Source organism: Maniola hyperantus, chromosome 8 (assembly GCF_902806685.2).
Source record: "Maniola hyperantus chromosome 8, iAphHyp1.2, whole genome shotgun sequence".
Taxonomy (NCBI): domain Eukaryota; kingdom Metazoa; phylum Arthropoda; class Insecta; order Lepidoptera; family Nymphalidae; genus Maniola; species Maniola hyperantus.
Genome location: NC_048543.1, coordinates 3810215 through 3932110, shown reverse-complemented (window position 1 = coordinate 3932110; position 121896 = coordinate 3810215). Strand labels below are relative to the sequence as shown.

General features: G+C 37.2%; 5 protein-coding genes across 7 annotated transcripts; 1 reads left to right on the top strand and 4 right to left on the bottom strand.

Annotated features, from left to right (window-relative positions):
• Positions 1-274: 274 nt before the first annotated feature.
• Positions 275-75311, bottom strand: LOC117984314 (anaphase-promoting complex subunit 11-like). 3 transcript variants are annotated; one of them, XR_011237027.1, is made up of 4 exons: positions 68986-70593; positions 65413-65593; positions 761-2761; positions 275-702 (listed from the first exon to the last, which is right to left on the bottom strand). XR_011237027.1 is itself a non-coding variant. In XM_069500303.1 (3 exons), the coding sequence occupies exons 1-3, from the start codon at positions 70200-70202 to the stop codon at positions 2612-2614; spliced, it is 1548 nt and encodes a 515-aa protein (XP_069356404.1). In that variant the 5' UTR covers positions 70203-70593; the 3' UTR covers positions 275-2611. The 3 variants fall into 3 exon arrangements, 2 of the variants coding, with proteins under 2 accessions (XP_069356404.1, XP_034826840.1); XM_069500303.1 differs by having other exon boundaries at positions 275-2761; XM_034970949.2 differs by lacking the exons at positions 275-702; positions 761-2761; positions 68986-70593 and adding exons at positions 74680-74921; positions 75170-75311 and having other exon boundaries at positions 65453-65593.
• On the bottom strand, positions 11730-17787 carry LOC117984465 (ubiquinone biosynthesis O-methyltransferase-like). The gene is made up of 7 exons (XM_069500333.1): positions 17727-17787; positions 16541-16644; positions 15841-16002; positions 15276-15390; positions 14208-14342; positions 12543-12813; positions 11730-11941 (listed from the first exon to the last, which is right to left on the bottom strand). Exons 2-7 carry the CDS (start codon positions 16606-16608, stop codon positions 11826-11828), a joined length of 867 nt encoding a protein of 288 aa, XP_069356434.1. The 5' UTR covers positions 16609-16644; positions 17727-17787; the 3' UTR covers positions 11730-11825.
• On the bottom strand, positions 18263-24350 carry LOC138402679 (ubiquinone biosynthesis O-methyltransferase, mitochondrial-like). Its single transcript, XM_069500334.1, is given in 7 exon segments — positions 18263-18511; positions 19226-19493; positions 20150-20284; positions 20953-21038; positions 23023-23222; positions 23571-23646; positions 24258-24350. Coding segments are annotated over 6 exon segments (864 nt in total). The 5' UTR covers positions 23630-23646; positions 24258-24350; the 3' UTR covers positions 18263-18395.
• Positions 75312-76049: 738 nt separating the features above from the next.
• On the top strand, positions 76050-85944 carry LOC117984308 (protein YIPF6). Its single transcript, XM_034970942.2, has 6 exons — positions 76050-76200; positions 76956-77075; positions 77797-77875; positions 79199-79370; positions 80018-80175; positions 80385-85944. Exons 1-6 carry the CDS (start codon positions 76174-76176, stop codon positions 80501-80503), a joined length of 675 nt encoding a protein of 224 aa, XP_034826833.1. The 5' UTR covers positions 76050-76173; the 3' UTR covers positions 80504-85944.
• Positions 82497-106025, bottom strand: Tps1 (Trehalose-6-phosphate synthase 1). The gene is made up of 11 exons (XM_034970900.2): positions 105629-106025; positions 99894-100050; positions 95805-96195; positions 95068-95515; positions 94539-94781; positions 94012-94206; positions 93641-93830; positions 88301-88438; positions 86971-87157; positions 86566-86672; positions 82497-86279 (listed from the first exon to the last, which is right to left on the bottom strand). The coding sequence occupies exons 1-11, from the start codon at positions 105769-105771 to the stop codon at positions 85992-85994; spliced, it is 2487 nt and encodes an 828-aa protein (XP_034826791.1). The 5' UTR covers positions 105772-106025; the 3' UTR covers positions 82497-85991.
• Between the last annotated feature and the right edge of the window lie 15871 nt (positions 106026-121896).

The following is a 121896-nucleotide window of genomic DNA, read 5'->3' as shown; positions in this document are numbered from 1 at the left end:
TGCAAAAAATGCTAAAAATCCATAGATTTATTTTAAGATTGAATTTTTGTGCTATGACAATGTTACCCCAGTTAACTTTTTTCTAGAACATTTTACATAGGTATAGGTAGGTAAGGTAGTTACCTACTTACCTATCTAGTAAAATATGACTTTCCTATAACGGTTGAAAAAAAGCATGTACCTACCTATCTGGAGTAGCTATGTAGATAGCTACTCCAGATTTTCCTTTTTTTATAGTAGATAAGTAACATGTAAGTAAATGATACGAAAAATCTTATTGTAATGAATTTTATTTCAAAAAATCGATAGGTACTTTACAGACCGGCTGACTTTTCAATCGTTAATTAATAAATAATCCGAGGTAAGAATATCGTAGATAATAGAAATTGAATATAATATTATAAAAAAATTGTCTCTAGTCATCGTTCAATTTAATATGAATTTAATGCTCAGTTTTAAAGATTGAAAAATCAGTCTTAAATAAAATTATTATCTATACATACTAATTACAATCTAATCTACACACTTTCTAAACTATAGGTAGGTAGGTATTATACATAACGGCTGATCTGTGTCATTTCTACAAAAAAGTAAAACAGAGAGCCGCGCAAGAGGTCAGTAAGTAAGTAGGTACATTATAGGTATAGTTATGAAAGTTTTGAAATCAAAACGGAATACGGTCAACGAAGTCACCCCGTTATCCTCTTTCCATACTGTGACCCACAGAAGGATCGAAAGAGGATAAAGGGAAAAACAGAACTTCTATCATAACAATTTTTTGTTTACCTACTCAACCACGCAGGTAAGTGTCAAGTAGGTATATTAAAAATCTATTGCTAAGAGCGGAGGCGGACTATCATTATTAAATTCTGTCTATCATTATTAAAAATCTATTGCTTCTATAGAGAAGCAATAGATTTTTAATAATGATAGACAGAAATCCACAAGGTGGAATGACTTCTATGTATTGGATGGATGTTTCGCGCCATTTACAGCGCGATAAGGCTCTCTTGGCACTTGAATGACATTGACAGGGGGGCGCTGTTGGAGAACAAAGGCTTAGAATATTCAAACAAGAACAAAGGGGATACTTGACGGCAACGTTAGTTCCGATTTTCGCCACGCGCCAATATAGCCTTGTCGCACCGTACGGGCCTTCACACCGTGATTCATACAAAGAGCGAGCATTATGATTATAGTGTAACTTTGGATTTGCTGTTATAGCCTGACCAGAAATATAAAAAACTTGCTCTGGGTGCGCCACTAGTACGAGTATATTGAGCTATGGTCACTAAATATATTATCATCATGGTCTCCTCTCGAGTGAGGTTTTGGCCCTGTCTACCACGCTGGCCAGTGCGGATTGGCAGACTTCACACCTTTGAGAACATTATGGAGAACTCTCATGCGTGCTATTTAATTAGGTAGGTACTTAAAACGCATATAACCTGAAAAGTTAGAGGTCGGGATCGAACCCCCAACCTCCGATTAGGAGGCGGACATCCTAACAACTAGGCTATCACAGCTTCGCTAAGTAGGCATATGGACTTGTATACATTAGTTCCACAGCTTTTCCGCAATATGGCGAGGTGTTTTATTTTCTGGTCAGACTTTACATTTATTATTTAAGTACATACATAGTTGTTTTAAGTAATTAAAGCCTTGTCTCCCGGGATGTAATTTTTGTGTCAAAGGTATGTATTTTAAATGCGATCTTCCGGTCCTCATAATATCCACAATACCCGGCCGAAAGTAATGTACATCGACCATTAGGAGGAGATAGCTGATTTGTAGAGCGTTGTCCCTGTCGTTGAGACCGACAAAACGTCACATAGGTATGAGTGCCAGAGACAACGCTCTACAAAGCCGAAATGTAATTCTAAAGGCCGATGTACATTACTTTTACCCGCGTACTGTACTTGGAAACTACTTATCCTATTCATGTGGCATCTTCATTCTATCTCGTTCCTGTTGACGTCTTGACATCAATAAAAAAACCGCCAAGCGAGTCGGACTCTCACACAAAGGGTTCTGTACTATCGTACAAGATATTTTACTATTTTTATGTGCAACACTGCAAGGTAATGACAAAATTTATCAAATCACATTTAGATGGCGCTGTAACTAAAATGTGTTCACGTTTTTTTTTTTTGGGTTCCGTACCTCAAAAGGAAAAACGAAACCTTCATAGGATCACTTTGTTGTCTGTCTGTCTGTCAAGAAACCTAAAGGGAACTTGCCGTTGACTTAGAATCATGTTTGGCAGGTAGGTACGTCTTAAATAGCATTCATGAGGGGAAAAATCTGAAAACCGTGAATTTAGGGTTACATCACACAAAAAAAATTAAATTGTGGTCATGAACTAATAATATTTTCAATTTTCTAAGTAAGATAACTATCAAGTGAAGTGGGGTATCATATGAAAGGGCTTTCTTAATTAATACCTGTGCATTTTAAAACCGATTTTTATTTATTTTTATGCATCATAGTTTTTGAATTTTTGAACCAGCATTACTTTGATTGAAATTGAAACTTTAGCGCTATTCTCTCGTATTTTGTGGGAGAGGGGTATAAAATTAAATCTACAAGGTACTAGGTGAACATAATGTATTCAGGTTCTAAGGTAGTGCGGCGGCGGGGGCGGGGGCGGCGCGGGGCGGAGCCGCGGCCCGCGCTCCAGCTGGCGGCGCCACGACGCCATGGCCTCGCTGAGCGTCCACAGCTCGGAGAGCAGGGACAGATCTAGCTGGCGAAGGCTGGCCTGGAAAGAGGAGAAAGACCAAATTAGTAAACATAGTAGTAAGTGTAGTTAACATTAACTAGAGGAGTATTTTATAATAATTTATTTTTTAAATGACAATCCCCTTTCCTCTCTTACTAAGCGTCGAGCTTGTGCTAGGAGTAGGTAGGTACGACCATAGTGTAAAGGGCACAATTTGAACCGCCAACCTTTCGGTTTTCAGTCCATTCCTATACCTAGCTATTGACGCTACCGTTGAGCTATTGACGCTTCTATTATATTCTAGAGAAACTACCTAGTCGAAAATTAAAAGGTCGACAACTTGATGAGTGTTAAGTTGGCGGATCTTTTATTATGACTAAACAGAAAAAAATATAGCTGACTGTTAAAACAATGCCCTAATAATAAACTTGAATCTACATAGCTAGCTAGGTTTGTCTTTAAGACCTGAGGCCAGCGGGGGATTCGCTAAATCAGTGATCATCTCTGAATGAAAGCCACCAAACCATCACCAAACTCATTTGACATTTAAATCCGTTGAAGGTTTTTTACGAAATAATATTTTTACATCGCTCAGGGAAGCAGCAATGTAGAACCTGTACATGTGTACAATGAGCACGAACTTTGATAGCTTTCATTGACGCTCACCGAGTTAACGATTCAACCCGCAGTATTGACTTCGTCATCTTTGGTAACAACGGCTCTTATTAAAAACGGTCTCTTGATCCCTCTCAACTTTAGCCTTGAGTAATAGTCAAGGGCGCCTCTTGGAACTCGATACGATGCCTCGTGTCTCTTTTATTAAAAGTCGTAGCCCAAGACAATGTCAGGGACGTTGTACCTTTAGGTGCCTACTGCCTATGTTATCATACCCATAGTACGCGACAGGTGGAGATGGAAATCGGCGTGACGCTCCGCACGTCACCCCCGCTATCCTTCACCGGGTTAGCGCGGGGGCTGTGCGGGTGTGCATGGCGTCCACACCCCCCATCGATTGCCATCTCGACTTGTCGCGTACCTACTATACTCGTATGCTCAGAGACATCATGTAAATATTCCTTCTTTCTGTGCCGCGTATTCCTTATTGCTAAGGGTCAAACCTCTTTCCATTAACCACTTAACGGTAGGAGTTTTTCTTGGGATTATAATGCAACGGGTTCCCACATCCTTCCACATATTATAAAAACGAACGTTGTATGAATAGCGCTGGGGATTCGGGAGTGCACAAGGTAACTTCTAGGAAATTAGAGAGTCCGTACATATGAAATTAGCGTTTTACTCATATAGAAAAAAAAACTGGCCAAGTGCGAGTCACTCTCGCACCGAGGGTTTCGTATTCGGGTATTTTTTCTGATATTTTGCACGATAAATCAAAAACTATTATGCAAAAAAATAAATAAAAATCTGTTTTAGAATCAACAGGTAAAACCCTTTCCATATGCTACCCTTTGGTAGTTATCTTACTTTGAAAATTGAAAATACTAATTATTTGTTCATGAACACATTTTAATTGTTTTTGGTGATGTACCCAGAAATTCAATGTTATCAGATTTTTCCCCTTACGTCTGAGGTCAACGGGAAGTACCCTGTAGGTTTCTTGACAGACACGACAGACAGACAGACATACAACGAAGTGATCCTATAAGAGTTATTTTTTTCCTTTTGAGGTACGGAACTCTAAAAATAAAAGGTTTTTTTAATGAAATTATAATTAAGTACATAATAAATCAATCAATTGACTATCGCCATTATGTATGTAATTCATTGGTTCCATTGCTGAAAAATTGTGGGTGCGAGAGAATCAATAAAATTTAGGTAGATACCAGACAAAAGCTTGATTTACGACATAAATAAGATTTTATTTGTAAAAAGCGTTGAAAATGTGTAAATTACAGTTTGGCGTCCTTCTGCGTTCACGTCGATTGCGTTAGCTAGGAATGCAGAACGACGATCACGAGCGGTGCTCTATGTAGGACATAGAAAATAATGCTCCTTATAAACACATTGTACCCGCTTTATACACATTTTGGTACGGTTGAGCGAAGAGAATTTTCTAATTGGATAGCTAATTGCTACTAGAAATCCAGTTTTTAGTAACTAAATTACGTGTTCCTATAAAAACTGACAGTACACTGACAGACCTACCTAAATTGCAAAAATATTTTACTTCCTTTTTAAACGGTCAAATTAATTTTTCAACTTGCCAACGGGTAGGTACCTTCGTATATTACGCGACAGGTTGAGATAGCAATCGGGGTATGAGGCGGGGGGACCGCACACCCGCACGTCACCCGCGCTATCCCGCATGTTAGCGTGGGGGCCGTGCGGCTGTGCGCGGCGTCCCTACATTAATTGATGTATTTTTTTCGTAACACTCGCGGCCGGCTACATTTTTTTAAAAATTTTAGGTCTAATTTGAAAACGGAACATTAGTCGACAGTTATTTTTCATTACACTAGCGGCACGCTATGATGGCCGGTTTGACACATTACAATAGTGATGTGGAATGTCAATTTATTCTCGAACAAAAAACAATTAAGTTTTGTTTTTGTACCTGATTAAATAGGTTTAATAAAACAAAAATGTATATGTTTATTTAATTTATTTGAACGAACTGAATATTTGAACGAAAATGAATATACATACTTTATATGCACACAAGAAACATATGAATACAAAAGATACCGAAAAAGGTGCCACAAAAGGCCATAATTAATCAGATTCGTCCATACTACTATTTTCACTGTCGTCACTGCTATCATCACATACATTAATAATTATATGTTCGTTTTCTATAATATTATCTATTTTCACATCTCTTTCATAATCTTCCCTTATTAATTTAACAGTTCTATTCACAACCTTTTCCCAGTCTCCTTTAGTCACATGTTCACAAGCTTCTTCTAATAATTTTAGCATTTTTTTTGTGGTAAATGGGGGTTCTGTATTGTGTCTTGCAGCATATCCCTTAATTTGAGCCCACACCAACTCAATCGCATTATACTCACAATGGTAAGGCGGTAACCGTATAACTCTGTGCCCATGTTCTAATGCTATTTCGTCAATGACGTATCGGATCTTGGTTGGTTTGTTTTCTTTTAAAAGACGTACTAATTCCGCTTTTAACATATTCATGTTTGCATCTACGCCATTTTTACGAAGCCATGCGACGATATCAGCTTTCTTTTGGGATTGGGCAGGTGGCTTGTCAATTTGCATCGAGTGGTATGGGGCGTTGTCCATAATTATAATAGATGGTTCAGGGAGGCTACACAACATTGAGGTAAACCATTCAGTAAACTTTTCTCCATTCATGTCTTCATGATAGTCTCCAGTGGTTTTTGACGCAAAAGCCATGAGAGAACCTTCGACAAACCCGTTGATGGTTCCGGCGTGACAAATTATAAGTCGCGATCCTTTTCCTACAGGAACTTTGGAAGTAGATGCTGCTGTGTCATCGTTCCAAGAACGGCCTACAGTATGGTTAGCATTAAGCCATGTTTCATCCAAGAACACAACATTTTGCCAATTTTTGATTTCTTTCACTTGCCGTAAAAAAGTATACCTTGCCATCGCTATATCAAATCTTTCCATCAATATTTTGCGTTTGTTACATTTTTTGTATCGAAATCCAATGGTCTTCAAAATCTTCGTTAAAGAACTTTCCCCACCGAAGAATAATCCAGCTTCCTTCAGTGAATGCACCAACTTTTTTCTTGTTGGATACTCCTTCTGTAAATAGTAGCCGTAAACATGTCTTCGGATAGCATCGGCATCAAAGCTATCGATGCCTACGACTGGTTTTGCTCGTTTTCTCTTTTTTGGTGTGTGAAGTTTATTTTCTTCTGTGCCAGTCTCGCCATATTTTTTTTTAGTTATCCGTCTAACAGTTCGTTGTCCAATATTAAGCGCATCAGCTACGCGTTCAACCACTGACGTTATAGGTAAAATTGGCCCTCCATTTTGAGCTTCACGATCGAAATAGTTACGAAGGCGTATTAGGAACTCACGTGTCTGACTATTTAGAACAGTTCTCTGCGTACGTTCGGTCATATCGACGAAATCCACAACAAAGGGCTTGAACAGAGTCCAAATTAACGAGCAAGGGTCAACAGTAATGCAGTATCAATATTTGAAATCCAAAGCCAGGTCAAAACTATATCACAATCGCATTGCACTGACAGTTTATACTTTTCGAAGCAACGTCAATTCGAAACTGCTTTGTTTTGCATTGAGCATTGACGCGAGTTTGCCGGAGGTAGTAGTTGTGCTAGCCAGCGATCCTATGTGACGATCGTATTAGATTCCATTTTTAAAAATTTATTGATATTTTTTTGCGATTTCAGAGGTTTGTCCACATAGTGAAAATTGTTCATATTCACAAGTACATTCACCCCTTAAATGGTGCAAACTGATTTTTCTACACTTGTATACATTTAAGAAATCAATTTAATAAATAAATTTTGAGTCCTAAACCTAAAACTACATTCGATAAAATTTATGAATCTCTGCACATCACTATCGTCAATAAAGTAATACAATTATTTCCTTCAAAGTCGTTATCAATTAATACGGAACTTCATGAGCGGACAAACGTCAAACCAGCCATCATAGCGTGCCGCTAGTTTAGTTTGTTTTAATTTTTCATTCATAGATCTCTATCGACTGCTTCGAAGTTTTCTGTTTTCGTAAAGTTCGATTTCATTTGAAAAACATGTTTTGCAGTTTTATGAGGCTTTTGTGTCGTCTCGCCATATTGATCAGTTACGATCATCTAATTATGCCTCATTTAACACTATCAGAAATCATTCGGGCAGATGAAATTAGAGGAAATAGTCAATCCTACAGATCGATTGCTACAAGACTTCGTCGATCGTCATCAACGATTCATCGTAGCATCCAACGGTACAGATTGATGGATTCTCTGATGAGGAGGGCGAAGCAGGAAAAGGTTCTTCGAGGAGAGACGACCGATTTCTACAACTTCAAGCAGTTCGTCCGAACACGAGACTAACGGCGGTGCAGGCTTGAAATGTATTTGAGAAGGTGCGAGGAGTAAGAGTGAGTGAGCCTACAGTTCACTGACTCACTCTACTTCCGTGAAGATGCAGGAAACTAACTTGGAACTCAGCACATACGAGTAGCCCTGCTATAGGACAAAATTCAGTACCTAACTACAAGCAAACTATTTGATAGGTTTCATAGGCAATGCTCTCAGAACTATTTGTGTTTGATGTAGATTGGGCACACCCTGGATAGCTCATTCACTTTAATGCCAAACATATGTCAAGGTTCATGGTGCCGTCGTAAAAGTGGTGCTTTATCAAAACCAATAAACTTCGCCTACGCGATGCGTTAATAGGTATAACGCGTAAAATTTAACTCCTCACGCGCCATTTTAACTTTTTGTGTCAAATTTCATGTCAAAAGCACGATTTTAGTCCCTATTTTAAAGGTGAACCTTACTTTTGACATGACAATTGACAGTTGACCCATAGAGTTAAAATGGCGCGTGAGGAGTTATTTTGAACGGATTATAATGTTAGGTTTTATGCGTGATGGTAAATTAGGTACTACGGTGTGACCTATCTCACATCTCCGATTCATTAAAAGTGCTTACATATTATAATTTATATATTAGGTATTTATATTAGGTATGACAGTCAAAATGCGGCCTTAGATTGGAATAATTCTATTCCAGGATCCATATTGGTTTCGTGCTGTTAGTTACACCTTTGAATGGTGAGCAAAACTGCTGGTGCCAACTGCCGCATCAGCACACAGCAAACGGAACTATACCCAGGGCAGTACTTGACCACATAAGTCTCTTATTGACGACAGCCGGTTCAGGGCTGCCGCGCCAATTCGCGTTTGCCAAAAGTTCTACAATATTATTTTATATTATAGTATTTTATATTGTACATAAATAATAAAATCCTTTTGTGAATCTTTTTAAAAATCCTACCATAGATCCACAGTAAAGCGGTAGTTAAAACTTAAAACGATAAAATATGTTGTGAGTTGTTGAATCCAGTTCAAAGGAACCCCCTTATTACTTCGCCAATCGCCTCACATCCGCTCCATTGTATACCAATCCGTCTAAAGTTGGAATAATTTCTATTCCAGGATATGTACTGTTTTACATTTTTCAATCTGTAGGTATTGTTCTATATTTTTAACTAAATTACTCTCAACTTCGTCCGCGTGGACGTGTAAAACCCCTATTTTATCTACCCCCTAAGGGCTTGAATTTCCAAAAATCCTTTCTTAACGGATGTCTACGTCTTCCGCCCAGTAGTTTGAGCTGTGTGTTGATAGATCAGTCAGTCAGTCAGTTAGCTTTTCTTTTTATATGATAACCTAAATAGGACTTAGATTTCTCAGTTTTGGATCCGAACATTTTTAGAGGTCCATAAGACGACAGAATATAAATCAGTTGATTCCGTTAATCATGAATGATTAATGAAGGATGGAGGAGACAGTTTATCCAGATATTCATCATGCAAACTACAGATATTTGTCATGTAGGTCACAGCAGTGACTGGAAAAATTTATCAAATCATAAAGTCTTATAACATGGATCCCTTAAAGGTAAATGCACCGCTCTGTTTTCAAGATTAATACCCCGCTTGATAATCCCTTAATCTCCTTGATACAGTCCCCGATCTGCTGTTTACGGAAAGGTCAAGAATATAAAACTATTGTCTTAATTTTAAGCAGTCTCCTTATTGGGTCATATTTTTACGGCACAAGTCCCGTAAATTGCTAATGCGCTTGGCCGCCATTTTAGTGACGTTAGCACTAGACTGAAGTTTCGAGCTGATGGTATATTTCTATATATATATATATGCTGGTTCCAGCGCAATAGCAATTTGCGGGACTTATAACTGGTAGCAAGCTACCTTTTGTCTGCTGAACAAAGCCAAAGGGAAGATTTGTTCAAGTTTGGTACAGTTGCTCAATTTTCACTTTGTTTCTTGGTCGGATTGCTAACTGTGGTGAGTTCGGTTAGCCGCACAAATAACTTCAGTAAGTAATACAATCGTACTGTTTCTCCATACGCGTAATGTTTCTTATGGTCTATTTGGTCAGACTTTAGGAAATAAATTATATTCGTATCTACTAGCTTATTCCCGCGATTTAGTCTCGTGGACTACACAAATTTCATACCCCTATTTTACCCCTTTAGGGGTTGAATTTTCAAAAATCCTTTCTTAGTGGATGTTTACTATTATGGTAAAAATAGGTATATTTATGCTTATGAAATCTAATGTTTTGAGAAAGAAAAGCCCATTTAAAATTATCGTATGCACAATGTACTGTTAGGTAGGTTTTGTTGATAGTCTGTGCCCGGCCTAACATTCTCTGACATTCTCCGAGTCTATAGTTTTGGGTAGACTCTAGACTCGCTGGTGACGCTTAGATGATGAATAGTTCATTGTACCTACTGTCTTGTGAATTAATTTAAAAAGAAAACAGTGATTAAAAGTATATTAAAGTATATCAAAGTGGTTTTCCATTTAACAGTACCTACGTATATCTGAGTTTATGTTTTGAATTACGTAATTCATAAATTCCAAGCAAACAACACCTAAAGATTATTTATGCCTGTTAAATACATAACTAATAAATTATGTGTGATATACAGGTAGGTACATTTGGGAATTGAAACCAAGCCTATTTTATACTTTCTTTCCTTGTCGTGATGATAATAAATAATTAGTTATTAAGGTGCTGATAGACTTGAGCATTCACTTGTAACAGAACATCGAGCATTCGCCGTTTTTATTTTTGTCGAACTGAACAACGAGCCGAGCCAAGCATAGAGCCAAATATTGCTACGAACATCTTCAGAATTCTAGCGAACGCTTTATTCGATGCTTGTCAATTCTTCATGAAGATATCAGACTTGACGGTTGTGTGTGCTGCATTTATACTCATTGGTTATGTTGAAAAAAGAAAAATACAAGGTAGTAGCAAACTAATCTGTTTCGTCTTAGAAGCAAATCTGCTGGCTAGAATGCTCGCCAGAACGCTCGATAGAATGCTCGCTAAAATGTTCTCGTATTTTTCTGTGAAGTAACATTCGCACGAATGCTCATTACAAGTGAATGCTCAAGTTTATCAGCACCTTTAGAGTAGTAGGCACGGTATTGAATTCAAATGAGCCGAGAGCACGTGGGTGCGCAAGGCCCTCCCTCGAGGCGCCGGCGTCGCTACAACTACCATATACTATGGGGAACTGCATCTATGAGGTATAGGCAAGTATGTTTATAAATTAACCGATCTTTAGAATATACGATTCTCTTCGAATCCTGCATGCCTAAGAGTTCTCCATAATGTTCTTACTTCTCAAAGGTGTGCGAAGTCTGCGAACCCGCATTGAGTCAGTTTCGCAGATTATGTCGTTTAAACCTTTCAATTCTGAGAAGAAAACCGTGCTCAGTAGTGAGCCGTGGGTTAATCATAATCATGATGATGTTGTTTATATTATATGTGGTGTTCAGTAAGAACAGCCTGTTAACTTGGCGTTTAGTAACAGTTTTCATATTAATTTTACAAAAATACGATTTTTGTAAAATTAATTTTTAATTTATATATATATTAAATAATTTCGATCGATCGAAAGACACGATTACCTTCTTATATTATTTAAAATATTTTTTGTGTGTGTTCTATTCGTTGCTAATATTCGTTCTTCCGACTGAGTTGAAACTTTGCATAGTGTCAGAAACCTTCCAGACGGTTTCTGAGTTCTCACATTGTATCTACGTACAATAGGTGGCCTACGCATCACGATTGCAACGCATTAGCTAGTTGCATAAAAAAGTTAAAACGCCAAAGGAAAAAGCCAAAAAGTCGCGAACGCCGTTTGTAGGTAGGGTACATCCTTAAATGCAGATTTTATTTAATTGTTACAAGAATCATCGTGCATTTAAAGGACATGAAGAAAAGAAACTATATATGAAAATAAGTTTAATTACTGATAATGAAAAAGATATGTTATGTTATACCTACCCAGATCTTTTCTGTACAACATTTGACGAAGACAATAAAATTCATTATACTTTTATGAACACCTGTTTTAATTTGATTTCACAGCTTCAATAGCATAGAAAAACGTTTTATGCTTAGTCCATACAAAATGCGGATCAAACGGATAAAGAAAGTATCCTTTTGTTGATTCCACGAAGCAGTCATCTGAAATAATAGAAAACAATTATTACGTCACCAAGTCAAACTGTTTCACATTAATTTTACCGTATTATTTTTCAATTAAGAAGAATGATAAGCAGCAACAGGGTATTGGACTGTAGTAATAAAATGTAGTGATTTTGTGTACAGCGGTAGTTTGTGGGGCTAGAATTTATAATTTAAAAAAACATGATTTTTATTTATTTTAACATTAACGTCAAGCTGTACGGAAAGTGAACGTCACGATCCATAAACGACAATTTTTTTTCAAAATTAAACATAAAAATAGAGTAATTACTGCGGGAAAATATTTTTTGTTAAAAAATTGAAAAATATTTGTCGTTTACGCTATGCCACGTCATTAATCGCTTTCCGTACAGCGTGACGTTAGTAAATTTTTATTTCATTCATTATTAAAGAGATTAATTAAAAAATCATGATTTTCATTAATATAAAAAATCATGATTTTTTAATTAAATTCTTTAATAATGAATTCTAGCACCATAAACTACCGCTATACAAAAAATCACGTCTATTTTTATTACTACAGTCGACTCTATTTGTTTAAACTGTAGAAGGTGATAAATAATAATATACGAGTACTTACTCATTTCCAGCATGTATTTGAGTTCGCTTGGTTTGATAAACATGTTGAAATCATGTGCCCCCTTTGGAATTAGTTTGACAATATTTTCGTAGCAAAATATAATAACGAACTGAGCGAGGCGGGTTCTATTAATAGTGGTGAAGAATATTTTTCCACCTGGTTTTGCGGCACGCACACATGACTCAACAAAAAGTTCCTTTTGAGCAACATGATCTATAACTTCTGATGATACGACAACGTCGTAGTACTCAGCATACTCCTTACAGTGTTCCTGAAATATATGCGACTGCTTTACACTACAGGTCTAACTTAAAACTAATATACCCTACACATAGACCATTCAACCTCAAGAGTACGCATAATGCATATACAAGGTTTTGCATGAAAATAAAATCGTAAAATGCTGGCGGGATACAGGGAAGAATGCTTTGTTGTGTTTGTTGGACTCAAAAGTCACGTATTCAAGACAATGTGCGGAATGAGTGTACCGAACGCGCGTGGGCCAACTTTTATGCTAAGCAACTGCCTAAGCGTGGCGGTCGCGGGTGTCCGGCTATTAGGAGGTAGATGAGTAAGATAAATAATAGAGGAAGATAAATAACTGAGCAAAGAGTGCGCCATAGGATAGTAATGTAGAGAATCCATACTTAATATTATAAATGCGAAAGTGTGTCTAATGTAGCCGTGTGTCCTAATGTACCCGAGAAAAAGAGTTCCCACGAGATTTTTTAAATGCCTAAATCCACGGGGACGATGTCACGGTGGATAGGCATCATGTAGTGTACAATATGGATGGAGCAGTTAAAAATAAACGCGTTTTGGGACAGTACGAGTATATTTTTGGGCATTTTTTCAACATTTCACGTCTCCTATGTCAGAGATACTTATTTTTAAAGTACGCGGCCAAAAGTGATGAAATGAAGGAGATAGCATATTTGTAGAGCACTGTCTCGGTCGTTGAGATCGACAAAACGTCATGTGGGTATGAGTGACAGAGACAACGCTCTAAAAACCTGAAACGTCATTCCAAAGGTCGTTGTTCATCACTTTCGGCCGCATACTGTAACAGATATCATAAATACGAAGAACGTCCTGAATTTCTAGTATGGTCTGGCAGTAGTATGGCTAATCCTAGTTACAGTATAAAACTATTGTTATGGAAGACAACTTCTATTCCTAAAAGAAAGCTTTTGTGTTGCTTTTATGCTTATAACCTTAGTTATATGAAATTAACAATTATTTTTAGGGTTCCGTACCTCAAAAGGAAAAACGGAACCCTTATAGGATCACTTCGTTGTCTGTCTGTCTGTCAAGAAACCTACAGGTCTTTGACCTAGAATCATGAAATTTGGCAGGTAGGTAGATTTTATAGCTGACATTTGGGGAAAAATCTGAAAACCGTGAATTTAGAGTTAGATCACACAAAAAAAATTAAATTGTGGTCATGAACTAATAATTAGTATTTTCAATTTTCTAAGTAAGATAACTATATCAAGTGGGGTATCATATAAAAGGTCTTCACCTGTGCATTCTAAAACAGATTTTTATTTATTTTTATGTATCATAGCTTTTGAATTATCCTGCAAAATGTCTAAAAATACGACTGTAGTACGGAACCCTCATTGCGCGAGCCTGACTCGCACTTGGCCGGTTTTTTGAACTCACCTCTATCGTAACCGAAATATAAGCAGGCAAATTGGTTGCCAGGCGCGTGCTTTTAGAGCTATATTGTGTTGCCTGTTCAACTGCTTCTTTGTTTGTATCTATTCCAGTAACTTCAGCCCCAAGCTTGGCCAAGGCCTAAAAAGGAATTTTATACTTATCTACTGATTATGTAGGGTTTATGTATTTTAAAGGTTCCGTATCTCAAAAATAAGAAAGGAACCCTTATAGGATCACTTTGTTGTCTGTCTCTCTGTCTGTCTGTCAAGAAAATCTATAGAGTACTTCCCGTTTATCTTGAAAACGAAAGTTGACAACTCGGTAAGTCTTATAGCACAAGTAAAGGGAAAATCCGAAAATTATGAATTTATGGTTACATCACAAAAAAAAATTAATGTGTTCTAATTTTCAATTTTCAAAGTAAGATAACTATATCAAGTGGGGTATCATATGAAAGTGCTTTAACTGTACATTCTAAAACAGATTTTTATTTATTTTAATGCATAATAGTATTTGATTTATCGTGCAAAATGTCGATAAAAAATACCGTTCCTCCCCCTTTATCTGTAGAACGGAACCCTCGGTGCGCGAGTCCGACTCGCACTTAGCCGATTTTTTTGAATACCTAGTTATTCATGTATTATTAAAATTTATGGTAAGTGTTAGGGTTATTGTTGCAACATCCCGTTTCATTATTATAGCTTATAAGTCCTTTAAATAGGGTTGTCTGGAGTTCACTTTTAGTGATGTCTGCCTTTGCACACTTTTTTTTCATTAATTTTTTGTATTTAATGTTTTGTGTGGCAATTAAGAATTTATATCTATAATTTAACTATTACAGGTGACTGAAAAAAAGGATTAAGTACCTACATAACGTGAAACCCATATTATTGTATTATTTTGCGGGATAAAACCGATATGTAAATGCCGATGGTAAATACACTGTAACCTGACTGGTGTACCACCTATAAAACGTGTATTTGCAATAATAAATTATGATTATGATTATGATTATTATGATCTGTCTTGCAATTACTCTTCAGAGATTCTATCAGAATTTTCTTGCCATACCTGTGAGAGAAATCCTCCTCCACAACCAACGTCAAGAATTTTCTTTCCTTTGAGGCAAGTAGAGAATTTTTCTCCAGGCGCTACATTTACTAGACTGTCTCTTATATAAGGCACTCTGCAAAACCAGTCTTTACAGAATTATCTCATTTACCAAATTACACATATCTAATGTACAAAGTACAGTAAATATTTACAAAGCTATTATCATGTAGTTTCAGGGATTAAAAGGGGATATCATATTTTTAAATACTTAGGTACATACCTACTACGTAGGTAGAGTACATAATTTTGCAGTTTTATAATAATTACTAGCTTATGCTCGCGATTTCGTTCGCGTGGGCTACATAAATTTCAAACCCACTTAGGGGTGGAATTTCGAAAAATCCTTTCTTAGTGGGTACCTACTCTTTACAAAGAACACACCCTCCAAATTTCATGTCTCTAAGACCAGCGGTTTAGGCTGTGTTGATATATAAGTCAGTCAGTCAGGACTTTTAGTTTTATAGTATATAGAAGATAGATTAAATGATCGAAAAATATTTAGTAAACATTTGAATATATTTACCGCAAATAGTTTAAAGTATAAAGCGGTTTTAATGGCCCTTCGGGATCCCAATATATTCCTTTATTGACTTGGAAATAATCCTTAGGATCAATGGTTGAGTGAGCATTTCTTGTACAATTTAGATTTATATTATTTGAAAACCCAGTATTTGGGCCCAATCGCCTGGAAATAAACAGGATAAATAAAATAAAGGTATAGTCAAGCTTGTGCTAAAATTCTTATAAAAAGAAACAGTAACACAATTGTTAAGAAAATTACTTTTTATGTAAGTCTATAAATAAATGTATCTCAGCAACATTACCTATTTAAAAATTGCCTTGACTTGTTTATTATATTAAAATTATTTATTTAAATTTGAATTATCATCATCATCATGATCAACCCATCGCGCTCATTACAGAGCACGGGTATCTCCTCCCAGAGTGAAATGGGTTTTGTCTACCACACTGGCCAAGTGCGGATTGGCAGACTTCACACACTTGCGAGAACATTATGGAGAACTCTCAGGCAAGCAGGTTTTTTGGTTTTCCTAAACATCGTGAGGAAACCTGCGGTGAAGGATCACCGTTGATTTGAATAAAAGTGGTTTATTAAACAAAACTAAAATTGATGAACTAGGATAATGCAGTGTGTGAAGAAAAGGACTTGGCGGTGGCACTGCCGTGCCACCAGATGTTTAAGTATCTAGGTAGCTACTTACCGAAATAATAAAGTTTTAACACTACAACTATGTAGCTCATAGAGCAGTTTTGTGGACATTCTTATCATCTGAGGTCGCTATAAAATTAAATCCAGGCGAATTACCTAAAACGACACGAAATTACCAATAGGAACAATTATAACTACTAACGGGCAAATACACAAATTTGGAAAAAATATCTCTTCACGAGAAGTGAAAAAGAAAAAGAAAAATTCGCTTCGACTGGGGGGTACCCTTGTTGCGATTATTCAAGGCCATGAGCTCGAGTCGACCGAGACGTGTAGTCCCCTGACCCCTCCCAGTATCCCAGTGAGGACTTGTTGTGAGGGTCTCAAATATACCGCAGGGATAATCATGATATGTCATTTTAGTATGGAGATTGTGTATAAAAGAATTAGCCAAGTTGTGCTGACCACAAACCCACTGCTGCTGAGTAACCGTGAACATGCATTGTGGGTATAAAATTGAAAAAAAAACTCGATGGATCGATATGTCGATCTTTGTTAATTCGATGATAAGTTAGCCCCTGGTAGTTTACTTAATTTACAATTTAAATACTTAGCAGTACTTGCAATTTGGTGACCATGCAGTCTACTCGTAAGATGGAATTGGGCTTGGAAGAGGTATGGCATTTTAATTAAGGTTTTTATTATATACTACAACGCTAAATCTATAATATAAAAATGAATCGCTAAATGTGTTGCTCATCGCAAATCTTGAGAACAGCTGAACCGATTTCGCTAATTCTTTTTTTATAATATTCCTTGAAGTACGAGGATGGTTCTTACGGAGAGAAAAATTTAAAAAAATTGAATCGACTGTTACTCGGAACGAAGTTCGCCAGGGCAGCTAGTTTCTTAATAATATACTCGTATCTTTGGCTAATAGTAGGGTGGTTAACTAGACCTTGGTAGAATGCTCAAAGCCTTCTAATCAGACCAGAGACAATTTAGAAACGATACCGATTAAGGCCGTTTGTGCACTCATCCGTGTAAAAAAATACGAATCAATGAGTGGGTATTTGTATGACGGCAACTTCGAAGAATCACGAAAACGAACCGAATACGGATGAGTGCACAAACGTCCTTATGATTCTAACATTTCGACAAAAACATTCTAACTATAACTAATAGTATAATTAGTAGGCTTAATAGGTATACCAATTTGTGGGTATAATTCAACTTACCAGGTAAGATGTTACGAGAAGAGCCACTGGTTTTCTACTTACTACCAATTCAACTCTTCGTTATCGAATGAAAGGAAAACAGTTAAAACGCCGTACTTAAAGGTATTGTTATCGCACGCTACTGCCTTCTGGTGACGTACGTAGACGTACATAATTCGGTCATTTATTATTAGATTATGTTGAAATGATAACATTATGTATTACCTACAATTATAACTACAAAACCAGAAGGAGCGCCCTGCGTCGATCTACAGGAGGGGCTCACGGTTAGGTTAAGTTGCTACCTGATACCCGCGACTTCGTACGCGTGGATTAAGGTTTTTAAAAATCCCGTGGGAACTCTTTGATTTCCCGGAATAAAAAGAAGCCCATGTCACTCTATGATCCGTTGCTACGTTGCGATGTGATTGAAGGACAAACCAACAAACGAACACCTTTTGCATTAATAATAATGGGTATGGATGTTTCTGAAATCTTGTTAATTCTCTTGTAATATTTTTTATGATAGGTATAAGGTGAATTAAAACGTCAATAAATAATATAAAATTATTTATTTACAGATAATAATGTAAAAAATAGGTAACAGTATCTTTCAATGAAACTAAATACATATATAAATTGTGATTGGAAAAAATCGCTTAAGTTTATTTTAAGTTTAGATAAGTGATTTTAAGTAGATTTGACAGCCTGAGTAGCAAAGAAGCACAGCGTATGTTTGGTCCATTCCCAATAATTTGCAAACGGGTAATAGACACAGCCTTTTATTGATTCCACTAAGCAGTCATCTAAAATAATAAAGAGCAGAATTTACGGAGCATAATTGTTTCACATTGATTACATATATTCTATTGTTTTTCTATTCAGGAGAATATTGTTATTATATAATATATTACTAGCTTATGCTCGCGATTTCATCCGCGTGGACTACACAAATTTCAAACCCCTATTTCTTCCCCTTAGTTGTTGAATTTTTGAAAATCCTTTCTTAGCGGATGCCTACGTCATAATAGCTATCTACATGTCAAATTTCAGCCCGATCCTTCCAGTAGTTTGAGCTGTGCGTTGATAGATCAGTCAGTCAGTCAGTCACGTTTTCCTTTTATATATTTAGAAGAAGACTAGCTTGTTCCCGCGACTTCGTCCACGTGGACTACACAAATTCGGCGCGAACTATGCCGCTGGGGCAAGTAATATTATTGACAGTATGTTCCTTTTAAGACCTAGGCAGTATAGGCACTCACTAAGAAAGCATGTTTGGAATGAAAGTTTGTGTGAAAATCCGTTATTTTTCAAGTTATAGCCATGGGTTTCAGTCCAAAATATACATAGAAATATGTATTTTGGGATTTTTGAAAGTTCCACCACCTCGTGGATTTTCTTAAATTCCACTCGAGCGAAACCGGGACGGGTTAGCTACTTATGAAAATTACAAAAGATGAAAATACAAAAATGATTTCGGAAAGAAAGCATCTATTTGTTAAACCTATTAATATACTTACTCATTTCTAGCATATATTTGAGCTCGCTTGGTTTTATAAACTTTTTATATTCATGGGTACCCTTCGGAATAATATCAAGGCTTTCAAAGAAAAATATCACAATTAGCTGAGCGACACGTGTTCTACTAGGCGTCGTAAAGAATAGTTTTCCGCCCGGTTTTACGGCACGAACACATGATTCCAAGAAAAGTTCCTTTTCAGCAACGTGCTCTATGACTTCAGAGGCTACGATAGCGTCGTAGCTTTCAAAGTACTCGTTGCAGTGTTCCTAGAATACATTAATTTTGATTTTTTAGTTAATCTTAGATTACCGAATGAAATCGCTACTTCCGTTTGAGCATCCTAAAACAGCTACACTAGGGTGTATGCATACCCGTCAACGTGCGTCCATCTATCCACCCCGAACTAAAAATAGTGGTTCGCCCCGAACTAAGAACTAATAACGCAAGAAGTTCGCTCCGTTGAGGAACTCCTCAATTACAAATAAATGAATGAAATAAAAATAAAAAATAAAATGACCACAATTTAATTTTTTTTATGTGATGTAACCACAAATTCACAGTTTTCAGATTTTCCCCCGAATGTCAGCTATAAGACCTACCTACCTGCCAAATTTCATGATTCTAGGTCAACGGGAAGTACCCTGTAGGTTTCTTGACAGAGCGACAGACAGACAGACAACAAAGTGATCCTATAAGGGTTCCGTTTTTCATTTTGAGGTACGGAACCCTAAAAATATGAATAATAATATAATCAGCTAATAAGCACCGGCCCCAAATAATATTATTATAGAACTATATTAACTCTTGTATACATAATATATTCGGAAATAAAATTTTTAGTGTACAAACACAGTTAGGCATTGAAGTCTGTTTTTATTTTTTTGTAATTTTTTTATCACTACTTTAATAAGTTATTTCTCACCTCTATCGTAGTCAACATATAAGTGGGCAAGTTGTTTGCCAAGCGCTTGTTTTTAGAGCTATGTTGTTGAGCCATTTCAATTAACTCCTTGCTAGAGTCTATTCCAGTAACTTCAGCCCCAAACTTGGCTAAGGCCTAAAAAGTTGTTTTGTTATTTATTTTTGTTTAGTACTCAATCCATACTATTATATTATATGCGCAATTGTGTCTGTCTGTATATAAATGGATGCATTTAACTGATTTTGTCGAAAGGTACAGAGATAGATAGCTTGCATCCTGGGGAAGGACAAAGGCTACTTTTGGTCCTAGAAAATCAAATAGTTCCCACGGTATTAAAAAAACCTAAATCCTGACAGAAGTCGCGGACTAGATGTTATATTTACTACAGAGATAGCTTACATCCTATAGACGGATTTAGACTACTTTTTATACCGGAAAATCAAAGAATTCTCACGGGATTTAGAATAAAACCCGAAACTTACACTCACGAAGTCGCGAGCATCATCTAGCTGGTAAATAAATCTAAGTTTTTTATTAGTAAGTATAAAAATTGTGTTCTGAGCTTTTCTTATGTTTTTCCTGCCGACTTTCCATAAACTCTAGTGTTATAAGTCCTGCAAATTGCTATTGCGTTGGAACCATGTGTCATTAACATCGAAATGACGTTATTTTGACGTCAACCGAAATAAAAATATACCAGCAGCTCGAAACTTCAGTCTAGTGCTGACGTCACTAAAATGGCGGCGGGACTTACACAACTTCGAGTGAACGAGTGAATAATTGTTATGTTTTGCCAAACTTACCTCGGTGAGCACCCCAGCTCCACAACCGACTTCAAGGATTTTCTTTCCTTTCAGACAAGTGGATAATTTGTCACCAGGTGCTACGTCTACTAACTAGAGAGTGAAAACATAATTTCGAAGAAAATTAATCTCTATATGCTCTATATATAAAAATGAATCACTAAATGTGTTGCTGATCGCAAATCTCGAGAACAGCTGAACCAATTTCGCTAATTCTTTTTTCATAATATTCCTTGAACTACGGGGATGATTCTTACCGAGAGAAAAATTTAAAAATTTCCTGATAAAGAATCGACTGTTAGGCGGTACGAAGTTCGCCGGGGCAGCTAGTTATGTCATACAACAAAATTTCTTTTGATAACATAGTCATCATCATGATCAACCCATCCCCAGCTGCTCACTACAGAGCACGGGTCTCCTCTCAGAGAGAAGGGTTTTGGCCATAGTCTACCACGCTGGCCATGTGCGGATTGGTAGACTGATAACGTAGTATAAATAAATGAACATCTGTAATGTCAATAGTAATAAGATTTGTTCCAGTTAGTTTATCTACATGATACAATGATATGTGATGCCACTATGCAATATACTGTATGGTAGGTATCTTAAAATCCTGATTATGAAATCAAAAAGAGTGTATAATGACGTCATTTTTATTCGCGTGCATCTGTAATACATAAAAAGCCGGTCAAGTGCGAGTCAGGCTCGCGAACTGAGGGCTCCGTACTACAATCGTATTTTATCGACATTTTGCACGATAAATCAAAAACTATTATGCTTAAAAATAAATAAAAACCTGTTTTAGAATGTCCAAGTAAAGCCCTTTCATATGATACCCCACTTATATAGTATAGTAATCTTACTTTGAACGTTGAAAATAGCAATATTTGTTCATGAACATATTTTTTTTTTCTTGTGATGTAAGCACAAATTCACGGTTTTTAGATTTTTCCTTATCTACACTAATATTATAAAGAGGAAAACTTTGTTTGTTTGTTTGTTTGTTTGTACTGAATAGGCTCAAAAACTACTGGACCGATTTTAAAAATTCTTTCACCATTCGAAAGCTACATTATCCACGAGTAACATAGGCTATATTTTATTTTGGAAAAAAAATAGGGTTCCGTAAGATATTTGGGTTTTTCGGACACAAGGTGTAAAAAATCAACCAGAAAAGTTACTTATTTTGCGTACGCTGCCTAAACTATAAAAGATAGAACCATAAAATGTTCTAATTAATTGTAGATCTTATAAATATCTACAAAAAAGTCCGCGACACACTATACCCATCTATGTCGAGTGAGGCACAGCAACCATTTTTTTATTTAAAAATCTTGAATTTTTTTTGGACTACATTTAAACGCGTTTATTTTACTCATGCTATTAATCCTTATCAAAATAAATGATTTCATCACTAAGAACAGTTTATGGAGATAATATTTGGTCTTTGAATGATTAAAATTGGACGTTTGGTTTTGAAGTTATGGCGAAATTAAAATATTACGATTTCTGCTGCACGGCCCGTTGTATTATATAAAGAGGTAATGTCGTTAAGTTTGTTTGTTGGGGGTAATCTTTAGAACTACTGAACCGATTTTAAAAATTCTTTCACCAGTAGAAAGCTACATTATTCCTGAGTGACATAGGCTATACGGGATCTTTAAAAACCTAAATCTACGCGGGCGAAGCCGCGGGGATCAGCTAGTGTCTAATATAAGACCTACCTTCCTGCCAAATTTCATGATTTTAGGTCGACGGGAAGTACCCTTATAGGTTTCTTAACAGACAGACAGACATGAAAGTGATCTTATAAGGGTTCCGTTTTTCCGGAACCCTTAAAATCAGATAATACAAAAATGAAAACCCTTAAAGTACCTACCTATATTATAAAAAACGTGTGAAGATTTTATTTGATTCGAAGGACTGTAATTTTTAAACTTAGGTAACTATTTCAGCTATTTCATTGTTCTTACTCAAAAAAGCATTGAAAATTTTTGTATGATGTGCGCATTAAAAATTAGACCCGCTGGCGTATTCTAATTTGCACTTCGAGTATAATTTTCAACATACTGCACTTGCAATATATAAATATCTATTACCGAATATGGTTTAAACTATGAAGCGCTCTAAACGGTCCTTCGGCATCCCAAAATGTTTTAAATAATTTTGTATCGGCTTGGAATAAATCTTTCTCGTCAATCGTAGAGTGAGCATTTCTTTTGAAATTAAAATAAGTATTATTTGAACTGCCAGTAATCGGGCCCCAACGACTGAAAATAAAGCACGACGGTTACTAGAAGCGTACGTAGGTTCACAAACAATAAAAATTAAATATGTTTTAGCGTTTAAACTATCGTGAGTGATTTCCATTATATATAATATCTGTCCCGGTTTTACTCACGTGTTAAGTCTGGTTTGTCCTTCAATCACATCGCAACGGAGCAACGGATCGACGTGATTTTAACCGAGGCGCGTGCGCGAACTGACTCCCTTGAAAAAGGACCCCGGATGGGTTCGAAACTAGTCGGGCTAACGTCGACTAAACACGTAAGTAAAGCCGAGACAGATATTATATTAAATATGTTTTTAGGAAAGAACATTTATATGCATCTACTTACTGAAACAATAAAGTTTTAACGTTCCGTAAGTCGTAGAATTTTGTTATTATCTTCATCATTTAAAGTAGCTTTACAACTAAAAAAAGAGAAAAACAACACGAATAAATTTTATAAAGAAATTAGCATCTTACTGTATTCGGCAGGAAATATTGTACATCAACCTTAAGAGACAGATATCGGTTTCGTAGAGCGTTGAATCTGTCGTTTTACGAAGCCGAAACCTCTTTCTAAAGGCCGATGTACAATATTTTTTGCCAGCTACAGTACATTCATTTGTTGCAAAACTAAAGGGTTGTGATTACAGATACTTATAGCACACGTACGTACGATCTTATAGTGTCCGACCGAGCCTTCGCTTCAACTTCATTTTCGGCCTACTTTGCCCAAACCTTAGGCTTTAGCCAAAATGGGCTAATGTTTTGGCCGAAGCCGCAGGTTTCTAGTAAGCGCCGAAATGAAACGAACTGTTACGAATACGCGAGAGCGCAGGGGCGAAAATCGACATTGTGGTTTTATATAAGACAAGTGCAACAACAAACAACATAAACTAAAAAAAACATTATTTCCACTAAACATTACATTTTAGTAGGTGCGAATACTCTAAAATTTATTTGTGCACACAATCAGTACCACTTTTGTTTTATATCAACGGTTTTAGGTTAAACAAACAAGAAAATATGATCTTACCTGGTATTATAATATGCATGGAAAAAATAACTGTGCAACTTGATAATGATTCCAATCTTTGTTAGCGACTGAACTGCAATCTTATAAAATCCACATACTTAAATATATCGCTTGTGGCTGTTAATGTGCGTAACACAGACGTTTGAAAACATCCTAGAGCAATTAATCCATACTTCCATACTAATATTATAAATGCGAAAGTGTGTCTGTCTGTCTGTCTGCTAGCTTTTCACGGCCCATCCGTTCAACCGATTTTAACGAAATTTGGTGCAGATATAGCTTGCATCCCGGGGAAGGACATAGGCTACTTTTTATCCCGAAAAATCATAGTTCCCACGGAATTTTATAAACCTAAATCCACGCGGACGAAGTCGCGGGCATCATCTAGTAATTTATAGTTTTAATCCATACTTACTTATTTAAATGCGGAAGTGTGTTTGTGTGTCCCCACAAATATCCCAAAATAACAAATTATTAAAAATTTGAGACTCTACGATCTTATCATCAGTTTGTTCTTATTATCATCAGTTGTTGATAACCTATCTGTGCACTTAACTAGCGACCCGCCCCGGCTTCGCACGGGTATTAGAATTTTCGTAGGGATCTCTAACTTTTATGAAAATAAAATATAGCCTTTGTTACTCACGAATAATGTAGCTTTTTACTGGAGAAAGAATTTTCAAAATAGTTTCAATAGTTCCAGAGATTACTTCCTACAAACAAACTTACAAATTTTACCTCTTTATAATATTATTAGTATAGAGAATTATACTTTTACCAGTTCATAAGATAAGTCTATAAGATTTATAGCTCTACTAGCTGATGCCCGCGACTTCGTCCGCGTGGATTTAGGTTTTTAAAAATCCGGGATAAAATGTAGCCTATGCTTTCTTCGTCTACTCTTCGTCCCTCCAACTATTTCTATGCCAAAAATCAAGTCGATTGATTGCTTTGTTAGGGCGTGAAGGAAGGACAAACAAATAAACACACTTTCGCATAATTATAATAATTAGTATAGAGTTCATTTAGATTAATCCATATCCATCCATACTAATATCAAATTCGAAAGTGTGTCTGTCTGTCTGTCTGCTAGCCTTTCACAACCCATTCGTTCAAACGATTTTGTCAAAATTTGGTACAGAGATAGCTTGCATCCCGGGGAAGGACATAGGCGGAAAATCAAAGAGTTCAGGACAGGATTTTTAAAGATCTAAATCCACGCGGATGAAATCGCGGGCATCGTCTAGTTTTAAAACAAAATGCTCTTTAGACTACCACGTAACGCGATAGTAATTGTAACCTGTTTTACCTGTTGCGTGATTTAATGCATTATAATAATATTGTACATTTTGTTTCAATTATTTATGTAGCATAAAGTATTAAGCAGTACATTATTGCACAGTATTATTTAGTAGGTATCTACTATCTGTAACTTCATAATATCAGCGACTTCGACCGCGTGGATTTCTGTTATTAGGGTTCCGTACCTCAAAAGGAAAAACGGAACCCTTATAGGATCACTTTGTTGTCTGTCTATCTGTCGGTCTGTCAAGAAACCTACAGGGTACTTCCCGTTGACTTAAAATCATGAAAGGCAGGTTGGTGTAGGTCTTATAGCAGACATAAGGGGAAAAATCTGAAAACCGCGAATTTAGGGTTACATCACACAAAAAAATATTAAATTGTGGTTATGAACTAATAATTAGTCTTTTCAATTTTCAAAGTAAGATAACTGTATCAAGTGGGGTATCATATGAAAGGACTTTACCTGTGCATTCTAAAACAGATTTTTTATTTTTATGCGTCATAGTTTTTGAATTATCGTGCAAAATGTCGAAAAAATACGACTGTAGTACGGAACCCAGGACTCGCACTTGGCCGGTTTTTTAAATTCCAATGAGAAATCTGCGATTTTCCGGGTCCTCGTACCTATGTGACAAATCTCATAACTTGTATCGTTGATTTTCGGTCGCACTGCGGAAACCAGATAAATTCTAAACTCTAACATAAACTCTAACAAACTTTACGACAATAAATTAACAGAAAAAAGAGTTTTCAACAAGTTTTTATATGTAAATGTTTTGTCAATGCAAACTCACGGTACCTAAGTAAAAAGAAAAGAGTGCCATGTCGCAATAGAGGAAGCAACGGGGCATCAAGGGGCCCACTGACATATCGTTGCATACCACTGTAATGGACTAAGAGCCAGCGCGTGCCAGACCTTCGTTATTTTATAAAAGCTGAAAGTTTCTCTGCGTATGGTCCCCAACACTGGGAGGATCGATCAGCGACTATGAAGTTTGGATCATGCTGGCTTTGGGAGATAACAGGTAATAAAGGTGTAAAAAAATCTTATGTCAAAGTATAAAGTATTTTTTTAATATTAATCTTAAGAATATATAGTAGACTTTATCTATACCTATAGTAGATCTTGTACCTATATCAAATATTTGAAAAGAGCAACCGCCGAGTTTCTTGCTGGTTCTTCTCGGTAGGAAAGGCATTCCGAACCCAGTGGTAGATGCATCCGACTATTCGTAAGTACTTGTAAAAGTTTATGCGATTAAAAAAGATTTTTATTTTTATTTTTATTTATAGGTACTTTGACGTAAGATTTTTTACACCTTCATTAACTGTTATCTCCCAAAGCCACCATGATCCAAACAAACGTTCCTCCCAGTATTGGGGACAATACGCAGAGAAACTTTCAGCTTTTATATAATAACGAAGGTCTGGCTCTCTGTCTATAAGCATTAGGTACAGTTACACACGGAGGCGTTAAAAAAACGAATCGGTATCCCGGACCAGTCCACCCACGGTCAACCAATCCAGTCCACTCATTTCAGCCAAGTTTGTAAACTTGCCCAACCTATCATCGATTACTTTTTGTCGATTGATCGCTTTGAGATTGCGAAACCATAAATGGGAATCAGGTTTTAGCAAATACGGGGGAAATTATGTTTTACTCTGTGAATGCAGCACAAATAACTGATGATATGTATGTACTTTATTTGTATTTTTATAGCTAGATCTTATCTAAGGGCAAAGCACACACGATTTTAGAATCAGCAACGGGATTCGGAAACTAGAAACTACAATTGAACTTTTAAAACCGTATATAGGTATGTATTTGTAATCCAAATTACTAATAGAAAAGAGTTCGTAAGGGGAGTTACTCGGTTATTGCAATAAAATTCACATAATAACTACTATTGAGTGTGTTACTAATTGATAGTTCATTTCAACAATGCAACTTTGGGCGTTTGTGCACTCATTCGTGATTTTACGGATCCGTGAAAAAAATACGAAACGAATGTACGTATTTGTATGACGGCCACTTCAAAGAATAACGGATACGAACCGAATGCGGATGAGTGCACAAACGCCCTTTGTAGTTTGTAGTCGATTGAAGAGATCAACCATTCATACAAAAGAAACAGACGCAAAAACGTGTCACCCAGTAAAGAAACCAGACATGTGTACGCCAATAACGGCACGAAAGACCGGAAAGATCTCATCAATCGCCATACGAAGCGCTGAGCAAACTTAAAAACTTCTAGTCACCCAGATAAGATCTCTAAAGGACATGAGAGAGTACCTGCTCCACTTAGCTTGCTTGATATTTGTGTTCGGAAACACGCGCGGCCGTATTCACAAACACATAGATCCGGTTTTTAAACGTGCGGCTCTGTAAAAAAATTTGCAGCTGCCGCTCTTATGATTTAAAGCTTTATGATTCAATGCTATTCTCGTATAAAACTTTTTAGACATCCCAGACATTTGGAAACACTTATAATAATACAAGGTAGAAGAATACGAACTTTTCCAAACGAGAGATTGAAAAGAATACATTATAAATAGTGCAAAACTGAATTATACAGAATTTAAGAATTTATCACCAAAATGGCTGGGCTTAACATTATTAAATTTCTGCTACGAAAAGATGACTACTAGTCAAATCAGTCTTTTTATCAAATGTCAAAACGCTTGCTTACTAAGGGAGCTTGTATGAAATACACAGATGTGACGTCATATACGTCTGACGTAATTTCACGTATTTTTTTTGTCAAATCGATAATTTAAAATGGTTAGCAAACTTAAAACTAACAGCGGACGCAGATTTTTCGATTTATGGAAGACCCTCTATTTAATGGTTCCTAAGAAATAATTTTGACATAGTCATCATGGCCAATTAGTGTCACTCTGCTTCTTAATTATTGAGTTACTGAGGTTCTAAGGGCTTTGCTTATTTTGAAAATTAGAGCTGGCTTCAATAAAAATCTGTTCGCACTGATTCGCGCTCTATTGGCCCGGATATACTTACCTAAAAGCGATAAAACTTGAAATACAACGAAAAGAATGTAGTCAGCAAAGTATGCCGAACCGCATAGTAAGCATTGGCAAATATGAAACAATAGAGTCCATACTCGTGATAGCTGATAGCGTAGTGGACAGTGGTTACGACATCCACCTCTTATTCGGGAGATCAGGGGTGTGATCCGGGGCACACGCCTTTAACTTTTCGGAGATATATGCGTTTTAAGAAATTAAATATCACTCGCTTTAACGGTGAAGGAAAACAGGAAGCAGGAGGAAACCTGCATGCCTGAGAGTTCTCCACACTTTACTCAAAAGTCTGCCGCTCCACACTTGGCCAGAGTTGTGGGCCATGGCCAAACCCTTGTCATAGTGAGACCCGTTCTCTGTAGTAAGCCGGCTATGGGTTGATCATGACGATGATGATGCTAGTCAATAATTACTTCGTGTCCACGTACCCATTAGGCACACACCAAGAGCAGGTAGAGCGCGTGCTGACTCAATTATAACCATGTACGTCCGCAGCTGCATCTGAACGTTTGTAATTGAATACATCTGCCGACCGTACCGCGACGTATTCGAACCATTTGAATTTTTAATCTTCTAACTTGCTTTAACGATGAAACAAAGAATACCAATTTTGAGGAGGGTTCGAGTCACTCCTTGAGGTTCCCTCAAGTGAGTTGGAGTCAAGGAGCTTTCTCGAAGTTACGATTAAGAATATGGGTGATAGAGTCGTGAACCGTAATCTGTATTCTGACTGTTATATCTACCTATCGGAATGCCAACATATCTGAGAGTTCTCCACACGTTTCTAAAAGGTGTGTGAAGTCTGCCGCTCCACACCTGGCCAGAGTTGTGGGCCATGGCCAAACCCTTCTCATACTGAGAGGAGACCCATTCTCTGTAGTGAGGCGGCTATGAGTTGATCATGATGATGATTATTTCGTGTCCACGTACCCATTATCCACACACCAAGAGCAGGTAGAGCGCGTGCTGACTCAATTATCACCATGTACGTCCGCAGCTGCATCTGAACGTTTGTAATCTGCCGACAGTACCGCGACGTATTCGAACCATTAGAATTGTAACTTGCTTGTTTACGCCATTTATTATATTTTCAAGTAATCTATTATAAATACACACACACGCACATTCAAACTTACACATAAGCATGTACGCAATGACATTTCCTTTCAAATTCCCCCTTCAGTCCGCTTCCGCATTCTGGCGCTTACGCACGCTGAAAAACCGCTCCTCTTTTGCACAACGTATGTGCCACGCATCCGCTCCGCTCCGCTACCATTTTGGACACGCTAAGAGTTCAAAAAGTGTGTAAACTCGCAAAATCAAGTGAAAACCGCAACTAATAAATAAACGCTAATTAAACCGCTAAAATAAGTGATCTGAACAAACCGTCAAGCAAAATAGGTACCTATATAAAGTGCAAAATTAACCCATGACGTGTACATATCATCGCTAATTAATCTTGCTATCGAAAACGCCTTAATAAAATCAGTGCAGTTAAGTGTATCGGAAGGTCATCCCAAAGGTCATCATCAGCAAGGAGCAGATCCCACTCACCAGTGACCGCCTGAAGCTCAGGTAAACCTACATTGCTTAAACTATAAAAGACAAGATCGTGATATATCGGGATGCCTGCATAATATCTGAGAGTTGTCCACAATGTTCTCAAAGGTGTGTGAAATCTGGCAAACTTTCAGTCTCATTCTGAAAAGAGACCTGAAGGGCGATTGTCTAAAACCTGCATCAATCATTATTACAATCTCAATTGTTCTGATTGGCTGAATTTGTGCGATTCTTGTTGCAACAATGCATTGTGGCCAATAGTGAGCGAGCATTAATTAATCAGAGATGATTGTGATCGTGACATTGTAGCTGTCAAACAACCGCGGTAGGGTCACTGTTCTCAGTAGTGGGCCGCCCCTCTATACCATTAAATCAAATCAAATCCAATAATTTATTCAAAATAGTTAATAAATTACACTTTTTGATTGTTGGTTGCTGGATTTGTAAGATATAGTGGTGATAATTTTTACGCGAACTTAAAACTAAAGCTACGAGGGTTCCAAACGTGCCCACAACAAACTCAGCCGGGTATTTTTTAAATTATTTAGGAGAAAAGATAGGAAAAGGTTACTCTACTCACCTTTAAATAAAGCTAGCCGCCTTGTAAAATCGCCTAATTATGTTCAATTTTAATTGTTTTATATCGTGTTTCTTTTGTCTCTTCTTCCATTTTTAATCGTCTTTCAAAAAAAAAGAAGGTGGTTTTCAATTCAGTGCGCCGCGAAAGTGTGTTCGTTTGTTTGATGGTTTATTGGTTTGTCCTTCAATCACGTCGCAACAGAGCAAATAGACGTGATTTTTTGCATGGGTATAGTTAAAGACCTGGAGAGTGATTTAGGCTAGTTTATTTCTTAAAGAGTTCCCACGGGGTTTTGAAATACTAAATCCACGCGAACGAATTCCCGGGTATAATATAATGGCTAGTAGGTATAATATAATGAAGAAGTACCGTCTAACAGGAGTGACCCAACCTGTAGGGCGATTGTCTAAAACCTGCATCAATCATTATTACAATCTCAATTGTTCTGATTGGCTGAATTTGTGCGATTCTTGTTGCAACAATGCATTGTGGCCAATAGTGAGCGAGCATTAACCAATCAGAGATGATTGCGACCGTGACATTGTAGCTGTCAAAAAACCGCGGTAGGGCCACAGTTCTATATTGCTGCAGTCTTGAAGGTCGTTATAATATCGCGGCCGAAAGATGGAATTCTGAGTTCTGACGTAGGTACGTGAGTCATTACTCGAACTACTCGTACAAACCACCTAGGTACCCTAAATGGCTATATTTTTACTGTAGTCTGTCTCGTTATCCTGGTATTTTATTGATCCATTTTAGGTGAGATTCGGTTTGTTGGTTTGTGCAACGTCATCGTCACCCTATTTCCTTGGGTGCGGTCATAATGGGGTTTACCTTTCTAGCTTTACACTTTTTTCTCTAATGGTTTGTAACACTCGAATAACAAGTTTTCGGTCGGTTCTTCTCGGAAGTTTCTTTCCTTCGAATAAACGGTTATTCTTAACCGCTAGTAGATTCTACAGACAATAAAAGCTTTTGAGCCAGAGTTATTATTCTAAGCTTATGAGTATAACTAGCTTATCCCTACACAAACTGGACATGGACTACACAAATTTCAAACCCCTATTTAACCCCCTTAGGGTTTGAATTTTTAAAAATCCTTTCTTACCGGATGTCCACGTCATAATAGCTATCTGAATGCAAAATTTCAGCCCAATCCGCCCAGTAGTTTGAGCTGTGCGTTGATAGATCAGTCAGCTTTTCCTTTAATGTATAACTAGCTTGTGCTCGCGACTTCGTCCGCGTGGACTACACAAATTTCAAACCCCTGTTTCTCCCCTTAGTGGTTAAATTTTCAAAAATCCTTTCTTAGCGGATGCCTACGTCATAATAGCCATCTGCATGCCTAGTTCAGCATAAGGTGATTCAGATTCTATTTGTGGATGTTGAAACCAGAAATCTAATTGGGTAGACGATAATGACGTAGATCTGTAATTTGTGATGGTATAATATTAGTCATCCATTTGCAAAACTTGCAGATATCATCTGTGAAACCAAACCGGGTGCACATCTCAAAAAGATAATAAGAAATAGAAAATAAAATAAAATAGCTGTTTTAAACGAGAAGGACAGTAATCTTTGTTCGCAAACAAACTAACTACTGATTCTCTCATCTATCTGTATATATAAAATTCAAAGTCCTGACTGACATATACTTCGCACAGTTTAAACCGCTGGTCCTAGAGACATGAAATTTGGAGGATGTTCTTTGTAAAGAGTAGGTATCCACTAAGAAAGGATTTTTCGAAATTCCACCCCTAAGTGGGTTAAATGGGGATTTGAAATTTACGGATTCCACGCGAACGAAGTCGCGAGTATAAGCTAGTCTAATTATATAAAAGGAAAAGGTGACTGACTGACTGATCTATCAACGCACAGCTCAAACTACTGTTACGGATTGGGCTGAAATTTGGCATGCAGATAGCTATTATGACGTAGGCATCCGCTAAGAAAGGAGTTTTGAAAATTCAATCCTAAGGGGGTGAAATAGGGGTTTGAAATTTGTGAAGTCCACGCGGACGAAGTCGCGATCTTAAACTAGTTAATGAATAATAATGAACAAGTATAAAGAATGTTGTTTGCATTCAGTTGGTAGTTCAGTTCGCTTATTGTTATGTTTTTTGCCGCAATCTCCCACATGATTCAGAAAATGATTCAACACGTTTTTAGCACCACACAGATAGCTACAAGACCTTGAATTTTTTATGATGTTTTATCGTTGTCACGACTCACGATGGTTTGTAAGTTATGCACTAACTTTGGAACCTAATATTTCCATATAACTAAAATAAGAATTTGCGTCTACAGTGCGACAAGGCTCTTTTGGCGTGTGGTAAAAATCGGAACTAACGTTGCCGTCAAGTGTCCCCTTTATTCTAGTTTGAATAGTCTAAGCCTTTGTTCTACAACTAACGCCCCCCTGTCAATGTCATTCAAGTGCCAAAAGAGCCTAGTCGTACTGTATATAAGTGTATCAATATTAAATTATAAGTAAAATATTGGCGCTCATTTACCTCACGTGCAGTCACTCACTATTGCCTAAACAGGTGCCAAATTAAATAGATCTTAAATGCTTTAATTTAAACCCTATATTTCTACCAAAATAATTATTTTCGCGGACAAAGGGGCTCAGAAATGCATAGGGCTACCATACAGACTTTGTCTCGACCTGTCCCGAACTTTAAAGCATTTTCGGATTAGATTTCAGCCAAAGAGTGGAATGGCCCTCAGCAATGAGGAATACGACGCACAGAAAGAGATATCCTAAATAGATTGGTTTTGAGATGGTGAACCTACGAATGGGTAGTACAATATCAAAGCGATGTCAATCATTAACATTCAGCACAGGTTCCGTTCGGATTTGGTAGGTCATCCGGTGTAGCATGACCTTAGCTTTGTGGCACAAGGCACAAAGGCGGTGTCAGGCAAGGAATTTATTATTTGAGTCCAAATATAGAAAGTTCATTCCTTGATTTTTGACCTAACTTCCATATAGGATTAGGATCTATGAAATAATTGTTTCTAGACTATGGAGCTACCTGCAAGAGACTTTTAACGAAAATTTCTTTTGGCGCGTTTGGCAATTTTGGAATGGGTAAAAACTTCAAGGTCGCGTCACCGACATGCTTAATAATGCTCGGAGTGCCGATAGATGTAAAAACTAAACTAAGGTTAATGGTTTAATTAACATATTATGAAATTTTAATTATTGATTTTGGAAAAGAAACCCACTGTTATTTCATAGTTTTAAGTTTTTACTTCCGTCGGCAGTCCCCATTGCATTTTTACCAACTTGCACAATTTGTAAACAGACTTATTGTAAGAACAAATAAATCATTCAATCACAAAATAAAATTATTGTAGATAACAATAATATCAATGAAATAGCTGAAGTTTTCTTTTAACATTGTTATCAGTATAGTTTGTCCATTATATTACTCTATAGAACTGAATCAACTGCGTTTCACGCTCAATTGCGATAAAATCAGATATTGTTTCCGTTGTAGACCAAATGTTGTACTACAAATCCACCTTGACACGGTAGCAACTAACATTTCAATAAATGTCGATCAATTTTACCAAGGCTAAAACATTCCTGTTCAAATACACAACACATTTATCGCATAGGGGGCTAAAACAAAATTGCCTCAACAAACTTAGGTACATTGCAAAAGTGCAATAGTATAATAATTATGAACAGAACAAAGATAATATCATTGACCATGTTACTGTATAATTAATTAATTAATCAAAAGTTCCAACAACTTGTAAGTGTGCAAGACTTTCTGGTCCTAAAATATTCGGATATGAAATATTACTATCTGCAAAATTAGAAGAAAGGATGGACTACAAGAACTTCTGAAATAAGCCTACGTGCTTCTACGTGATTTAGCGTTGTTGGATGAATTTTCAATTTTGGAAAACATTATTGCATACAAGTGAGGAATTATAACCCTTGTTTGTTGACGTCTTCGGTTGATAGATTACATAGAAAAATTACCGAGTTCCGACGGTAAAAAAACACTATAAAATGAACCAGAAAGTATAGTGAAAGAGTTCATGATAACGGTTGGACAATTTGTGAGTGAATACTGTGAATGAATTAGAAATCACAAACTTGTACGTAGGGGATGGATGTAAAGAGCAGTATAAAATAGACAAATATTTCTAGAGGAAGTACGTAAAATGATACCTATAAAATATATAAACGAATAAATTTCAGAATGGGACAAAAGACCCACATAGGGTCCTCAAGTGCCTAGAAACAAGTTTATAATTAAGAATATCCGCGAACAGTACGTTGGCACCGTGAACTGCAAATTTAGACGCAGGAAAGGTCGTCAATGAGTCAGAATAATATTATTATATTAACCGTAATAACGCGTGTAAGTGTAGCTGGTAACGCAAATATAATCCGTTTCAATGAACTGCGAGGCATGGCAATATATTTTGATATACCTTCTGGAAGCCGCGAGCATAAGCTAGTAGGAGATAAGACTGTGACCTCAGTCGCGCTCTGCTAATTTTATGTTGGAAAGAAACAATGGGCGACTTGCCGTCTGCACTTTATTTCACCATCGCATCGCCTAACGACGCTGAATGGGTAAGTTGCACCAGTCTTGGAACGGACGTTACACTTTTCACAATTAAGTCTGGTTGGATCATTGAAGACTTTATTATAGAGCCTCAATAGCTAAACGGTTAAGGAGCGGACTGAATTCCGAAAGGTCGACTGTTCAAACCCCACCCGTTGCACTATTGTCGTACCCACTCCTAGCACAAGCTTTACGCTTAATTGGAAGGGAGAGGGGAATATTAGAACTAGATGATGCCCACGACTCATCTGCGTGGATTTAGGTTTTTAAAAGTCCCACGGGAACTCTTTGCTTTTCCGGGATAAATTGCCTATTTTAATTTCCGGGACGTAAGCTACCTCTGTACCAAATCAATATCTATACTAATATTATTAAGAGGTAAAGTTTGTAAGTTTGTTTGTAGGAAGTAATCTCTGGAACTACTGAATCGATTTTGAAAATTCTTTCACCAGAAGAAAGCTACATTATTCCTGAGTGACATAGGCTATATTTTATTTTCAATTAATTAGAGATCCCTACGGAAATTGTAATAAACTACCCGTGCGAAGCCAGGGCGGGTCGCTAGCTTCATATGAATCGGTTAAGCGAATGGACCTTTAAGAATCTTGATTTTTCGGGATAAAAAGTGGCCTACGTCCGTCCCCGGTATGCAAGATAATATGTCTGTACCTACTAAATTTTGTCAAAATCGGTCAAACGGATTGGCTGTGAAAACCTAGCAGGCAGACAGATCAGGCTTTCATATTTATAATATTAGTATGGAATTATGGATTTTACAGTAGGTAGTTATCTAACAGGATAAAAGTTTATAGTTATAATCCAACTAAAATGACTTAATTGTATTTAGAATATAATATCGTGAATGAAACTTTTAGTAGAAATATTGTGTTCGCTGCATAAAGATCTCAGCAATCTAGTTTAGGAAGGTACAGTCTTTTGTCCTGGTTTCGATCACGTACTTGGACGGCACCCCGAATATGTAAACGAAACAAGGAGACAGTTTTACACTAATGACCTAAAGTTAGCACTTTCCCTTAGAACATCCAATACAAGTTAGCCAAAAGGAAAGTGAACAAATTCAAAGTAGGACATAACGATAATGATGGTAGTTTTTCTGCATCCCTTGCAATCATCATCATCATCGTCATGAACGATCCATTGTCGTCTCACTACAGATCACGGATCTCCTCTTTGAATGAGAAGAGTTTTGGCTATAGTCTACTACGCTGGCCAAGTGCGGATTGGCAGACTTCATACACCTTTGAGAACATTATGGAGAACTTTCAGGCATGCGGGTTTCGTCATGATGTTTTCCATTACCGTTAAAGCAAGTTAAAACGCACTTAACTCCTAAAAGTTCAAAAAACTCCGATCAGGAGGCAGACGTCTTAACCACTAGACTATCACAGCTTCCCTAGCGATATTCATTGCATAACATTAATGGAAGACCCGTGTAACATGGCATATTGAAATCAGTAGTCATTAAGAGCGCATGTATGGCAGAGAAGGTACGAGTATGAATGGATCGTTAGGGAACGCATGGCTAACTGTTTCCGACACCGCAACCTTAATGGCCTGCGCATACCGGCGGAACGGCAGAGGATTTTAAAATCAATTGAATTTAATTTTTATCCAATCGAAGTCCATACTAATATTATAAATGCGAAAATATATCTGTCTGTCTGTTTGCCTGTCAGCTAGCTTTTGGCCCATCCGTTCCACCGATTTTTACGAAATTTGGTGTAGGTATATCTTGCGTCCCGAAGAAAAATCCGAATACCGTGAATTTGTGCTTACATCAAAAAAAAAATTAAATGTGTTCATGAACAAATAATTAGTATTTACAACTTTCAAATAAAGATTACTGTACCAAGTAGGGTATCATATGAAAGGGCTTTACCTGTACATTCTAAAACAGATTTTTGATTATTTTTATGCATAATAGTTTTTGATTTATCGTGCAAAATGTCGAAAAAATACTACTGCAGTAAGGAACCCTCGGTGAGTGGCCGGTTTTTAGGGTTCCGTACCTCAAAAGGAAAAACGTAACCCTTATAGGATCACTTTTTTTTTTTAAAGAATATCAGCCATGCTAATCAGGACTAATATTTCCCTTTCCTCTCCAACTAAGCGTAAAGCTTGTGCTAGGAGTAGGTACGACAATAGTGCAACGGGTGGGGTTTGAACCGCCGACCTTTCGAAATTCAGTGCGCTCCTCAACCGTTGAGCTATTGAGGCTCAAGAGTTTGTTGTATGTCTGTCTGTCGGTCTGTCAAGAAACGACAGTAGTACAGAACCCTCGGTGAGCGGGTCTGCCTCGCACTTGACCGGTTTTTTCTTGTCCTCCAGTATGTGCAGGCCATTATGTTGCATAGATACTCAACTATACGATGCACCCACCTAGAACGGCAATCGGAAATCTTTTGTTTTAAAATCAAACAAGATCATACACGTTGGTAACATAATATGCGTTACGAAATCAGACATATTAAATTTAAAAGCAATTATATCTTTAACCAAAGAAGCGCTTAAATGTGGGTTAAAATTTCTCCGGAAACAAAAACTTATCCGTGAAAATTGAAAATTACAAGTTACGCTATTGCAAAAACAATTGCTACTGTGCCAGTTTTATTGCATAAACATAGGGATTTCAACATTTATTTATTTGTTTTCTATAATACTAGCTTATTCCCGCGACTTAATCCACGTGGATTACACAAATTGAAAACTTCTATTTTACTCCCTTAGGGGTTGAATTTTCAAGAATAATTTCTTAGCGGATGTCAACGTCATATTAGCTATCTGCATGCTTTTCGGCGGCTCCGATCTGTCCAGTAATTTGAGTTATGCGTTGATATATCTGGCTATGCTGACGTAAAGTCAAAGAAAAATAGGGCTACTTTAGAGCTACCTGCGTCAAATGTACTAGAATTTGACGCCAGCCAGTGACAGCCTCGACGTTTTGTTGGAAGTTCTCTAACTGTCGTGAACTGTGGTAAAATGTATTAGAACTAGATTACAGTATTTTACAACAATGCAACGTAATGTTGGTGCAGTCGCGAGCATAAAACTCTAGCAATGGATAAACTTGACACGATTGAGTGTAAGTCAAGACTACGAGATTGAATAGCAAAAACGAAACTTTCCCGACTTACAAATATTGAAAACATCTATTTTACGGCGATCATTGAAAGCGTGACTGAGCAATGACGACTAGTAAAAGTGATACTAAAAGAAAAGCAAATGTTGCGATCAGTTCTTTTGCTCCAATTAAGCGTTACTAAATAGCATTCCGATATCAAATAACATTTAATTTTGTATTGAAGTAACAGATGCTCGAAAACTGTAAATTATAATGCTACACTTATCTACTCTAAGAAGGTAAAGCATACAAAAAATAAATATTTATTTTCAATAGATTTAGACAAAATCAACAAGTATAGTCCGCGACAGGTCAAGATAGCAATCGGGGTAGAGGCGAGGGGACGCCTCGCACACCCACACGTCATCCGCTCACCCACACCGGGTTAGGGGGCTGTGCGGGAGCGCGAGGCGTTCTCACCCTGATTTCCATCTCGACCTAGGTGCAAACTCGTAATAAAGAATAGATGGGAAGCTACGAGACTTACATAAAGCGAGTTTCACGAAAATTGCTAAGTTAAAATTGTAGGTAGGTACTTTGAATCAAATAAAAATACCAGGGGTGTTACATAAAATGATAACTCTACACATGGTGTGACACATCACGATCGGTGTAGTCAATTTACCGGTTGTGCAACTTAACCATAAGTATCACAGTACTAACGGCGAAGGCAATATCATTAGTCCATTTAAACATTATGTCATTATGATAAGTTGTCTTGAGACTAAAAAAAATCCGCTTTATAAATATAGTAAAAATTCTATTACATAAATGGTAGTGTAATGTAATACTTCCACTAGAAAAACAGTTAAAAAATTAGGACCGCGTGAGAGACAAGAACAAGTGACATTGGGTAATAAGTGATGGTGTTACTTCCAGCGTCAGTTTTCCTACCGAATTCTAATATTACGGCAATACAAGCGCGCTCCATCTTAGGCTGCATCATCACTTGCCACCCAGGTCTGATTGCAGCCAAACGCTAGTCTATAAATTAAAAAAAAGAGGACATTACGTAGATAGGAGCAAACTTTATGATATAGAAAGCATAAGTATATCTGATTTTGGTTAAATTAACTTACAAAATCGTCAAGTATATACCGCAGGTCCAGTATTTTCTTACAACATTAGTTGGAGATTGAGATATTATAATGATATAAAGGATGTAACCAGAACTCTAGCAAAAACTTAGCGTTATTGTTATACTTTCCTAACAATCCAATACCAATTACCATTTGCCCTCATTTGCCTCATTTTGTAGTTTTAGTGATTTGGTATTTTTCCAACCTGCAATGTATAGCATGCAAAACTCGGGTCAGTGCCCCGCCTGCGACGCAGTTTTGACCCCGAGTGGCCTACTTACGCAACGTTCGTTGACCTCTAGCGTCAGTCAGATATTTTATTTGCAATATTTTGTGAAGTTTAACAAAATATAGGATTTTATTTTTATTTTTTTCGCGTTTGTTTTGTGTTATCATGTCACTCAGTAATCATCAGTCTTCGTTTTTGCTCGCGTTCTGGTTACATTCTGTATAGTACGCGACAGGTCGAGATGGCAATTGGGGTGGGGATGCCCTGCACACCCGCACAGCCCCCGCGCTATCCCGGTGCGGGATAGCGCGGGTAAGTGCAGGTGTGCGAGGCGTCTCCTCGCCCATAAGCCCCGATTGCCATTAGGTAGGTACGCGATAGATGTGAAAAATATGATGTTGATACAACGTCTTCCGTTTTCCTTTTTCATATTACTTTTTTTTAATATAGCAGTAAAGATGACTATAAGACAGGATATGCTATAGTAAAACTTGATCGTAAAACTAAACCGTACGTCTATTTTAGTTGCGATCTGCCGTTTTTTACGTTTTCCATAAACGATAAGTTGAATATTTTATCTTACAATAGAGCGTATCTAACTTCGCTATATCCTAGATATGACCATAATATCTATATAATTTCACGCTTAAAAATCCTTATCGGTATTTGGAGTAACTTGACACAGTTAAGTTAACATTACAGCTATGATATTTTTAGCTGGTTTAGGTACCTAATCAAATTATCGACTTAAACGAGCTTTAAATGTATTGTTTACAATTTTTTTTTGGTAAAGCTACCAATTTCTCTGTTAGATAATTAACAGATAGGTAAGTCGATATCCTGTTACGAGTTTGATCATAGCAAGTAGCCAAATGAGACAATTTTTCGGCGCATATAACTTTAGTAGCTTTGTTTTATCACTTACTAGCTGATGCCCGCGACTTCATCCGCGTGGGTTAAGGTTTTTTAAAAACCCCGTGGGAGCTCTTTGATTTTCCGGCCTATGTCACTCTCCAGTCTTTATCTATACCCATGCAAAAAATCACGTCAATCCGTTGCACTGTTGCGGCGTGATTGAAGGACAAACCAACAAACAAACACACTTTCGCATTTATAATAAGGGTACTGATAGTTCCTAGCATTGCATTACAACTAGGAGCCGCGTTGGACAGAACCACGACAGAACGGTTTAACCGCGCGTTGTGGGTGTCCCACTCTTTAATGAAGTCTGTTGTATATTCATAGACGCGCCCGCGACTGCGAGCGTTTGGAACGGAATCTTCATTATTAGCAATTAGCATACTGAAAATGTAGGTGAAATTCGATTATTGTTTATGGATAACGGGCGAAAGTGCCGCGCGTCCGGCGAGCGCCGCCATGCGCAACATCACGCAACCGCGCCAAGTCCTGTTGTTTGATCGGATGTCATTTAAATAGATAATTGGGTATTTGACTACATCAAAAATAAATTATTTCTCAGTGATTATTAAATAGAGGGTCTTCCAAAATACGTAAGATCCACGTCTTTTGTTGGTTTTAAGTGTAATAACCATTTAAAATTATCTATTTAACTATAAAAAAGCACGTCAAATGATTGTGACGTCACCAACCGGTATTTCATAGAAACTCGTATACTAAGCGCGCGTTTTGACGTTTGATAAAAAGTTACTGATTTGACTAATTGTCAAATACCGTATTCTGCTAACAACAACAAATCAATCAATAACTACAGTACTGTCAGTAGTAATGAAATTTCGGCTTTGTAGTGCGTTGTCTCTGTCACTCATACCTATATGACGTTTTGTCGACCTCAACGACAGAGACAGTGCTCTACAAATTCACTATCTCCTTCTAAAGGTCGATGTACATTAGTTTCGGCGGCGTACTGTACATGTTTTATTAGAACAATGCTATTGATAGGTAATATTGTTTCCACGAATAAGTATTGTTTCAACTGTAAGCAAATATGCATAACTAAAGTGTTTGCTAATATCGTAATATGAATTGTTAATTCAACAGAAGTGCGATTGCGTAAGTTTTAACCATCATGGCAAATCTAAGCGATTGGTCATAAATGGTAAAACCGAATTCGAATTGCGTAAATTGTATCATCATATGAAGACCTACTGGTGACCGGTGACTTAAAAATTTTTCATTAGAATCGCGTTTTATTATACAAATAGCATTAGTGAAAGTCAATATTTTTTGTTTTTAAGAATTATGTCGGACACAAAAACAATGCAACTTAAAAGTTAACTTATTAATTTCATCATAAAAATTACCTTTCATACTTAAAACATTGAATTCTAACGTTATTATTATATAATGCATTTGCAATAACTAAACGCTTTGAACGAATGAATAGTCGAGTTTACTGCTATTCGACAATAGGTGGCGTTAGTGGACTTATTTTTTCCTATGTTTTTCCTCTTAGATTATGCTTTTTCCTGTAAGTCTACGTTTCAAGTGTCAATTAAGTGACAAGTGACAGTGGTGTCAATGTCAGTAATGACAAATTACGAATTTTACGAGAACAAATTACAATAACAAATTAGACAAAATTCTCAGTTCGATATCTATTCCATAATTTCCATACGTTAATAAAATTAAGAAGTCTCCGGCAGAGAAATGCCTATAAGCACTCTGGCCTACTAGAAGCCAACGAGGGGAACGTGGGGGCACAAAGTTATGAGAAGCAACGCCTTGAAATTGCTTGGATATCAAATGGAGATTGCAGAACAGGCACTGAAGAAGTTGTAAAGGCATTATCCTTAACCCTAGAACCCTACTTGGTTTACTATGAACAGCCCAGAGTGTTATCGGAGCCTCAATAGCTCAACGGTTCGAGGAGCGGACTGAAATCCGAAAGGTCGCCGGTTCAAACCCCACCCATTGCACTATTGTCGTACCTACTCCTAGCACAAGCTTTACGCTTAGTTGGAAAGAAAAGGGGATTATTAGTCACCATAATAAACTTGCTAACATTCTTTATAAAAATAAATCAAAAATCAAATGTTAAGTTTTCTCACATTAAGACTTTTTGAGTTATTTATAGCATATAAGTAGGCAAATAATTTATTATTTACTATGTGTTCATAATTAGTAATCTTTGATCAAGAGCGGTGATAGTGTAGTGGTTAAGATGTCTGCCTCCAATGTGATAAACCAGTGATGAGTTGATGATGATGAGTTGTGTGCCGTGTTAAAATTGACTGTGATTCACATTCAACATTTTAGCATATTATAAGTAGGTAAAATTTTCCTATGTTTATCATAAGTAAACAGATAAACCCAACTAAAACCCAAAGAAATACCTAATAATACCAAACGGGTGGGGCTGAGTAGCTAGTAGGTTCCTAATCATCTGTCGCTTATCCTATATTTTTATTATTTGTAATAGTTGTAGACAATAAAGATGTTTAATATCGTAATTTACATACTTTTTATTTTATGAACAGAATTTTCTCCTCTTTCATTTGATATCCTACTTACCTACTCATTACCATAGCAAAAAAATTTTCAGAGACCTACTATTTAGGGTTCCAAAAGATAAAAACCGGCCAAGTTCGAGTCAGGCTCGCGCACCGAGGGTTTTGTACTAGTATTTTTTCGACATTTTGCACGATAAATGAAAAACTGATGCATAAAAATCTGTTTTAGAATGCACCAGTGAAGCCCTTTCATATGATACCCCACTTGATATAGTTATCTTACTTTGAAAATTGTTAACACTAATTACCTATTTGTTCATGACCACAATTTTTTTGTGTGATGTAACCACAAATTCACGGTTTTCAGATTGTTCCCCTTATGTTTGCTATAAGACCTATCTACCTGCCAAATTTTATGATTCTAGGTCAACGGGAAGTACCCTGTAAGTTTCTTGACAGACAGACAACAATGTAATCCTATAAGGATTCTGTTTTTCCTTTTGAGGTAGAGAACCTTAAAAAGGAACCCTTACAGGATCACTTCATTGTATGTCTGTTGTGTCTATCAAGAAAAGGGAATCAAAACCTACAGGGTACTTCCCGTTGACCTAGAATCATAACCACAAATTTCATGGTTTCTGGATTTTTTCCTTTACTTGTAGTATAAGACCTACCTACCTGCCAAATTTCATGATTTTAGGTCAACGGGAAGTACCCTATACTTAGGTTTTCTTGGCAGACATGACTATTCTATCCTAATTTTTCTTATTTTCATCAATACGTACCTACCTACTATAATATAAGACCAATATTTTAGCGTTTAGTTAGTACAGCCGGGACAGATAGTATTTATAATAAGACCAATACTTTGAACTCTGTAGAGATACGTGTAGATCTCTGCCTTGACTGCAAGTATGGGTGTGAGTTCGTCGACAAGTTGCTGGAACAGTGGCAAAGATAGCCTGTAATTGTCCACAAATTCCCCTTCTGGGATGTGGCAGGGGCTTTCGGCAGCTGGGAACTCCTCATTCCCATTCTCAGCATGTATGGGTGAGCTATTTTCACAATTACAATTAGGTAGGTACTTAACAAGATAAAGTAAAAAGTTAAACAGCTAGGTACCTACTCTTAAGAAATAGGTAAGTAGATAGGTACCTAAATATAGCTACCCTGGGGTCTAATCAACTAAGTAAAACTCTCTCCAATGTATGAAATGAATAGATTTAATTGCAAAAAACACTCACCAAATATTTACACGGTTTAAACCTATGATGAAACAGAAAACTTACTTACTAAAACATAGCAATTAATTAAATAAAACTGTAACTAGGTTCCTACCTAACTGATTAAACTGGCATGGCCAAATAAACAGAATTAATTGCATAGGTACCTACTTAATATTGTACTAACGAATCGATTGAGACCACATTTATCAAAATCGGCTCAGTAGTTTAGGAACATAAGTACTTAAATACAAACATCTAGGTACAAAGACTGCTAAAATCATATCCTTACCTTTTTGCTTTGCCGTAATAATAATAATATTAAAGCCCTTTATTTACTGAACTTAAAAATACTTAATAGAGTTTTAATAAGTACCTAGGTATCGTTCCTACCTACCTAGGTAGTAGATAGGTATAACTAGTACAGTACCTACATTCATTAATAACATAAATAAAAAATGCTTTATCATTATTATTGGTAGGTACTTAATAACATTGCCCTTGAAACCTGTTACATTACTATTTCCTAAATATTTTAACATAAATGTACCTACCTACTTTTACTTATTAGTAAGTATATTTTTGCTATTATATGTAGTAATAATGCATACTTCTTTTTCTCGTTTATTTTATCTTCAGTATTTCTATATAAAAAATATAAGTACCTACCTATTAGGTAGCTACTTTCCTTTAAGTATAACATTCTAGAATTTTAGTCTTTGACAATGTTTTTTTCTTAAATGATAGTAGATAGTTGGGTAGGTCCTTATAACATTCTATTAAATAATAAAAGATGTAAGTAGCTATTTTCATTCTTTTTGACTGGAATATGGAAACCAAGGTAAATTAAATTGTTGAATAAATGATCAAATTAAAAGTTGTAAATAATATTCATTCTTATGTAGGTACTTGTCTAGTGTAGTGTAGAATGCAAATAAACAATTCATTTTTACTAACTTATATTATTGATATTGTATCCAAGGAAGTAGGTTCTTTTAATAATAAAAATGTAGGTATGTAAGGTTGTGTCTGCCAATCCGCAGTTGGCCAGCGTAGTGGACTATGGCCAGACTCTTCTCATACTGAGAGGAAACCTGTGCTCTGTGGTGAGCCGGCTATGAGTTGATCATGATGATGTTTTAAGTAGGTAGTTAGGTATAGTCTATACAAAATGACTCCTCACGCACCATTTTAACTCTATGAGTCAACTTTCACCTTAAAGTGTGGTACCTTTGACATGAAATTTGACACATAAAGTTAAAATGGCGCGTAAGGAGTTAAATTTTATACCATTAAACCATTTAATGTTTATAATAAAGTAAGCTATTTTACATAACATAAAATACTACATTAAATAAACAAACAAAAATTTAATTACCTACAAAACTCAGGTACCTATTAGATTTGAGTAGGTAGGTACATACATAAGTACCTACAACATAATTATACCTAAGCCAATTTAAACTTAAAACAATCTGTCTGTAATCAGTCGAGTTCTTTTCTAAGGTAATCAGTGAACAAATTACTTAAATGCTAATTTGTTTCCAGTAGATACCTAGGTAGATACCGTTTAGCTGTGCAGTACACCCTATTCCCTAGGGTGTGAGGCCTCCTTCAGGTGTTTTCTGTGTCCATTTAACATACGGTACCTACCTAGTCAATCAAAACACCTATGAACTGTATTTACACTGAAGGTTATTGGTCTAACCTCTCAGGGTGACCAGCCGGATTGAGAGGCGTCGATACCTAGTGGTTTTCTAGCATCTAGCATCACTAAATTATTATCACTAGTTGTAGTTTAGCTAGGTACTTAGGTATGCAATGAATTATTAAGTACCTTTTATTGCAATAATAACGTCAATTTTTGTTTAAAACACTTTTTGATAAAGAGCTGTGTTAATTTGTGCACTGTTGAGCCTACGGCTTTGCCGTAGTCGAGTAAAAAGGTACAAAATTTACCGCGGTGAAGTAGGAATTGGCTTAAAAAAGTTAGATAATTATATTTAAAACCTATATTATGACCTATATTAAGACCATTGTCATAGGTCTCGAGTCACAGTTATTATTTGACATAAGCAATGGCCTCAAAATAGTTACACAATCGAAATTAGCTGTCAAATCTTATCAAATCATTCACTCCATGGTCTAAAAACCAATCTCATAACCATGTAATGACTAAACAATCATGAACACCTTACACAATTCGAAATTGTCGTTTGACAACTGAAATCGTCTGTTTACGCCATGAAATGAATACCATTTCCATGGTAATTTTTTACACAATCGCACCTCAGGAATTAAGTCGAACAAAGCTACAAGTTCTAGTAACTCACAATTACAATATATTAATCTACATCTGTGCTTGTATAAAAGGAGAAACTGGCATGTTTATTCCTATCAAAAAATTGTAACAAAAAAGAGCAACAAGATAAAAATTAAAAACAGGGAAGCACTTATATATATCTTACTATATCTTATATCTATCTTACTATATCTTATATGAGCTGTGTTAGCCTAGTGGTTAGGACGTCCGCCTTCTAATCGGAGGTCGGGGGTTCGATCCCGGGCACGCACCTCTAACTTTTCAGAGTTATGTGCGTTTTTAATAATTAAATATCACTTGCTTTAACGGTGAAGGAAAACATCGTGAGGAAACCTGCATGCCTAAGGGTTCTCCATAATGTTCTCAAAGGTGTGTGAAGTCTACCAATCCGCACATGGCCAGCGTGGTAGACTATGGCCAAAACCCTTCTCACTCTGAGAGGAGACCCGTGCTCTGTAGTGAGCCGGTGATGGGTTGATCATGATGATGACTTATATCTACAAGAAATATCTACCAGTGACCCTGGCAATGGGAGAGGTTGTAAAGGAAGAATATAGGTATTATAGGTACAACAAAGAGAAGATGGGACGTATCAACGTGCTTTGAGCTGGCTCAAACTGCTGGGCCTAGGGACTTGAGATTTTTTATTGACGACACTCGTAACACAAGTTATCTTAGTACGAGTGTCTAAGCACTCCTTTGGCAGGATCACATATTGTTAACTAGGATGGGAATCGTTTGCAAGGAGTAAAATTGTAAAAGTCATTTATATTTGTAAAATATATAATGAATAATTTGATATTGAAATTACACATATTGAAGGTTTTCTCTAAGACTCTTACTAAAAAAGGACTAATCCCACTAAAAAATCATGATCTTTAAAACGTCCCCACGAGGATGCAGACGTGGTAGATATAGTAATAATATATTAGTTGAAAACCAATATATTGTTCTGCACATGCATACTGCACACGTGGGATTGAATAATTATATCCACCTTGAGTTAATAATTTTAATTACAATCATTTACATTACATCTTAAAGAGGAAATCCTTGATAAAGATCCTATAAAATACAAGCGTATTACAAAGAAACCAAAATAATAATAACGCAGTAATATAAACCTTTACAAAAATATAAGATGAGTACCTAAGTAAGTACGTGTAATCGCATATTCACAGTTTTCAGATTTTTCTCCGAATGTCTGTTATAAGACCTACCTACCTGCCTTTCATGATTCTAGGTCAACGGGAAGTACCCTGTAGGTTTCTTGACAGACCGACAGACAGACAACAAAGTGATCCTATAAGGGTTCCGTTTTTCCTTTTGAGGTACGAAACCCTAAAAAGGCTGTATAAAAAGTAATAGATTAAAGTGGATGTAATAACTTATGTACTTTATTTAACTTAAACTTAACCTGCGTAGTACTTCATACAATTATATTGATGACGCATCAGTAATGTGATATCCCACTGCATTTAAGCGCCTCCTCGTACATCGCTAAGGTTTCCATGTCAGTTAAAAGTTAACGAGCAAAACTTATTACGGAGCTATCGACCACCCCTACACAATCCAATTATCGATAATTTAGACATAGATAAGCCGAGGATTTTGTTTATTCGAAAAACTGTAGAAGCTAAACCGGTATTATCGATTATGGCGATAACCGCGTGGTCAGATGTAGTCATCAATTTGGGTACTTGTCCCACCGCCAACTACGAGGAAGCAACTAGCTACCGACTAATTTTGCGGTCAAGAAACATACAATCGATATACAAAAGTAACTAAAAGTACTACGCGGCCGAAAGTAATGTACATCGGCCTTTACAATGACATTTCGGCTTTGTAGAGCGTTGTCTCTGTCACTCATACCTATATGACGTTTTGTCGGTCTCAACGACAGGGACAACGCTCTACAAATCTGTTATCTCCTTCTAAAGAGCGATGTACATTACTTTCGGCCGCGGAGTTTTTTATTGGCATAGACTCATACAGAGTCTATGCTATACATACCCATAGTACGCTACAGGTTAAGATGGCAACCCCGCACAGCCTCCGTCCTAACCCGGTGCGGGGCGTCCTCCCGCCTCATACCCCGATAGCCATCTCGACCTGTCACGTAGGTATATACAAAATATTATGTCTCGGCCGCCTATATCCGAGCGACCGGCGCGAGTAATCGCATTTCTCAAGTCGTTTCTCGCTAATCGTCGGCGGTGGGACAAGTGCCTTACACCGAGTAATTGATGACATGAACCCAGTAGCCTATTGGGAATGAGCGTTGCGTAGGTATTATGTCACTACACACTACATACCTACGAGGTTACTGCTCTTTCGTTTATTGGCCGGTACTTCTTGTGACATATTTACAGTTACAGACCTAAAAATAGCAACTGAACTTTTAGAATTCAATATTCAATGATATAATTAAATAATTCTTTTTTCGATGCCAAGATAAGATTTTGCATCAACATTTAAATGGATGGAAGATACTATAGAAATAACAATAGTGAACTGGTCAAGTAGATAGGTACGTGTCAGACATTTGAAACTATAGCTTCTTGTTTTAACTACGGAACCCTAAAAAAATTAGCAACGTAGCAATTTTTTAGCGATAGTTTTTCATCATTCCGACGAGTTCAATGTCTTCACAAAATAATTTACCTAGCAAATTATGTTAGGAAACTACCTACCTAAGCGCTTTTTAAGTGTTTATAAGCGACTAGCACGTAGTTCGAATGGAAATTGGAATAGTAGAGTGAATATGTAGAATAGAATAGAATAGAATGTTTTTTTATTCATGTAAACTTTTTACAAGTACTTATGAATAGTCAGTACCCGTAGTACAAGATTTTACGTCTCACCAAACGAAACGAAATACTTCCGCGTTACAGTAAAATGGACCTAAACAGCCTTGAATTGAAGTCAAATATTCAATGGGGCCGATTCTCTAGTACACAATCTCTAAACTAAACTAAATTAACAGGTCTAAATCTAGTGCTTTCCTTTTCCGCAAGCAACATTATGAAAGGGATAGCAATAGATTTAGACGTGATATTTTAGTTTAGTTTAGAGATTGTGTACAAAGGAATTAGCCACATAAACTAAATTAACAGGTCTAAATCTAGTGCTTTCCTTTTCCGCAAGCAACATTATGAAAGGGATAGCAATAGATTTAGACGTGATATTTTAGTTTAGTTTAGAGATTGTGTACAAAGGAATTAGCCACAATGCCACTGATTTTAATTTCGCAATGTTTCCGCTTGGAGCGCTGGCTGTAGAAGTGTAGACAAACTTGAGCTTTAAAACAAGGCTTTTAAGATCCAGTTTACTGTAACGCGGAAGTATTTCGACTCTCGAATTTGGTTTGGTTTGGTGAGACGTAAAATCTTGTACTACGGGTACAGGTAGTTTTAATTTACCACATGTAGTCGGCTTTTGACCGCGTCTTCGTCCACGATGAATTAGATTATCCACTACGAACCTTTTGTTTTTCGGGATGAAAAGTAAGCCTTCTCTAAGTAAGTAAGTCTCTCGTTATTATGTTCGCAACATACATGGCACAGATGATGGCAATCGGGGTAGGGACGCCCCACACAGCCCCCGCGCTAAACCGGTGCAGGCGAGCGCGGGTGACGCGCGGGTGTACGGGGCGTCCTCCTGCCTCATATCCCGATTGCCATCTCGACTTGTCGCGTACTATATACTAGGGCGAAGATCACAATATAGTCCCCACGTTTTATTTCTTTAAGGCGTGGCAAAAGGAATTATCCTAACGAGTTTACCATTTTATTACATCATTACATTTGTTTGTAGAGAGCGCCTCGTTGACTACGCTATATCTATGGCGCGACGCGTGATACATTAGGTACCATTAAATTAATTATTTATCAATAGTTTATGGTTCTTTATCGATTATTATACTTCAGTACACTGGCTGATGCCCGCAACTCTGTCCCCGTGGATTTTCAAAACTGCCGTGGGAACTTTTTGATTTTCCGGGATAAAAAGTAGCCTGTCACACTCTCGTTGCGCGAGCCTGACTCGCACTTGGCCGGTTTTTATTAAACCCATTGGTTTCTACAAGCTAAATCGCTTGGCGCCACGGCTTCGCAGGCATGTGAAAGAAGTAAACAAACAATCAGCATTGAGCAATAGCATATGTATTATATGTAACAATCAACAAATCTCAGAACAAATGAGAGAATTATAAATAACCATGTGAACCAGATATGTACAGATAAAGATGGTCATTTCACACTTGATTACCACTGTGACCGTGAAGGAAGCTTTCTACTGTGCCAGCCGTTTGATCTAAGTTACAATGACGCAAGACGGCACGCCAGGGTGTCGCTGTTGCTAAAAATACTACGCGTGCTCCTTTCAGGCCGGATTTATAACCTGATTCTAGCTTGTATACTAATACTATTTCAGTTACTACTTTGATAGCAACTGCGATTCTAATAGCATAAGTTTCGGTATAATGCGGCAAACCATAACAAACGAAATCTATATAAGTACTTAGTACAAGTACAAACTATTTTAAATTTACTAACCATATAATACGCATGTGATACGATTTTCTTGTGTTCTATAGTGGGAAAGAATCCGGAAAAGAACGGGACAACTGGTGTTGTTTTGAAAGTGTTTATGCCGAAATGGAGATGGGCCGGGTGTGTCTGTAGGACTGCAATGTCCGATGGTCCCTTTTGTTACTAGTATGGAGATTGGAGACCACGTACCGGAAGGAGAAACGTTGGAAGACAACCGCGTTGGTCCGACGACATCACCAAGTTTGCTGGAAAAACTTGGACGAGGCTCGCGTAATACCGGGAATGGCGTGCACGCGATGAGGCCTATGTCCAACAATGGATAAATAAGGGCTGACAAAGAAGATCTATAGTGTGATCACGAGTAGGAACATGGTGGTATCCCTTAGGCCCACCAGTGGGACCAGTTGCAAGCATCAGCTATTAGTAACTAGGCCTAGAGTGCGGGAACTCTCGTTTGATCCTGCATCGACGATAAGTCAAATATTAGGCTATGGTGACGTAAAATCAAATAAAAATAGGGCTACTAGGGCTACCTGCATCAAATGTACTAACATCTGACGCCAAAACGTCGAAGCCTCGACGTTTGGTTAGAAGTTCCCTATCTGTCGTGAACTGTAGTTATATGATCATTAATACGATTTAAATGTCATAGAGATTCAGGCTCTAGGATGGCGTCTCGGAATACTCTGCCAACACGGACGTGTCGCTTGACATTAGACAATGCGGGTTAATCGCTACTCCAAATGTTCGACATAGATCCTTTGAAGCCCACACTTGCGATGTAACACACGCGACGCGTGCCAATAGAGGCAGATCAAAATATTAGGCGACTTTAACAATGCTTTGCCACGGATGGGTATTTTTGTACAGAACGCGGCCAAGAATAATGAACATCGATCTTTAGAAGGAGACAGCAGATTTGTAGAGCACTGTCTCAGTCGTTGAGACCGACAAAGCGTCATATGGGTATGAGTGACAGAGACAACGCCCTACAAAGATGAAATGTCATTTTAAAGGCCGATGTTCATCACTTTCGGCCGCGTAATGTAGATGGATTTGAGATGTGACCGCATTTCGAAAACGCGTTATATATTATTATGCTTTACTAATAAAAATTTACGCATTATGTACTTACCTACACAATGGAACTAAAGTTAAACTATTTTAAATTTCCAGAACGAAAACGTTGGAACCAAAAACGCACTGTATGTATTTTCTTTTGCGACACCGCCGCGCCGCCATACGAATCATTAATCCTTCGAGCCGTTTCTGCAGCACTGGTGCCACGATGGAACTCGTTCTCGTAAATAACGCGTATTTCAAATTTTCCATATTTTAAACTGAGTAAATTTGAAATTGGAATACCTCACCAAAGAGGAGATATTGAGATCAAAGTGGCCAGTACGACAAAACGCCAATTTCATATGTAAGGAACTAATAAGTAATAACATAATGTAAAGAATATTAGTATGTTTTTTCAGAAAGGTTCTTTCTTGCCTTAGACATAAAAGACGTAACCTCATAAACTTTCTTACATCACCTTATCTTTTGTCGGGGAAGTTTTCTATTTTATTTTTCTACCTTATACTTACATGGTAAATTAAAACTACCCGACTATTCGAAAGCGCTTGTAAAAAGTCTACTTGAATAAAAACATATTCTATTCTATTCTATTCATGGCCGGCCATACCTATGTTACGTGTATGTTCAACATTTTTGGTTTTATTCTATTTCGTAATACAACGAAAATGGCTTCATAGATGGAGATACATAGAGACCACTTTCTTCGTCTACGTCGGACCATCTTCCCACGCAATTGTTTAACGGTACATTATGTATGTGAAAGGGACAAGTGCTTTGACAATTGGAGCGTCAGCCGACCACGCATAATTCTCACATAAAATAGGTTATGTTTAAGTAACTTGTTACATTATTTGGTAACTTGTAACCTGAGTTAAGACCTGGAGAGTGACATAGGGTACTTTTTATACCGGAAAATCAAAGAGTTCCCACGGATTTTTAGAAACCTAAATCCAGGCGGACGAAGTCGCGGGCATCAGCTAGTTAGTTTAATACAACAGTTTACAGTATGTGTCATGTGAATCTATTTTAAAAAAGCTACTAATGCCATTTTGGTAGTCAAGCTCCCACGTGCTGTTGATATTTTTAACTCGCGAGAATAGTAAGACGCGAGTAACATTGACGGCCCATGGTGTTCAGTGATGGCTTTTTTAGGGTTCCGTACCTCAAAAGGAAAAACGGAACCCTTATAGGATCACTTTGTTGTCTGTCTGTCAAAAAACCTACAGGGTACTTCCCGTTGACCTAGAATCATGAAATTTGGCTAGATCACACAAAAAAAATTAAATTGTGGTCATAAACTAATAATTTGTATTTTCAACTTTCGAAGTGAGTGACTATATCAAGTGGGGTATCATATGAAAGGTCTTCACCTGTACATTCTAAAACAGATTTTTATTTATTTTTATGCATCATAAATTTTGAATTATCGTGCAAAATGTCGAAAAATTACGACTGTAGTACGGCACCCTCATTGCGCGAGCCTGACTCGCACTTGGCCGATTTTTTTTTAGATTTACACACCAATTTAAGAGCTCAATTCACCGTTACGAAGCGATAATGTACCCGGATAGATTTGTTTAACACAATCTATAGTAGGTACCTACCTACTCGTATATTCTAAAAAAGATTTTTTATGCATAATAGTTTTTGATTTATCGTGCAAAATATCGAAAAAATATGACTGTAATAGCCCTCGGTGCGCGAGTCTGACTCGCACTTGGCTGGTTTGATACTGTATCAGAGATTAGCAGATTTTCGCGTAAGCAAACATCATACTGTTAATTATTTGCAGTATAGGTATAGTATGTTGCGTAGATAATATTATGTACCCAGATATCCGCACTTTAGCATTATCGACGCCGACAAATACGTAGTCATTATCATAAGGAACGCAAGCACAAAGTGTAGGATTTGAATTATTACAAGGTCTCCAAGGCTGTATGTTGCAACAATCCCTGAGCAACCTGATTCATTAGATTGTGGAGTTGATATTTTTCCAACAAAATAAATCTAATGCCTATGTTATTTTGCATTACGGATTTTTTTTCTTAATAGTGATAGCGAGCAAACGAGCAGGCGGGTCGCCTGATGTTAAGTGATTACCGCCGCCCATGAACATTTGCAGCACCAGAGGAGCCACCGATGCGTTGCCGGCCTTTTAGGAACTTGTTGGTCCGCCCCTTGAATAACCCCATGTTGTAATCTAGTGGGAACACCGCCGATGGGAGTTGGTTCCACTGCAGTTTGCATGTTTGTTTAAGCTTTCGTATTTAATTTAATTAACACTATCTAAAATTCTACCTTTTAAGGGTACTAAGCCTCTGCTGTCCGTCCGTCCGTCCGTCCGTCTGTCAGCGGGCTTTATCGCATGAACATAATATTAGGTAGGTAAAGAGTTCAAATTTTCGGTGTGTATTTCTAAAAAAAATAAAAAATGGCAAAATGGCAGCCATGCATATCTTGTATGGTGGCACGGAGCTCTTCGTATGCCAGTCTGACTCGCAATTTACCGGTTTTTTCGTTTTTGTGTTATGACCTACGGCTGTCTATGGAAAAGGCGTTTTTCTTTAGCATAGTGTATATTGCAACATTGCAAGTTGCAACTGCAGAGATGTAGGTGTTATGCACTCTTGCGTCATTTATGAAGACTTTTGCGCAGTAATGGTTATCACCTTCCTACTTTTCTATACTGCGGTGAGCAGTGAGCAATATGTTTCTATTATGTTGGTTAAAGAAGTTTGCCTTGAGTTATTCTTCCACGTCATAATATATGTTAAACTGTATAAAGAATCGGTATTTATAATAAATTGCTTTTAGAGTTACCTACGCGCTCAAAATATAAGAACGGAGAATCCATTTTCAAACACTTGTCGAAAACTTAATATAATCTTCAAAATAAGTTTATTTTCTAAAAATTAACATATCTAAATATATAAAAGGAAAAGGTGACTGACTGACTGACTGATCTATCAACGCACAGCTCAAACTACTGGACGGATCGGGCTGAAATTTGGCATGCAGATAGCTATTATGACGTAGGCATCCGCTAAGAAAGGATTTTTGAAAATTTAACCCCTAAGGGGGGGGAAATAGGGGTTTGAAATTTTTGTAGTCCACGCGGACGAGGTCGCGAGCATAAGCTAGTCTCTATATAAAATGAATCGCTAAATGTATTGCTGATCGCAAATCTCGAGAACAGCTGAACCGATTTCGCTAATTCTTTTTTTATAATATTCCTTGAAGTAGGTACGAGGATAGTGTTCCTACGGAGAGAAAAATTTAAAAAATTGCCTGAAAAAGAATCGACTGTTAGGCGGTACGAAGTTCGCCGGGGCAGCTAGTTAGGTATAAAAATTAACATAAAAACATTATTATAATATTACTTTTTAAGAAATAGACTTTGTTACTTTGTGGAATTATACGACAGAATGAAGGAAGAAACGTCGTTTTGAATGTAAAATTATATTTTTACATTTACTGATGAAAAACACCAAAAATCAGGCAATTTATAAATGTATTTTAATGGGTGCTTTATATTTGAAAAGAAGTATTAATAAATGTTTCAATATTCGGCCAATTTAATAGTCAAATGTGAACAGCTAATGTTTCCGTGGCCTACTAAAACCAAGAATAATATCAATGTTTAGTCAAAAGTCAATAAAAACTACAGGATGTTTTGATCTTGAATTAAACACGGTGACATACTAATTGTGCCACCATCTGTTCAAGTCGAATCAGACGAAAACTCGACTTGACCTGAATACATAAATTTCTCCGCACATTCCAATCAAAACAGACTAGATTTTTCAAAGTTTATCTAGACAGGTTCGACCATGCCATGGCCAGCTGCCATTTATTGAATCGTCTCGGCCTGGTTTACATTCTTTGCTCTAAAGTTTCGGCCTATGTGCCTACAAGCTTTTACCTTTTAAAGATTGTTTAATAAGGATTTCTGTGGAAGAACAACTTTTTTCAAACTCTATGGGCTAATGCTTGACTGCAAAGTGCAAACACACCAAAAAGATAGTAGGTACATAGGTAATGATGCAGCATAAATTGGAGCGCCTGCCTAGAAGCTGCCTATTCACTTTAGAAAAAAAAGCATAATTATTATATTTGAAGAAAAAAAATTATTTAATCATGTAGGTATGGTATAGCTCTGTTGAATATTCTACTATATTATTGTGTCTCGAATTCATCACGCATTCGGAAAGTTCTACCTTTCGAACTCTTTAATTCATCATCATTACTTTCGGCCGCGTACAGTAACTTTTGCCAATTTTGCCTAAGGTCCAGTTGCATGACAGGCGATTAAAGTTACTTTACAGTTACCGTTAAATTTTGATCAGTAAAAAGCAAAAAGGTTGCACGAGTTAATCATACTTCCATAACTAAAGTTAAAGTTAAACTGACAAAAATGTTGCATGAGTAAATCATACCTCCATAACTAAGGTTAAATTTAAACTGGCAAAAAGGTTGCATGAGTTAATCATACCTCCATAACTAAGGTTAAAGTTTAACTGGCAAAAAGGTTGCACGAGTTTATCATACCTCCATAACTAAGGTTGAAGTTAAACTGGCAAAAATATTGCATGAGTTAATTATACCTCCATAACTAAGGTTAAAGTTAAACTGGCAAAAAGGTTGCATGAGTTAATTATACCTCCATAACTAAGGTTAAAGTTAAACTGGCAAAAAGGTTGCATGAGTTAATAAATCATACCTCCCCATAACTAAGGTTAAAGTTAAACTGGTGCAAAACCCTGACTTAGGTATGCAATCCATTTCGCTTTTATTGACGGTTCTAGTTTAACCATAACCTTAACGTAACTTTAACCGCTAGTCATGAAACTGGATCTAAGGTTCTTATCATGAGAGTTGCCAGTTCTTAGAGTGTATGCCACAACGTCACCTTGAACAACATACGCGATATAACGTCAATCTAAAATAACATTCCTATTAGGGATCCACAACAATAACTAATCTAACCCTTATTTTATCACGTTCGTCTTTTCGTGCGTCATAACAATATATACGGTGAAAGCTAATAAAAACCGTTTATACGTAGTTACCTTAAAGGTTCCGTATACTATATTGAGCTGAAATCTGGTTAACATCCCACTGATATAATACCTACTCATAATTATGGGGAAATGTGTTCGTTTGTGGGTTTGTCCTTCAATCGGAAGGAAATTGTAACGGGTCGACGTGATTTTTTGCATGGATATAAAAGGTGACGTGAAATCAAAAAAAAAACAGGCGTTTCATAGGATACCTAGCGTCAAACGTAGGTAACATTTGTAACAGTTAAATAGTCGCGTCCTACGATGCGATGCAAATGCGAGCTCACGCCGGTATTGTTCCACGCGCTCGTGTACTGTGTACGGATGTAGCACTCAGACTAATGCAGATGGCGAACGCGGGTTGTGGCGCGGCGCGTAGGTTGATGTGTTCCAACCAATAGTCCCTGGCGCTAGGACTTCGAAGTCGCGAGTGGCTGCACTTTCTCCAGGATGTGTCCAACGGGCGTCGCGCGAGACAGGCACCGGCGGCGTACGTTCTTTAGAGTTCCCGGAGCCTCTCAATAACGCGCTGAGGAGGGCCACCGAGGGGGTTTTAGTGGGTAGAAATCCCACATAACCCGATTGGGTATCTTCAGAAGGTTGATGTGTTCCGCTCCCTCACGTGGCGCGCCCCACTGACGGCTAAAAATTCTATCGCGACGCGTCTTGCGGTTAACGGACTACACCCCACCTCAATGTTCATAACGTAAGAATAAGCCGCTCATCTGAAACCTTATCGCACCGAGCGCAGACCTATTTTTATAACAAATTAGATTACTTTCTAGGGATTCTTATAAAACTGTAACGACGATAGCTTATAGAATTCCGATCATTCTTATAAGAATGCAGTGAGTAACGTCACACCAGAAATTAGCACAAAAGAGGAGTCTCACGTGTAAAGCATGCAAAATATTCATCCTCTGAACACCGGCCAAGTCCGAGTCAGTTCGCGCACCGAAGGTTCCATGCTCGGATATTTTTTTGCACGATGAATCAAAAACTATTAGATACGCATAAAAATAAATAAGAATCTGTTTGAGAATCTACAGGTAAAGCCCTTTCATATGATATCCCACTTGGTATCTTACTTTGAAAATTGAAAACACTAATTATTTGTTCTTGAACACATTTTAATTTTTTTTTTATGAATCCACAAATTTACGGTTTTGGGATTTATTCCTTTACTTGTGCTATAATACCTACCTACCTGCCAAATATCATGACTCGTATGTCAAAGGGAAGCACCCTATAGGTTTTCTTGACAAACACGATACCTAGACAGATGGACAGACAGACATACAGACAGACAACAAAGTGATCCTAAGGGTCGCTTTTTTATCTTATACTATGTATATCCTCTGATCCTTGCGGACGAAATCGATCATTATCATATCATAATCATTGCAAAAAAGTTACCCAAACAAATCTTCAGGAAAAAGTCTATAACACTTTTCATTAAAGGGGATCATAACGATATCTTTCGGTATTATATAAAGTTATACGTATAGGCACATCCAATTACTTCGTCCCACGCGATCCCCAGTATTAAGTATACAAGAGCTGGTCCTAATGAACTTCATACTAAAGGCATTACATAATCGCTGTAACCTTATCTAAGCTTAAGTTAATTGCTGTGACTTGTTAAGGTCACAAAGGCCATGATTTAAGGATTAAGTAATAAACATTTTCTTAAATAACTTAATAATATTATAATAAACTTTATATTGTCTTCTAAATATATGAAAGGAAAAGGTGACTGACTTAGGTACTGACTGACTGATCTATCAACGCACAGCTCAAACTACTGGACGGATTGGGCTGAAATTTGGCAAGCAGATAGCTATTATGACGTAGGCATCCGCTAAGAAAGGATTTTTGAAAATTCAACCCCTAATGGGACCAAATAGGGGTTTGAAATTTGTGTTGTCCACGCGGACGAAGTCGCGAGCATAAGCTAGTAGTATATAAACGCCAGTTCAACTAATGTAGCTAAACATTACGTACGATAACGGGCGATAAACTTAAATGCACAGACATCTGTTTTTTAAACTGCAATGTCTGGTCCAGTTTATTTTACGTTATTTCTTTCATACACTATTTATATCTTACTAGCGACCCGCCCCGGCTTCGCATGGGTGTAATGAAGATACTAATGTGGTGTCAGTGAGGCGTGATTAATAATCCATACTTCGATACTAATATTATAAATGCGACCACCCGCGCCCCCTCAGTCTCGTTTTGTTGCGCGTTACCTTCGATTTTTTACCGACCTAACTCACATTATTCCAATTTCCCTAGGGATCTCTAACTTTTGTGAATTGAACAGTACCTATAAACCTTCCTCTTGAATCACTATCTATTGGTGAAAACCGCATTAAAATCCGTTGCGTAGTTTAAAAGATCTACGCGTTCAAACATATATACAAACAGCGGGAAGCGACCTTATTTTTAACCGACTTCCAAAAAGGAGGTGGTTCTCAATTCGGCCTGTTTTTATACTATGTAGAGATACCGATGCATTCCGCGTGGTGCTAACTATACCTAGGTATTGGCTAATAGCTATTAGTTATTGCAAAATAGTGAAACTTTTAAATCAATTTTTGCAATGATACCAATATTCGATATAATGTGTATGTAGAAATATGATTGCGATTTTGTGTCACTTTCATTTTACCTGAAAAAATAACTTTTCAACAAACTACAAAAATTATAGTACAGATACATCAACAGTATTATTCTTCGTACTTAATTTTTACCAATTAATTTTTACCTCAAGATTTCAGAATTTCCTGAACAATATTGTGTATGTGGAAAAAAGAAAAATAGCTGATTTTATTTATTTTTCCAAGCGAAACAATTTCATACAAAAACATTCTTTTACATGTCGGTCGATTAATCAGTCAGTCAGTCAACTTTTCCTTTTATTTATATTTAGACTACCTCATGAGCATCAATATGAAGGGACTCGTATCTTGCTCGGTTCACCATTACAGCATCAAGTTCCAGTTTTCACTCCAGCTCTATAAAGCAAAATGCTACAAATGGAATAGGGAAGGATGTGGCATAGCGCGTTCTACATCTCCGCATTTAGTACAAATATTTTACAAAGCGATGTTTGTGTTACACTCAATTCTTTGGCGTGGTTTTAGGTAAATATTTTTCTCTCGTGTTGCTACTTTGTTTGATAGTTTTTTTGCTTATGTTTCATCATTCACCTGTTACTTTTAAACTAGTAACATAGAGTCTGGCTAACGAAAGAAGAGACTGGAAAAGCGCGGCAAATTAAAAAAAATTGCAGTAGGTATGGCATGCCCAATATTAGTTTGACAGACCTGGAATAACCTAATTTGATACTTTAGAATTACTTATTTTTATTTCTATTCTATTAAATTAGGTTATTCCAGGTCTGTCATACTGATATTTTTTAATTTACAGCGCTCATCCGGGCTCTTCTTTCGTTAGCCTGACTCTAGCAGTAGTTTAAATTTTAGCCCCTCCTTGAAATATGTAGATACTTAATTAATGAGACCGATCATATGCAAATTTAGTCAAAATGTCATAAAATACAATACACAAGCATATTTTAAACACTCTCAATATGTTATAATGTTAATAGCGGGTACTCACAACGATTGCGAATTACAACGATTACAAATTAATACGTTGATTTTGAATTATCGATATTTCGACCCCGTTGCATTATACCTAGGTACTGACCTTACCTACATTATATCATGTCGTCAAACCACAAAATAAGTCTTGAATCATTACTCTTGATTTGTATGACAAATTATTATATTTTATTAGTTATTTTATTACGTAAATGAAATCAGCGCCGTAGCCTCGTGCATGTGTATTTATTCACAGCTGCTCAAAAGTAGGAAATCGGTCAAGTGCGTTTCGGGTCTAGCATGAATAACTTTGACTTGACCTATGACTTTTACCGTGACTTGCATTTACCTACTTATTAACTGTTCGGTAAAGATTATTTAAATATATAAAATGAAAAGGTGACTGACTGACTGACTGACTGACTGACTGACTGATCTATCAACGCGCAGCTCAAACTACTGGACGGATCGAGCTGAAATTTGGCATGCAGATAGCTATTATGACGTATGCATCCGCTAATAAAGGATTTTTGAAAATTCAACCCCTAAGGGAGTGAAATAGGAGTTTGAAATTTGTGTAGTCCATGCGGACGAAGTCGCGAGCATAAGCTAGTTAGAATATAATCATGATCATCATCAACCGATAGATGTCCACACGCCACGGTCTTGCGCCGCCTAAATCCGCGGCTCGTCTGATGTCGTCCGTCCACCTTCTTCCAACCTTGGGACCCCAACGTACATTTATATCGGTTTTCCGAACTATATGCCCTGCCTATTGCAACTTCAGCTTCGCAATCCATCGAGCTATGTGCTTTAGTTCTCCTACGGATCTCCTCATTTCTGATGTGATCACGAGATCAGAGATTGATTCTGAGCACAACCTAATTTTAGAGTATTCGCATCCTCTCCTTACTAATGTAATATGAAAAGGACAGACGCAGTTTGACAGTTTTAAATTTAATTTTTAGATAAGACATATATTTTTTAATTTTCTTGGCGGCCATTTCGAATTTTTTATTATTTGTTGTTAAACCGGTAATGGAAATACACATTCTATCAAAATTTCAACTCTCTACCTAGTACCTACCTATAACGGTTCACGAGATGCGTCCGCTTACAGACAGACAGACGGACGAACGGACAACGGAGGCTTAGTGATAGGGTCCCGTTGGCACCCTACGGGTAAAATCATAGATAAGTTAGGTAAGTTTATACTTTTAGGTACATACATAGATGGTTAAATAAACACTAAAGCAAGCTTATTATTTGTCAACCATTATTACTGTAAAGTTCCTAAAATTAAATATTGGAAAGATGATTGAACTTTTGAATTTGCGGCGCAGTAGCTTTGGTCTTTTAAAAGGAGGCCGCCTGCTTTTTCTTTGCATTAGCTACCAAAATGCTTAAGCGCCCAGGCGTATAACAAGCGGCCAGTTTTTTTGCCCTATAACTACCGCCCTACCTATTTCTAAAAAGCGCTTAATTGTAAAAAGTTGTTTCTGAGTTATCGCCAAAAAACGTAAAAAATTTCAAAAATGGACGTTTGTAAAATTAATGCTACGTAGGACCAAGGTGTTTAGTTTTTATTTTGGTCCTACTGAGAATTCTTTCTTGAAACATCCGCTTTTGTAAATTCTCACATTTTTAGCGACAACTCAAAACTATTTTGTGCATTTACATAACCGTTTTTAGGGTCCCGTACCTCAAAAGGAAAAACGGAAAAACGGTTTCTTATACTTAGGATCACTTTGTTGTCTGTCTGTCTGTCGAGAAACCTACAGGGTACTTCCCGTTAACCTAGAATCATGAAATTTGGCAGGTAGCTAGGTCTTATCAAAGATAATATATTAAACAAGTACAGATCGCTCACTCTCTATTTAAAATTGTAACTAGTTCAAGACTATTACTAGATGGCGTCACTTGGTTCGTATGAAATATATTTTTTATGGATTTGACGAAATATCATATTTTACTTGTCTGGTTCATCAAATTTATTTATATTTAGTAACAAAATACAAAATTTTCACAACATCACCATCGGAAAAAGCTAATTCTTAATTTTAATTATTGACTCATTGAACTTTACGATATCCATAGCATTTTGCTTTGGATAGCTGAAGTAGTATTACAAAATTCCAGTAGATGGCGTAACAAAAATGACTTGTTACTTGAAAATAAAATTATTATTTGCCTTTGGATTGGTGACGGTTAAATTTGACGGTGTATTACAATTTTCTGAGTGCTTTTATTTCTTTTCCCTATTTCGTTTGTGAATTGTTTCTGCTATATGAACTCCGAGATTCTGCTAACCCGATTACTTGTGCTTGCTCCTGGATTTTTGATGATACCAAACTGCTGACCTACGCTTGATACCGGACCCTTTGATGATTGCCTGTGATTTTGGATTTCGTTTATTATTTGAGTAAAATTTGAGTTGGCTCTAAATAAAATTGAGTTTCATCAGCTGTTCGATAGATGGCACTAAATAAATTCGATAACTCACATTTTAGCTTGCACAATAATGCCATCACACTATAAGGAGTTGACCTACAAGGTACCGGCGACTTAAAGGAGTTTTACGCAAGCTTTAAATGAATGTATGACGTTAGCGATCTTACTTGTATATATTATCTTTGGTCTTATATAGCAGACATTAGGGGAAAAAAAATTTAAATGTGTTCAAGAACAAATATTGCTATTTTCGATTTACAAAGTAAGATTGCTATACCAAGTGGGGTATCATTTTATTTATTTTTATGCATAATATTTTTGATTTATCGTGCAAAATGACGATAAAATACGACTGTAATACAGAACCCTCGGTGCGCAAGCCTGACTCGCACTTGGCCGGTTTTTAGGGTTCCGTACCTCAAAAGGATAAACGGAACCCTTATAGGATAACTTTGTTGTCTGTCTGTCTGTCTGTCAAGAAACCTACAGGGTACTTCCCGTTGACCTAGAATCATGAAATTTGGCAGGTAGGTACATCTTATAGCTGACATTTGGGGAAAAATCTGAAAACCGTGATTTTAGGGTTAGATCACACAAAAAAAAATTGTGGTCATTAACTAATAATTAGTATTTTCAACTTTCGAAGTGAGATAACTATATCAAGTGGGGTATCATATGAAAGGTCAACCTGTACATTCTAAAACAGATTTTTATTTATTTTTATGCATCATAGTTTTTGAATTATCGTGCAAAATGTCGAAAAAATACGACTGTAGTACGAAACCCTCATTGCGCGAGCCTGACTCGCACTTGCCCGGTTTTTTTAAATAGGACGGCACCTTACGACTACATGTAAGGCTAGATAAATAAAAACTACCTAAAAAAAACTAACGCTTTAATTGCAAATATTGCTCCATCGCTCATGTATATTTTATTGGCACATAAAGTTTCTAATGTTTAAAATTCATTTAATAGTGTTAATTAAATAAATTTTTTACGGGTTCTCCGTGTGCCAGTAAGGCATTTGCATCATCTTTAACGCAATTAAGTACTTTAACCTAGTTTTCATACGGTCTTTAGACAACAATAGTTAAAATTCTTCAAATTAAAAACTCTTTACTTGACTTGAGTTTCACTGCAGGCGAGCGAAGGTTCAAAAAAGTACATACATAATATAATGTACAGCGAAATTTTGCCTAAGAGCATGCAATATTTTAGGATCTACATCTTATTTAAGTTTTCTTTTTCTCTATTACTATAATATGTAGTTATACATTAAGAAACTGTGACGATTATTTTAAATACACATGTATCGCGCACGCATGCACGCAAGTTTTCACGCTCACAGATTTGCACGCATTTATTTTTATTTGATTATACAGAATTTTTTTGAATCCATAGATGGTTCCATACGCAAAAAAATGCAGCAGGCTTATGTGACACTTATTTCTTTTATTTCAGTGTATCACATAATATTTCCATAGCTTAAAATTATAGTTTTTTTTCTTACTATATATTATTGCGTTTTTATGTAGTATTTTTTTTATATTTATTTATTAATCATAGTGTAGGTAAGTACCTATACTTACTAGAAGCTGAACACAATCGGCACAAGACCGTAATTTGTGGAAATCTTTACAAAAACACCAGTCCAGCAGTGGACGTAGATCGGTTAAGACGAGCATCAACGACAATCCAATAAGTTACTATTAAGACCCATATTCTGAAATCGTCTCTTAGTTGAGTCGTTTGCGGAAAGACCTGGGAACTCCATTATAATCCCAAATCACTACCATAATTTGATTAATGGGAAGAGGTCACAACCCTTAGCAATGAGGAATACAACGCAGAGAGAAAGAACGTAACATAGAATGCCGGGACTTACCATTTCCTTCTTCAAGTAGACCAGTTGCGAGTCAAGGTCGGTGGGAGGGTGTTCCTCAGCAGGGGTCAGGGGAGGCTCTCGGAGATCAGGCTCGCCGTCAGCGAAGCCGCTGAGGCTCTTTGGCAATGGAGGCATCCCTTGAAGGGACATGGTGCTGATGGCTCGGAACTGCTTGCGTAGTCTGTTGACAACGTTTATGGATTTACTATAAGTGTTTACAGCATTGTAAAAGTTAAGCGCCACCCTGGCCAAGTGCGGATTGGCAGATTTCACACATCTTTGAGAATATGGAGAACTCTCAAGCATGCTTTAGCTTTCTTCTACATGTTTTTCCTTCACCGTTAAAGCATGTGCTATTTTTAGGGTTCCGTACCTCAAAAGGAAAAACGGAACCCTTATAGGATCACTTTGTTGTCTGTCTGTCTGTCTGTCTGTCCGTCTGTCTGTCAAGAAACCTACAGGGTACTTCCCGTTGACCTAGAATCATGAAATTTGGCAGGTAGGTAGATCTTATAGCTGACATTTGGGGAAAAATCTGAAAACCGTGAATTTAGGTTTAGATCACACAAAAAAAAAAATTTTTGGTCATGAACTAATAATTAGTATTTTCAACTTTCGAAGTGAGTGACTATATCAAGTGGGGTATCATATGGAAGGTCTTCACCTGTACATTTTAAAACAGATTTTTATTTATTTTTATGCATCATAGTTTTGAATTATCGTGCAAAATGTCGAAAAAATACGACTGTAGTACGGAACCCTCATTGCGCGAGCCTGACTCGTAGTTGTATTGCTTAAAACGCACATAACTCCAAATATTGACAGTTTTGCAACTTTATTGACATGTAGATTGTAGGTATCTGAATTTTCTTCAAATCCAACGATACCAGAATCGCGTTACGGTTAGTGTAACATCTCCCACAAATAGTAAACTGTTCAATGTATCTCTTCCTACACATAAGGCACTGATGCTGTTGTTTTTCGCTAAACTAAATTTAAGAGTATCGGCATCCTCTTCTTTTTAATATTGCTAAAAAAGGGCGAAACGTGATTTTTACACTTAACTCAGTCAACTTACTCAGTTCGGTGCTTTCTTCATATAAACGTAGGAGGGAAATTACAACAATATTCGATATTGTACGCACAAAACTAAGATTTATATCGATTTATCTCGTCATTATCTAGGTTTATTGATATAAAAACATTGAAAAAAATATTGATTTAAAAGTTACGAGGCTCAAAAGATTCCTATTTTAACACTAAATTAATGACAACTTTGGGCGTAAATAAATAAGATTAGGGATATGAAAATTCTAAAACAATTTATCATTAGACGTAGTTTATTTATTCATAATTTGAAATAATTTTACTTTGCAAACATGAATTCAGCAGTTTTTTCTCAAAAATACTTTTCCTGGACCCTTTTCGGGTGCTTGATTTTGGTGAAAATCATCGTGCCTCTCAACTTTCTCATACAATGTCAAGTGAAAAGCAAACATGTTACCCACGTGCGCTGCCAATTTCGGTCGAGCGTCCTGCGTCACCTTAAAGACTAAAAACGATACGCTCGCAACTGGCAGTTAAGGTCACGAGGTTTGACGGCTCTAAATTAAACTTAAAACTGTCAAACTATGTCTGTCCTTTTCATATTATATTACTAAGAATAGGATGCGAATGCTCTAAAATTTAGTTGTGCTCAGCATCAGTACCAATATTATACATAATTTTATCACCCGCTAATCGAGGTGAGCCTAGTCGTGTTGTCGTGCACTTGTAAGGAATCCCATCAACCATGGAGTGCAAATTACATTATGCAGGAATTTCAAACGGCTTAAAGTGAAAGGAATTCGCTCGACTTCTAACTCCAAGATTGCATTGTTATCCTATGTTTTTTTAGGGTTCCGTACCTCAAAAGGAAAAATGGAACCCTTATAGGATCACTTTGTTGTCTGTCGGTCTGTCAAGAAACCTACAGGGTACTTCCCGTTGACCTAGAATCATGAAATTTGGCAGGTAGGTAGGTCTTATAGCAGACATTAGGAGAAAAATCTGAAATCTGTGAATTTGTGGTTACATCACAAATAAAAATTAAATTGTGGTCATGAACTAAAAATTAGTATTTTTCATTTCGAAGTAAGATAACTATATCAAGTGGGGTATCCTAATGAAAGGGCTTCACCTGTGCATTTCAAAACAGATTTTTATTTATTTTTAAGATCCAATAGGTAAGGGTTCCGTTTTTCCTTTTGAGGTACGGAAGTCGGAACCCTACGTTGTACGGAAAGCAATTAATGACGTCACATGGCGTAAACGACAAATATTTTTCGATTGTGACGTCATTATTCACCTTCCGTACAGCGCGGCGTGACGTTCATGGTAAAAATAAATAAAAATCATGATTTTTTTAAACGTTTAGATTCCACAACATTACCTAATGTAGTGCATGTGAATACGTTTAACCTTGTTGACATTGACACACCTAAAAACATGATTCAATCGCGAGTTGCGAATTAAAAACTGGCCTTTAGAGTTAAAATAGGCACTTCGCAACAATAAATTAAACTTTACACCTGTGGCTAAACAATATAAGGGTTCCTTGTTTACTACGGAACCCTAAAAACGATAATTAATAGGCAGATATATTTGTTTTAACTTTTATCAAACATCTAGGCCGTCGTCATAAAACCAGTTTTATATGTATACTTGTAGAGCATAATAATTCTAAAACTGAAATCTGCACTAGCGTTTACCTGCCGCTTTGTTCGCGACAAATCATCATTTCTACGAGCCGAACGTGTACCTAATGCGAATCTAAAAATACCGCTTATAAATCTCTATTACGTAAGTTAAGAGGAATGGCAGGAGATAGATTTCGGTGGGCAACTTTACTTTATTTGAATTTGCGATTTCGTCCGCTAGGACTACACAAATTTCAATCCCCTCTTTTATCCTCTAACCCCCCGTTCCCACTTGTCGTTTGTCGGGCCCAGATCGGATGTTCCAGTGGCAGAACATTTTATAGGAAGGTATTCACACTTGTCGGAATCCTTCCCCCGGTGACGCTGTAGCGGCCAGAGGGCCTACGCAGCATAGTCAATCCGAAACAACACAAAAATGTCGGAATCCGATTTTGTCGTTATGTAAAAATGTACCGCCACTTGAACATCAAGCGACAAACGACAGGTGGGAACGGGTGGTTCGTAGTTGAATTTGCAAAAATCCTTTCTTAACGAATGTTTACGTCATAATAGCTATAATATCTGCATGCCAAATTTCAGCGCGATCCTTCCAGTGCTGTGCCTTGATCAGTCAGTCAGTCAGCTTTTCCTTTTACATATTTAACTAGCGACCCGACCCGGCTTCGCACGAGACATTTTGAACAATTTTCGTCATATTATTTAGAACAATATTAAACTATAGGTATAATATAAATAAACGTATAAACGTTCCTCTTGAATCACCCTAACTATTGGTCAAAACCGCATTCAAATCCGTTGTGTAGTTTAAAAGATCTGAGCGTGCATGTTGACAGCGGCGAGCGACTTTATACTATGTACTAGTAAGACATTTTACCTAGATTTGAGATCATCATCCCGTATGTACGCGTACGCTTGATCATCTTCAAAAGTGTCGCTCGTTACAGATGATGTCGCGTAGTTTTCATCCTCCGAATCACACTGCATATCATCGTTTTCCTTGGCATCTAAAACTTCGGGGACGTTCGGCTGTGACCTCATCGTCTGCAGTTCGTATATCAACATCTCGTGGTTATTCATGTCCTTCATCTTTTCAGCCTCGGACGAGTCATTCCCGTTAGTCAAATTCGTAGAATCTTTCCCTTTATCTATAACAGCGTTCGCTTCCCCTTTATTATTGTTTCTGCTCGCGAGAATTTCCGAAATAAGCATTTCAGTCACTCGAGAAGTCTTTCTCTCTAAGGAATTGTTATTGTTGTTTATATTTATGTTCACGTCGTTTGGTTGATGATCAGTGTTTTGTGTATCCGAATGATTAACTTTAGGTGAACTGTTTTGTAGCCTATCCTCAACAATTTTGACTTCCTCTACGGTTGCGTAGCAATCGTCTGGAATTGCAATTTGTGGTGGCTGTGCATCGACCGGCAACGCGTAAATACCAGTGTCAGGTTGTTTTAATTGCTTCTTTTGCTCTACACTTTTCTGTACAAGTAACGGTTTCATTGGCTTTAACTTAGGTTTCGGTGATAACGGTGGCGGGGGAGCCTTGCGCAAAGGAAAAGTTTTCTCGGCAAAACTAGACGATTTAGAAACTTTGCACTTAGGATCCTGATCTAATTTATTGGAAGTGGACAGAGATCGAACCAATATTTGTTTACAGGTTTTAACAGCTTTGGAATTTAGCGATTCACTCGACTTATTATTAGACGCCGGCGAATGAATAGAGCTGCTGTCGCTGGAACTCCTCCTCGAGTTGTGACCGCTAGATTTTTTCTCGTCTGACGAGGAACTGCGATCACTAATAACGTCTTTGATAAAAGATTTGACACGCGCGAGCCCGTTTTGTCGAGGCGACACGGAAGGCTTCGTAGGTGTCGCATTCCGGTCCAGAGTTTTAGCCTTTGATGAAACATGGTGCACTTCGTTTTTGGTGAACGTTCTAGTCTTTAATGTGGCCTTGGAGTCAGCTACGGCTTTCCTCGTCTTCGCCAGAGCTTCGGCCACCATGCTCTGGCTCGGCCGCGGCGGTACAGGTGGAGGTCCTTTGATTTTGGTGGACTTCATGGGGTGCGCGTTACTCTGAACCATCAGCATGCTTAAACGAGGCGTCACTCGGTCAATACTATAACACGAACCTATAGTATAATGAGCACGGTAAATTTAACATCACGTAAGTCACTACACCCGCGCATACAACTCGGAGCGCTCGGTCGACACGACTGTCCCCGCCCGTGCGCCACTCATACTGCGGCGGACTGACTGGTGACTCGAGTACCGAGTGTCCGAACACCGCATAAATTATCCAAGTGGCATTAATACACTTTTGTTTTGATAGTTCTAAAATCTAAAGTGTGAACTAGTATCAGGTATTCCTAAAAACGGATTCAATCATTATTGTACAAACGCGGCTATTGCGTATTCAACTTTTTCCGCAGCAGACAGAACAATGAGCTGACCCACACATTATCAGCAAAGGCGATTGTTTACCATGAGAATGAACGCAACACTGCCGGTCTGTGGCGGCGCACGCCACATCGCATGGGGTCTATTATGGGCTACTTTTAAGCACTTAAACTAGCGGCACGCTATGATGGCCGGTTTGACGTTTGTCCGCTCATGAAGTTCCGTATTAATTGATAACGACTTTGAAGGAAATAATTGTATTACTTTATTGACGATAGTGATGTGCAGAGATTCATAAATTTTATCGAATGTAGTTTTAGGTTTAGGACTCAAAATTTATTTATTAAATTGATTTCTTAAATGTATACAAGTGTAGAAAAATCAGTTTGCACCATTTAAGGGGTGAATGTACTTGTGAATATGAACAATTTTCACTATGTGGACAAACCTCTGAAATCGCAAAAAAATATCAATAAATTTTTAAAAATGGAATCTAATACGATCGTCACATAGGATCGCTGGCTAGCACAACTACTACCTCCGGCAAACTCGCGTCAATGCTCAATGCAAAACAAAGCAGTTTCGAATTGACGTTGCTTCGAAAAGTATAAACTGTCAGTGCAATGCGATTGTGATATAGTTTTGACCTGGCTTTGGATTTCAAATATTGATACTGCATTACTGTTGACCCTTGCTCGTTAATTTGGACTCTGTTCAAGCCCTTTGTTGTGGATTTCGTCGATATGACCGAACGTACGCAGAGAACTGTTCTAAATAGTCAGACACGTGAGTTCCTAATACGCCTTCGTAACTATTTCGATCGTGAAGCTCAAAATGGAGGGCCAATTTTACCTATAACGTCAGTGGTTGAACGCGTAGCTGATGCGCTTAATATTGGACAACGAACTGTTAGACGGATAACTAAAAAAAAATATGGCGAGACTGGCACAGAAGAAAATAAACTTCACACACCAAAAAAGAGAAAACGAGCAAAACCAGTCGTAGGCATCGATAGCTTTGATGCCGATGCTATCCGAAGACATGTTTACGGCTACTATTTACAGAAGGAGTATCCAACAAGAAAAAAGTTGGTGCATTCACTGAAGGAAGCTGGATTATTCTTCGGTGGGGAAAGTTCTTTAACGAAGATTTTGAAGACCATTGGATTTCGATACAAAAAATGTAACAAACGCAAAATATTGATGGAAAGATTTGATATAGCGATGGCAAGGTATACTTTTTTACGGCAAGTGAAAGAAATCAAAAATTGGCAAAATGTTGTGTTCTTGGATGAAACATGGCTTAATGCTAACCATACTGTAGGCCGTTCTTGGAACGATGACACAGCAGCATCTACTTCCAAAGTTCCTGTAGGAAAAGGATCGCGACTTATAATTTGTCACGCCGGAACCATCAACGGGTTTGTCGAAGGTTCTCTCATGGCTTTTGCGTCAAAAACCACTGGAGACTATCATGAAGACATGAATGGAGAAAAGTTTACTGAATGGTTTACCTCAATGTTGTGTAGCCTCCCTGAACCATCTATTATAATTATGGACAACGCCCCATACCACTCGATGCAAATTGACAAGCCACCTGCCCAATCCCAAAAGAAAGCTGATATCGTCGCATGGCTTCGTAAAAATGGCGTAGATGCAAACATGAATATGTTAAAAGCGGAATTAGTACGTCTTTTAAAAGAAAACAAACCAACCAAGATCCGATACGTCATTGACGAAATAGCATTAGAACATGGGCACAGAGTTATACGGTTACCGCCTTACCATTGTGAGTATAATGCGATTGAGTTGGTGTGGGCTCAAATTAAGGGATATGCTGCAAGACACAATACAGAACCCCCATTTACCACAAAAAAAATGCTAAAATTATTAGAAGAAGCTTGTGAACATGTGACTAAAGGAGACTGGGAAAAGGTTGTGAATAGAACTGTTAAATTAATAAGGGAAGATTATGAAAGAGATGTGAAAATAGATAATATTATAGAAAACGAACATATAATTATTAATGTATGTGATGATAGCAGTGACGACAGTGAAAATAGTAGTATGGACGAATCTGATTAATTATGGCCTTTTGTGGCACCTTTTTCGGTATCTTTTGTATTCATATGTTTCTTGTGTGCATATAAAGTATGTATATTCATTTTCGTTCAAATATTCAGTTCGTTCAAATAAATTAAATAAACATATACATTTTTGTTTTATTAAACCTATTTAATCAGGTACAAAAACAAAACTTAATTGTTTTTTGTTCGAGAATAAATTGACATTCCACATCACTATTGTAATGTGTCAAACCGGCCATCATAGCGTGCCGCTAGTATAGTGGCCTATTGTTTCATGCTCATCAAATAACAGCTGTAATTTGTATATTGGATGTTAGATGCTGTTTATAGAGAATCTTATTGATTGTACTATAATTTTCTTACTTAATATTATCCTATAGATTTCAGCGTAAGGCTAAATATTCTGATTTTTACTGCAAATGCAGGAGTTAAATATCTTAAATATTTTGCTTACTACTTATATAGGTACAATGTAAGTGTTTTATTTATTTGAAATCACTAGCCCTATTATAAATGTGAAAGTGTATTTGTTTGTTGGTTTAATGGTTTGTCCTTCAATCACGTCACAACGGAGCAACGGATCGACGTGATTTTTTGCATGGTTATAGTTTAAGACCTGGAAAAGGACATAGGGTACTTTTTATTCCGGTAAATCTAAGGAACCATCACGGGTACCTAATAAAGTCATAATAGGCATAACTTGTAACTGGAATAGCTTTTATTTCTGTATATGCTGAATAATTGATAGAATAAGTAATTTGCATAGTTTTCAAGTCACTCATAAGCATTGTAAAGTACAAAAAAACAAAAATATTAAATCTATTTATTATTTTCAAGATGTAGCTAATGATGCTAATTTAATTTACCATACCTGCCATAGTAGGGATTAATTATAATTATATACATCTGGAAATAAAGAGTGGTGTGCACTGTGCTATAAGCAAAAACCGGCCAAGTGCGAGTCAGACTCGTGCACCAAGGGTTCCGTACTACAATCGCATTTTTTACATTTTGCATGATAAATCAAAAACTATTATGAAAAAAATAAATAAAAATCTGTTTTAGAATGTATAGATATATGTACTAATAAATAAACTTGAAGTGTCTGTCTGTAATTTCGAAATAACTACCTCATATTAAGCTCATAATATGGTTATTTGAACTATACCATAATCGAATCACACGTTTTTATATTTGTCTGCCTGTCTGTCTGTTTGAATGGGCTAATCTTTGGAACGGCTGAACCTATTTTAACAGGACTTTCACAGGCAAGTAGATGATTAACCAGGGAGTAACATAGGCTACTGCAGAGGACCTGATCACCTAAACTGATGGGATTTAGAAACTTTCGGTTATAAATTGATAATGGAGGTACCTACCGAGTTAAAACTATCGTTGAACTCAAGGACTCAACTCCTCGACCCTGACGCTGTAAGGAATTGTATTCCTAAATCATGGTGGTTTAAAAACTGGTCTACTAAGTCGCTTAGAAAAAGGAACAATAAACCGGTGCGAGGGGTGCAACGGATCGACGTGATTATTTTGTATGGATATCGTTAAAGACGTGGAGACTGGAGAGTGACATAGGCTACTTTTATAAATCAAATAAATCAAAGGCTTCCCACGGGATCTTTAAATACCTAAATCCACGCGGACGAAGTCGCGAACTTCAGCTAGTACATAATATAAATCACCCACTCTACAAGTTTCGGCTAGAGTTCTTTTTAACCAAATCTGCCAATCCTCACTTGGCCAGCATGGTTGACAGTGGGCTTAACCCTTCTCCTTCTGAGAGGAGAACCATCCTCAGTAGAGGCATAACACACATTTTTTGAGAACATTAAGGAGAACTATCATATATCTATAGGCAAGTTTCAAAACAATATTTTCTTTCACTATTAAAGCAAGTGATACTTATTTGTTTTAAAGCACAACTCCATAGGCAAAAAGCATCTGATTGAACCCCGACCCCCCCCCCCCCCCCCCCGAATAAGTGGCCAATGTCTTAACCACTAGGGTATCACCACAATCACTAGGCTATCACTACAGTCATCATAAGAACCATAATAATTTAGCACTTACCAATATTCACTTGTTATTAAACTTCCAGTCCTGCCTGCACATAGGGCACTGCTGCTGTGGTTGTGAGTGTAGCCACTTCACTATGCAGTGGATGTGAAAGCAGTGCGAGCAGGCGCCCCACACTAGGGGGCAGTCGTCACCAGGTAACTTGCAGTCAGGACAACAGCTGTCAAAGGGCATACGACAGATGCCACAGTTGTCGTCGTTTGCTATCCACCTCCAAGTTGCTACGCCTGTCCAACCTTTAAAAAAAAGAGTATAATTCGTGTTTCACTGGTTATGCAGTAGATAGTCATGGTAAAATGTGATGATGAATACAATAATCATATTATTAGGTTAGGAGTTAGGACTTAGGTTACTACTCGATTGTACGATTACAAATAATATAACAAATTATGTAAGGGGCAAGCGGTAGGTGCGGTTCATCGCACATAAATACAAGGAAATTGTGTAAAGTTCGATATGGATTTTCCACACAATCGGTACTTACTTTTAACAGTGACTTTCATAGCGCAAAAACATGGCTCAGTTTAGTTAGTACAATGGATCATCTGCGCAAGCCGAAATAGATAATTTAATATATAATATAACAGTACAGCATAAAATACAATTTTCAACGATTTTAAAAATTAAAAACACCACCACCACAGACCAATAACATAATAACATCACAATAACATATACAAAACAAAAGTTTAATTTTTAATTTTTTTTAATTGCTTTACAGCTCTGGATTCTATTTAGACATGTGCGGTGCGCGAAGTCGAGATGTTTTCATCGATCGTTTGTTTCGATTGTAGATTTGTAGGATATTAGATTTGTAGTTACATTGGCACCGATTCCGCTGTCTTGCTCTTAACTAAATTTAGAGTATCTGCATCCTTTTCTTTTTAACAATGCTAAAAAGGGACATAAATGAACTTTACATTTAAAGACTCTAAATTTTAGTGCACACTACAAATTTAAACAGTAGGCTCGCGACTGTGCGCTAAAATCACGGGTTTTACCATCTAAAAATTTAATTTAAAACTGTCCAACAGCGTCTCTTTTCATATTACATTAGTAAAAAGAGGATGCGAATATTCTAAAATTGGGTTGTGCTCAGAATCAGTACCATTGCATAGTTATAAGTTTATAGTTATTAGTTTAGTATACATGTTATTTTACCGACAGCGGTTCTATTATGATTTGAGAAATATGTACCTACTAAAGTGCCGCTAGCGGCTTACTTGTACATGACATGTACATAACTGATGTTCTGTGCTGATGCTGCAAGGTGACTGACACCCAGAGCCGTAAAGACATTTTAAAAAAAGAGATGACTGACGTTTGTTAATGTCATTTTGGAAAAAAAAAAAAAAATTGTGGTTCATTGTCATTTCATTGTGGTTGGTTTGTTGGAAATTGGGATTTTGTATTTGTACAATATTTTCTCTTTTTATGAATGAACTCTAATCAAAGCTTTTCTCGACTATAAATAAATTATTTAATAAAATGACAAGCTTTGATACCAAGTACGATGTAAGTTTCTTTATTGATTTGTTTAGATTCAGCTCCATTTGAAAAATATTTACATTGGTTTTAGACTTTATTAGGACTACCTAATTATTTGAAAACTTATAAAAATACTTAAGTAGCCCCTTTTAAGCGTAAATTAGGCTAAACGAATACTTATTCCTCCATACAATCAAATAAAATATTTGATGAAATCTGTGTTGATGAGTAACCTATTTGAAATTGACGTTCTTTATGTTATTCTAACATATCATATTTTTTGATAACACGTATGTGCCGGCTTGTAAATGTTTGATATAAGTACAATTTGTAATACTGTCTGATAAGAGTTTTAAATGTATTCATTAACCATTTTATTCATATACTTATACTATATTTTGTTCATAAGCTATTTATCTGTTACAAAATTATAATAATTACATGGTTTTTCAATCTTCTTCTTCGCTCTGGGCTAGTTTCTGCACTTAAACGTTTCCGTCTGTTGTGCGTGAATGTCATTCCGAGCTAGGCAGCAATGTAGCGGAACATTGCTGCCTAGCTCGGAATGTAATGTCATATAAGCTTATAGAGATTGTATGGGGACCAGTAGTGCCGCGACAGGACTGTGGACAGCTGGTGACAGCAATGTTGCGGCAGCATGGTTCGGAATCATACCTTTATCCCTAGTTCATACGTATAACAATCCCCAATCATACACTCTGGAAACTGGTGCTATTAAGTAACTGAACTAAAGAAGTGTTTACTGCGTTTCTACATTGCAGATGTTCCCAGCAGGGGATGTAGGTGTGGTGGAGGGGGAAATGAATATTCCATCCAGGGGGGTGCCCTCAGGTGACAGCATGGAATTCAACACACTCGACGAACCTATTAAAGAGACTTTTGTAAGTCATGCATGTCATGTGCATGCTATTTTATTCACAAAATTGCGATTGCTACTTTTTGATTTGTCCGTTTAGTATAATTTTGACATTAATGTAGCACCAATATGTACTTTCTTTTGTTTAGGCACTTGTGTAGTATGCAACAGGTTAAATGGCAATCAGGGAGGAAACACCCCGCACACCCCCACAGCCCCCGCGCTAACCCAGTGCGGGTGACGTGCGGGTGCAAGGTCCCCCCCCCCCCCCCCCTACCCCAATTGCCTTCTCAATCTAGCAAACTATATACACATTGTATATTGTGAAGCGGTGATAGCCTAGTTATGTGTGTTTTAACAATTTAAATATCTCTTGCTTTTTGAAAGAAAACATTGTGAGTAGACTTGGATGCCTAGGTACAAGTATCTACGTCTACTCAATATGAGCATGGGTGAGGCATGAGTGATTCTTAGAATGAGGATTTTGTCACAGTCCACCATGCCAGCCAAATGCGAATCGGCAGACTTCACACACCTTTGAGAACATTATGGAGAACTCTCAGGCATGTAGGATTCCTCACGATGTTTTCCTCACGATATTTAATGAAAACGCACATAACTCCGAAAATTTAGAGGTGCGCCCGGGATTGAACCCCCGACCTCCGATTAGAAGGCGGACGTCCTAACCACTAGGCTATCACAGCATATAATTTAAAATCACTTACTTACCTATTTATTTTTTATAGATGAGAGATTTAAGGGCTGTTGGTAACAAATTTTACCATGTACTTGTTCCAAGAGAAAAATCCAGCCTATTAAAAGAATGTAAGCATAATATTACGTTAACATCTTTAGTTGTATGGGATGCTTTAAAATTCACTTATTTCTTATATATAGAAAAACTAACTGATGCCAGTGACTTCGTCCGCGTGAATTTAGTTTTTTAGATATCCTGTGAGAACTCATTGATTTTCCGAGATAAAAAGTAGCCTATGTCGATCTCCACGTCTTAAACTATACCTATGCAAAATATCACCTCTATCCGTTGCTCCGTTGCGCCGTGATTGAAGGACAAACCAACACACAAACACTCACATTTATATGTGCAATGATTATGTCTTGTCTGTATGACTATTCAGAATGATTCTACACTGCACTGTTATATTATCACTACCCATATTATAAATGCAAAAGTGTGTTTTGTTGGTTTGTCCTTCAATCACACCGCAGCGGAGCAAAGATTTGATTTTTAGCATGGATATAATTACAGATCTGGAGAGCAATATAGGAAACTTTTATCCTAGAAAATCAGAGTTTGCACAGGATTTTAAAAATCTGAATCCACACACAAAACTAGATGATGCTGGCAACTCAGTATCATCCAGTCTTATAAAACCCTATGTGTCTCATATGTAAGTCATATGTATTTTTGTGCCAAAAAATTTAAATCCGTAGGTCTATTTCATAAAACCTGCATCAATCATTATTACAATCTCAATTGTTGCGATTGGCTGAATTTGTGTAACTCTTGTTGCAACAAGTCATTGTAGCCAATAGTGAGCGAGCGTCAACCGCTCAGGGCTGATAGAGATCGTGACATTGTAGCTGTCATTCTACCGCAATTGAGCAGCAGCAGAGACATGTTGAGGCATAAAGAAGTAACAAACTGACACACTTTGGGTTCATAATATTAAGGTGATGCAGTACGCTCGACCTAACCTATTTGCTTTTCACTTGACATTGTATGAGAAAGGTGAGAGGCACGATGATTTTCACTGAAATCAAGGGTTTAGGAAAAGTATTTTTGAAAAAAAAATACTAAATGTATGTTTGCAAAATAAAAACATTTCAACTAATGAATAAATAAACTATGTCTAATGTTAAATTGTCTTATTTATTTACGGCCAAAGTTGTCATAAATTTAGTGTTAAAATAGGAATCTTTTGAGTCTCGTAACTTTAAAATCAATATTATTTTTCAATGTTTTATATATCAATAAACCTAAATAATGACGAGATAAATCGATGCAATACTTAGTTTTGAGCGTACAGTATTAAATAATGTAGTAATTATACCCTCCTACGTTCGTATGAAGAAAGCACCGTCCTGAGCCCTCGTAAGTACAGATTAACCGTAATGTATTTCTAGGGGATCTATGGGGTCCACTGTTACTGTGCACCTTCATGGCCACCATCCTGCAAGGGGCGGAAGAGGCAGACAGCACAAATGATGGGGGTCCAGAGTTTGCTGAGGTGTTTGTTCTGGTCTGGATTGGAGCTGCTGTTGTCACGTTGAACTCAAAACTACTAGGTGGTAACATGTAAGTATTTAGTATGTTTTCGGCCGCGATTACAGCTGTAAGTTTTACTCACGTAAGTAGCTTACGTAATTAATTGAAAACTTTACTAATATAAATGTACTTACAACATTGTTTACATTTGTATATTTGTTGGAAGTTAATCACGTAAGCTTCTTGTGTGAGTATAACTTACAGGTGTATCCGCGGCCTTAGAAATCATAGTTTTACTACAAAAAAGAGTAACACTCATGACATTCACAAAGTAACACTCATCATTTATGAAAAAAAAATCTGCTAAATTCAGTGGCACCCTGTGACTCGTTAGATGTCATCTCGTTACCTAGTGGCAGTTTTTCTTTTCACTTTAAAATTAATAAAGTTTTAAATTAAATAAAGTGTAAAATTAAAAAATGTCTGATCAACTCTACTTTGTGTGTCAGAAGGTATGGTTCCATATTCCACAGATATGCTAATTACTAAAAACTTGGGCCGTTATTATTTCTTAAATGGTAGTTCCTCGTAATGATTTTTAAATACCTATGTAATAAGGTTCTCTCGACGGGTTTATTTATTTTATTTTATTTTTATGTTGTAGACTTAATGAAAGTATGGTTAGAGTAAAATTAACTATGGGTTCTGTAATGAAAAATTCGTGCTATTGTTTCCAGCTCATTCTTCCAGTCAGTGTGCGTGCTGGGCTACTGCCTGTTCCCGATCGCGCTGTCGCTGGTGGTGTGTCGGCTCATACTGTTCGCGACACAGAACGCGTTCCTCTTCTTCCTGCGACTCGCTATCTCTATGGTGGGCTTCGCTTGGGCCACGTTTGGTAAGTTATCTTTCCATCTTATGTCAAGTCAAGACGAATTTCGGTAAACATTCGCGCGCTATTAAGTATAACAGCCACTGGTTAAGTATGAGTTTTTTAGTGCGCCTGCATTGAAATTACCCCCGTTTATGAACAAATTTGCTTGCCGTTTTAATAACGATTTTTTAACTATTACCTATTTGTTATTGGAATGAATAAATCTGTTCCAGCGGCTACAAAATTCCTCGGCGACAGTCAACCGGAGGGCAAAAAAGCGCTCGCAGTGTTCCCTATATGCTTGTTCTACTTCATACTATCGTGGCTGGTCGTCTCGCACAGTAACGTTTAGGAAACGTATCGTCTTTCTTTGATAGTCTATTTCAAATAGCTTGTCCTTTTGGATACATTTGTCATTATTATATATATATATATATATTATTATTATTGCAAGAGGATGCCCGCACTGACAACGGCAGTGCCACTTACACTAAATAATTAATATAAAAATTTATAGTAGTGTATGCGTTGTAACTTTGTACAGATGTTATTGGCACTTGCGGGAAGTTTTCTGACGTAGTACAATCAACGTAGATGACCGCTTAATATCGTTCCAACAAAAGAGGCATTGCAACAAATTGTAAATTCGTTATTTTGGGTTTGTCACTGACATAAGCAAGCTATTTGAAATGAACTAGGTATTTTTTTTGTGATATACGGACTTTTATGCGTAATTTCACTCAGCAAATTAATCATGGTTTTGTTAACATTCTTTGTATCTCTCCTTTTTGAAAATCGCGTATGTCATCTGCCAAAAAGGGATAGGCGATAGCATTCAATGTTTAACTAAATGGGGGTTAAATGCTTAGTGGAATTGGGTCTTAGGATATGTTGTGAATAAATGTTAGTTGTAAGTCATTGTATAAGTCCCGCAAATTGCTATTGCGCTGGAACTTGCGCTCATTAACATCCTTTTTACGTCATTTGACGTATATTTAAGTAAAAATATACCATCAGCTCGAAACTTCAGTCTCTTGCTCACTAAAATGGAGGCCACATACATTAGCAATTTGCGGGACAAGTTTTTAAACGCTACATTACTATAGATTTGTAAACTTATTTATTTAAGGTTTTTTAATGTTTTCCTGTTAAAAAGACTCGAAAAAAATATGATATTCCTAACTACAGTCAGTATCAAATAATACCTACAATAATGTTAATACCGTAATGAAAATAAAAATATGATTCATAATATCTCTTAAGATATTATGAAGTCTGATAGCTTTGTGGTTAAAACCTCACCTTTTCGGGTGGTTCTGGTATTTGGGCTCGATCTCGGATCCAATTTTTTTGGATTTATGTGAGTTTTAAGCAATTAAATATTAGTCGCTTTAAGGTGAAGGAATACATCGTGAAAAAATCTGCATGCCTGACAGTTCTCCTTAATGTTCTCGAAGCAGTGTGAAGTCTATCATTCCGCACTTGGCCAACGTGGTACACAATGCGTCACGACTCACGTCGCGCGGCGATTCGTTGCGGTCTCGTGGCGTTTCGTTGAGAGTCTCAACGACACGCTGGCAGAAAATAATGTATATCGGCCTCGGTACATTTCGTCGGTCTCAACGACAGAGACGATGCTCTACAAATCCGCTATCTCTTTCTAAAGGTCGATGTACATTATTTTCTGCCGCGTACTGTGCCGTGGAGATTATCCGACGATAGTAGGACGGACTCGTTGCGATTTTCTCGTCCGTGGAGATGGCGCCTTAGTGATATCAAGTTGACCCTGACATTACTGACAGTAAAATTACGTTTGGTCCCGTTTGATTTATGTTATTATAATGATAAATGATGATTATTTATAATTAATCACTATTAATAAATAATTATTGTTCCTTTATCACATCCTTTGTCTGACTGTGACAGTATTAAATGCCTATAAGGAACAAAATTCTTGTGAGTTAAGATAAGATACAGGGAAAATATTATTGATTATAATTGAATTCAGGGCTGTAAAAAACCAGTTTGTTTTAAAACAAAACATTTCTGTTTAGAACATGTTTAAAGCACCTGTGTTAAACAGTTACTCGTTTTAAACATTTACTGGTTTTATAACACTTGTTGTTAACATTTACTGGTTTAAAGCACCTGTTTTAAACATTTGTTTCAAAAAATGACAATCACCATTCTGATCCTGACTGTACTTTACTTTTGTCTCTTCAACATTCCAATACAAAAATGTAAAAGCTACGTTTATTTGTACTATTTATAAAATATACCTACTAATGAATTTTGTACATAATTATACTATTATTTATTTATAATGATTAATAAATAAAAAACTATTTTCTGTCTGTTGTAGATTTTATTGAATAGGTATACATCAGAAAATAAAATGTATCTAAAATACGTAACGTATGAAAATTCGAGACATTTGGTATGATTTATTACTTACATGATAACTTCTAGACTAGTTTTTATGTATTTTTTAGTGTTGCCAGTAAAAATAAATAAATATTAGAACATTAAAAAATACTAGCTACAAAAATTTGCATAGTTTCTGAAGAAGTGTGCAAGATTAATTTGGTAAATCGATGTCACTTTTCATAAACTACAAAAATGTCTAAAACAACTGGCAACACTATTGCCATTTTGAAAATGTGACTCCAAATAGGAATAATTAGGTATAGGTTAGGATATTTTTAGATTTTATTTACTACTTGTGTAAGAGTTGACCATAGTGCATAAGAGCGTTAATAACATAGACGTCGGCCTTATATTCGGTAGATCGGGGATTCGATGCCAGGCATGCAACTTTAACTTTTCGGAGTTTTTTTTTAATTTAGGTATAGACTAGCGCTTTGCTGCATTCAGACCCGATGGCAGTTATGTGCATTTTATGAAATTAATTATACCACTTGCTTTAACGGTGAAGGAAAACGTCATGAGAAAACATGCATGCCTGAGAGCTCTCCATAATGTTCTCGAAAGGTGTGTGAGGTCTGCCAATCCGCACTTGGCCAGCATGGTGGACTATGGCCAAACCCATCTCGTTATGAGAGGAGACCCGTTTTCAGTAGTGAGCCGGCGATGGGTTGATAGGCGAATGACTTTCAACCTAAGGTTGGAAGTAATAAGGTTGACGTTACATTATCAATTGGTCCCGATTCTCTAGTCTCTCTAAACTAAATTTAGAGTATCTGCATCCTTTTCTTTTTACTAATGCTAAAAAAGGAATGGAACATGGCTTTCACATTTAAAGACTCTAAATTTTAGTGCACAATACAAATTTAAACAGTAGGTTCGCGAGTGCGTGCTACAATCACGGGTTTTACCATCTAAAAATTAAATTTAGAAATGTCAAACTGCTTCTGTCCTTTTCATATTACAATAGTAAGAAGAGGGTGCGAATACTCTAAAATTAGGTTGTGCTTAGAATCGGTGCCAATACCTAATACACTTTTGTGTGCAACACAAATACCGTCATTTGTACTTACTGCACGTATTGTGCAGAAAACATTAAAAAAGAATATTAATTTAATGTAAACATTGAAAATAATTATAAACACTTAATAAGTATAGTTCGCGACAGTTCGACATGGCAATCAGGATAGGGATGGCGCACAGGCCCTGCGCTAGCGCGGGCGCTGAGTGGGTGTGCGGGGCGCCCCCTCCCCCCTTGCTATCTAGACCTGTCGCGTACTATAGGTACATTGATAAAAATAATGTTTTTTTACGAAATTTAAAGTTATTCAAAAGTAGTTTTCTTCATAAATAAGTCTTATTTATATGTAGGATTTTTGTGTTGTTCTATATTATCTTAGATACTAATTATAGTTTTCACTTGCATTACTGCCAATTTTTTAGAAATACAAATTCAACTCCAAACTAAAACACTTCCCAGAAAAACATAATAATATTATAATATAATCTATAGTACACTTCCACAGCCCAGTGAACTATAAATATAAATTATTAGAAAATAACTTAAGACCATAATAGAGACTTACAACAAAATTATCACTACTCTATCACATCAAGACAATTAGGTCTTACTCAAGCATACCTATATCTAATCCCGGCCGCATATGATCAGAAAATTCTCTCAAAAAAAATTCTGCGCATTACATTTTGTATTAGCACAGTTCACGACAGTTAGGGAACTTGTAACAAAACGTCGAGGCTTGGGCGTCACTAGCGGGCGTCAAATGTTACCTAAATATTGTATATACTATTATGTTGTTGTGTAGTAGATTGTAAGGTCGACATGTCCTGAGGATGGTCCACTGTATGTCGGGGCGAAACGTGCATCGAGTGTGTTCTGGGATTTGTGTGGTGCTGTATGGTGGTGGTGATGCGTATTGCTTACTTGGTAGCCGCCTTTTCCTGCATGTTTAGCAGGCGATGCAGCTGCATGTTGCACCATACAGTTTTGATCTGTTCCAGTGGATTATAGGAAATTAAGCTTTTCGTTCATAAAATGTCGTTTCTTGTCGTTCTTTCGTGTATTTTCGTTCATGAAATTAAGCTTTTCGTTCAATAAAATGTTACCTACGTTTGACGCAAGGTAGCCTTTAAATCACTTATTTTTCTTTGATTTGACGTCACCTAATATTTGACATATTATCGTCGATTCAGGATCACACCGAGAGTTACCTAACTCACACTCTGGTAGGTACTAGGCAGACTGATAGATATTTGCCTGATCGGATGTACCTACGCTTTTGATGTTTGCAGAGCCACAGATGGTTTTCTAGCAGATATTTTTTGGTTATATGCGGCCGGCCTAAACATGAACATAAAATAAAATCTTATTTGGAAAATTCATACCTACGCGTTTAAAATGATGCATTGGCTTCGCCAGTACTTAAGCTTCAATGAATGTATTAATAATAATTAGTAAGTTAATCTTTGATTTGGGTAGGTATCCTACAATCTACAAGCCTCAAATCGACCGAAAAAGCACGTCCATACTTAATATTATAAATGCGAAAGTGTGTCTGTCTGCTAGCTTTTCACGGCCCATCCGTTTAACCGATTTTGATGAAATTCAGTACAGAGATAGCCTGCATCCCGGGGAAGGACATAGGCTACTTTTGATCCCGGAAAATTAGAGAGTTCCCACAGAATTTTTAAAAACCTCAATCCACGCGGACGAAGTCGCGGGCATCAGTTAGTTTAAAATATTTCGCTTGAAAGTCGAATAAGCTGATTCGAACCACATAAGTATTAAATAATAATTCCTAAAATGTAATTGTGTTGTACAAATTAATTTATAATCTTTTTAGCCTCTAAATTATCTAATATTTTGCCAAGCGTCAATAATATTTGAGTTCAAATGAATGCAGGAATGCTTATGACAAGAGTTTTTTTTGTCTACAATCAAGCTTTGTAGGGTTTCATACAAGATTTCGCATCATACCAAGGCGCAACGTCACGCAACGTTGATAGAATTCGAGCGTCAAAACTAGAAACACTTCAGCGTTAAAGTGGACCTTAACTGCTTTGGTTTAAAGATCAAGTTCATCCATACCACATATAGCCAGCGCTCCAAGCGGAAAACTTGTGAAGTTAAAATCAGTAGTACTGAATTTTTGACTTTAAGCCACAGACTTTCAGGTCTATTTTATCCTGACGTTACTGTCTATCGACACTCAAATTCTTTCAGTTGGTGAGATGAAAAATCAACTTAAATCTCATGCAAAGAACACTGCAAAGCAACCAAGAAAAATATTGAACTAAACGCCACGTTTATCGATAGTAACAAATAAATTAAATCGCCACGTACATAATATGTAGGGTAGTTATATGAAAAAAATAACATCAAGCTGGCATTTGGCTTAACTCGATTCCGAACCACTCGAAATGATTTCAGGCGTACGAGGAGGCGTTTGTTTCGGAGACCTGGGGGGTGGATGGTAGGACATTTGCATTTGAATAGTATCCCGGGATATTTTAGGTCCTTTATACGTCAAGGAGTTGGCCCTGGGTTTACGCCGGGAGAAATGCCTCTCGACCCATTTGAGCATCGCTAGCACTGAATCGGTGGAGGAGAGACGTCTTTCGGCTGATGTCTTCGTGATAGTTGATGGAGCGATACGGAACGTCGCTGCCATACCTTTGAGGGCCTGTGTAGAAGGAATTAGTTCCAATTTAGTGTAATATTAATAATATAAAATTGTTATGCTGTCAAGGTGTAGGTAAAGTCCGCTCTTCACTTGAAAATAGCGTTTCTACGCGATTCACACGCGAGTCAAAGACGAGCAGTCCTAAAAATTTTAATCATAGACAGTACTGACATACTTATAAATTTGTTTTATAGTAATAAAGCTCAATTATAGATAAATAGATAGATAGATAGATAGTTGTAGTTATGACTCATGTAGTAAGTTTAAATAAGTATTAGTCCCTTACCAACATGGCGTCTTCATCTGTGACGTCGTCACCGGCGTAGATGATGCGGATTCGTTCGCTCCAGTCCAACCCAAAGGCTGTCCTTAGAATATAGATGGATGCACGACCTAGGAAAATAAAATGCTTAGTTTAGGCCATAGTCCATCACACTGGGCCATTCTCATTCTGAAAGGAGACTAATACTCAGGGCCGACGAAGAATTGAGATGATGATAAAGATGACACTAGTTTAAATTAAACCATAGTCTATGTGCAAAAACTAGGTACCTAGGTATTTAAGTGGAAGAGTGGTACTGATTCTGATCGCAACTTTTAAACTAAATTTTAGCACATATTTTACTTGTCAATGCAATGTAACAAGAAAAGGAGTGTGAAAGTGAATGTAAAATAGATCTGTGGCTCAAACCTTTGTTCCACTCAACGGGCGGACGGGCCTCGATGGCGCAGTGCGCGGGCGCGGCCTCGAACCCGGCGGCGGTGATCAGCTGCTTCGCCACGTCCGCCAACGCCGCGCGCTTCGCTATAGGCGTCTCTCGGAAGTGGAACGTGAGCAGGGCTCCCTTGTTCTCCACCCAGGCGCCATCTTTGCAAACCTGCCAAAAAAGACCAGTAGGGCGATTGTCTAAAACCTGCATCAATCATTATTACAATCTCAATTGTTCTGATTGGCTGAATTTGTGCGATTCTTGTTGCAACAATGCATTGTGGCCAATAGTGAGCGAGCATTAACCAATCAGAGATGATTGCGATAGTGACATTGTACCTGTCAAACAACCGCGGTAGGGCCCAAGACACGGGTTTGCCCGCGAAATTCAAATTTAATTTAGTTTTTCACAATTCGTAAACTAATGCGAAGCACAAATCATATAGATATAGGTATTATTTTTCATCTTTAGTGGCGGTAGTATTCAGCGCCATCTATGAAAATTTTCTCGAACGTTGCCTGGAAACCGCCCATTGTATACGAAAGTCATAGATGGTTAACGATTTTATCACGAATGTCATGCATGGTTTTTTTACTAAGACGATGAGTGAATGATTTGATACGATTTTATTCATCTAGACGAATTAGGTATTAAGTTCTTAGTTATAAAATTCTCTTGGTAGGTATAATTGGTTGGATACATCTTCCTGTAGGTATGCCTACAATACTGCTTTTATTGAGGTTATCGTTTTCCACTATCTATAAATGCGTAATTTTATGGTCTTAATTTGGTTGCCAAACAAGCATAAGTAGTTACTATTTATAGTTCATATTATATCTACCTACGAGTACGTCTTGACGACTCCGTAATTTTCGTATAAGTAAAAGAAAAAAACTAAATTTTTGTAGGTACACATATACCTACTGAATGTACATAATAATACAATGTAGTATGTATGTCAATTCTTGGTAAGAAGAGGGTAGATAGCGAAATAACATTTGCTTATAACAGTGGTCCTTCGAACCGGATTGCCTTATTTTGAATACTGCATACTATTATTATGGATATTATAGATAGACCAACAAACAATAACAACAAAGTAAGCTGATTATTATTTATCACAAATTGTATGTGTGTACCTAGGTAGGAAACTTATTTAAACAAAATGTTGACCTAACATAAACAAAAGTTTCATGGATAAAATATCAGCTGTTACGAGTACCGAATAACTGTAGTCCAAACAACTAATTATGTAGGTAGGTACTATTGTTATTAAAAATAATAAACAATAGGTTAGTATCACTAGTTTACCTGTTCTTGTAAAGCTTTGAGCAGATCAACGACATTGTCTTGCATTTCCAAAGGCATGGGATGCACAAATTTACTGCCGTCAGGGTGTAGGATCTCCAAGCCATGGTTTCCAGCATATGTGATGCCTTCTATGCCCACCTAAAAGACGAAAAATAAATCGTATTAATAGAGTAGCTTTTTATTTTCTCATATACCTAAAGTAAGTAAAGAGATTTCATTTTAATAGCTCAGGGCCCAGCGGCACAGAATATATAACCAGGGGGCCAATAATTATTGGTAATTGCAATCACCTCTCATTGGCGGACTACCTATTCGCTGCTTTCTGCTTGACTGTCGCACCATTGGCTGAAATGCGTTGTTGTAACATGAATACCATAGATTCAGCCTATCATAACATTTATTGAAACTAATTTTGTGCAGTCGCTCGGAAGTTATGCGCGTACATACCTACATTTCGGCGGTTCATTTTTGTATAGAAGAAAAAAAGAAAATATAGAAAGATGTATTTTCCATTGATTTTCTTTCACTTATTGTCCTGACATTTATAAACACAACAAAAAAAGAATTAAACGTAGTGATTATATACCTACTCTTTGTTAACCAATTTGGAGCAGTCGCTCGGAAGTTATGCGCGTACATACATTTCGGCGATTCATTTTTATATACATAGAAGATAGAAGATAAGTGTATGGATTATACAATAAAATTATTTTCAGGAAATATTGCTACGAGTGTTACGGTGTGCTACGGCTACCTACGACTGAGGTTAGGTTTTGGTGTAAATATGGGCGAGCCGCAAGTCCATGATGAAGAGGTAACCTGCGTACTTACTAGCTTTCTATATACATAGTTCTTAAATAGATCTATAATATTACAAAGTGTAATAATAGCATAACTAACATATAAATAAATGAGGAGATCCGCAGGAGAACCAAGATCACTGACATAGCCCAAACTATTAGCAAGCTGAAGTGGCAGTGGGCAGGTCATGCCTGTCGTAGAGGCGATGGCCGTTGGAGCCGGAAAGTCCTTGAGTGGAGACCGCGTTTAAGCAAGCGTAGTGTGAGACGCCCTCCAGCACGACGGACCGACGATATAAAGAGGCTGGCGGGAAGTGGCTGGATTAGGAAGGCTGAGGACCGGGTGTGGTGGCGCTCTTCAGGGAAGGCCTATGTCCAACAGTGGACGTCCACAGGCTGATGATGATATAAATAAATACAAGGTTATCGGAGAATAACCTAATAACCTAGTACTAGGAAAAACTGCCAATCGGCACTGCAGAGTGCAGCCATCTTGCCCAACCTCTAGCATATTACGCAATACCCAATGATAATATAAGACACGGTTAAAGGGATAATGACCGTGTCAATATCAATATTTTTCTTTGAGCCCCTGATAATGGCAACCAAAGTTCAGGTGATAAGATTTGTTATTGCAAAGTGGCCTGAGGCCATCGGTATCTTTAAATCTATAGCATCTACAGAGCCCAGAGGTGGCATCTTGTCAAATGACACATCCATATTATATATATATATATATATAGTCATAAGCTAGTTATATATATATATATATGTATATATATATTACTAGCTTATGCTCGCGACTTCGTATGCGTGGATTTAGGTTTTTAAAAATCCCGTAGGAACTCTTTGATTTTCCAAGACAAAAATTAGCCTACCTATGTCACTCTCCAGTCTTAAACTATACCTACCCATGCAAAAAATCACGTCGATTCGTTGGTCCGTTGCGACGTGATTGAAGGGCAAACCAACAAACAAGCACACTTTCGCATTTATAATAGGGGTAGTGATTCTTTCCGTCAAAAATCTTCCAATATGGTAAACCCGACTTCTTGGCTTGAAGAAGTTTTATCTGCAATGTTTATTGCACTTGCACTATTATACGTCATATCTACTTGCTTTTGTAGGTACCTACTTCTTTTAAGAATGAATAGAAATGTAAGAGTAAACAGGATATGAACGCGGGTTAACGGGTATCAATATTATAGTCATTAAAGTCATTAATTGCATCTTATTACTGGGTTAATGACGTAACTTCACGGTTGACTGTGAAGACTGACTTAACGACCTACTAACGACCGAATCATGCGGTGCGAGTATGTGAAATAAAAGTAATTACTAATTATAAATCAATGTGCTTAGTATGAGATTTTACATCCCATCAACATTGATAGAATTCGAGCGTTCGAAACATTTTAGGGGGCGTCCATAAATTACGTGAGATGTTTAGGGGGAGGGGGTCTCGGCAAATATCACGCAATTTTTTTCTGATTGAAACAAAAAAAATATACTATTTTGGTCCATTTAATCCAGATTGTACATGCTTAAGATTTAATCTTAAGCGTAATCGTAATACGATTTAAGTATTCTATTGTTAAATTTTTACTACACTTATAACTCTCAGCAAAATTGGTTACTAGTCTTAACTAGTCGTAAATAAAAGTACGAAGCAAATTTTTTTCTTCTTTTTACAATAACAATCCAACGCGTTTACGTAAGAAACCCACATTTTGAAAAATCTCACGTGAGATCGGGGGATGGGGGAGGGGGTTGAATAAAATCTCACGACATCTCACCAGGGGGGGGGAGGAAGGGACAGTGAATTCAAAAAAACATCTCACGTAATTTATAGACGCCCCTTTAGCGTAAAACGGGCCACACCTGCCTCGTTTTAAAACTCAAGTTCGTCTATACAGCCAGCGTTCCAAGCGAAAAGCGAAGTTAAAATTGGGTACAATCTACAGAATTTTGGTCCCTTAGATTTTTGAACCGGCGCGGCGCAGCGCGGTGGTAGGTACGTAGAGTCACAGACAGCATAAGAGATACAGACAGAATAATGTTTTTTTAAATGAAAATATTACAATGAAACTTAAAGCTAGCCTTATCTAATTACTATACAAATCATGGCCGCGTGGAATGGTGCCAAGAATACTGGCTGCAACAAAGCTAGGTTGATCAGTTGCGCAAAAAATGAGCCAGCCCTAATTAATTGGATTTATATTTCGTCTTTAAATCCATTTTAATTTGACGTGTTTCGACCCTCGCATTCTATCAACGCATTGCCACTTAGCAATGTTAACGCATAAGGATTATTAAGAGTGGAAAATTTTGTTTAATTGGATGATAGGTTGTTACGTAACCTACGAACCTACAATTAGGTGCCTGCTAGAAACTGTTCTGAGTGCCCGAATATTAATTAAACAGAATAAAGACCACCCAGTCACTGAAGAGGTCGATAAAATACTTATTACTTGGACATTTCAATCATGGGTAAAAATCAACATTAGAAAGTAGATCTTTGTCAGACAAAGATATACTTCTTTTGAATGAGTAAAGAACTTCGATAGTATGGGCCGCGCTCGAAGGATAAGTACTTCTCTTAAGGCGAAATGTGTCCCAAAAGCGGTATTGAGACACATTTCGGATGTTCAAAGAATCAATTTTTTATTTATTTTTTAATATTATAAAAAGTTAAAGATATCCTTTAGTGAATTACGAGAGCCAAAACTACATCGGCACAATTTCGCTCGATACAAAATAAATCGCGAAGTTTCCCCAAAATACGCATTTTTTACACGACCATTAGGAGAAAAACCAGTTTTATTCGATAGATATAAAACCAATTTCAATAAAATTTCGTATTTACGTTCAACATTTAATACACTAAGGGATTACGGTATTATTTTATGGTAACAGAGCACATAGAATTTTAAATATAAATATTTATAAAAAGCATGCAACAAATTTGCGTTTGGGCGGCCCAGACTTTTCCATACATTCGCCTTTGCGATCCCATTTCGCCTTAAGGAAAAAGGCGCGGACAAACAAACCTAATTTTTCGAATCAAATCAATATTGACTGTGATAAAGATAAGGCTATGACACAAATGTTGCGAGTTCATTGATAGTTGGGTAGTTAGCCTATTTATCGCTCAATGTTATTAATTTTGCAAACATTTGACGTTCGATAATAGGTACTTAGTAGCTATAGCTATACCTATAGGTTAGTTGTTATACTTAAATTTTGTATTGTACCTCATCATCATAATCAAAGTTCAAACCATCGCCGGCTCACTACAGACCACGGATCTCCTCTCAGAGTGAGAGAGGTTTTGACCATAGTCTACCAAGCTGGCCAAGTGCGGATTGGCAGACTTCACACACCTTTGAGATCATTATGAAGAACTCTCAGGCATGCAAGTTTCCCCACGATGTTTCCTTCACCGTTAAAGTGAGTGATATTTAATTTTTTGAGTCCTCCAACCTCCTGTCTCCCACGGATATCGATAGCGTGGTAGACTATGGCCAAATCCCTCATATTCTGAGAGGAGACCCGTGCTCAGTAGTGACCTGGCGATGAATTGATCATGACGATGATGTCATTTCAATTATTAACCTATGTATTTGTTGCAATTCAACTCCATTTAAGTAGGTTCGTTGATAGTACCTACTGTCTAAAGTGAAAATCTTCACGCAAGTCACAACAACGACTGCACAAAGTTTCAACTCAACAAGATGAACGAAACACGAACGCATAATTAACAAATAGACAAACAAACACTAATTTTTAATTTTTATATTTAAAGATGATTCAGTTGTTTTTAAATAATTACATAAGTATATCATTAGTCACCTATTTGTATAGGCACGTGATATAACGATAAAATAATAGGCCTAAATGTTAATTAATTCTTAATTGCTATCAATTGAACGTGAAAATTAAGGCTACTACAGGCCTTGCTGCTTTGATTATGTACCTACTTCAATGAGAGTACAATCAAAGTATGATGTAGTCATCAATTCATCATGGTTTTTAGGGTTCCTCGGTTAATCTCAGAGACTATTAGTGCCAGAAATCTGTAATTTAACCGAATTTTGATTTAACCGAAATTTGTTATTGTGAAGGAGTGTACCTAACCAACCAGAAAGAATTATAATTTTTTTTTTTTTATTCAGATACAAGTTAGCCCTTGACTGCAATCTCACCTGATGGTAGGTGATGATGCAGTCTAAGATGATAGATATTAAACCCATACCCGTTTGGTTTTACACGGCATAGTACCGGAACGCTAAATCGCTTGGCGGCACGGCTTTGCCGGTAGGGTGGTAACTAGCCACGGCCGAAGCCTCCCACCAGACCAGACCAGAAATTTTGAAATTATAAAATTGCAAACTTATGCCAGGAATCGAACCCGGGATCTCCCACTAATAAGACAGCGCTCACCACTGCGCCAGGGAGGTCGACAAAAATATAATTATCGCAACTCTCATATAAATTAGATACTGGGCCATCAAAACTTTTGAAAAATAAATGAACTTACCATCTCCTTAACATTGTTGACGTTCCTTCCGGATATGATCGCGATGTAGACATCTGGCATGTTGGAGAGACGTTGGAGCGTGTGTTTGGTCTCGAGCGGTAAAGTCGCCAGGTCTGGATGGGGTGCGATTGGCGCTAGGGTTCCGTCGTAGTCTAATAGAAGGGCCAATTTCTGCGTGTAGCCGATGTATCTGAAATAGATGTAGAAATAGATGAAAAAGTTTAAGTTTATAGTAAAAGTTTTTCACAAAACTGACGAATTTGAGGATACCAGCCAAAATATAAAAATCTTATAAAATTAAAAGAAGTAAACCTTCCTCGTCAAATAAACTTTTTGTAAAATGATTTCAAGTATATATATATATAACTTACTTGGATAAATATTCGTCGAAGTCGTCAATAGTAACAGGCTGCATGGACGTGGCACCAACGTCATCCGCCTCCTCCTCCAGCGAGTCCATGGCTTTAAGGAACGCCTTCATCCAGCTGTCCACGTCGTTCTGTTGTTCTCTCCGCCTGAGGTGGTTCATGCGAACTGTGCGCTCGTCTTCTGGCATTATGAGTGCCCTGAAAGTTATATGAACATAAGTGATTTTACTTCATTAATTAAATATTATTTCTGTGTAGTTCTTCCACTGGAAAACACTAAGATTTTATTTGATAAAATGCAATAAAAAATTGATATTCGTTTCATAAGTCTGACTCTGATAACTACACTCGGTTTATTCCAAAAGGTGCATTCTAAAGACAGAAATATACTGTAGCACTACAAAAACTTTAGGTGCATTTTAAGCAGGCGTTAAACTTGTGTAGCCTCTGCATATATTTAACCTTTGATCATACCTAGTCCATAGTTTTGTGATAAGACATTATATTGTGACACACATGAACTGCCCTACCTGTGGATAACTGCAGCACATTCATCCAGTTCATAAGGATTACATATAAGCGCTTCGTGCATCATCTCACTCGCACCAGCAAAGGGTGAGACTATAAGTACTCCGGGAGGCTTGTTAATCTGGCAAGCAACAAATTCTTTAGCGACTAGATTCATTCCATCTCTGAGAGGTGTGACCAGAGCCACAGCAGCGTCACGGTAGAATGAAGCAAGCTGTTCTTGACCGATGCAGCCGAAAATATACCTGGAAACAATTTATTGAATTCAACGACCCTAAAAAAACAATAATTCATTTTATATTATTCCTTGTCTAAAAGCTCCAAATATTTTTAAAACAATGCTAATATTTCCCCTTTTGGTTTTGGAATTTTGACCTATTACAAGAATTTAAATACCAAATGTGGTGTGGTTCTATAAAAAAATATAGTACCTATTCAACTAAACTTTGCTAATGTTTTAGTTTTGTGAAATGCGCTAGACATGAACAAATTGAGTAGCTAAGTACCTTAATGATTTCATTTTTATCATACCTAATTGGAGACCAGTTGGGTGTCGTAAACCTTCCATTAATTCTTCCAACTAATTGGTCCACTTCTTCCTTTAAATCCTGGTATTCCTTTACATCTGTTCTTGACGGAACTGAGATCTGAAGTAATACAACTTTGTCAATATGCTCTGGGTGTTTTTCTAATAGCCTTTCAAAAGCTTTCAATTTGTGCACTAATCCTTTGGTATAATCTAGCCTATCAACTCCAAGTATTATTTGCTGGCTCATATTAAGTACTGGTTTAGCGTTTTGAGCCAATGAGACGAATCTGTCGAATGGCACACCGATCGGCAAAGGTCGTACGCAAATTGTACGACCTCCCAATTCGACTAAAAGATTTTTTCGGTCAACACGACAACCTAAGCTTCTTTGGCAGCAGTCAATAAAGTTCAAGCAGTAATCTGTTATGTGGAAACCAACCATGTCACAACCTGCAAATTGTAAAAATGTAAAAATCATTTGGAAATATAAAATACCTAAATTAATAGTTCGAATAATGAAAACTAAATCGGAATAATAGGTTAACTAGTACTACAAGAAGGGGAATCGTCTAGAAAGTAGATGGATTTTCGTGTTCCTTATTATTTGAATGTTTTGTATAGTTTAAACCATTTGCTTCTACACTAAGTTACTGGTGTGGTAATATTAAGGACTCTAGGAAAATAGCTAAAAAAGGAGTTATTGGAGTAAAAGAAAATGTACCTAAGCATCAAAATTTACCTAAAATGCCTTGCAACACTTCGTCTGACCAAGGAAGCAATCGAAATATGTCCCATGGCGGAAATGGAATGTGAAGGAAGAATCCGAGCTTGCATTTTATCTCATCCTCTTCGGCCCGCTGTCGGATCCAATTTGCAGCCAACATGAGATGGTAATCATGAACCCAAACAATTGCAGGGGCGTTATCCTTTTCTTTCTTTTCATTTAGCAACTTAAGGGCGTGTATGGTCTTCATTGCGAATTCCTCATTGATTTTAACGTACGCCTTCCAATGGTCAGCTATGAATGTTGCTCGATCTGGCATGGAGTGAAACAGAGGCCAGAAAAGGCCGTTGCAACAGCCATTGTAGTAACTGTCGAATAGTTTTGGCTCGGCGCGAATTGCAACGATCTGTAACCAACAAATTTCAGATGAATCAAAAAAAGATGACTTTCAAAAGGATGATAAAAAACCGTGTGACTGTTTCTTTGGATGATTGGTTTACGCTGACCATTAACTCAACTGATTGTTAGTTAGTGATGAATGATGATGCAGCCTAAAATGATGCGGAAGTTTTGAAGACCAATTATATTCACTTAACTACGAGTAGGTAAGAAGACCAGTGCCCCTAGTATGACTTTTCGCATTTCGAAGTTTTATGCTTTTCTTGATTGTTTTTATTTTATAAAGTTATTGCACAGGTTGTGCATAAAATGGAAGAGCTTATCGAATTTTATTTTTGGGAACTATAAAACTCGTTCTAGGGAAATATAACTCAAAGCATTGATCTATATATAGGCTGTCAATCATTGTAGTCCGTACTTTAAATACATTATCTGATAATGGCTTTATAGTAATTACCTTATCTATCATCTAATTGCTTTCAGTACCTATGGGTATTACCTATTTAGTATAGTTCTTTATTTAGATACGTATCTAGGAAATTTACGATCACGGAAAAGGTACTGGAAAATTATAATTATTCTCGTATAATATTAGCACTAAGATGTTTTTATGAAGTGATACCAAGCTGATGTTAATATGAATGTTATGTAAACTATGTCGTAGTAGGTCTATGAATGTGGTTAGCATTATTATTATAATAAAAAATAGAAATAATAAAGAACTCAAAAAACTGAATCAATATTAAACTAAAGATGTATTTTTATTGCCCAGTTCTGAATTGACACTCATGTACACATGAAACTACCATTTGCGCAAACGGATTTATCTACGCGAGGGCATATTAAAAAAACAGCCAGTATGGAATAAATGGATTCTACTGGCAATTGAGTAAACCCCAAGCTACTGCTTGTTAGGGCTCCAGAGTGAGGTAGGTACATCTTCACAATACGTATAAGAAGTACCGCCTTTTGCGCCCCAGCAATTTTTCGCTATAAGATCGTTGAACGAAACGACAACTACAACAGATGAATCAATTCTCCACATGACATATTATTGTAATCTCGTGGGCAAGATCTAAATATACTTATTTTGAATTTTTCCTTCACTAGATTATCGTCATGTGGAATAGTGACGTCAATAATTATTGCTCGGCGCGCCGATCAGTCATTAGTTGCCTTATTCTTATTCATGACGAAGGTGATGCCCTATGTCTGTACCAAATTTCGTCAAAATCGGTTAAACGTATGGGTCGTGAAAAGCTAGCAGACAGACAGACAGATAGGTACACTTTCGGATGTATATATTAGGTAGGTATGGATTTTCTAATTTTCTATGACCAAAATCAAACTACATACAAACATATGACAATACGTCGTGTCGCTTTGTAGGTCATCGGAATATTTGATAATAATCTTCTTGAATTTCGATATTAAGTAAGTAGTATTATTAAAGACTAGCTGATTCCTGCGACTTCGTCCACGTGGATTTACGTTTTTTAAAATCCCGCGGGAACTCTTTGATTTTTCGGGATTGTTGTCGTTGCTTGGTACCTACAATATGAATTCACTATGAACACTTCCTGAATCTTGATAACCCAGGCGGGCAGCATCCCTACAGCATCAGGATTAAGGAGTTGAATCCAGAATTTTTTATGTGACCACGACGTAAACTTTTTTTGTTGATTTAAAAAAAAATTTTGCAAATCGGTCCAGAAACCTCGAAAAAATCGATGTAGAAAAAAGAACCACCTCCTTTTTGACAGTCGGTTAAAAACCGATGACCTTGAAATATTTACGGAACAATCTTTAAAATATCCCCTTTCTAACAAAAAAAGAATGAATGAAATCGGACTACGCGTTAATGAATTACAACTCAGTATACATTTTAACTTTCGTCCCCTCTCCTACGGGAACCATGCTGAATTTCGGGATAAAAAGTATCCTATATTCTTCCTCATAGTATGACCTCAAATCGTACCAAGTTTCATTGGAATCCATTCAGTAGTTTCAGCGTGATGCGCGGCCGTGATACAGACAGACAGACAGACAGACAGACAAAAATGAAAAAAATTACAGTTTTGGGTTCAGTATCGATTATAGAGTGCCCTCGAAAAAAAAATTTCAAAATATCTTCAATGTACAGAATGTACAGAATTTGACCTGTTACAGTTTTATTATAAGTATTGATTGATTGATTTCGATTTAGAAACTTTAGAAAATTTTCGCTAGGGGCGCTAAGTAGATTTATCGAGGCCTCGATATCGAATTCCATTTTTGAAAACTATATAAACTCAGGCTAGGGGTGCTGGCCTTAAAACCAGTTCACAAATTACTATAAAGTGGATAAAGAGGATCAAGTTTCAGTAAGTATTTCCGGTCATTACCTACTGTTGTGATGACCGTCACGGTTTAGGTACGGCAACTAATCTGACCTGCCTATACTTAGCCCTCGAATCCCTCGATATATTGTGTACGTGGTTATACTAACGTCTACTTTTACATAGGAACAGTTTAATATCTTTGCTTAGGATGAAAAATCTATTTTTACCCCAATGAATGTGGCGAAGCCCAAAAGAAGCATTATATTGTGTTTGACCTGTATGTATGTAGTGCCCCGTAAACGGGGCAAACATGTTTGTCAAATATTACGTGTTTGTCAAATTATTTAAACGGCTGCGGTCGTGTTTGATGAGTTTGTCAAACAAACTACGTTGGCAAATTTGATTGACGGCGTGTTTGACAAACATGTTTGACCGTTTGTATGTATATATGACCGTTCCTATTTCCGCTCGTAACTACTCAATGGCTCAGCCGATTGATACTTAGTACGGAGTACCTATGTCATTAGATTCGTCTTGATGGCACGAGTGTCACTGTGTAGGTACTATAGGTAGATACTTATACATACATAATTTTGTTTTAAATTAAAATGGATTTTATGCGCTTTAATGTGCGGGTTGAAAAAGATGCAGTGGAAACCGTAGTCTTTAGTAACCGTAGTTTTTGAAAACTATTAAATTAGTACACTGTACGGTCCATAAAACTGTGATAGCCTACTGGTTAGGACGTCCGCCTCCTAATCGGAGATCAGGAATTCGATCTTGGCCACGCGCCTCTAACTTTTAGGTGTTATGTGTGTTTGAAGTAAAATATAACTTGCTTTAACGGTGCAGGAAAACATCGTGAGGAAATCTGCATGTTTGAGGGTTTTCCATAATGTTCTCAAAGGTGTGTGAAGTCTGCTAATCCGCACTTGGCCAGCATGGTAGACTATGGCCTTCTCACCTAAGATGAGACCCGTGCTCTGTGGTGAGCCGGCGACGGATGGGTTGATACTAATTGATCACGATAATGTAACTGTCATCAATTCATCATCATGATCAACCCATCGCCGGCTCACTGCAGAGCACGGGTCTCCTCTCAGAGTGAGAAGGGGGTTTGGCCATAGTCTACCACACTGGCCATGTGCGGATTGGTAGACTTTACACACCTTTGAGAACATTATGGAGAACTCTCAGGCATGCAGGTTTCCTCACGATGTTTTCCTTCACCGTTAAAGTAAGTGATATTTAATTCGCACATAACTCCCAAAAGTTAGAGGTGCGGGCCCGGGATCGAACCCCCGACCTCCGATAGAAGGCGGACGTCCTAACCACTAGGCTATCACAGCTTAATGTAACTGTACTTGTATCAAATAGTATTCACCTTACTGGATAGCAGTCCGGCGGTGGGCGACTTGTCGTTGGGGTCTGACTCTGGGATCTTCTCGTTGGGGTTGTCCAGGTGGATGCCGGGCCAGCCCACCCAGATGCCTTTCCCTCTTATCACCACCGGCGCCACAGCGGTCACCAGACCGCCGGCGCTGGAACCAAACAGTACTCATCAAAATCTGGCCCCCCCCGATTGTGTAAGAAAAATGGTAATCGTAATCCTAATCGACAGAAAATTCTGCCCCTTGATTGGTTGATTTCGGTGTTCACATTTTTTCAGTCAATCAAGGGGCAGAATTTTCTGTACGTACGTGCGAAAGTGTGTGTTGTTTGTTGGTTTGTCCTTCAATCACGTCGCAACAGTGCAACGGATAGACGTGATTTTTGCATGGGTATAGATAAAGACGAGAGTGAGATAGGCTACTTTTTATCCCGGGAAGGTAGAGTTCCCTCCCGCGGGATTTTTAAAAAACCTATTTCCCCGCGGACGAAGTCGCGGGCATCAGCTAGTGGTGAATAATCAAAAATGTGCAATTCAAGCGAGGAAGGAAAATCCCCAGTGCCCGGTTGGAAACAATATTCCTATCGTTAGTATCAGGCTCATTCAGTTCCAACCGTGAACCGCTTGCATAGTGAGTCTTTAGAGGCTTGGCCATTGCTCACAAGGTACCTACCTACGGAGTGTTGGCATGTTTAAACAGTTTAACAGTCAACAGTTCTGTACTTTTGTACTTGACCAAGTTCCGTTTTTGGGACAAGCCCACCTACCTATCACTAGAAAGGCTTCAGTACAGACTATTTGACATGATCCACAGATAACTAAAGCCGTCGTCGTCTTTGGACTCTTTCACATTTTTTCTAGCATAGGCATAGTTCCAGCGATTCCCAGATAATATTTAATGTACTAAACATCGATATAAATGACAAGATATGGTCAAGCAAACAAAATTTTTCACGGTTTAGAAACCAAATAAATCAGCGCCACCTCTTAGATATTAATGAACGACCCGTTTTCACCCGTCTGTCCCGTCGATCCGTTGCACCGTTGCGACGTGATTGAAGAACTAACCAACAAACAAACACACTTTCCCATTTATAATAAGGGTACTGATTCATTACTCATAACAAACATGCGAAACTCATAAATCATTTTTATCGGAACTAGCTTTATTTACTTTATTTTGAACCTCGTGTAATTGACCAGCAATTAAATTTATATTATTATCCTGTTGGAAATTGCTGACGTGCGTACAGAAAAGAGCCGATACAGTAGATGACGAAATTTCCGAACCAGTGGGAGAACGGAATGTTATTTTGTCTGCCACGCGCACGCCACGCGCCACGGCACATGTGAGGCACGCTTAGTTATTGTTAGAATGAAAACCACTTTGATATATTTTAACATAGTTTTAATCACCGTTTCTTATTTAATTAATTTACAAGTCAGTACAACGAACTATTCATCGTCGTAAGCTTCACCATAGAGTCCAGAGTCTACCCAAAAGCAAAACCGGAGAATGTCAGAGGGTGCTAGGCCGTGTGCAGACTATCAACAATTCATCTAACACACTATCAACAATCCACCTAACAGTCAGTGGCGGATTTGCCCTTAGGCACAATAGGCCCGCGCCTAGAGCGGCCACATATTAGGGGCGGCCGCTCTGCAATGCATCGTATTAATACTTATAACTAACTTGAACTTATATAAATAATCAATAAGTTCAAGAAAAATCAGGAATAGAAAGTGCGTAAGCAACCAATAAAAGGACAATAGATCATTGTTTTTACGTGAACGAAACAATAGGTCAAGGATCGAGAAAGGCAAAAGCGTAAACACTTACAACCCATATTCACAAATGTTACTATGAGGTCTCATGTTGCGTTCGAACGCACATGGTACAGAAAACCTATTCATAAACAACAGGAGGGACGGACGACACCACCAAAACGAGACCATAAAACTTTACGCGATACATTTTGGCAAAACAATACAGATAGGGTATAGGGTCGGGTATAGGGTGTATGTCCGAGTGTTTGTGTGATTCAAATAATTTCTGTTTAAAAATCGCGATTAATAAAGTAAATCCTTGAGAAAACATATAAAGAGCGATCACTACAAAACTTATACCTACGTGAAATAAAAAAAAAAGATTATTACGGTGCCGATGAATTTTAAAGATGCTAATGGATGCTATAGATTTTTTAGGGTTCCGTAGCCAAATAGCAAAAAACGGAACCCTGATAAATGTATAATGTCATGTCTGTCTGTCTGTCTGTATGTCCGTCTGTATGTCACAGCCACTTTTTTCCGAAACTATAAGAGCTATACTTTTGAAACTTGGTAAGTAGATGTATTCTGTGAACCGCATTAAGATTTTCACACAAAAATAGAAAAAAAAAACAATAAATTTTGGGGCTCCCCATACTTAGAACTGAAACTCAAAAAAATTTTTTTTTCATCAAACCTATACGTGTGGTGGAGTATCTATGGATAGGTCTTCAAAAATGATATTGAGGTTTCTAATGTCATTTTTTTCTAAACTGAATAGTTTGTGCGAGAGACACTTCCAAAGTGGTAAAATGTGTGTCTCCCCCCCCTGTAACTTCTAGAATAAGAGAATGATAAAACTAAAAAAAATATATGATGTACATTACCATGCAAACTTCCACCGAAAATTGGTTTGAACCAGATCTAGTCAGTAGTTTCTGATTTATCGTGCAAAATGTCGATAAAATACGATTGCAGTACGGAACCCCCAGTGCGCGAGTCTGTTTCGCACTTGGCCGATTTTTTAAAGATATTGTTATGAATCTACTTTTGTCCTTATTAAATGCAGATCTTTTGACAGTTACCAGTAGAGGACATCCAGTGTCTCCTATTTTATTAGTTACTAGTGACTTTAAAATTTTATTCATTGGGGAGTTGAAAAAACATTAAGAAAAAATATTAATTATTCAGTACATATTATTATGTGATTTGAAAAATATACGACTATTAAGTTGAATTCCGAATTTCCGAATGTTCATGAATTGGTCCGGGTACCCTAATGACAATCTTAGTTTTGGGTTTTAAACGATGTTGGACACCATCTGGTAGTCACTCGAGTCTTCACTCTCGCGTATCCAAACTAAGTTGACCAATCCCTTAGCAGAGTCCACAGAGTACATTATATATACTGGAAGACTGATCACTATATATACTGACTGATACATTACCATATATACTGACTGATCTATCAGCGCACAGCTCAAACTACTGGAAGGATCGGGCTGAAATTTGGAATGCAGATAGCTATTATTACGTAGGCATCCGCTAAGAAAGGATTTTTGAAAATTTAACCCCTAAGGGGGTGAAACAGGGGTTTGAAATTCGTGTGGTCCACGCGGATGAAGTCGCGAGCATAAGTTAGTCTTTAATATGATGAGGGCTGGGAAAGGGGCGGCTCTGGCCTGGGGCCTAGAGCGGCCAAGACTGCAAATCCGCCTCTGCTAACAGTATACATATAGACTAGAACTTAACCTTTATACTGTGAAACGCGTTCAGCCCTAAATGCACCGTTTCATCGCTGTAGGACGATATGATTGCTGTCAAGTTATTACCTAGTTACCTATAGGATAAAAGGTCTATGCGTATAGGTAGGAAATCATATCGTGTCTAGGTCGGTAAATATTGATTTTCTCCCTGACCTTCCTCTCCGTTGCGAAGTGTGTACCTACCAAAACACCTCTTCTACTATTTCAAACACACTTTCAAGGATTGCTTGTTCCTACTTAGCCAATGAAGATGACATTGAGGATGTGAACTTAGGTAAGTACCCAAAATCGTTTTGAAAGTCTTTAAAATAATGAAAGAGGGCAACATTTTCCAGAGCTCTGATACCTAGTAGTACATGCAAGTTCTTTGGCTCTGAATAAAAAACCAATGTGTGAAAACGATACTTAGGTACCTATGTCATAATAAGTAAGACAATGACATAGGTACTCACTCAGGTAGGTACCTTCCGTACGTTCCGTACCTACCTACCGTCTACCCGAGTAGGTAAGGTAGGTATGTCAGTGTCGTCTGTCACACATAACGAACCTCCACCGAGTATGAAACTCGGATAAATAATTTATACCTACCTAATCAATACCTACTTGGGTGCTTGATTATTATGCAGATAACTGATACCTAGTTAACCAGGTATTACTAAATAGATACCTAGTAGGTAGGTACTTAGGTAGGTACTTGTCAGCGGCGTACCTAGTACCTATAGACCGCGACAGGTCGAGATGGCAATCGGGGTAGGTATATGGCGGGTGTACGCCCCGCACAGCCGCACGTCACTCGCGCTCGCCCGCACCAGCAGCCCTACCGCGGTTGTTTGACAGCTACAATGTCACGATCGCAATCATCTCTGATTGGTTAATGCTCGCTCACTATTGGCCACAATACATTGTTGCAACAAGAATCGCACAAATTCAGCCAATCAGAACAATTGAGATTGTAATAATGATTGATGCAGGTTTTAGACAATCGCCCTACTGGTTAGCGTGGGGGCTGTGTGGGTGTACGGGGCGTTACCTCCCCGATTGCCATTTCAACCTGTCGCGTACAATGATATTAGACTTCTAATATCATTGGTCGCGTAATATAAGACGTATAGTCTGCGACAGGTTGAGATGGCAATCGGGGTATGAGGCGGGGGGACGCCCCGCACACCCGCGCGCGCCCGCTGCGAATTAGCGAGGGGACTGTGCGAGTGTGCGGGGCGTTCCTTCCCCGATTGCCATTTCAACCTGTCCCGTACTATACAGCATAAGTAGGTACTTATACTAAATGAACAAAATTTTAGTAAAACGGTAAACGGGTGACGCCACAACACAATACAAGCATTACCTTGGTTCAAGATCAAGGTTTGTTTATTTAGCAAATACATAATATTAGTTGCCTAGGTACCTGTTTTCATTGAAACTTATCTTTGGGAAAATTGATTCAACAAAAACTCCTCGGTTGTTAAGGTAAGTATTTATGTACCTCAGTTATGTGTTCAATAAAAACAACACTGATTTTTTATTGCTTCCGTACCTACGATTAAACATCGCAAGAAATTAGAAAATAATAAACAGCTGATGTGTGTAATGCCACCGCTAGAATACATAATTGCTCGACTTGGCGGGGGCACTACCGTGCCCCCCAGATAATAAATACTAACGGACAAGCTTTTGAGATTAGGGAATGTTCCCGAAACACTTCTGTTTCGACCGGCAAAAATACTTTTAGGTTATATAATCCAAAGGTGAATATTTATTTTGTGACTAAAACGGTTAGTAGGTAGGTAGGTATTTATGATTGATTACTAATTATTAGCTGTTCTTAATATTTATCGTAAGTATTAGTAATTTCGTTTATTATTTATTTTATTCACTTTATATTTTTTATAGGTACATTTTCAGTACCTACCTATGATACTGTAGGTACCTACTTAACCTAGTTACTTGTTTGAAAAATTTATAAAACTTACCTAGTTACCTAAGTGTACAGTTGTAATATAAAAGATCAATACAAATTAACCGGTTTTGTATTTTTAGGGTACAATTTAAAAGGGATTTGTAGGTCACAGGACTCGCCCGGCATTTAATATAACAACGAACGTATAGGTACGCAGTGAATTTATTATTAGACTTGGAAAAAAGATTGAAAATGGTACGCTGATTAAAAATAAGTGTGTTTTTAATACTGAGACTTACCTGGCCTTTCTCTCTAATTCACCGGTTGTCTCATTCCTCTTCAAAATAAATGGCAGCCTGTTCGACACAACAATCATGCTCCCCTTGATATTGCACGTAGCACGACTGATAGTCACAGTGACACTGTTTTGCATTACACTCATGTTGTTGAACGTTCTGTTTCACGGCCAATCACAGTGAAAGAACCGCGCGTGCGCGTTGAAAAATGGAGGGATTTTTAAAATATCGAAGACGCTTTACTGGATTTATTTTGTGTCATTGCAGGCGAGGTTGTGTGATCTAATGTGTTCTCGTCCGCGTAAATGATTAACATCATCGGCGAAGAACAAATATGGACTGTTTCTTTTGTGTGCGCCAGTTGCCTTTATAGACTGGCGCAAGGGTGAAGTCCTCTTTGCATCTGAGAGTGTCGGAGGTCTGAGAAGGCGTCGTGCAGGGGTTATCAGAGGAGTGACTTATCGAGGGCTGTCTCATCGTTACTCAAATAGCGATTTTTTTGCGTTTACTAAATTTGTGTCAGTGTGTGCTCAGCAGCTCTGTGAATTATCACTATTATTGGTTACGAAGGACGCTTAGCTGATAAATTTATTATGTCAAATTCTTTATCCTAACACACTTTATAAAATAGGTCGCGTAATCACCCGCAGCAGTTTTTCACTTGTGATGGTTAACTTGACCGGTCTTGTTGATTTCTAAAAATGGTAAGTATACGAGTAAATCAATGTCCTGAATTTTTAACAAGTCTGAATCCTAATTATTACCTAGGTAAGTTACTAAAAGCAATAATTCTAAATTGTCAAATTATCTAGATGGCCCAATTTATATTGCATGAGATATTGAAACTACGTAGAATGCAGTGATTGCTATAATTTTTATATGGTTAGGAAAGAGCTTGTTAAATTTTACAGTTATTTTGGCAATTTATAATTAAACTTAGAAGTTTACGCAAGAACATGTAGATTGCATCTTTGTCCCAACGATTTTAAAATATCCAGTTCTTGAAAACTAGTACCTACCTACCTAACAAAAGAATATGATACAATACATTGAATTTTAATTGGATTGTTAATTGTTAACGTTGTATTACAGAGTATATTTAATGATTTATATTGCAGTTTAATCGATTTCCTTTGTTCACATATTAAATTGTAATCGGATGAAAATAGGTACACACAATAATTAAGTTTGAGTTAATTATTAAGACGCGTGTACGTCCAGATAACGTTAATAAATACAAAATGGCGTCCCATTATAAAAGAGATGTTATATAAATCGATATAGATAGTATTAAATAAGTCGTCATAGTTGTCGTCGTCGTTGTTTGATGGGATTAATATGTGTTACTAATTCATGAAATATTTATATTTCATCATCGTCATCATCAACCGATAGACGTCCACGTCTGGACATAGGTCTCTTTGAGAGACTTCCACACGCCACGGTATTGCGCCGCCTGAATCCAGCGCCTCCCTGCAACTCACCTGATGTCTCCTACGGATCTCCTTTGATCACGTAGAGAAACTCCAAGCATCCTTCCATCACCCGCTGAGTGACTCTAGGTTTATGTCTAAGTTGAGGAGTTCCATGCTCCATCTGTACAATGTTCATCAGATCTTCACTTTTACAACAAACCAACCCGACAATAATACACATTTTCTTTTGTGAAGAAAAAAATGTCGAAATCGGTTAAGATTTCCAGGAGTTATGAAGTAACTTCATCAACAAAAAAACCTATCTCAAAGAAAGAAACGCTTTTGTTTTACGTACAATAACTATATTATAAGTGGACATATATTCTTGTAGAAGTATTGAGTATATAAGTATGACAAGTTGCATTCAAATCCATTCAATAGGCATAGGGCAGGGCATTCAACAGGACCAAAGTTAAAAAAAATGGGGCTGTATATCGATAGATCGGAAAAAGAAACAATTAAAAAAACATTTTTAGACACTTGCTAAATTTTATCCATAGATGATTTCTCTAACAATATATCTCATGTTGAAGTTTTTTATTTTGGACCCGAAAATGGTAGCAGTCTCAATTTTTCAAAAGTATGGTCAACCTATTTTGAAACAAAAAGGTGGATGCTTTCAATTATTATTTATTATGGAACTAGGAATCAGCTTAGCTTATTCATTGATTCCGTGCTTTTAATTCTGTCACATCAGTCTCACCTGAGAAGTGAGAACCCAATATAAGTTCAAAATGAGTTCAAACGTTTCTAAATTCTTTAGACGAACTGTCGAATCTTATACCTATACCTACTTATACCTATCCATATTTGATAGCTACTGGTACTTCCATACCTACTTAATATCATAAATCCGAAAGTGTGTATGTCTGTCTGTCAGTCTTCCTAGCTTTTTACGGCCGATCCGTTTATAACCAATTATTTTGATGAAAGATACACAGCTAGCTTATATCTAGGGAAGGAAGGATAGGTACCTATACTTAGTAGTTTTAGTCTCAGAAACAGTTCTCACGGGATTTTCAAAAAAGTAGATAAATCCACGCGGACGAAGTTGCGGGCTTCATCCGGTTCATTATAAGTATAGTTAGCGACAGGTCGAGATGGAAATCGGGGTATGAGGCGGGGGGACACTTCACACACTCGCAAGTCACCCGCACTGGGTTTGCCATCTCGACTTGTCGCATATTGTACCTACTACCTACACAAAACATTCGCCGCATTGTAAACAGCGATTAAATTATTCCACTGCTTTGCAAGTATTACTTTATACTATGCAGATGGAGATATAACGAATTCTCGGCAGTTTGCATAATTTCCGCATGGTGTTTAGCCGTAGATAGAATAATTAGGTAGATTTAAGTACTGTGTAACCGCGTATGAGATAGCGACGTAACGATGAATAACACGACAGTTATTAGGTACCATTGTTTAGTAGTCAATATTTTGTATTAACCGATCAACAATATTTGTATTAAACGTTTTTTATGTGAAAACAAGTAAATAACTCATGAGAAATACAATTACGCCACGAATTCTCAAAGTTTGTTTCGCAACTAAAGTTGCATGCCTTGTATGTAAGTTGTAGGTATGTATTCTTGAAAAAAACCAGTTACACGATAAGGGACAAAAAATAGGTTAGAGTGCGTCTCTGTTTATTACATTAGTAACTTTATCTGTGCTCTCTTTTTAGTGTGAATGAGAAAGCAAACGTTCCTGTATCTACCTTTATTACCCTATCTACGTGTTTAGCGAATAGTTGGGTCCACAGATTACAGAAGTTCTTTTATCTATGGTTGGGTCCATATCACAGAATTCTAAATTTGATGATAGAAAGGTTATGCTGAGTCATCGATTTATGGCAACTCACTCGTACGTACAAACAGCTTACAAGCGTAAGCTGTGTAGGTACCTTTATTTTAAAAAAGTTGCCTTATTGTAGAACAAGAAGGCGTGCTTTAAAGCGAAGCACATGCATGAAACCAGAGTCCACTGTCCACAACCACTTAGTCCGTCGCGCAAATGAGATCTCAGAGCTTTCGAATATATTATAATATGGCTGAGGATGACCACCGAAATGTTTTTAATGAGTAAAAAATGTCTCCTCCAAAAAGTCGGGTATCTCCTACGTAGATGTACCTACACAAACCGAGGGATGTGTTACATGTGACTTCATACGAAAGCGCAACGGTCGCTTGGGGCTAGGTAACCAAGGTCTTACTGACGTTGACCAAAGTCAGTAAGATGGGATCTTACTCGAGTCATATGCGGAAGAAATTTCCCACAGCATTATCAACTGAAGAACATAACATTATAATATTAATGGAAAGGGGTCACGATCCTTAGCAATAAAATACGACGCAGAGAGAGAATGATTCTAGGCAGAAAGATAAAAGTTCCACTGTTTGTTTTGCAAGTAGGTATCTACTGTATCTATGCATTACGCATGCAGTTACGACAATAACAAACTCCCAGCGATTTTCACATAATTTCCACGCGGCCCGCCGGGTGTGGGCATGTGTTTAGCGCGTGGCGTACGTATGGTGTGCACGCGCCGGTTGCATGGAAACCTTGGGTGCAACGCACACCTGAAGTGTGGTGTGGAGTCAAGGCGCAGCAAACTTTTATGGTTTCATCCCAAAATGGTAAAAAAGGAGCCCTATTGGTGCAACTAATAAGTTTGTCCGTCCGTCTGTCACACCTCCATATTTTGGTAACTATCTCAGCAGTATGCTTTATTATGCAACCTTATTCATAAACAAAGAATTCATAATTTTAAGTTTACAGAAAACGCGGCTGCGGTTTTCACTGCCTTGGTGCTTATAAAGTGAAATAATTGAAGAATTATTTTTTTCACATTTGATACCTAATGGCGCCATATAACTGACATATTTATTATTTTTCAAAAATATCTAGTCAGTGCAACTCGAGGCGATGTAAGAATTCTAACGATATCCAATACTTACATAAAATCACATAAAATCTAATACATGAACTCTGAAAACATTACACTCCGTTTCGTTCTTTCGGGCAGTCGTATAAATATTATTATTACATGCTGAAGAGGATCAAATGGGTGGGGGTTGAAATTTTATTGGTGTTATTAATTTAAATAACACCTGGTAATATCATATAGCTCGATTAATGGCCTCATTTGGTGACAGGAGGGCTGGCGCAACGGATCAGCCTGGCTATCCAGCGCGGAAATGCAGCCAGTATTCTGGGCACCATTCGACGCGGGCATTATAATATTATAGTAAAGTAATTTTAGATAAGGCTAGCTTTAAGTTTTATTGTAATATTTTTATTAAAAAATAGCATCATTTGCACATTCTTAAATACTTACATTTTTTATTTATGATCAAACCACAGGATTAAACCCTAAGTTTTCACTTATGATGACAAATGTCAAAATAACAAGGCGCGTCTCGGCTACACTCCACTCTGGAGGTGAGCGTCGAACCTAAGCGTATCGCGTGTGACCTAAACGTGTATGCTTATGAATGAAGTGATAGCACAGAGTAGATAATAGTGACAGACCACATGTAGACTAGGCAAAGACTAGGTTTAAAATTAAATTTCCTACTTCTTGCAGCGCCGTTTTAGTAAACCACTTGCTATCTCCTTCTTAAAGTCGATGTACATTACTTTCTGCCGCGTACTGTACTAGTTATTCCTTACTCTGTACGTAGGTACCTACTCTTTATCAATGGAAAATATTTAATTGTACACCAAAAAAACCGGCCAAATGCAAGTCAGCCTCGCGCAACGAGGGTTACCTATGTACTACATAACAGTCGTATTTTTTCGACATTTTATACGATAATTCAAAAACTGTGATGCATAAAAATAAATAAAAATTTGTTTTAGAATGCACAGGTGAAGCTCTTTCATATGATACCCCCACTTGATATAGTTACCTTACTTCGAAAATTGCAAATCCTAATTTTAGTTCATGACTACAATTTTTTTTTTGTGTGATGATATTGTAACCACAAATTCACGGTTTTCAGATTTTTCCCCTAATGTGTGCTAATAAGACCTACCTATCTGCCAAATTTCATGGTTCTAGGTCAACGGGAAGTACCCTGTAGGTTTCTTGACAGACAGACAACAAAGTGATCCTATAAGGGTTCCGTTTTTCCTTTTGAGGTACGGAACCCTAAAAATTAACGCCTTTCATTTAAACTAGCACCAATTATTATTATGACTACGGTCTACGACGATACAATTAAACCAATCAACTAACAAAAATTGTACAATCATCAATTACAGAAAAAACTGGCCAAGTGCGTGCCAGAATTCTGAAGAAGCTGTTTCATGTTCAGGACTCACGAGGTATATTCAATATTAACTGGCGTGTTTCCATTTGAGACCGTCATTAGCAATGTGGCGGATGAATTCAAAAGTATCAACACTGGCAACAAAATATATAAGGTTTAACCGGCTCCTTTAAAAATGAATGGGCTCTATGAGTGTTTGGTTTATTAGGTACCCCTATTGTTTACGTGGCATATCGAATGTAATCCTATTGTTATTGCTAATGACGGCCATAAGTGGAAACACGCCAGTTAATATTGAATGCACTATACCTATAGTCCGCGACAGGTTGAAATTGCAATCGAGGTATGAGGCGGGGGACGCCCCGCACACTGGCGTCATCCGCGCTAGCCCGCACCGGGTTAGCGCTGGGGCTGTGCGGGAATTATTGGAAACGGGAAGAATTGGGAAGGGAACGCCCTGCACAGTACACACTACTGTGCAGGGCGTTTCCTTCCTAATTGCCATTTTAACCTGTCGCGTACTATACATACCCTAGTTTTTTTTTCAAAATTTTAATATAAGTATGTACTTCTGTGTAGTGGTTACAGTGTTTCTGGTTATCTGTGGAACTGGGTATAACCCTTCGATAACCATAGATATAATATGGCTATCCTTTATTTAGTTTTTTTTTTTTTTTTTAAGGAATATTAGCCATGTTAAACGACTAATATTCCCCTTTCCTCTCCAACTAAGCGTTAAGCTTGTGCTAGGAGTAGGTACGACAATAGTGCAACGGGCGGGGTTTGAACCGTCGACCTTTCGATTTTCGTTGAGATGACGTCATTAAATAAGCTTCGAATAAAGTTCTAAGTTCCTGCCTCCTGGGCTTTAGGTGACTTTAGGTTTCAAACCTTCAAAGTTATTCTTTGTTCAAATACCCTAGGTAAAATTAAAAAGTAACTAGTATTATAGGGACTCTAATAAAAATTAGCACTTTAAAACATCATATTTTACAAACGGATCTAGAAATGGAAAAATGATGTTCCCACACCCACAGTATTTTTAACCGACCTATTCAACGATACCCCACACTATGAGGTAAACGAGAAAAAAAAATTCATCCTCACTTTACATTTAGGGGAACTACCCTAAAAATATATTTATCAAAATTTTATTTCACTACTTTGTCGGCGTGATTAATATTTATACCCCATGCCAAATTACAGATTTCTAGCTCTAATACTCTCTGAGATTAACCGAGGACGGACGTCGGACAGACGGACGGACATGGCGAAACTATAAGGGTTCCTTGTTTACTACGGAACCCTAAAAATAGCTATGACAGGCAGACGGGACTGGACGAAACTAAGGGTACCAAGTTTTATCAGGAGACTCCAAAAAAACACCAATTAGGTATACCTATCGGATGTTCTTTATTTTCCCTAGCCACAGCAAAAGTAAGGGATGGATTAACGGACAAAAATAATGGTTTTACATCAAAAATATTATATTTACCTAGGTATATCTTAGGTATTTCATACCACAAATACCTATAATAATAATTTAATTTAAATTGAAATAATTTAGTGATAAGGTCGCTTTGTTTTTAATTGTATCCTGTATTTTTATTTTTTGTAATACATATTTAATTATTTTAAAATAAAGATGTTTAAATATTAATACCTTAAGAAGGTAAGTATTATTTCGTAGGTACCTATTGGACGTAATTGATAAAAACACTTTAGTCTTTATGCCTAACATTTTTGTTAAGTACTTTGTAACCGACTTCCAAAAAGAAGGTGGTTCTCAACTCGGCCCGTTTTTTTCATGTAAACCATAGATATTTAGGAACTGTTCCTGGTGATAATCCCGAAATCCCGAATCCCGATCCTGACTATTCGGGATCGGGATTATTTCACCAGGAACCACCAGTTATAAAGGCGAAAGTTTGTATGTGTGTATGTGTGTGTGTGTGTGTGTGTGTGTGTGTGTGTGTGTGTGTGTGTGTGTGTGTGAGTGTGTGTTGTTGTTTATGTTTGTTACTCCTTCACGCAAAACTACTGGACGGATTTGGCTGAAATTTGGAATGAAGATAGATTATACCCTGGATTAACACATAGGCTACTTTATATCCCGGAAAAGCCAGTGGTCAAAGTCTTATGTGTCAAATCTTTTTGCAAATAAAGATATTATTTATTTTATTTATCTACACTAATATTATAAAGAGGAAAACTTTGTTTGTTTGTTTGTACTGAATAGGCTCAAAAACTACTGGACCGATTTTAAAAATTCTTTCACCATTCGAAAGCTACATTATCCACGAGTAACATAGGCTATATTTTATTTTGGAAAAAAATAGGGTTCCGTAAGATATTTGGGTTTTTCGGACACAAGGTGTAAAAAATCAACCAGAAAAGTTACTTATTTTGCGTACGCTGCCTAAACTATAAAAGATAGAACCATAAAATGTTCTAATTAATTGTAGATCTTATAAATATCTACAAAAAAGTCCGCGACACACTATACCCATCTATGTCGAGTGAGGCACAGCAACCATTTTTTTATTTAAAAATCTTGAATTTTTTTTGGACTACATTTAAACGCGTTTATTTTACTCATGCTATTAATCCTTATCAAAATAAATGATTTCATCACTAAGAACAGTTTATGGAGATAATATTTGGTCTTTGAATGATTAAAATTGGACGTTTGGTTTTGAAGTTATGGCGAAATTAAAATATTACGATTTCTGCGGCACGGCCCGTTGTCTACACTAATATTATAAAGAGGAAAACTTTGTTTGTTTGTTTGTTTGTTTGTTTGTTTGTTTGTTTGTTTGTTTGTTTGTACTGAATAGGCTCAAAAACTACTGGACCGATTTTAAAAATTCTTTCACCATTCGAAAGCTACATTATCCACGAGTAACATAGGCTATATATTATATAAAGAGGTAATGTCGTTAAGTTTGTTTGTAGGGGGTAATCTTTAGAACTACTGAACCGATTTTAAAAATTCTTTCACCAGTAGAAAGCTACATTATTCCTGAGTGACATAGGCTATACGGGATCTTTAAAAACCTAAATCTACGCGGGCGAAGCCGCGGGGATCAGCTAGTATTATATAAAGAGGTAATGTCGTTAAGTTTGTTTGTAGGGGGTAATCTTTAGAACTACTGAACCGATTTTAAAAATTCTTTCACCAGTAGAAAGCTACATTATTCCTGAGTGACATAGGCTATACGGGATCTTTAAAAACCTAAATCTACGCGGGCGAAGCCGCGGGGATCAGCTAGTTTATATTATAAAGAGGAAAGATTTGTTTGCTTGTAATCGGTAAACTTTGAAACTATTGAACTGATTTAATATTTAATCCTATCACCTTTAGAAAGCTTCTTTATTCATAAGCAGCATAGGCATTATGAATATAGTACACCGAATTCCACCCGAGCGAAGCCGGATGGATCAGTTAGGGTAATTGTTGAAGAACGAAAATCATAATAAAATTATCAGCTGCTCTAATAGGTATCTCTATCTCCGCTCTTATTGTGACATAGATATTTATTATGAGACTGACAAATGTATAGGTAAGGGCGGTTTCAGACTAGCGTATTTTTTTGCGCGTATACGGTCGTTTCAGCATACGCGCTTACACGCGCGTATAAGATAAATGGTTAGAGTTGCTATTTATTTCTTGAAATTGCTACTAAACTCTTTAGATTTTGCTTAAGAATTAATTCTAAACCATAGACATTTTATTTGTAAACAGAGGCACGTCAAAATGATAGAAAAATACTACAGACGTGGCAGAACAATTAACAGATTATAAATGGCAAATCTATGGTACTTACATGGCGAAACTTAATTAAGATTTTATTATATTTTATAAATAAAGTAATTGTAGATTTAAATAGAGTATAATGTGGTATTTAAAGTATATAAATTTAGTAGAGTTTAAACTCTATTGACTCTATTGAATTTAATCTTTACATGGTATCACTATATTTTTATACAGAGGGTGGGAGTTAATCCCAGCCTATAAATGGTTCTGCTTTGACGGTAGAAATCATTAATTTTCCTATTTTTAATAAGAAGCTGTGACATACCTACAGGTACGAATATTGTTGATTTTATATTTCTATTGTTATACTATGTATGTTGTTTAATGTGTAATTTGTTATTCAACTGGTATTCCTTTGTAATAGTTTATGCTTATACCCGATGTGGGTTGGATATGTTATGGTAATACCATAGTTGTATCTATTTTTCAATAATTGTGTCTTGCCAGTTCTTTCTCTCGGTAGATATGCTTTTTCGAACTGGCGGTAGATTTTTCTTAAAGGAAATAATAAATTATTTAATGATAAAGCAATAAGTAATGGTAAAGATATGCCATATTAGCATATGTATGTGAGTGCAGGGTAGGGATGTCGGATGATAAACATTTTCGATATTGAAATTTTCACAAAAAACATCGATATGTCGATATTTGCACGTTATACATTGCGGGTTTGAAAAATACTAAATCATTAAAACTACAAAATGAGACAAATGGTTATTGGTATTGAATTGTATATAGGTAGTAGGTATAACAATAACACTAAGTTTTTGCTAGCATTCTGCGGGGCGATTGTCTAAAACCTGCATCAATCATTATTACAATCTCAATTGTTCTGATTGGCTGAATTTGTGCGATTCTTGTTGGAACAATGAGCAACAATGCATTGTGGCCAATAGTGAGCGAGCATTAACCAATCAGAGATGAGAGATGATTGCGATCGTGACATTGTAGCTGTCAAACAACCGCGGTAGGGCCACAGGTCACACCCTGTATGAGCACAGTGGCCGGTGGTATCTATCCACGATGGAATTTCCTCACGAAAACAAAGGTGATTATGTTTTTATATGAAACTAGCTGATCCCCGCGGCTTCGCCCGCGTAGATTTAGGTTTTTAAAGATCCCGTATAGCCTATGTCACTCAGGAATAATGTAGCTTTCTACTGGTGAAAGAATTTTTAAAATCGGTTCAGTAGTTCTAAAGATTACCCCCTACAAACAAACTTAACGACATTACCTCTTTATATAATACAACGGGCCGTGCAGCAGAAATCGTAATATTTTAATTTCGCCATAACTTCAAAACCAAACGTCCAATTTTAATCATTCAAAGACCAAATATTATCTCCATAAACTGTTCTTAGTGATGAAATCATTTATTTTGATAAGGATTAATAGCATGAGTAAAATAAACGCGTTTAAATGTAGTCCAAAAAAAATTCAAGATTTTTAAATAAAAAATGGTTGCTGTGCCTCACTCGACATAGATGGGTATAGTGTGTCGCGGACTTTTTTGTAGATATTTATAAGATCTACAATTAATTAGAACATTTTATGGTTCTATCTTTTATAGTTTAGGCAGCGTACGCAAAATAAGTAACTTTTCTGGTTGATTTTTTACACCTTGTATCCGAAAAAACCCAAATATCTTACGGAACCCTATTTCTTTCCAAAATAAAATATAGCCTATGTTACTCGTGGATAATGTAGCTTTCGAATGGTGAAAGAATTTTTAAAATCGGTCCAGTAGTTTTTGAGCCTATTCAGTACAAACAAACAAACAAACAAACAAACAAACAAACAAACAAACAAACAAACAAAGTTTTCCTCTTTATAATATTAGTGTAGATTAGTGTAGACAACGGGCCGTGCAGCAGAAATCGTAATATTTTAATTTCGCCATAACTTCAAAACCAAACGTCCAATTTTAATCATTCAAAGACCAAATATTATCTCCATAAACTGTTCTTAGTGATGAAATCATTTATTTTGATAAGGATTAATAGCATGAGTAAAATAAACGCGTTTAAATGTAGTCCAAAAAAAATTCAAGATTTTTAAATAAAAAAATGGTTGCTGTGCCTCACTCGACATAGATGGGTATAGTGTGTCGCGGACTTTTTTGTAGATATTTATAAGATCTACAATTAATTAGAACATTTTATGGTTCTATCTTTTATAGTTTAGGCAGCGTACGCAAAATAAGTAACTTTTCTGGTTGATTTTTTACACCTTGTGTCCGAAAAACCCAAATATCTTACGGAACCCTATTTTTTTTCCAAAATAAAATATAGCCTATGTTACTCGTGGATAATGTAGCTTTCGAATGGTGAAAGAATTTTTAAAATCGGTCCAGTAGTTTTTGAGCCTATTCAGTACAAACAAACAAACAAACAAACAAACAAACAAACAAACAAACAAACAAAGTTTTCCTCTTTATAATATTAGTGTAGACAACGGGCCGTGCAGCAGAAATCGTAATATTTTAATTTCGCCATAACTTCAAAACCAAACGTCCAATTTTAATCATTCAAAGACCAAATATTATCTCCATAAACTGTTCTTAGTGATGAAATCATTTATTTTGATAAGGATTAATAGCATGAGTAAAATAAACGCGTTTAAATGTAGTCCAAAAAAAATTCAAGATTTTTAAATAAAAAAATGGTTACTGTGCCTCACTCGACATAGATGGGTATAGTGTGTCGCGGACTTTTTTGTAGATATTTATAAGATCTACAATTAATTAAAACATTTTATGGTTCTATCTTTTATAGTTTAGGCAGCGTACGCAAAATAAGTAACTTTTCTGGTTGATTTTTTACACCTTGTGTCCGAAAAACCCAAATATCTTACGGAACCCTATTTTTTTCCAAAATAAAATATAGCCTATGTTACTCGTGGATAATGTAGCTTTCGAATGGTGAAAGAATTTTTAAAATCGGTCCAGTAGTTTTTGAGCCTATTCAGTACAAACAAACAAACAAACAAACAAACAAACAAACAAACAAAGTTTTCCTCTTTATAATATGTAGGCTAGTCAGTACCAGAAGTATGTTATTATGATCGAGATTGAAGACTAAACCACTAAAAGTAACCTTAGGTAATGGTTAACCGGATACGTCAGGATTACAACCTTTAGATTAACCGAGCCTTCGTGGGCATACTAACATTATTCTTGCACACTACGAGAGATATCACAGACTACCCTCAACTATTAACCTACCGTCAATAATGAGTCATGATAACAATGTCTCTTATGAGACTAGACATCGCTAACTAACACTAGCTAAGTCCCTACCTAGCGACCGGCTCCAACCATCCCCATACCGGCCCCAGACCAACCAGCTAACCTAGCACACCACACTTAGTTCAGTTAACCTCAACTACAACAATCACGTTTGTCTAATACAAATTGGAACGATACAAGAAGGACTTACCGATACACAGCTAGTGAACATACACTACACAGTCACAAACACCTTTCACAACCTAGTACTATAACCTTACGTCTTAAACCACATTAGGTCACAACAACAATTATAATAACCTACAGTACGACACACATAGTGTCTACTGAGAAGTGCCCTCGGCAAGAGCCACACGAATAATAATCTCCTCGTACCGCCGCATTCACTTTTATTGTCTCAAAATGACGGTGGGGCGACTACGTAATGTTCAATGAGCAAAGTGTTTACAATTAAAATGGCAGCGCGCCTGCACGGCCATTCTGACATGCGTACGTCCACGTACGCCAAGTATTACAAAGCATGTGAGGACAAAACCATAACCACAAAATCATTTATCGCTCTTCCATCCTGACTACATTCCTTACACTTCATTTGATTGGAGCTCAATTGCTATTGCAACTTCTAATTCAATTAACTATCTAAACGTTTTTTTTTTTTAGAACTTCTAAATCAAATCCACCACTGGTTCGGAACCCCACGACCTAGCGAGAAGAACCAGCAAGAAACTCGATGTCATCTAATTAAACTTTACAAACAAAAAGTTTTTTTTTTTGTTGGTTGTATGTTTGGGTCCATGATCTTATACCATCATCTAACACGACTACGGAGTGTGTGACTAGCACCATCACGGCCATTCTGATATGCGACCGTCCTCGGGCGCTAGTATGATCAAGCGCGCACAATTTCCAATCATCAAGTACTACAAGCCGCAGTTCTATCCGACCAGGATCAACTATCATCTGGACTGAGCAAGTGTGTCCCTCCAACCAGCTCTTTTGAGCGTGGCCCGGACGACACCCCTCAACCAGGCTAGACTCATAACATCTGGAAGCAGTGTGTCCCCTCAACCAACTCTTACGAGTGTGGCCCGGACGACACTCTTACCAGGATAAACTCACACCATCTGGAAGAAGTGTGTCCCCTCAACCAACTCTTACGAGTCTGGCCCGGACGACACTCTTACCAGGATAAACTCACACCATCTGGAAGAAGTGTGTCCCCTCAACCAACTCTTACGAGTCTGGCCCGGACGACACTCTTACCAGGATAAACTCACACCATCTGGAAGAAGTGTGTCCCCTCAACCAACTCTTACGAGTCTGGCCCGGACGACACTCCCACCAGGATAAACTCCATAACATCTGGAAGGACACTTCCTTACCAGGATAGACTCATAACATCTGGAAGGACACTTCCTTACCAGGATAGACTCATGAACTTACTATAACATAACATCTGTCCTTATTACGACAGGTCTACCTATTCATACAACGATCTAACACCACATGAAGATTGATTTCTAATCTTATGTCGGGAAACTCAATTTGTTATCTCGTGGCAAAAATAATTGTTCAGCAAAAACTCATCTACCTACATTACGGTTACTCTTTTACAAAAAGAACACTGAACTGCATCAAAATTTGTTTTTATAACAACTGGCTGAGATTTGCGGGTAGTCTGAAAATTACTGTACTAGATTTTCGATAAGTTTTAACTTTTTGTACAGTAGGTACAGTTTGTGATCATAATTTTTCACACAGTAAACAGCGTGATTGGAAAGTACTATGACTAAGACTACTTTTTATAGTCTTAACCTGCGAATTTAAATTGCAGGTATCTTGGTGAGAAACTTCATGACTAGTGGATGGTTAAGCGTGTTTTACATAGATGTGTTCATAACCTCAATATCAACCTTTCGTGGGCACAACGGAATAAATTCCGTTTTAAAATTGATCTAAAGTCTTATCAGTAAAGTATGATTCGTCGATCATAACAAAGCCTTTTATACAATTTCCAATATACAAAACAAGCTCATGGTTATGCCATCGGTTTGGTTACGAAAATGATCAACCTTTTTACAGGATGCATTAATTAAAAAAACGGGAGCTAAATTTAACTTTAAATTAAATTTAACGCAACTGCGGGTAATCCCACGTGGGCTTAGTGTGGGTAATCTCATGTGGGCTTAGTGTGGGTAATCCCAGTTCTGATGTAGGCTAGTCAGTACCAGAAGTATGTTATTATGATCGAGATTGAAGACTAAACCACTAAAAGTAACCTTAGGTAATGGTTAACCGGATACGTCAGGATTACAACCTTTAGATTAACCGAGCCTTCGTGGGCATACTAACATTATTCTTGCACACTACGAGAGATATCACAGACTACCCTCAACTATTAACCTACCGTCAATAATGAGTCATGATAACAATGTCTCTTATGAGACTAGACATCGCTAACTAACACTAGCTAAGTCCCTACCTAGCGACCGGCTCCAACCATCCCCATACCGGCCCCAGACCAACCAGCTAACCTAGCACACCACACTTAGTTCAGTTAACCTCAACTACAACAATCACGTTTGTCTAATACAAATTGGAACGATACAAGAAGGACTTACCGATACACAGCTAGTGAACATACACTACACAGTCACAAACACCTTTCACAACCTAGTACTATAACCTTACGTCTTAAACCACATTAGGTCACAACAACAATTATAATAACCTACAGTACGACACACATAGTGTCTACTGAGAAGTGCCCTCGGCAAGAGCCACACGAATAATAATCTCCTCGTACCGCCGCATTCACTTTTATTGTCTCAAAATGACGGTGGGGCGACTACGTAATGTTCAATGAGCAAAGTGTTTACAATTAAAATGGCAGCGCGCCTGCAAATATTAGTGTAGATTGATGTTCAATAAAACCGGCCAAGTGCGAGTCAGACTCGCGAATCGAGGATTCCGTATTCCGGTATTTTTTTCGATATTTTGCACGGTAATCAAAAACTAACGTTGCGTTAAAATAAATAAAAATCTGTTTTAGAATATACAGGTAAAGCCCTTTCATATGATAGCCCACTTGGTATAGTTATATCTTACTTTGAAAATACTAATTTATTTGTTCATTAAGAAACACATTTTAATTTTTTTTGTGTGATGTTCATTCCTGATTTATTCCTTTACTAGTACTATAAGACCTAACTACCTGCCAAATTTCATGATTCTCGGTCAGCGGGAAGTACCTACCGGTTTTCGTGACAATACCGACGGCCAGACAACCAGACAGACAGACAACGAAATGATCCTATAAGTGTTCCTTTTTAGGGTTCCGTACCTCAAAAGGAAAAACGGAACCCTTATAGGATCACCTTGTTGTCTGTCTGTCTGTCAAGAAACCTACAGGGTACTTCCCGTTGACCTAGAATCATGAAATTTGGCAGGTA

Bases quoted from the DNA above. Each gene is read 5' to 3' on its own strand.
- LOC117984465 (XM_069500333.1), bottom strand. From the start codon at position 16,608: ATGATAAGAATGTCCACAAAACTGCTCTATGAGCTACATAGTTGTAGT. The intron at 15,391-15,840 runs GTAAATATATTC...CTGGTTTTGCAG, and splicing joins TATACTTTAAACTATTTGCG to AGTGCCTTATATAAGAGACA. The intron at 12,814-14,207 runs GTGAGTTCAAAA...CATATATTTCAG, and splicing joins ATATTTCGGTTACGATAGAG to GAACACTGTAAGGAGTATGC.
- LOC117984314 (XM_069500303.1), bottom strand. From the start codon at position 70,202: ATGCTGATGGTTCAGAGTAACGCGCACCCCATGAAGTCCACCAAAATC. The intron at 65,594-68,985 runs GTAAAATGTCTT...CGTTGTCAACAG, and splicing joins GATGATGATCTCAAATCTAG to ACTACGCAAGCAGTTCCGAG. The intron at 2,762-65,412 runs GTAAGTCCCGGC...TCCTCTTTCCAG, and splicing joins TCTACTTGAAGAAGGAAATG to GCCAGCCTTCGCCAGCTAGA.
- LOC117984308 (XM_034970942.2), top strand. From the start codon at position 76,174: ATGACAAGCTTTGATACCAAGTACGAT. The intron at 76,201-76,955 runs GTAAGTTTCTTT...TCTACATTGCAG, and splicing joins GCTTTGATACCAAGTACGAT to ATGTTCCCAGCAGGGGATGT. The intron at 77,076-77,796 runs GTAAGTCATGCA...TATTTTTTATAG, and splicing joins AACCTATTAAAGAGACTTTT to ATGAGAGATTTAAGGGCTGT.
- Tps1 (XM_034970900.2), bottom strand. From the start codon at position 105,771: ATGAGTGTAATGCAAAACAGTGTCACTGTGACTATCAGTCGTGCTACG. The intron at 96,196-99,893 runs GTGAATACTATT...TGTTGGTTACAG, and splicing joins CCGGACTGCTATCCAGTAAG to ATCGTTGCAATTCGCGCCGA. The intron at 88,439-93,640 runs GTAAGTTCATTT...TTCGTCTTTTAG, and splicing joins TCAACAATGTTAAGGAGATG to GTGGGCATAGAAGGCATCAC.